Source organism: Phyllostomus hastatus, unplaced genomic scaffold (assembly GCF_019186645.2).
Source record: "Phyllostomus hastatus isolate PE091 unplaced genomic scaffold, TTU_PhHast_1.1 phas_scaffold_385, whole genome shotgun sequence".
Taxonomy (NCBI): Eukaryota; Metazoa; Chordata; class Mammalia; order Chiroptera; family Phyllostomidae; genus Phyllostomus; species Phyllostomus hastatus.
The window spans coordinates 3821052-3926005 of record NW_025334026.1 but is presented as its reverse complement, the minus strand read 5'-3'; the positions used below and the strand labels follow the sequence as shown (position 1 = coordinate 3926005).

Below are 104954 nucleotides of genomic sequence, written 5' to 3'. Positions count from 1 at the left end.
ATTCACCATTTCCCTGCATGAAAAATGTCCTCGAAGGGAAACAGTTTGAGAATATGGAAGAGGTGAAGTAAAAAACGGTAGAAGCACTAAAAGACATCAAAATCGACAAATTCGAAGTGTTTTGAGCAGTGGAAACATCTCAATAGGTGTATTACATCAAATGGAGAGCACTTGAAAGTGAAGTTTTAACGTGTTAAGAATAAGTGCACGATTTTTTATAAATAAATTTTGCTTTCTGAGGGGGTCCCCCCTTGTATTGTCTCCTTTAATCCTCCCATTGTTTTCTCCGTGTTGCCAGTCTGGGCTTCCACAGGGAGCTCTGCGGCTGGGGTTTAACTCAGGCAGGCTGACTCCAAGCCCCACTCCTGTCACTTTTTCAGCTGCTTTCCCTCGTGCTGATCCTGCTGGTCAGGGGGCTTTGTTCCGACTTAACACTGGTGAGGAGGCCTCTCCTTGCCTCCCCTTGATGGCCTTGTCTCTCACTAGCATATTAGTTGCACAAAGGCAAGACCACCCCTGTCTGATTCATCTCTGTGTTAACCATTACCTAATGCCACTCTTGGAAATAACTCATGAACAAATGGAAAAATGACCTGACATTTTCCTCAAGCCAGGTTTCTCTGATGCCCGCCCACCCACCTATCCTACTGGTGGCAGGCATTTGGTTCCTGGCTGGTAGCACTGGGCAGGTTCTGACTGCTTCTTCTCAAGCTGCAGAGGAGCTGAGCTATGAGCTCTGTGCAGCCACCCTGGACTGTTAAGGTTTGTGAGAGGCTCAGCTACTGCTGGAGTGGCCATGAATCACTGAGTGAGTTCAGCTCCACAAGGAATGAGGTGGTGATGCTGCTGGAATTAGAAATGAGAAATAAATACCCTGGGTCTGGCTCTCACCCTGCTCTCAGACTTAAGTCCTGGCTCTGACACATACATGCTGTGTGACCTTGGGCTAATCAATCACTTCCCCTCTCTAAGCCTCAGTTTCCCTCTCTGCCAAATAGAGGTGATGATCCCTCCCTCTCTCCTATGAAACGGTGGGTGAGAGAGCACTCCCCTGCCTGACGCATCTGGCTCTCATGCCAGCACCTTGCAGAAACTGCTCACACCAACCCCATTCTACCGCAGAGTCCTGTGGACCCTTTCTGTAAAGTTCTTAAAGTCACTTGACCTCTGGGTCAAGTTGGATGCTGCGGAACACACTGTCCTTGAAACTCAGTGTTTCTTCTTCCTCCCCAGCTGCTTCCACTCATTTTGTTCTCTTAACCCCAGATAGAGGCACAGGAGAGTTATAAACTGAGAAGCAACATCCCTGGTTAACTCCACACATTAGGAATATCACTTTGGCCTCAGAGTAGCACACAGGTAGATGAGAGGAAAAGGTGGCATGGAATCTGAGTTCTTGGCATGGGGACTAACATGTCAAAGTCCAAGAGAGGGGCCAACAGAGAACATGGCAAGAAGAACAAAGAACCCAAAGAATCCTTCTGTGGCCACAGCACAGAGGGACCCAGGTGAGCAGGTGGGATAAGGAAAGGGATGTAGGAAGGGGCCAGATCAGAGAGGGCCTTTAAGCCGCATGTAAGAACATGGATTTCACCCCATGGCGGCGGGAATGGTTTTACAGAGGGGATGACAGTTGGGTTCGCATAAAGGAAATCGCCCGGCCACAGTGTGGAGAACGACCAATGCTAAGGAGGTCCGTTAAGAAGCTCCTGCAGTTGACCAAGCCAAAGATGGAGGCCGTGCTGAGGAGGGGTGGTGTAGACATAGTCTACAGAAATTTAGGAGGCAGATGCTGAAGACTTGGAAATTGTGTGGGTGGGTGTGAGGAAGAATACAAAAGTCAAGGGCAAGTCCTAGGATAATGTTGGGCAACTGGATGGTACGTTTTCCTGAGATGAAAAGCACAGGGAAGTTAGGACAGAGGTCAGCCAACTTTTTCTTAAAGGGCCAGAGAGTAAATATTTTAGGATTTGTAAGCCAGGTGGTCTCTGCCACAATTACTCAGCTGCTGTTGTAGCACAAAAGCAGTTATAGATGATACCTCCAAAAATGCGCTTGGTTATGCCAATAAAACTTAATTTACAAAAACAAGTGGTGGGCTGGTTTGCGGACCCATATTTTAGGACATGTCACATTGATGTGCCTACTCTGGATCCAAATGATCTTCAGGAAGCAGTTGAAGGTGTGGGTCTGAGTGCAGGAGAAAGTTCTAGGCCCAAGAGAGAATCCAGGAGCAGTCGGAGTGCGGACGGCCATCGGAGACCAGGAGAGCGGGAGAGCAGAACGTTCAGGGCCAGGTCCTGAGCAGAGGAAGAGAGTTTTAAAAGACTGGATACATGTTGTTCTGAGCAGTGGGAGGCACACCTAGGGAGGGGAGCGTCCTGGAAGTCCAGTGTGTGGCGACACGGCACAGAGGGCTGGCGTGCGTCAGGGGATATAAACGAGGGCGTCTTTTTGGCATATGGATTATTTCAAGCTACAGGCCATTGAGAACCAGCAGATGCAAGCAAAGCTCTAAAAACAGAGGTATCTTTACAATGGAAATTTCCATGTATAAAGGAAGTCTAAATTCCCATTTGTAAAAGGGGTCTCCTTCTCCCATACCAGGAAGAGGACACTCTTACCCATGGAGAAGGCAGGACTTACATCTGCACGACAAACCTCACTAAACAACACTTGTCTACCATCCCAATCACCTTCCCATAACTTGCCTTCTCCTCTCCCCCGCACCAGAATCCCCAGAAACCCTTTTCCTTTCTTTTAGCCTAAGATGGTACAGAAGCCCAAGCCCTACCCTCTCCTCTTTGCGTTACTCATTGCTGGCTGCCCCTCTGTGTCCATGAGGGAGGCATAAGGTAACAAACTTCTCTGCTTCACTCGAGTTTGTCTGTCTTTGGCTGGACTCAGTTACAGAGCCCTGGCTGGAGAACCTAAGATGGGTAAAGAAAAAGATTTTTTCCTTTATATAAACAAATGGTGACATCCCTAGTGAGAGGGGTTGGTGACAAGAGAGTGACAGAAACCAGAGTACAATAGGTTGAAGAGGGAGTTAGAGATAAGAAAAATGGAGATAATAAGATGATGAACGAGTCTCAAGAAGACCGTGGAGATGTAGAGAAGAGAAGGTGGTGGCTGCTCAGGAAGTTGGAACGTAGGGTTGTTTGTTTTTTAACGGAAGAGGTTTATTTAAATGCTGGTGGGAAGAGACAGGACCATTGAGGTTACAGGGGATGGATGCTGAATGGTGGTCCCACCGCTAAGTTATCCATGGGAACTTGGATAACTTCCTCTTCTGTAATGTGAAAGTAACAGTAGGGTCTCCCTTTAGGGATTGATGTGAGGAGCAAAAGAGAAAATGTGGGTGCATGGCTCAGTGCAGAGCGATAAGCTCTCAACAAGTGTTACTCTGGTTATTATCCTTCCCTTCCCCTCCCCCGGCTTCCAAAAGGGCAAGTTCAGACACGTAGGTCCTGAGGTCTGCAAGGCTTCCCAGTTTTTTGGACAGCCCTAATGATCTGGGAGTATCTTGAATTATTACTTTCTTCTGCTCTTCTGTAAAAGCCTACACAAATGGTGTTTTGTTTTAAAAAAATCAATAGGAATAGCAGGCACATAAGTTAGGCCTACCCCAAGGTTCTGCAGATGCACTACAGGCAGGATTTGATGGTTTCAATTGTCTTTGGCTCATTAAATTTGTGAATGGCTGCTCTTTAATTGGTCTGAGGTCAAGCCTTCCAGACCCCTTACAGACTGAGTTTTTATTGCAAGTGTGAGAAGCATCTGTGTAGTGGGTTGCATAGCCTTCCCCCCAAAATTCAAGTCTATTTTCTCTCTCAGTATGTGACCTTATTGGAAATAAGGTCTTTGCAGAAGTAATTAAGGGAAGACTCAAGATGAGATAATCCAGGATTTAGAGTGGGCCCTAAATCCAATGACTGGTGTCCTTATAAAAAGAGGTGTAGACACAGATACGCCTGCAGAGGAAAAGGTCTTCCCAAGACAGAGGAAGAGGCTGGAAGAGACAAGGAAGAATTCTTCCCTAGAACCTCAGAGGGAACATGGCCCTGCTGACACTTTGATTTCTGATGTCTGGACTCCAGGCTGTGAGGATAATTTTCTGTTATTTAAAGCCACCCTGGTTCAAGTAATATGTTATGGCAGCCCTAGAAAGCTCTTAAAGCTTGACTTCATGCTGGGTCTTGGGCAAGGAAGGAGGACACAGTGTTCATGGAGGCCGGTGTGGTGGCCCTGGCGGTGGCCTCAGGGAGCCCCTTCAGCTTCAGAATGGCAGGACGCGGCACACAGAGCAAAGCTGGGACTCAGGCGGAAACACATCTGAGACAGAGTTGGGGGGGTGGGGAGTGCTGTCCCCTGGGAAGGGCCATCGACCCCAGACTCGGGTCCTCAGTCCGAGAGGTTTTGTGTCAACTCCGAAGTGCCTGTGATTTGGCAGACATTCAAATTTACTCTTAATTTATAAATATCTTTTTAAATGCAACTCATTAGTGGTCCAGGAACTTTACTTCTAGGAGTTTATCTCAAGGAAGAATCAGGAAGTCAGATGAAGCTTTATCCGCAAGATGTTTATCATAATATTTATAATGCTGAAAAACCATAAACAGCCTAAGTGTCCAATAATGAGAAAATAGTTAGACAAATTATGGTATATCCAGAAGATTACTGAGCAGTCATTGTAAATATTTATGACGAGGGTTTAATGTTTACAAATAGCTTTTAATGATGTGGGAGAATGATAGTGATATAATGCTAAATGAGAAGAGAAAACTGGTTATAAAGTGGTACAGCATAATGCCAATCACTTAAAAAACGCATTTAAAAAACTAAAAGGAATTATCCCAAAATGTCAGAGTGGTCTCTAGTTGGAGGAATTGTGGGTGTTTAAAAAAAGAACTGCAAACCCCAAAAAGTTCTTTCTAGTTTCTATACTTTTAAAGTGACTTCCTATGTACGTGGATCACTTCCACAGTCAAGAGAAAAGTAAAAACTTAAAAAATGCTGTGTACGTGGTTTCCATTTTTATTTTCTTCAGTGGATGATTGCACATCAGCAAATCTTCAGTTATGCTAACTACTGAGGCCGGTCACGACACACACGTAGAGAGAGGTCACATGGGCTGTGCCGAGCTGGCGGTAGCATATGTACATCAAGTTACACAGGTGGAATTGTTAGGCTGGTTAAAATACACCACCAAATGATGGGACACAGTTGGGTCAGGCCACCTCCCCTGCCTGCTGCTGTTGTTTACAGAGGTCTGTGTGTTAGGCTGGTGAGTGGGGTCCTGCTGGCACTCCTCCTGGTGGCCTCTGGGGCGAGGGGAGAGCTCCTGAGTCAGCATCGGCTCTGGGGTCCCCTGTTTGTCTGCCCTTGCCTTAGTGTTGGTGCCTCCAGGGTTCTGCTACCTCTTCCGAGCCCTGGGTGTGCCCCAGCCAAGGCCCCCATCCCCTCTGCTCCACATACCTGGGGCAGCCATCTCCAGGGAAGGAAGAACCAAGAGTGAATTGTCATGCTCCTGATGTGACTCGTGCCCAGACACGGGGGGGGGGGGGAGGAAGCAGGAGATGTGACCATGACACCACGCACAAGCTCACTCTAGAGATGAGCCCTCTGTGTCTTGAAGGTACGTAGGCTGTGTGGAGCCCTCCAGGGTACAGCCCCTGGGAGAGGACAGATGGGGGGTGGGAGCTGTGCCCCCTGAGGCAGGCCTGACAGCAGAGCTAGTAAGGTGGATGGGGGATGTGTCCAACATGGTGCTAGATTGTTGAAAAGTCACAACTGTACACACCTGGGGTCGTGCCCCTCTCCAAGTCATTCGCATGGTGGGTTAGATACAGCTAGATAGAAGTGGAGATATACTTTTTTGAGGAAGGACCTTTCCTGGTGGTTGGATAAAAGGTAAGACAGACTCCTGGGTTCGGCATGCTCTGGGGAGGGCCATGCGACAGTGAGGGACTCCCTATTGCTACACTCTGTACAGGGCGGCCGGGCCCGCCCGCTGCACCCAGCCCCTGGCGGCATTCACAGGCTTGCCTTCAACCCCTTCCGCCTTTGAGAGCTCTTGGGCCCCAGTGAAATGGGGCCTATGAAGACAAGTGGATGGGAGGGCGGTCCCCATGGCCCCGGGGGTACCCCACATGAGGGCTACATGATATTGCACTGGGTGGCCCCACAGCAATCCTTGATGAGCGCCAGCCCGGTCTTGGCCACTGTGGGCTTGCTAGGTGGGGGCTCTGCTTTCTTCTCGGCTCTGGAGCCTGCAGGAAGGTAGGAGCACAAAGAAAGAAAGGGAAGAAGGGAGAGAGGGAGAAGTGAGGTAAGGAGGGCCCTGACCATCTGCAGCCCCAGTCCCACCCCACCCCCTAGCCAGACTTTGCTTTACCTCCACAGATCAGGTGATATGGAGAGCTGGCATATACTTTATATGGTCACACGGACTGTTCCCACTTCCCTGTCAGTAACCTGGCTTTCAGTCCTCAGCTTCCGGCCACAGCTTTAAACTTTATTCTGTTCAGTTCTCCTTGCCATTGTACAATATCTACCAAGACTATCACAGGGTCTGGCATTTACATTGGTGAATGTATAGATGGGAATTTTGTTCAAGTCACTTTAGTCTGAGGGCTCACATCTTTTAATTCAGGAAAATGCTCATTCAATAGCTTTTAAGATACCTCTGCCACTCATTCTCTTTTTCTTTGGAATGTGTATTAGATGTAAGTTGGGCCTTCTTATTCTATCTTCCATGTTTTATTCTGTGTCTTTCATATTTTCTATCATTTTGTCTCTGTGATTCATTCTGGGTAATTTCCTTAGCTGTGTCTTCTAATTTATGAATCCTCCCTTTGATTGTATCTCCGAAGTTAATCCATTGAGTTTTTACTTCATTGATATACTTTTTAAAAAGCTAATTGTTAAATCTACCTATTCCCTTTTCATAGCATCCTGCTCTTTCATTTTGTGTTGTCCTTCTCTTATCTCTTTAATAATTTTAAATATACTTATTGTCTCTTTTAGATAGCCTGTTATTTCTAGTTCTTGGGAAAACAGACCTTCTCTTTTCTGTTTGTTGCAACTACAGACCCCTCTCATGGTGGTTCAATTCTTCGTCGGTTTTACATTTTTATTGAGAACTTATCTTCATGGGGATTATTTTATCTGTGAACTGTACATTATGGAATGCTGAAGGGTCCATACTGAGCAATGTTGCATTTGCTTTGCTGGGGTCTCAGAGATTTCACTGGTTTTAGATCAGTTTTAATTTTTCAATTTGGGTTTCCAGCACCAGATAAGTAGTATAAATTTGGACCCCACATGTGGCCCCTTGAATGTGGTGTGGGCTTGGCATTTTGATTTTTTGCCAGGATTCTTTTTTCTGTTTTCCTAGTAAGATTTCTAGCCCCCTTCACTCTGATACCTCTGATGTCCCTGTGGCTACAGGAGTGGGCATGTGACACAGATTGGCCAATCACATCATCTCAGCCTCATGATAATAGTGACGGGCCTAGGAGGTGGGGCCATGAACCAAGAAAGGCCAGTTAGAATCGTTCCCTGAGACTTATATACTTAGATACCAGAAGAAAGAATCTGTGGTGTTGCCTTGCCACTGCCAAGTTTAGGTTCTGGAGTTCTGGCCCCATGGAAAAGACCCAGGTAGTAGGAGAAAACTGAAGCTAAGACACGAAGAGGGGCATGGATGAGAAACAGGAGGAAAGCAAGGGTTTCACAGTGTCCAGTCCCCAAAGCCCTGGTTCTTGATGCCATTCTTCCAAATCCCCTTTTTGCTAGAGACAGTTTGAATTGGGCATCCATTTTTATAACTGAGCACAACCTCACAGGATCAGCAAAGAGAAGACAGTCCCTTGACAGCAGGACCTATGCTCACCTTAATATGCTGGTGAACATGAAGGCCCTGCAGAGAGAGCCAAATGTGCAGCATTTCCCAAACTTATTTCACACAAAACCCTTTATGTTCTGAGGATCTTGTGAGGCTAATATTCTGAGAAGCATAACTCTGGCTCCACTGCCTCAGAAATTCCAAGAGCTCCCTGAGCCTCAGTTTCCACCTCTGAGCCACCCACTCCTCCTATGAAACGCACCAAACTATCTTAGAGAATGGCATCTGCTGCCAGAACTGGCTACATAGTTTGTAGAACCCAATGCAAAATGAAAATGCAAGGCCCCTTGTTCCAAAATTCTTAAGAACTTTAAGACAGCAACAGCTGAGCGTTGATGCAATCCCAGCACCCTTCCAGACACGGGTTGCACAGCGACAAAGCTGCCCCTGCCTGCCGCCATCCTGTGCACGAGTTTGATCTCTAATAAATACTTTGTTGTGCCTTCTCCAGGACCCAGACCTCTTTTCAATTTCCCTTTCTCTTGGATGGGATGAGAAGAAATCATGTATGCACTCACTGGCTGGAGATTTGGTTACTTTGTCCAGAGGTTTTAACTTGATTCTCAGGAAATCAGCCATTTCCTTGTCCTCTTCTTGCTCCCTGTAAGGACAGATGTATAAAGACAAGAGGAAAGTAGAGTAAGCAAAGAGAGCATCAAGAAACCAATGAAATGAGGCAAGAGGTTTCAGTGTGTGGAGCATGTAACAGGCTTTGTGAATGGTGTGTATACGTTGTTGCGTGTTATGTATGAATGGTACACATATAGTGGTATGTGTTATATATGTAAGTAGATACATGCATGCTGTGTGGATGGTACTTGCGTGTTGTGTTATGTGTGGGTGGAGTGCATATGTTTTCTGTGTTATATGTGTATGGTATTTGTATGTTGTGTTTGATGAACTTGCTTTGAAGCAGACACATACCAACAATGGAGTAAACGCCTACCCAGATATGGGTGAGACCCCATAGCAGAGACAAGAACATTACAGGACCCAATCTCCCTGCCAGGGGTTCAGTGAGCTGGGCAACACCTCTTCTGACCCTGTGCCTTTAAGTCACCCTGCACATGTGTGCTTCCACAAGATACATGGCAGGTCTCAGAGGCCAAGTCATCTCAGCTCTTCCAAGGGTCCTCAGGAGCAAAGGCAGTTTGCTCCTGACTGAGCTGGGCAAGGTGCATCCCAGGGGCCTGGGATGACCCAAGAAGACACAGAGAATAAAGAGGAAGTTGCCCTCTGGTACTGAAGAGGCCCGTGAGGCCATCTCCTTATGCAGGGCTCCAAAGGCTTTGCTCCAGGATAAGAATATTCAAGGATCAACATTCATGCTTCCTAAGCCCAGCCTCCTCCTGGGTCTTCAGGTGCACAATGGCTCCAGGGCCACGGTTGTCCAGATCCAGGTGGTGGGTGTGTCTGCAAATAGGAGACCCTGAAGGGGCATGGGAACCACCAATGAGAAGGGGAAAAATAGAATAATGCTGGGAAGTGAATAGGGCAGGCAAGGAAACAAGTCACTACAGGGGACAGAGTTGCTATAGAAGCCAGCAGAAGTTTCTAGAAGTTGCCTTGATGACTTGAAAGAAAGTTCAGTGAAGAGAGTGTGTAGGAAGCACCGTTGTGGGTTATTTTCCCCTGCTCGCTTCCTGGAATGATGTTCAATGGAGGTCCACTGTTCGTAAGACTTCGTAAGCTGGATTTGAGTTTCTTCTGAATGTGAAATGGATTCTCAGGCCAGAAGGCTGGGTTCATTTGGGCCCAGTGTTTGGGGACCATTTGGTGAGGCCATGACTGTTAGGCAAGGCTGTGAGTCCCAGGAGCAGATGATGGGTTTGGAAGGAGGCTGAAGGCTGTGCTTCAACAGGCTAGTACATGGGGACACACTGCCCACTCACCTTAACCGCTCGACCTCTGCGTCATCCACCAGAAAGTCTCTCTTCTGCACCAGTCTGTGTATCTTCTGGATAAGCTCATCCTCTCTCTGCTTCTGCAGCTTGGTTTTTTCTTTTTCTGGGAAGAAGGAAACATCAGCAAAGAAAAATTGCCTGAAACTGTTGAAAGGACTTGAGTTCAAGGGGCCAGGGTTGGAATCCTGGCCCTACCATTTTACTATCTTGGTGAACTTGGAGAAGCAATTTGACCTCCTTGAGCTTCAGTTTCTTCCTCTGTAAAGTACAACCAGTGAGGCTTAAATGCAGGGATGTTAGTAAATGGCAGCACAAAGCTCAGATGTGGTGAATGCTCAGTAAACAGTAATAATGCAGTAAAGGGGTCCTGCCGACGAAGGCAGAGGGTGAGAAGGGCTCAGTGGGGCTGCTGGGAGGGAAATACTCCATGGCGAGGGCAAAACCAATCTGTCAGATGAAAAGCTTTCATGCTGATGGCATCAGACCTGTCTCAGGTACCAAGGGTTAGAATGTCCAAGAGAAAACAAAAGACCCAGGGCTGGGAATGAGGACTGAGAAAACTAGGAGGGCAGACACATAAACCCACTTCAGCTCCCTCTGCTCAGACGATAAAAACACAGGCAGCTTGTCTGCCTGCCTGCCTGCCTGCCTAGGACAGGCGCTGACAATTTCCTCTAGGTTTAGAGAAAAAAATCAAAGGTGAAGGGAATATCATCATTAGATAAGAGAGAAAATTGACTTCTCCCATTAATCAGAAGGGGAAGTGGAGAAGGGGGTGGAATTTCTAGCAACCTCCGGATCTCTGGCCATTGCTACTCTAACAACAGAAGCATCACTCTTCCCACAGTGGATCCTATGGATTCTCCAAATCACTCGTCAGCAATGCAGAGTGTCTCCCAGCCCGAAGCAGGTAAGTTAACAGCACCCACAGCCCCGCCAGAGGACCCTGCTTGCTCAGCTCTCTCAGGGGGTCTGTAATGACTTGTAGGTCCCCAAGGAAATGACAAACCTCCCTTCCCAAGATAGTTGCCCTGTTTTCTATCTCCTTCCAGTTTTCAGGCATCCCCCAGCCTCCCAGACACTCAGCTGCAGCCCTCCACGGGTACAACCGCTCCCAGCAACTCATGGCAGAAGGCTCCTACTCAAAGTGGTTTGTGCTAGCTTACATACCAGCTACTCACCCAAGTCTCCACCCCACTGGCCAATGCAGTTCACCTGTGTGTATGTGTCATATACCCTTCCTGCCAGTATCCCCTACCTGCCTGCAGGCACCACTCACCTGCTTCCAGGCACCTGCCTCCAGGCCCCATCCACCTGCTCATTGGCATCACCTACCTGCCCACATGCCCCACTGACCTTACCTACCTGCAGGCACTACCACTTGATTGGTGATGTGACCTTTTTCTTTCCAACATTACCCACCTACATCGGGAACCATCAGCTTACCGACTTTACCCACTGCTTGCTGGCATCACACAGCTGATTCCTACCATCCTTGCCAGTGTGACCCTCTACCTTGCTGCTCATCCCCACCAGCACACCTCATTAGCCCCCGCCACCGCCCCCCTCCCTGAACCACATCGTGGCCTCCAAACTAGTTTCCCTGGGCTGTAGTCCCTATCACAACTGTGAGCCCTCCCTGTAGAACTGACGCCCAAGTTGCTACCCCTCCTAGCTGTGTGACTGTGGGCACAAATGCTTAAGTGCCCACCAGTTTAACTATTTACTGAACCAGGTACAAACAAAAACCCCAAATACCTATTTAATGAAGGTAAAGCAAATCATACAACATAAATGTGCAATGGTAAGTGCTGAATAAATTAAAATCTATTATATTCTCATGAGCTTTTTGTTTTCATTTCATCTTGCTTTCTCAATTTTGACACTATTGATATTTGTGCTGGATAATTCTTTATTGTGGGAGCTGTCCTGTGCATCGTAGGATGTTCAGCAGCACCCTGGCCTCCACCCGCTCATGCCAGAAGCACTTCCTCCCCCAGGAGTGACAGCCAAAACTGTCAGCAGATTGTCCAATGCCCCTTGGGGAGCAAAACTGCTCCTGGAATCACCGGTTTAAACCTCCCCGATAACACTGAGAGGTAGATACCATCTCTATGTCGGGGGAAGGTGACAAGGCCTCTACAGCCAGCTTTAAGATAGCAGTGGTGACAGTTGTGTGGGTGGGGGGGGGGGGCAGTGAGGCATCTTGGCTGGTCTTTAAGAAGCCCTCAAGTCAGGGAGGGTCCTACGTGTTCTTTCCCATCCCAGACCTGGTACATTAGTTTTTGACCTTGGCTGGTGAAACATGATTTTCTTGCCCATTCAGTGCTCTCTTTCCTTAATCTTTTTATTGCTGTGCTGCCTGAGCATCATTTTTTTTTTCTAGCTAAATTCAGTACCAGTCCAGGGAATAGCCAGAAGACTCTTAACAATCGAGTCGAGTCGGGGAAGAAGGTGAGGAGAGGTGAAGAGGAATGCAAGAGAGGAAGGAAAACATTAATACCTGAGTTTCCACATAAAAGTGACTAGGACAATGCAATTTCCTGGGGAATCAATGGGGCTGGGACTGCTGTTAGGCACTAGGCTCTGTTGCCAGCTGGCCCTAGGACCTGTGTGACCCACGTTTCCAGCAGGGCAGCCCGTGGCATTTCGGTAGGAACACGGTCTTTACATGGAACTGCCTGCCCCCCATGCTGCGAGTTTCAGCATCCCTGGCCTCTACCCACCGAGTATCAGGACTGAGTTCCTCTGCATTGAAATGTTTGGTGTTTTCTTTATTGTGGATTTTTTGGCATTAATTTGATATCTTAATATTGCCTTAAAACATTATTTATCCTGATTACTGAAATGTTTGTGCTCCAGCAGAGTGCCTTGTTTTCCTTACCCTAGTCTGGGTCCTGGTGAGTCATACACCACAGTGACCGTGGCAACAAAGGAATGTTGCCGCCCAGCCCTGCCCCCACCCACTTCCACATGTGCTCTAGAGGCTACGGTGGCCCCAAATGGAGGTGGCTCAGGTGGCCTTGGCTGCCCTGGTGACCACACATTCACATCTCCTTTGCCTTGGTGGCTTCCACACGTCCTGATGAGTGAACAATGGGCTCTGGGAATTCTTCCTCCTAAGAGGGAGATGCCAACCCATGTGGGGCCTGTTAGAGTCTCCTGGGAAGTTGGAGGCCCTGGGAATTTGGGCTCTCATGTGGGAAGATCATGAAGAGATGGAGTGGGCTTGCTTGGCTCATATGCTAGAGCAAGAAAATGGAACAAGCACCCAAATGAGAGAGAGACGGGGAGGGGAGGGGGCCAAGGGGAGAAGAAGAGGGAGAGGGAGAGGAAGAGGGAGAAAAGGAGAAAGAGGAGAAGGGAAGGAGGGAGGAGGGACCAAAGGAGAGAGGGAGAAGGGGAGGAGGGAAAGAGAGAGAGACCCAAAAACATTCCAACAGCTTTCCTTTTCTGGTTCCAGACTCTTGTGAGGTTGGGCAGAGCTTCATGCCTGTGTTGGGATAAACCGTGTTACCCACCACCTCCCCAAATGTTATGTCTGCCCTATTTGGAAATAGGATCTTTGCAGGGGACCTTAGTTAAGATGAGGCCACACTCATGAGGGTGGGCCCTTAATGCAATGACTGGTGTCCTTATAAGAAGAGAGGACACACAGAGGCTTACACAAAGGAGGCCATGATGGCAGAGGCAGAGATTGGAGTGAGCCTTCTACAAGACAAGGAACCCAAGGATTGCCAGGAGCCCCAGAAACTGGAAGAGGCAAGAAAGGATTCTTCCTCTAGGGGCCAACGCTTTGATTTAGGAGTCCAGGCCTGCTGAACTGTGAAAGAATCCATTTCTGTTGTTCAAAGCCACTAGATATGTGGGAACTGGTGGTGGCGGTCCAAGGACACTAACACAATGCCCTGGGCTGCAGGGGTCTCCGCTGTCCTTGCAGCAACTGCCTGTTTCTCGTTCGTGCTTACCTCAGCCTGCAGGAGTTGTGTACCCTTCAGCCATGTACCCCAGGTGGGGAGGGCGGAGCCTATAAAAGGAGAAACTTGAACTGGCTTGGTGCCTCTCAATCCTGGCTGCTCCTCACAATCATAAGAAGGTTTTTTAAATGACCAGTGCCAGAGCCCCACATGAACTGAATCAGAATTTCAAATGTGTAGTGTCTGGATTTGCCTATATTTTCCCCTCATTCTTTCAGTTCAACATTTTCCTTTCTGTAGTGATAGTCTCACTGAGATAGAACTCACATAGCATACAATTCACCCTTTCAAAGTGTTATTCAGTTATGCAACCACCACCACAACTAATTGTAGGACATTTTAATCACTTCCAAAAGAAACCTCAGACCCATTCCCTGTCGTCACCCGCTCTCACTGAGGACTGTGCACTCGCTCACATTCCCAGGCCCGGGCCTGCAGAGGGCGCAAGGCCTAATGTATGCTCATCACAGCAGTGGTATCTGAAAGTTCCGCTCTGGTTGCCACACCACCATCAAAACAAGAATGTGCTGAATGTTTCTATTTTTTGTGTTTGTGATCCCGTGTTACGTCATGGTGTTATTAGTCACAATGACCATGAGAGGGTGGCAGTATTGGCTTTATTTTACAGACAAGGAATTTAAAGCTTAGAGAAATTAAGTTGCTCTGTGAAGATCATCTAGCTGGCCATCCCGGATTCAAACCCAGGTCACTGGACTCTAAAGTAGTGCTTCTTAGGCAGGGGACAATATGCCCACCCCAGCCCCACTACAGACCAGGAAATATATGGCAACATCTGGAGACATTTTGGGTTGTCACAACTGGAAGAGAGGGGAATTCTACAGACATATCGTGGGCAGAGGCCCAGGGATGATGCTAAATTCTGTAATGCACAGGGAGGCTCCTGTCCCAACAGAGAATTAGCCAGCACCTAGTGTCCCTATTGCTGAAGCATTAAGAGCAATGCCCTGTTCTAAAGTGTGTTGTGTTGCACTTTTAGCTCAATAAAATGTATCCACTGGATGTCAGGCCATCTCTTTCTACTAACCTGTGAGCTCCTTAAATTAGGGAATCATTTTCTGTTCACCACCGCATGCCTATCACCAGCAGCAATGGAGCCTCTTGAGGTATACTTAGTGAACCGATAGACTGGCAAAAGCATTCGAGTAAAGGACAGTGAGGGCGTGCCATGTGGTCTGTGCCTTTCCTTGCCAAAGCCGGGGCAAGATTCCAGAGGCAGACGGGTGTTTGTTCCTTCAATTCACTTTCCTCTCAGCACCCGTCAGGCCCTCATCTCTGCCCCCAAGGACCAAGAAGTTTTTGGAGGGATATGTATGAGTCAACAGGCAATTATTTGATAAGTACTTTGATAAGAATAACTCCCGGGAGGGCACCTAACCCAGCCTGGATGGGGAGGGAAGGCTTTCTTGGGAGAAGGGGTGACCTGAAGGATAGGTAGAAATTTGTTTGTTTAGTAATAATAATTTATTAAGCCCTTACTGTAGGATGGGAAATATGCTAAGCACTCTATGTTTTTTTTTCCCATTTGTTAATCCCACAACCCTATGAGGTAAATACCACTATTATCCCAGTTTACAGATGAAGAAATTAAATTTTAGTAGTGACTTAACTTGCCCAAGGTCATGGCATTGTTAAGTGACAGGCCTAGGTTTGACTCCACAGTCAGCTTGTAACCACCATGCTCTACCTGTTCCCAAGCAGGATAATAACAGTGGCCATTGCTGATACTTACTGGACTTTTACTTTGGACCAGATATCAAGCTAAGCACATGGCTTGCATTGTTTCATTTACCACAAGGAGATTTATACCCAATGAGCTAGGTACTTTTACTATTACCACCCCATTTTCAGTGGAGAAACTGAGCCTCAGTAGAGATAAAGTGACTTGCCCAAGGTCAAGGAATTGAGACTTGAACCCAGGTCTGCCTGACACAGAATTGTGTTTGGATCATGTGATCAGGGAGCACCGGTTTGCAAGAATGAGGTCATGCTAGCAGAGCAGATGAGCACTGTCTTCCCTGAGGACAGGTGAGGCAGGCTGGGGGCTCTGAGCAGCTGGAGTCTCAGATGGTTACCTGGGATGGCGACCAAGTTCTGCAGCTCCTGCTTCAGGTCCATGATGTCATTGCACAGCTGAATGTCATCCATCCTGGGGAAACAGGACACCGCACCACAGCAGGTTACGTCTGAAAACATTCTCCACCCTGAGCATGACCCCGATAGCAACAAAGAATCTGCAGGAGGGGATTGGCCTTTGTAAAAGCCACACATGCTCTTAATAGAAGTTTTCCCCCAAAAGAAGAAAAATGAAGGTTGCCTCTTACCTCATTACTTATTATAGCACCTTGATGGTGTTCCTCCCAGTCTTTGTGTGCCTAGCTTTTGTTTGCTTGTAAGAGCAAGCTCATGTGCCAGATTCAGTGTACTCTTTTATTAGCTTGTTGTTAAAATTTTTAAACATTATAGAAATTCACAGCATAGAGAAAATCTCTATTCTTTAGAGATAACTATTTTCAACAGTTTAGTACCTGTTCCTCCAGATTTTAAAAAGTGTTTATGCTTCTACTATCATATATCATGTCATTGTTCTTTTACAAAAACATTCTGCAATTTTTTTAACTTAATGATATATCATGGGCATCTTTCCACATCTGTACATGCAAATCTGCTCATTTGTAATGGCTGTGTACTATTACATTGTGTTGATATACAGTGATTTACTTAAATATTCCCATATTCATAGGCATTTGGGTTGTTTCCTGATACATTTTAGGAAAAATTCCTAGAAAAAGAAATTCCTAGAAATGTAATTGCTGGTTAAGTAACATGAACATGTGCATTTTAATAGCAATTTCCAAATTGCCCATCAACAGTGTGAGAGGATGTTCAATCCCATAATCCCGGTAATTGGGTTGCATGTACAATTTTGTGTATGTACTATAGTTTTGCATGTGTCTGCTACAATATTAACTCATCTTACTATAAACAATATTTGCAATGGCTGCCTGGAATTTCACCGATTGATTTATCAAGTCTGTTTTCATTATGCCTGTATCTTAATTATTTGGGTGGGTTTTTCAGGTTGTTTGCACTATTTTTACAGTCACTGTAAAATAGGTCAGTTTTTCAGGCTATTTGCACTATTTTTACAGCCACTGTAGGATGAACATGGATTCATGTAAGGCTTCTTCTTCATGTTGGATCATTTGGTGTGGGGGCTATAGAATCTGAGTACAAAGGGCTTGGCATGTCTACGACAATTGAGGCATATTATCGGATTGCCTCCCCTTGAGTGGGGTGTGTGCCTTCATTCCATATGTCTTTCTTGAGCATTTACTATGTTCACCACTGTACGGGCTCCAGGGATAGAGTAGCCTCTCCTGCTCACATGAGCTGGAATTTCGGCAGAGAAGACAGCAGGTGAACACAAATATAATAAAACATTGGACGTTATGAAAGAGAATAAAGCAAGAGAGGGGATGGAGTGAGCCAATTTGGACACAGCATCCTACTGTCCCAGGGAGAGACAGAGGGAAGCATTAATATTCTCAAAGGGCTCAACTCTGTCCACACAGCGTATGAGGGTGGGACCAGGGACAGAAATCAACTCATCTGAGTCCATCAATCTGCCTTCTTCCACAGTGTCTTTGCCAAGAACCTGGTCTGTTGCCTCTCTATTAAGAAGTGTCATCTACAGACCAGCTTGAGGCCCCTTGCCCTTTGTGGGTCAAGAATTGCCCATGTTACCTATTCTAATCCCAGCATCCTAGCTTTTAGGACAAGAAGCAGGAACATCTCACTTGCCAGAGGCACGACAACCATTTGTCAAGCCCTGTCCTGGAATGTCCTAGCAGGTGGCAGCTGCCTCGAATGAGCTTGGAGAATTGCCAGAAGGGTACAAACTGTTCCCATGGGTTCCTATCAGTGATTGTCCAACTGGTTGAGCTCCCAGACCCTTTCCCACAGCTAGCATGCAGATCAGGCTACATCCGTGCTCTTAATGAGGACAATTTTGGTCCCTGGGGATGTTTGACAATGTCTGGAGACATATTCGGTTATTACAATGGATGTGTGTGGAGATTCCTTCAGGCATCTAGTGGGTAAAGTCCAGGGATGCTGCTCAGCACCCTACAATGAGCAGGACAGCCCCCTCAAATATCCCATCCAAAAAGTCAATCATGCTAAAGTTAAGAAATCTGGGGTTGTGACCATGGAATCGACACAGGTCCTAACTGATAATTTTTGAGAGATGAGAGAAGAAAAGATGGCAAAAGGAACAAAAGAGAGATGGTCTGGCTGGTGTGACTCAGTACATTGAATGCTGGCTTTCGAACCAAAGGGTTGCCAATTCAATTCCCAGTCAAGGCACATGCCTGGCTTACAGGCCAGGTCCCTAGTAGGGGGCGTGTGAGAGGCAACCTCACATGGATGTTTCTCTGTCTTTCTCCCTCCCTTCCTTTCTAACAATAAACAAATAAAAATCTTTAAATTAAAAATAAAGAGACAAGCAGTAGTTAGAAGCAAGAGTACTGACACCCAACAGCTGTAGTTCAAAGGGTCCATGTGCCAGTAATTTAACATCTCTGAATCTCTTTCCTTATCTATAAAATAGGAATTATAATAGTACTTATTCTAGGATGATCGTGCATGTCAAACACTGAGTATGTGCCTGGTACATACACAGTAAAATGTTTCGTAAATGGTACCTATTATTATCATTTACTGTTAGAAAGAAACAGGGAGAAAAAGAGAGAAAAATGCTACAGGACAAGCAGCTTATTTGACAAGTGGAACTAACATGTTCAACCTTTTAAAAAAAGCTTTGATTATATTTCTTTATAAAAATTTTTAATTATTTTATCCTTGTTCAAGTACAGTTGTCCGAATTTACCCCCCACCATTCTTATCTGATTGTAGAACAGATCCCTGATTGCTATAGAAATTTGAGAAAATACAAACAAATACAAAGAAAGAACCTAAACTTATGCATAACCTTGACTGCATGCACCCAGGTGTCACTGTTCCACTCCAAGTGTTTTGGTGTATTTCACACCAATTTTTTCATACATGTAACCCTGGTGTAACAGACTTGCTCTGGCTGGCCTCAGTCCTCACCCTCTGTCCATCTCAGAACTGCACTGAGCATGATTCTGAGTCCTCCCAAACACATCCGAATCCACCACACATTAACAAGCAAAATGAGATCCTGAGGTTCTCACGGGGAGTCATGCTGCAGAACACCATAAAAATCCCTATTAGATGGCACTGCGGTTTTCCTCAGGTCTTGCTGCCAGCTTCCCATCTTTTTTCTTTCTCTTCCTCTTCCAAATGCCTCACAGTCAAAGTAGGATCCTTTGTGGTCTTTGACTTACAAACCTCAGCTGGCAAAAGCAAATCCTAGTGTTGCTGCACATCCTCCCAGGGAAGAAGCTTGTTCCCCCGACCCTGATCCCCCACACACTCTGTCTATCAGAGTATTCACCTAATAAAAAAATCAGGGTTTATTTTTTTTAATATGGAGGGATGGGTTCCACCACTAAGGGAAGTAAAAAATCAACAAATAAAAGTTAAGCAATGTGCACAAAGTCCCACACTGATAAGTGGATGTTGGGAGTTAGCCCACGTTTGTGTTCTTGACTACTTCACTATGGTGTCTCCTCTCCATGTGGCTGTATGAGTTGCCACTGACATGGTTGGTTGCCCACAGAACTGACCTCCCTCCTCTGCCTTCCTCCAGAGCCCTGATTTGTTTAGGAGGCAATGTCTCCAGCTCCTGATGGAAGCCAGTTATCTTAGTCTGTTTAGGATGCTATAATAAAAATACCATATATCAGGTGGCTAAACGGCAAACATTGATATCTCAGATCTGAAGGGCTGGGGAGTCCAAGATCAAGACGTCAGCTGATTTGACTCCTGGTGAGGACTCACTTCCTGATTTGAAGATAACTGCCTTCTTGGTATATCCTCACATGGTGGAGAAGGAGCTCTCTCTTGCCTTTTCCATAAGGACACTAATCTCACTCATGAGGGCTTTACCCTCATGGCCTATCACCTCTCAAAGGCCCCACTTCTTAATACCATCCCACTGGAGATTAGGGCTTCAACATACGAATTTGGAGGGAGGGGAGACACTTTTAGTTTATAGCACCACTCATGGCAATCCCATTTGCCTTTGCTGGACAGACACTCTTCAAAGCTCCTTTGCAGGTAAAGGTAGCCATGAAACTCACTTTGGGTAATGGGATGGGCCAATGGGTCTGCTAGGAAGGTTTCTGTGAAAGGTGATTAGAGTCTTAGGTGCTACCCCTCATGGTCCTGAAGCTGTTGCAGGCACTGCTGAGGATGGCATGAGGGAATGAGGAAAGAGCTGCTGCCTGATGACACCATGCTGGCCCCTCAGACCACTTGCATCTGGACTTCCCACGTGAACATTACATGTCCTTATGATTTAAGTAGAGTGGCCAACCATCTTGGTTCTCCTGGGCCTATCCCAGTTTTAGCATGGACAGTTCCGTGTCCTGGAAAGCCCCTGAGTCTTAGGCAAACTGGAACAGTCGGTCACTGAAGATTTCAGACACTATTAAGCATTCACTGCAGTGCTATTTCCAATAGCCAAGATCTGGAAGCAACCTAAATGCCCATCAACAGATGGGTGGATAAAAAGTCTGTGGTACATACATACAATGGAGTATTACTTGGCCATTAAAAGAATAAAATCTTACCTTTTGTGTCAGCATAGATGGACCTAGAAGGCATTTATAAAGAATCGTCTAACCAATATGCTATACACCTAAAACTAATACAAAATATTAAATGTAAACTGTAATTTTAAAAATGTTTAAAAAGGCACTATTAATCAGATGTTCTGTTACTTGCAGCTGAAGACATGCTCACTGATAAGTGTATGTGAATATGTGCATTTTTAATAAAAGGTCAAAACATACACACATATGCCCTGCTCCTTGTGAGCATCACACCATGACAATTTTCCAATGCTATTAAATACACTGAAATAGTTCATGCAAAGTATTTTCAAAGCTTGGTGGGAACTTTTGAATAAACCACGTTAATCGTTCTCGGCACAATTAACATTCTCGGCTGCCAGTTTGTTCCACAGAGAGAGATGTCATCTCCAAGAAACTGATCACTGCAGGGAGGAAAAGAAAGCCAGCCTGTCATTTGCATCTCAGCCTTTCACACTGGGACAATGAAGAAAGTGGGTCATTTTACCAGCTTGGGGAGGGGCGAGGCGATGAGGGTCCGTCAGAAGACTAGTGCTGCTGTTTTACAAGATTTCTTTGAAAATGACATGGTCTGGAGCCTAGTGGAAAACCAACAGAGACCACAATGGGAAGGCCTAGCAGAATGACAAAGGAAATGACTGACTTTTTAAAATAATCTTTATTTGGATCCTTTTTTCATAAATTGCGGATGCGCTGGATGTCTGGGGATGGGTGTGAAGAGGAAGAAACATCTGGTCATAGAGACGGAGCATTGGGCTGGGATGTGACGCATGGGCCTGAGATCGAGCCCCACTGCAAACCTCCTCTATAACTAAAAGAAAAATTCTGATTTTCTATACACTCCTCACTTCTGATGCCAAATGTGTGGGTTCTGCCTACCAGGCAATTCTTTAATTCTCAGTGGACACCAACAGGGTGTCTGCAGTCTAACTCAGCTCCAGCGCTCACAGCCAGAGTTAGTGCGGAACCCACAGCCTATGGACGCAGTCCCACTTCAGGTGCCGACCACAAGTCCAGGCCCCCAGGACTTCTAACCAACTCGCTGTGCACTGGGGGTCTCCATGACCCTTCTTCAGGTTCAGCAATTTGCTAGAACTGCTTATAAGACTCATGAAAATATTTACCTGTATTCACTAATTCATTATAAAGAACATTATGAAGGATACAGATGAATGGCCAAATGAAAAGGAACACAGGGCAAGGTACAGGGAAGGGGTATGGAGCTCCATACCTCCCCAGGTGTATCACCCTCCCAACACCTCCATGTGCTCACCAGTGTGGAAGCTCCCCAAACACCCTATCCTGGGCACTTTTATGAGGCTATATTACATAGGAATGATGGATTATCCCCCCCTGAGAATGGAAGATGAGACTGCGAGTTCCATGCTTCTAATTGTGCCTTGGTCTTTCTGGTGACCGGACCCCATCCTGCACCTGTCTAGGGGCCCCAGCCGCCTGTCACCTCCTTCACATACAAAAACACACTCCAACCACTGGAAATTCCCAGAATCTTGTGTCAGGAACAAGAGTCAAAGAACAAATTGAATAAAAGATGTTCCTAGCACACTTAGGAAATTATGAGAGTTTTAGGGACTCTTTGCCAGGAACTTGGGGCAAAGCCCAAATATATTTCTTATCAGACCACAATGACTTTGAGCTAGCCATTCCCCTCCCTAGACCTCTGTTTCCTTGTGTATAAAATGAGGGGCTTTAATGATCTCTGGAGCCCTGTTCTGTGAGCACATAGATGGATTAAAATGCTTTAGATCCAGCCAGACCTAAGGGTGCATCTCAGTTCCACCGTTCATTGACTATACAACTTGGGCAAGTCCCACACTGCTCTGTGTCTCACAGCTGAAAGAAATAATACCTTTGCCTCAGGGTTTTGTGAAAATGAAATAAGCTTATGTGTGGGGAGCAGGCAGTCCCAGGCTTGGTACATACATAAGAAAGACTACTTCCATCCGCCTGTCCACCCTGGGTAAGGAGGTGCCCTGCTGGGCTGTCCGCTGGCAGACACTCCTGAAAAATGTTAGCCAACATTTCTACATCAAAGGATTAGTCTCTCTTTCGTGTGCTATTTCAACTTCCTCAGACCTAATGGCACTGAGACGATGAACGTGTACATTTGTTTAGTGTTCTTGGATTAATGAACTTAAACACTCTCTGAGAGGGAGGATCAGTGTTGAGACAGCTCCAGGGAGCCCGTGAGCTCAGCCATCTCTCAGCATCACGCTGGGGACCAAGGGAGCAGAGAGGTGCCTGCTGTGGGCTCAGGTGACTCATCTCTGAAAGGGACAGCTTTGTGACACATCACTGAAGACCACGCTGTCTGCTTTCTCCCTGTGGCACGAGTCTGGTCTGTGTGTTGACTGGCTTCTACCTTGCATAAGCAGACCCTCATTTCTGGATGTGACACTGTTCCCAAAAGCATGTCACTTCCCTCAAGCACAGATTATTTCCCTCCACCAGAAGTGTTCTAGATTGACTGTTTTGACTCATCCAAGAAAGAAAATTACCAACACTGAAAAACTCCTCAAGCTGAACACTCATGGTTTCTGCCCTTTCTGTGTGTATGTTATATACCAATTAAATTTTACCTGGAATAATTACCAACAATATTGCTTAGTGTTGTTTCAAACTGAAAGGGTACTGTTGGTCTTTTAAAATTATATAAATATTATATAAATATGGCCTCCCTGTAAAAAAAGTCAAACAACACAGAAATATAGTCACAGCTGGCATTTATTAATGTTTTTATACTATCAGTGCCAGGCTCCGGGCCAAGCATTTTACACAAATCATCTCAACTCTCACAGCAACCCTGTGAGTTGAGCACTATTACTACCACCCCTTGGATGGTGTTAGGAACTCGCTCAGGCCACAGAGTAAGTGATAGGAACTTGAACCCTGGCAGTCTGACCTTTCTCCCGGGGGTTATGGAAGTCCCACATGGTGGTTGGAGTTCAGGGGAGACAGAAATCAGAGTAGTTTGGGGGAAGGCTTCTCAGCTTGAGGTTCCACTTACAGGAGGGGGACAGTCTGGATGGCCAGGGAGGAGGGTACCGAGCACTCAAGTAGAGGGGACAGCTTAGCCAAACACTGGCTGCGGAAAGTGGTGTGGTATCCCTGGGCAAGTGCCAGTGAAGAGACCACCCAAGTAGGACGTGTTGTGACACACAGATCGAGGTTATGAAGGACTTAACACAGGAGCCATCCTAGGTTCCCGAGTGAGAGCACTCTGTCTGTGAAAGTCAGTGTGGGGGAAACGGTGGCCGTCACGTGTGCATCAAGGAGCAAGAGCATCTTCATTCTGAACTTCTCCTTAAAGAGCTCAAAGGAACTCCTGGAAGATGTGTTTGCTCATGAATTTTCAGCAGGATTGATAAATTATGGCCCATGGCCCAAATTTGGTTCCTGCTTTGGTATACAACCCATGAGGTGAGACTTGTTTTTGCATTTATAAATAGTTGAGAGAAAAAAATAAAAAGAAAAACATTTCTGGATACATTAAAATTGTATGAAATTCAAAGTTCAGTGTCTATAAATTTTGTTTTATTGGAAAGCAGCCATGCCCATTCATTTATGTATCATCATCTTTGGCTGCTTTTGCACTGCAACAGCAGAGTTGAGTAGTTTTGACAGAGACCATATGGCCAGCAAAACCTAAACTTCTTACTAGCTGGCCCTTCGTAGAAACATTTTGTTGGGTCCTGATCTTCAGAAAGAACCATAGGAAATAAATCAGAGACTAACTGAGTTGCTGGAGCTGGAAGAACTCTCACCTTCTAAGGATGAAGAAATCAATGTATGGAGTGGGGAATATTGATCATTGATTCATTAATTTGCTAACTTGTTCAATAAATCAACCATCCAGAAAACACTTACTGAGCGCCTAGTGTGTGTCGGGCTTTCTGACTCAATTTTCACTTCCAAGAGACGTCAGAAATTGAAGCCAGCTATCAAGGCCACATGGCAAGACAACAGGACTCTCCCCAGCCCCACAGCTTTGACCGAAGGTCCAGAGCCCCTGCCCACCTTCTTTTCTGGGCTCCAGTGGGGAGTGGGGCTGTGCCCAGTGCATACGTGGTTGGCCAACAGATTTCCCGCAAGCACCTGCTGATGCAATCTGGCCATTTCTGCGACAGCATTTGTCCTTCATACCCTTCGCTTCACTGAGATATTAAGTTTTGTGATTTCATTTCTTAGATTCTACTTTTATCCCCCAATCGCTTGCCAAGATAGTGCCTAGACTGAGACATATAAGTCGTCCCATTGAATGGCTCAGTGAGCTATGAAGGGGAGAGAGGGTCTGGCTCTGAGTTTCCCGAATCCTCACCCTGAGGCCCTGGGCTGAGTGACCCACAAAGAATTAAAGATGTGGACAAAGATTAGGCTCCAAACAAGTGACAGAGAGGGGGAGGGGGAGAAAGAAGGAGGAGGAGAAGAAGGTGGAAATGGAAGAGGAGGGGGAAAGTGGGAGGGAAAGGGAAAGGAGGAGAGGGGAGGGAAAGGGAGGGAAGACAAGAGAAAGGAAGGGAAAAGAAAAAAGGAAATAACATAAATGTCCAATAGCATGACATTGGTAACATATATAATTTTATAACTATACAAGGAAAACTCAACAACCATTTAAAAATAATTGCAGCCTTGGCCAGGTGGCTCAGTTGGTTGGAGTGTCATCCTATACACCAAAAGGTTGCAGGTTCGATCCCCAGTCAGGGCACATGTACATAGGTTGTGGGTTCGATCTGTGGTCAGGGCATGTATGGGAGGCAACTAATCGATGTTTCTTTCTCACATCAATATCTCTCTCTCTCTCAAATCAATAAACATATTCTTGGGTGAGAAAAAAGTTATTGCTGACCAGCTTGTAATATTTTCTCGAAAGAAAATTGAGATATGTAGAAAATATAAGTGAGAATAAATTAAAATTGAGAAAATATGGTCAGCATAGACCAAGTGAGGTAAGTCACTAAGGTGATAGGGCTGACAGATTTAGCAAATAATAACACAGGACACCCAGTTATATTTGAATTTAAGATAAATATCAAATCATTTTAGTATAAAGATGCCCCTATGCAATATTTAGATCATATTTATACTAAAAAAGTGATCCATTGTTTATCTGAAATTCAGGTCTAACTGGGTATCCTTTGTTTTCTCTGGCAATCCTGTGAGACAAGGGAGACCAGACTTTCAAAATCAGCCTCATTTTCTAAGCAGCGTTAGCCCAGGAAGCCTGTTTTGTGCTTGGGGAGGAGGAAAGTCTGCAGGCCAGAGTGGTGGGAGTAACGGCCAGTCTCCCAGCCTCATTCCTCTCCTTTTCCACAGGAGAGCCCTCCCATGACAAGTTTCTAGTGATGTGGGACTTTGAGAAGACAGCAGTAAAAAACTCCAAGGAGAATTAACAAAAACGGCCAGTGGACTGACTGATGGGAATAGAATATTGGGGAGGATTTTTGGGAACATATGTCAAGGGACTTGAAAACCTTTAAACTCTTTGGTGACTCCATTTCTAGAATCTCACTCTAAGGAGATCGTTAGGGGTACCCTAAAGATTTAGCTATGATTATGTGCAATATAGCCTAGTTTGCAATAGCAAAACAAAAAACTGGAAGCAACCTCAATGTCCAACAATAATAGAGAATTGCTTAAATAGAGCATGGTACATATGCACAATGGAATTCCACACAGGCACTAGGAATGAAGCTCAGAAGAGATGTTACTGATATTTTAAAAAGCTGGTTAAAATATTTTTTAATTTATTATTTTTTAGAGAGGGGGGAAAGAAGGGAGAAAGGGAGAGAAACTAGATGTGAGAGAAAAACATCAATTAGTTGCCCCCACTGGGGACTGAACCCACAACCTAGGCTTGTGCCTTGATGGGGAAGTAAACCAGCAACTTTTCTCTGACAACAGCCAACAAACTGAGCCATGCTGGCCAGTGCTGGTTAAGAAAGCTTGATCCAGCCCTGGCCAGGTTGCTCAGTTGGTTGGAGTGTCATCCCATACACCAAAAAAGTTTGCAAGTTCAATCCCCAATCAAGGCACATACCTAGGTAGTGAGTTTCATCCCTGGTTGGGATGCATATGGGAGGCAATCAATGGATGTTTCTTTCTCACATAGATGTTTCTTTTTCACATCCATGTTTTATTCTCTCTCTCTAAAATCAATAAACATAAACATATCCTCGAGTGAGAATTAAAAAATGCATATTGGTCCAATTTTGCGAAGTATATATGTATAGAAAAAAAGTTGTGAGACTGCATTGAAAATATTCCCGTGATTATCATGAACAAATTTTTATTTCTCTCATTTGCTTCCTTGTAGCGTAATTTTTTATAACATGCATGTATTATATGGATAATTTTTAACAGTTGTTGTTTTTTGTTTTAAATTACCATGAGCCACCCCTTTCCTCAGAGGTGAGCACAGCTGATCTTGGTACTGCAGCCGCGACAGCAGAAGCCCCTCCTTGCCCTTGTCGCAGCAGCCTCACTCCAGCCACAGAGCTCCCGTTCAGGCTAGCAGCCCACCTGCAAGCTTGTATGGATCCCCACCTGCATCCTTCAAGCCTTTGCTCCCTTCAACTGCCTTTCCCATCCCAGAACACCTTTGTGTCAGACTACTTTCTGTGCATCCTTCAAGACAACAGCACCCACTCTGGAGCCTGTGTGATGTTCCCAGGCTCGATCAGCTCCTCCTCCTACCCGCTGCCCCAGCCTCCTGATAGTCATCCAGGCACCTATGTTTCTCTGTACATGGACTAGGTGCCTTTTAAGGGACTTTGCCTCTTCCCTCTGTGGTTCTAGCATGTCACCCATGCCTGGCACATCACGGTAAATAAGTGATGAAGAAAGACAAGCTGACAGGCGAGCGAGGGGGAGTACACACAGTCCTGGATTTTTACTGAAACAAGGCCTCCAGACTACAAGTGCAGGTAGAAAATTTTCAGATCCGTGATAGAGACCCCACGAGGACAAGAGCATCAATCAAAGGCAGTGAGTCACCCCCAGAGAAATCCAATTAAACATTGTAATTCAAGTGATCCTGCTTTGCAAGCTGCTATCAGTACAGTTTCTATTCTGAGCCCTCTCAGCACTGGGGCCCTCCTGTGCCTTGCATTCTCCAGTACCTGCTGAGTTCGTCCCAGTGTGACATCTCCCCTCCCAAACCCCCCTCCCCGCCCCCACACCCATCTCTCACTCTCTGTCATGCCAACACCGACAAAAGCTAACACTCATTTGAACACTGGGCCTTGCACTGTCTCACTTAATTCTCACAATCTGCAGGGCAGGTGTTATCATTCAAACTTTATAGAAGGTTCAGAGACATTAAGTAAATCACCTAAGGTCATACAGCTGGCAAGAAATAAAGGCAAGATTTGAAAAAAGACAGTCTGACTCCAGAGCCCTGACAATTACCAAACAAACTGGGTAGAGGTGCCACCTACATACACCAAGTTGTCCCCTTCTGTTCCAGCACCCCATCCTTGACCTCATCCTTGCAGTCAGGAGCCTTGTAAAATGCTTGCAAACTATGGCTGTTCCAGAGGGGTCAGCTTTCTTGCAGGATGGCTTCAGCCCTTTCTCATAGTTTCCATTAGCCCTCAAATTTTTTTTTTAAATTTTATTTAACCTTTTCTTTTTTTTAAGATTTTATTTATTTTTAGAGAGGGAAGGGAGGGAGAAAGAGAAAGAGAGAGAGAAACATCAATGTGTGGTTGCTGGGGGTCACAGCCTGCAACCCAGGCATGTGCCCTGACTGGGAATCGAACCTGTGACACTTTGGTTCGCAGCCCGCTCTCAATCCACTGAGCTATGCCAGCCAGGGCTAAAATATTTTAAAATGTTTTTGAGATGGACAGTAGATATCTCCCCCATGTCATGTCATGTATAATAAAAACTTGGTAGAAAATCATACTATTTTGACTGATCTCTACCACCCAAGCCAAGCAAAAAATATGCACCTGCTACTGCAAATGCAACTTTTAGACAAATCCCCTATCCTTCCTTGTGAACAGATTGCTGGCACCAAGCCCCTAACTGTACAGAAATTCTAAAGCTGTCATTTCTTTCAACTGAGGGGGAAAAAAGCTTAGAAATACAATCTGCATGCCTCAAACTCCAGGTAAGGCTCCCCTGCCCCTCTTCCCACCCGCTCCCATGTAGCCTATGGATTGGGCCACCCGGGAACATAGCCCCACTCCTACCAAGGCCCCAACCATCAGCATCCTTTCCTGCGCCAGGAGCTATCTATAAGACCCACCCACAGCTCCCATCACACTTACTGTGCCTTCAGAAACAGATCTGCTTTTGATAATAACCAAATTGACATTTAAATCAACCTGTGTTTACTCAGCACCATTGATGAGTGACCTCCTTTCTATGGGAGCAGGATCCTAGGGCTTGGTGGACCACAAAGAAACAACAAGAATACCCCCTGCTGGGTGCCCCAAAATCCAGGCAGGGTAGGGTTATAATTAGTGGTTCTCTGGCAAATATTTATCTACAGGCTGGGAGGGAAGGGAAGGGGTAGAAGACTTGGTCTGTATTATTTGCCAAACTCCATGGTTTAATACTCCCTATGGACAAGCAAGAGTCGTCCTGAAATTTAACATCACTGGCTGGAATGAACAGATGGGAAAATTTGGGGGTGCCTCTTTAACATTCTTTAAATACTTATTCAACTTTTTTTTAGAAGAAAAGCTGAGCACTGTGAGAAAAAGGTTACCATTGGTGACAGTGATAATGATGGTGATGGTGACGATAATGATAATGGCGATTTTAGCTATGATTTATTCAGAATTTACCATTTGCTAGGCATAGGTGCTTTATAAAGATTATCTCAGTTTTTCCTCATAAGGGTTATTCCACCCTTTGAGGTGCATACTGTGTGATCCTCTCTCTTTTACAGATGAAGATCCTATAGCTCAAAGAGGTCGAGGGGCTCAAACAGAAGCATACAACTAGTTAAGTGGTGAAGCCTGGATACTAATCCAAGTAGTCTGACTTGGGTGTCCATATTAAGGCAGCAAGGAGCCTCTCCTTTTTGTACTATGACACCCAGCACTGACACTAATTCAGCATATTCCTCTCCCAAAAAACAAAAATTCTGCAGATAGCAAACCTCACTATACTTAGACCACCTATTGTCATTCACACATGGCCCTTGGGGCAGGGGAGGTCTTGCTCCTAGAATGGGCTAAAGTTGGAATTTTCCAGTGCTCAGTATCCAAACTCTAGTCCTGGGGAACTACTCATGTGTCCATTGTTACTAGAGAAGTCAGACAAGGAAGCACACCCTCTTCCTCAGGTTCAGCCAACAAGAAGCTCTTGCCCAAGACCTTGACCAATGAGTTAATGACACAGGGATGAAAGGATGGTGAAGCTGGGCCTATGGTGTATAGCAACACTTGCAATGGCGTCCTGGCCAGATTGGTCTTGTGGTCAAGCCTCTGGAGCCCTCTTGATTCCTATCTACTTTCTAAACCTGGTCCTTCAGACTCCCTTTGATTCCAGGGGCCCCTATCCCACCGCTAGCTTTCCAGTAAATCCTTTGTTTTGCCTGAGTCAGGATTGATTTCTGTTGCTTGCAGCCAAGAACACCAACCAAAAAAAGCCTCTCTCCCAAGTAGCTCCTGACAACCACACAAGTCCTCCCTCTGAGGGAACTGCGGATGGGGACAACATTCTTCATCTTATGTCACCCTAGTGAGCCTGTAGCACCATATATGAATGGGTATCTGGCTTATTTGCCCCTCTACTCAGTTCTGGACAGAAAGACATCAGTAAAAGAATGTTAGAAATGACTTATTATTAGATTGAAACTTGTGTTGGGTGTTTTGGGGGATGCATTAAAGGAAGAGGGTATTTACTCTGGACTGGATGTTGCCAGAAGGGGGGATGATTCTCTGACAGGGCGTTTTAATAATTGTCACCTCTATAGTGATGAGAACACGGTAAGGAAGCAGCAGTCACTGTTATGGACCAAGTTACAGAGAGGCTTGGTTTTGTTGATTAGGCAATGTCCCTGTCCTTCTTTGCTTTCAGATACACTTGTGAAGTTTTCTTGATTGATCACAGTCTCAGAATGGCCTTGTCTGATGTTGGCAATTGACAGAATTATTGTTCAGCAGGGGAACACGTTGGCCTCGCTGTGAGTCCTGGGCCAGCTCCTGGCTGCCCAGGGCTGCTTTTCCCTTTCTCACAGTGGAGGGACTAATTTATCTACTTCTCATCTCCCCATAAATAATTATGAGAACCTTGACTCTAGGGACCAGTCTTACCCATTTTTGTCTTCTCTCACAGGGCCCAGCATGGTGCCTGGCACACAGAAATTCTTCATGATCTTGATGATCATGCTGACTTCTGCGTGATGCTGTGATGATCTTGCCGAAGCATATTTTCAAAATTTAAAAATGTGACTCATACAAATAGATAATGAACATTTGTCAAAAAAAATTTAAGACATTAATGAAGGAACCCGTAAGATGGTAAACCTCATTCCCAGAGCATTTAAGGAACTGAATTCATTGACACTTTTTTAAAAAATTTTTGTTTATTTATTTTTTTAGAGAGGGAATGGAAGGAGAAAGAGAGAGAGAGAGAAACATCAATGTGCGGTTGCTGGGGGTCATGGCCTGCAACCCAGGCATGTACCCTGACTAGGAATCGAACCTGTGACACTTTGGTTCTTAGCCCGCACTCAATCCACTGAGCTACACCAGCCAAGGCCATTGACACTTTTTAATGACAATCTTAAAATAAGATTGCTAGGTTAAATAGAAAGCTGGTTAACAGCCTCAAGGCTAATAAAAGCATTACCTTTAGGGCTAGCCTTTCTACTGGATAACATCTAAAATTCACTGGGAACCCCTGAATTTGTAGTTGGCTGAGCAGAAGTGTGGGTGGCATCTGAATTGAGGGCAGTCTTGTGGGAGTGAGCCCTGAAACTTGCAAGATCAGGCCTTAACTCCAAGTAGATGGTGTCATAATTGAACTGAATTATTGGATATCCAGTTGATGTCACAGAATCAGAGCATTAGTGTGGAAAAGCAACATATATTTAGTATCAGAAGAAAACCACCTCTGGTGTCAGAAGTGGTGATAAAGTTCATTTGTATATCAGGACACACAAAATGAGAGCCACGCCAGTGGCTGGGCCCATGTCATAGATTTAAACCTAAGTCAGCCTAGGCCCCGGTCTAGTAGCTCATTTGGTTAGAGAGTTGTCTCAACATGCCTAGTCTGTGGGTTCAATCCCTGGTCAGGGTACATACAAGAATCAGCCAATGAATTCATAAACAAGTGGAAGTAAAATCAATAAATTAAAAAAAATTAACTTAAATGTTAGCCTGCACTTACAGAAAATACCTGAAACACCTGTTGAGAAAACCTGACATACAGCAATCACAATCCTCCAACTCAGCTTCCACTAGTTTAGCCTACCCTAGAAAACAGGACCTTCTAGCCTTAGAAGGAGATCCCCCTAGCCAATCATGCCCTGTTTCCACATTGCGTCTCCTAAGGGTCTATAAAACTCACTCTTGCCCAAAATCCCTGAGGAAGAGTGCTTCATTGTTTGTGAAACACTGTACTACTCCAATCCATGGATTGTTTTCCCTGGGATCAAGGACATCAAACTTGTTACTAAATTGTGTTAGTTTTGTCATCTGATGGTGGTGTCAGAAAACACCACACAAAAGAGTTTCAAAGAAGTCAAATAATTTGCCCAAAGTCACCCAGCTGAAAACACCCCAGCTGGGACACTAACTCTTTCACAAGCAAAGCCCTTCACCTCAGTCACCCTATGTGCTGCCTCTGGCTGCGCCTACTATCTCCCACCACCCACCAGGGATGACAGCCACATGTCCCTGGCTCAGTGTGGCTAAGTAAGTGTTTCCTAATCATCAGGCATTTGCGTATCACTCTGGAAATGTCTACCAGATCTCATGCCCTCTCCACTATTATTTATTCAATAGTTTTCTTTACATTGACTACTTTTTATATAAAATTCCAAAAAAATAGCCTCTTACAGCACCGTAAGTGAAAAACCAATATTTTTCCTTAAAAGACATAAATTCTGGCCAGGTAGCTCAGTTGGTTAGAGTGTCATCCCAATATGCCAAAATTGTGGGTTCAATACCTGGTCAGGGCACATATAAGAATCAACCAACAAATGTGTAAATGAGTGGAACAAACACATTGATGTTTCTCTCTCTCTCTACATATGTATCTAAACAAAACAAATGCAACTAAAAGACAAGAAAATAAGTTCTTAATTAATGTTTTCCCAAATATATTGTCCTACCTAAAATCATCCCAGTATGTACCCTAGTTCCAACTAAGGTCACTCAGCCAAGTCTCAGCCAGGTGCCACTTCTGAGTCTAATCCTCTTTCAGTCGCAGCGTGGATCCCCTGACCATGTTTCTGGTTAACTATGTCAGGGCAGCAAGCAGAGAGGAACTGAAACTTTCTTGAGATGGCTCAATGAGACTGAAGGGGAAACCAACCAGAGTGATGACAGAGAACAGATGGTCAGAGGGCTGACTCCTCCAGGCAATTAATGATGCCTTGGGCAAGACTCCCTGAACTGAATCACCAGAGCACGCTCGGACTGAAGCAGACCTACTCTAAGTTGTCCTAGGAGCAGATGGAGTTTTCCCCCAGAACCACTCAAGGCCAGTTATAGAGGGCCTAAGAGGCAGAGCAAACACTTGCAGACATGAATGGACTAGCAGTGGATAATCTCCATCTTCGAGGTGGAAGGAGGTACAGAGTTTCCTTTTCATGATCTGGTACAGCTCACAAACTCCATTTGGAGAAACCTCATATCAACCCAAAATGTCAGTTTATTCAGGCATTTTCTGAAGTGTTGCTTTCAAAGTGAAATTTAGATCTCATTCTATAAAGGGACAATTTTTGCCTTGGCTCAAACTCTAGCTTCAAAAACTCTTTCACAGGTTGCAAGAAAGACTTACCCAAGAATTCTCATAGCTAATATGTAGGGGGTACTTACAAAGGGCTGGGCTCTACACTAACTTATTCTCTTGCATTATTTCACTTAATATTCACTCCAACTCTATAAAGTGCGAATTGATATTACAGCATTTGTACAGATGAGGGACCTGAAGCCTAAAGTTTTTACAGTAATTCAGTTCTAGAGCTGGGAATACATTTCTGCACTGACTCCAGAATCACTTTTATCATTATTACACTTTAATCCCAAAACCCCTCAGTGAAGCACCCCAGAAATTCCATGTCTCCCAACTCTTGGCTTCCTCACTTGATTGCTTTGAAAAGTAAAAATAAAAAGGAGAGTGTGTGTTGGTTTTCGGAGGTCAAGAACAGGAGAACTGAAATGGAGCGAATTAAAAGCGATCATTGTTGAATAAATTTCACTTCTGGGTATAAGCTTTCAGAAAGCTTACCATTGTAATTTTCTTGGTAAATATAGATTTCGATGATGGATGTGATAATGAAGACAGCAGATGGCATCAGAACTCTCATACACCACACAGGAGACCACAACATACATTTCACTCTGATTCTGATCACAATTCTAACCTAATGGAGCAAGACATACCTATTGCTGTGCGAGAAGACAGGCCAACACAGGGCAGATTTTATACCTTTTGTCTGAGGCCAATTGGATCAAGGAAAAAAACGTGTTATGAAAATAAGATGAGTCATCTCTGAGCAGCTGATGGACACCAGGATTCTTCTACTTCACCCAGGGAAGAGGTTAGGGCAGTGGTCCCCAACCTTTCTGTCACTAGGGACAGGTTCTGTGGAAGACAATTTTTCCTGCTGTGCATCCTGGCTCCTAACAGGCCACAGACCAGTACAGGTCCACAGACCTGGGGGGCTGGGGTTCCCTGGGTTAGGGGATGTCTGTGCAATGGGGGTTGGGGGAGAACCCCAACTGCTTTGAAAATTCTCAGTGGCTGGGCCACACCCTGGACCAATTAAATCAGACTCTAGGAGTAAGACCCAGGCATCAGCATTTTCTTTTCAAACTTTCCAGGTGATTCCAGTGTGATTGCTTGACTCCAGGTGAGTCAGAATTAAGAACCAGTGGCCTCGGGGGAACTGGCAACCTAGTGAAAAATGGGCAAGTTTCACTGCCTCCAGTCTCTGGCTGCTATCAGCCAGGGTTCAGTCAGGGAGGCAGAACCACCAGAGTTATGGGGCAAGGGATGAGCTGTAGGAATTAGATTTCCACAATCATGGGAGGAACAGAGCAGTCACCACCCAGGTGCTCTGACAAGTCAGGCACCTGCAGTCAGCAAAGTGGAGCTACAGAGGGACAGCAGGTGCACAGATCTATGGGAGGCTGTTGCCTAGTTTGCCAAGTGTCTGGAAGGCATGGGGGTGGCCGTTGGTCATCAGACCTGGTGGTCAGGAGACAAACTGGAGGGAAAGAGGAAGAGAGTGAGGACAAGCTGGAACCTCTGCGGCCCTGTCTGGTTACCTCCAGTCTGACCAGGTGCCCTCAAAGAGTGAACACTGGTGCTTCCCTTCTGCCTCCCAGGTCACCCACCTTTAACCTGGACCAGACAGGAAAGGGATTGTGGGAAAGAGTCCTCAGCATAGCTAAGTTTTTAATAGAACATTCCAGCACAAATTAGAAGGAACAGAAATCCACTCAAGATCACTTGATGAAAAGATAGTTTAGTAAAGGTGTAAGAAAATGGGAGTAAATGTTACTACCTTAACAGCTGGTACCCAAATTTATCTTGGGGAAGAAATCATTTTTGCTTAGAATCATACCTTGACAAACAGCTGGGGTAGTGGTCCTGAGAGTTCCAGAAAGTTTTGGTGCCATAGAAGAGAGTGAAATTGCTCCGCATAAGACAGGGAGAGGACTCTGTCTTACTTGGAATGAGGTAACATAGCTGACATAAAGAAGAGCAAGGAAGGTGGTGAGACTGGGCTCTGTGGGTGGAAAAAGGCAAAGAAAAAAGGAACTGTCTTGGTACAGGGTAGTAAAAAAGACCTTGTTAGCCAGAAATGTCAAATGTGGATTTTAGAATTGTTGGCTATAAAGAGCTCAACGCAACCCTTTCTGTGGTCTTTAGTTCTGTGACTCCTCAAGTGACCTGTGGGGATAGCATAGTGCTTTATGTTATTTTGCTGCAATGGAAACTGGTAAAGCATATAAATTTCATACCCACATGGAGTAGGGGACAGAACTCAGGAAACCAAGCCTAGAAGCAGAGAAGACCTGAGAATGGAGCCCCCTGGAAATTCACAGACATTTTAGTGGTGGATTTAGATTTCCCCAGGCTGTGGCAACATGGGTGGGAGGCATTTCTCCAAAGAGCCTGGAGAGGGTCTTGTCTTATACTCAACATAGTGTCTTGTGGACAGGCACAGTTCACCTGGGCTGCTTGGGGACTGGAACAGAAGTGTCATGGCCAGGTTCACTCTCTGCTTTGGGGGGCCATGTCTCTCTTGTTTGCTAGTCTTGAAACAGATGTGCTATCCATCTCCTTCCCTCCAAAGATAGCTTTCTCTGCTCATCCACAGTCTTTGGTTTGCAAATCTCCCATCACCTAACTGTCCCAATCTTTTTGTAGCCCAGGAGACAGACTCTGATTGGCCCAGGCTGAAACAATCTGGACCAATCAGCTCTGGCTAGAGGAAAAGTGTGAGTGAGAAAGGTGGGAACCCCTCATACCCCAGGGCTGACTCTCTAAGGAGGAGCAGTGGGTAGAGAGGTAATGATTGACAATGGATGAACACAGCAAAGCCAAGCCCTGTGGTCAGCTGCTGGACGCTAGAATCCCAGCCTTACTAATTCTTAGCTGGGTGATCTTGGGCAAGTCTCTCAATATCTGTGAAATTCAATTTCCTCATCTGTCAAATTGGCTCATAATAGTATCTGCTATGAGGATGAAATCAGGAGATCTATATAAAAATTAAGCACTGTATTTGGCACATGCAAGAGCTCAAGAGACGTTAGATGGAAATAATAATGACAATGACTTTAAGAACTGACTATAATATCTCAGCTCCTGTTCTCCTATCTCACTGTCCATCTGAAGCTTCCATCTATCACACAAAAGTCATCCAGCTTTGTCTCCTCTCCTGGACACCAATGGGGCAGAGCCTTCACCCGTACTGTTCATTGCTCCATTCCCTGGACTTGGCACATGGTAATCCTACCATAGATGCTTGTTGAAGGAAGGAATAAATAAATGCTCAAATATTCCCAGGTATGAAAACTCATTACATCCCAAGATTCCAACTTTTTAAAGCTCCAAGTATTTGGAAAGGTCTCTCTCATGCAGAGATAGGAATCTGATTCACCGTGGCATCTGCTCTGGTTCCACATAAAAGGAACAAATTCCCTCTTCCACACAGCAGCCCTTTGCTGTTTCAAGAGAGATCCCCTGTGCCCTTTGAGACTTCTCCTCTCCAGTCCTACATCCTTGCCATGGGAGAGATCTTCATGCCACCCTTCAATCTCCTCCCTTCTCCTATGTTCCTTCTGCAAAATAAGTTACCTACTACCAAAAATCAAGAACCTGGGCCCAATGTCTGCTCTTACGAATGCGTTTGTTAATTTCCAAACTCAATTTCTTCTGGAAAGAAAGGAATATATAATGAGCAGTTACATTATGGCAGGCACTTAATATACATGATCTCTTTTATTCCTTACAACCACTCTTGAGATATTGGATGCATTCCCATCTGATAGATGAGACATCTGAGGCTCAGAGAGGTGAAGGTATTTGTCTGAGATTGCAGAACCTGTAAAGGTCAGAGCTAGAATTCAAATGTAAATGTAATTTAATATGGAGCATGGGAAGGTTTCTCTTTTTTTTATCAGAAAGCAACCCTGTCAAAGACCAGGACATCCAGTAATGAGAAAAAGGCTGTCCTGCCTTTGGCAGAACCCAACCAGAGATGTCTTAGATGGACCTAATCAAATTCAAAACCTTGGAGAATTTTAGAAGGCTGAAGACAGAGGCCAAGAGTGGGCCAGAATTCTAAGAGAAAAAAACAACAACTATGTAACTGATCACTTAATGAAGAGCAGCCAATTAAATAATGTGAAAGATGTAAATCAGGATATTGTCTTAATGAGTGACTAGGGCCAGCTATGCTTATGTAGACCCAAAACACCAAGCCATCTCTGCCAAATTATTTATATCTTTCCTCCATCCCATTTCTGTTTGAGCATCCTGTCCCAGAAATATCAAGACAGAGCTGGTTCTTACCTGACAAGAAATGTGGAAATGAGGCCCAGCCAAGCACTATCTGATTCTGGACTAAGCACAGAGCAAAACGCTGAGCCCTCAGTTGAGACCATGAAGTGATACAGACAAGCACTTCTCAACCTCTGCTGCCACTCAAGTCAGCAATTTTCCAGAAATAAGCAGTCAGGCCCCTGTACATGCATATTGAGTCTCTAGCTCTCTAGCTCTCTCTGTCTCTCTGTCTCTGTCTCTCTCTGCTTTTTCTTTGGGGGATTTCAAAGAGTGATGACAGTTCAGCATGACATGAAGCAATGCTTGTTCTCTACACGTGTCTGATCCTCAAAGTGGCCATCTCTGTCACTGTCACTGGGAGTCCAGCTCTGGGCTTGGCCCATAAATGAATTGTGTAGCCACTGGTCAGCTGAACAGTGTCTCTCAAAGTCATCTGTGTCCTTATCCCTGGAATCTGTGAATATGTTATATGGAAAAAGTGATTTTAATGGGGTGATTAAGTTAAGGAACTTGAGGTGGGAGCTTATCCTGGATTATCCAGGTGGGCCCTAAATATAATCACAAGTACCTTCATGAGAGGAAGACAGAGGGAGTTTTGACACAGAGGAGAGGAGGGGATGTGATGATATGAGCAGAGAGAGAGATTTGGAGACTTCATTCTCCAAATGAAGAGACGGAGGAAGGGACCACAAGCCAGGGAATGCAAGAAAGGCAGCTCTAGATGCTGGGAAGATCAAGCCTCCAGAAGGGAACCTGGTCCCACAGACACCTGGAGGTCAGTGAAACCAGTTTCAGACTTCTGGCTTCCAGAACTACAAGGGAATACGTGTGTATTACTTTAAGACATCAACTTTGTGGTAGTTTGTTAGAGCAGCCACAGGAAACTCATAGACTCAGTGAAGTGTCTATAATGCAAGCTGCTGTGTTGTGCTGTCACTCTGTGGGAATACTGTGGACTGGACCCACGATCTATCTTAACCATCAGAAGGCCAGGCATCTCTCGAAACCCAGACCAGCCAGCTCCAGGAGAACCCTCGCAATGGGCCAGACCCTGGAAAAGCAAGGAAATGACTGTTGCTCATTTATTAGGTAAATATTCACGGACCACCTACTCTGAGTTTGGCCATGTGCTGGGTGCTGCCAACATCGTTGGGAGTGAACACACCTCAGCGTCTGCCCTCCTCAAGGCCAGCATCTAGTAGGTGAGGCAAATGTTGACCACATACACCAATGAACATAGATTTATAAATGGAGGGAAAGGCTTTTAAGGAAAAGATCATGGTTATGGAGACAGGAGAGGACACAGACTGGGAAGCGCTGGGAAGGCTTCCCTTTGGAAATGTCCTGGGATCTGGGTCCTGCAGGGAGAGGGAAAGTAGACCAGGCAAAGAGGTTGGGCTGGAGGAGGGGGTACAAGCAGAGGGAACAGCAGGGACAAAAAGATCCCAATGGCAGGAGGCGCCTGGAAGGTGGAGGACCCATGAGGGTAGAAAGCAGGGGTGGGGTCTGTGAGTGAAAAATGGGTAAAGAACAGAAGAGGACAGAACAGGTGGGAATGGACCAGGCAAAACCTCATAGGCTTTATCATACTAACAAATTCTAGACTATGTTTAAAGCTGGGAGCTGTGGTCTGATGTGCATTTTGAGAAGCTCCTTCTGGCTGCTGTGTCCCCTTGGCTTGGAGGGCAGCAGGGAGGCTCTTGAGATTGAAGACAGCAATTGGAATGTGGAGTTGGGTGGCAGCCACAGAGATGGAGAAAAGTGGGCTGTGAGAAACTGTTTTAGGAGCTAAAACTGACCCAATTTGAGGGTGGATGGAATCTGCCAGGTGGCAAATTGGGAGGGGTCAAGGGTGGCATCTAATTTTGTAATCTGGGGTTTAAATGGATAGAGATTATAGTGCTGAGTCATTTGCTGAGCTAAGTTTGGAGGGGAGGGGTATGGGGGGAAGGGGGATCATGAGCTTGGACTTGGACATGCTGAGTTTGATGTACCTGAGACATGTCAGTGAAGGCATCAGATATCATAAACTTCCCCTTCTTAGCATTTCTCTCTCAATAATGTGTTTGTGTCCAAAAAGACAAATACTGTATGATTTCACTTCTATGAGGTACTTAGCATAGTCACATTCATAGAGACAGAAAGTAGAATGGTGATTGCCTAGGGCTGGGGAAGAGGGAAATGATTAATCAGTACCATTTCAGTTTTGTAAGTTGAAAAGAATTCTGAAAATGGACAGTGGTAATGGTTGCACAACATTACGAATATTCTTACTACCAATGAACTGTGCACTTAAAATGGGTCCAATGGTAAATGTTGTGTTAGGTGTATTTTATTACAACAAAAACACTGGAAGAAATACAGGGGTGGGCAAAAGTAGGTTTACAGTTGTGAGTATACAAAAGACAGTTTATTCTTTTATTTTTTTAAAGATTTTTATTTATTTATTTTCAGAGAAATGGCGGGAGAAGGAGAGGGAGAAAAACATCAATGTGCAGTTGCCTTGTATTATTTGTTAATTGTTGTATTATTTTCCATACAAACAACTGTAAACTTACTTTTTCCCATGCCTGTATGAGTGTGTTTGTGTGTATGTGTTTGTGAACTACATTAAAAAGTGTGCATAAAATACATATATACAGCTTATAGAACAGTAAACAGTTACATTTTCATCATCCAGCTTAAGTAATAACCTATACATGCCCCTTAGAAACTCCGGTATACTCCCTCCCCCTGTATTTTTCTCATTCCCTCAGAGGTAAGCCTCATGCTGAGTTTGTGCTAATGCTTTTTATTTGTAAAGTTATCCATCCCTATGTGAATGCCTGTACAATTATATTTGTTACTTTTGCATATTTGACCTTTACATAAATTTTTTGCTCAACTTCTTGGTTTTGAGGTTCATCCATGTTAATCCCCACAGTGTGCTCATTTTTCACTGTTCCATAGTATTCCATGGTATGCCTAGACCACAACTGATTTGTCCTTTTCTACTGCTGATGAACATTTGAATTTCAAGCTTTTTGCAGTTATGAACATTCTGGAATACGCTTCCTGATGTTCATGTGTGAGAGGTGCTTCAGGGAAATGATGCCCAATAAAACTTGCTGTGATGGTGGAAATAGTCGACAAAAATGTGTGCTTTCCTGTGGGTGCCCACTAACCACAACTGACTAATGAACACTTGAAATGTGGCCAAGACTACTGAGGGACTGCATCTTAAATTTCATTTAATTTAAATTGAAATAGACACATGAGGCTAGTACTTACCCCATTATACAAACCAGTTTTAGGGAATACACAGGAAAGAAACTCCTGGATATAAAGTAAGAACATGTTCATCTTTATTTGATAATGAAGTGTCAGAACTGTTTTACCAAAACAGTGGGCCAATTTTCCTTTATCTTAATCACTAGGAAGTGATTAAGATCTTTGCTAGACAGATGAAGTATTAAGATGGAAATTTCTAAGAATAAATGGGGCTGTATTAGTCAGGGTTATCCAGAGAAACAGAACCAAGAGGATATATATATATATATATATATATATATATATATAGTGAGAGAGAGAGAGAGAGAGGGAGAGAGGGAGAGAATTGTTATCAGGAATTGACTCACAGGAGAGGCTCACAGGATTAAGGAGAAGCCCCAAGATCTATAGTTGGAAAGCTGGAGATGCAAGAGAGAGGATGATGTAAATTTTAGTCCAAAAGCCAGCAGGTTCAAGACCCAAGAGGAGTAAATTTTTCAGTTCAAGTCCAAAGGCAGGAAAGATGGGTGTTCCAGCTCAGCAGTCAGGCAGGCAAAGTTCCCTCTTACTCAACCCTTTTGTTATATTCAGGTCTTCAACTGAGGGATGAGGCCCAACCACACTGGAAAGGGCAATCTGCTTTTCTCAGTCTACAGGTCCACATGTTAATTTCACTCAGAAATACTTCATGGACTCACCCAGACTAACATTTGGCTAAATGTCTGAGCACCCCATGACCCAGTCAAGTTGACACAATATTGAGCATCACAAGAGCCTAATATGGTGACTTCCCTCCCAGCTCACCAGAACCCAGGAGTTTCAGAGGAGATCCTTGGAGTCAAGAGAATGCAATACATTTATAAGTAAGACAGAGCTCCCAGAGAGAAGAATCTCCTTTCTTGAAGCTTGTTCTGAGTGCAAAAGGCAAGTTGGAACAGCAGAAGCTTGTCCAGTGGGGGACACGTCTTTCTCCTTTCATCAGCCCAGACCCCCACCTCACCCCTACCTCCCAGTATGCCTAGAAATTCAGGAGGGCCTTTCTTCTCTCTATCTTGCCAACACTTTCCTCTTCTCTTGAGGCTTCCTTCCCTCCCCGCCAGCGTCCCAAATATATTGTATATTTTGTCCAAAACAAATTGCTTTTTAGATTTTCTACAATTAAAGGCATCACTTCCCACCTGATATGTACGGAGGCTCTGGCAATGACAACCTGTTCTAAGGAGATGCTATTTAAAACCCAGAGTGCAACCAGTGTGACTCAGAACTCCCAAATGTGGCTGAGAGGTGTCAAGTTCCAGAAACGCACATGTTTCATTGTGCCCCTGGCTGGAAGCTTTTCCTAACAGACTTTAGAATTATCAGATCATTAAAGGGAAAAGAAAAATGCAAGTGTATAAAAAAATTTAAATAATATTATAATAAAGTCAGGGTCCCGGGGTAGATAGAATTGGACTTGGTGGTTGGAGAGCCACTCCTCAGCTTCTCAGGAAAGGAGCATTTTCTGGGTTTTCTCTGGCTATGACTAAGCCCCCGTGACCCTCTACCCTCCCTCAAAGCACAGAGTTAACAGTTAAAAGAGAAGGGAATTTTGATTTGCTTACTTCCTAGAAAAGAGCCACCTCCTTTCATGAGTCCTCTCTTTTCATCTCTTGCTACAACGCTGCCAGGGAAACAATTTGTCCCACTATACAGATGGGTAAAACTGAAGCTGGAACAGTGCAAAATATTTGCTCCAGGCCACATAGTTAGTGAGAAGAACTGGAACTGAAAACCAGTTGAGAGACTCCATAGCATGGACCCTGGACCCAGAATACCTGGGTGACAGCACTGTCTGCTATTTAATAGAACCTGTGCAACCCTGAGTAAATTGCTGACCTCTCTCTGCCTCAGGTTCCTCATCTATAAAATGGAAGCATGTTGTCCACTTAGATAGTTGTACTGAGTATTAAGTGAATCAATGCATGTTAAACGCTTAGAACACTCTTCAGCATAGCAAGTATTTGAAAAGCTGCTATTCACAACTCAGGCACTTACTACCACCCCACCCTAAATCTCTTCCAGGTTCTAGGGCCTGACCTCTTCACCATATTTTGTACTTCTTAATAAAATGAATTCACTGAGGTCCCAGCCCAGGCTCTGAAAATATTGGAACTCAAGGGTGGTGCTCCTGAAATCTGTCCTTTGCAGGCATCTCCCCTGCTGGCAGCAGCTCAGACTCACGGATAAAAAGCCACCACTGCCCAGAGCAAGCTGAAAGAGAGCGCACACTATCCCTTTTATGAAAATCCAGCAAGCGGTATAAAATGAAGATAACCACCTCCCACTGTTGTTCAGAGGCCAAAGATTCCTAATTATCTGAAACCCAGATAAACAGCAAGATCAGGATATAGAGAGAATGCAGAAGAGCTGAGGCGGGCAACCGCAGGGGGAGTTATGAAAACCTAATGGTGTGATTCAATGCTGGAATTAGGGTGAGAAAATGATTCTGAGGTTGTTGACAGCCTCCAAAGGACAGGATGGTGAGAGGCAGGGAGCTGGGGCAGCAGTGGGAGGGACCAGGAGGTGGGCGTGCAGGAGGGTCAAGGATGGAGCAAAGCAGGCATCAAGCTTTATCTCCTGGACATTTGACGCCTATTACTGGGGTAGTTTTGTGATACTGAGGGCTTATTGACTCATTCAAATGAAGCTCATAAAATTTCCACACTTCAAGAGGGAGAGCTGTAAATGCTATTTAGCAACTTGGAAACCAGAGGACAAGCGAAGGAAAGACAATGAGAGAAGATGCACTGTGTGTGCAGAATGCGGACATGTGCCAACTGGGGTGACTCATAACCCTTCTCTGAACCTGACCTCACGGGCCTTATCCAGGGCAAGCAGGGATGCTGCAGGTGCTCCTGATTTGTCCTTCCATTAATGAGCACTTTCTGTAGATTATGTAAAATGTGCATGAGGGGTTTAGCACAGGGCTGGGCCCAAGTAAGGGCTCAATAAATGTTGACTGTTGTGGTCCCTTGTAGGAATAGGATGAATAGGACACTACAGCAAACCTTAACTTTCCAAGTTGGAGCTCATTGTTTTCGGCTCCAAACAAATCATTTATCTACAGAGAAAGGGTACACAACAGTGCTAAGCCATATTCAGTAGAATCCTCTTCATTTCCACTACACTTAATTCAAGATGCTGGAACAAGACCCAATGTGGGGTTGCAGGATTGTAGACATCTAACTAGGAGTTTGTTTGTGCATTCTAGAAGAGCTGGACAAAGAGCAAAGGGGTCCTTGTGTTGGGAATAAAGATAATAAACTAGGGTTAAGTGTTCTGCCTCTGGGATAGACACCTGGGGTTCAAATCCTAGTTCTCCTTCATACTAGCTGGTGGCCCCAAACAAGCTATTTTTACTTCCTTAATTTCAGTTTCCTTACCCATAGAGTAGAAGTAATAGAGCCCACCCCCTCAGGGTTCTTGTGACAATTCAATTAACTAAAATAAGTGAGCTAATGCACACCTCACAGGTAGCATGTGTGCATCATATCAGTACCCTTGATAAACAGCATTTCTTAGCATTCTGTCATGTGCCCAAGGTCACAGACCAAGGACATGGGAGAGTCAGGATGACCCCTGACCCCACTTCTCATGAGTTCATCCTGTTCCCTAGGAATGGGGAGATACCCCTCTTCTATTTCCTTACAGTTCTGACAAGGACATGGAGAATCATCAGAGGCTGTGAGTCCCAGAGGAAAGAGCAAGGCCAGAAAAGGGAAACCCATGAAAGAATAATACTAAACATTGGGTGTGTTGGGACAGCAGCCATTAGACCCATTCTTAAAAGAGTCAACACAGCAGGAGACTGCAAAGGTGAGAAGACACCCTCAACCATGAAATGTAGTCTGACTCACACAGTCTCCACGGGAGCTGATGGATATTAACGTGATGACTTCAGAACAGGTATGACAAAACCAATCTCACCCCAGTTATTACAGCTACAGTCACTGGGACTGTTTTAGCCTAAGGCTGTCACATTTCTGTCACTCATTTGAGCCAGTAAACACTTAGTATGGTCTAAAATTCTGTTTCTCCTCTTTACTCTATGGTGAGGGTTTTATGTGTACACACACACATGCCAGAGTGTAAAAGGAAGTTGTTGGGGTAAGAATGGAGTGTGAAAAAAAATTATTGCACAATCAGCAAATATTAATTGCTTAATAAGTGCCAGGTACTGTTCAATATCCTGGGAAATACAATAGTGAGGAAGATGGATAAAATTCCTCCCCTCATGGGTCTTATATTCTTTAAGGAATTATCTTGGTAGATATGTTCAGAGCTTCTTCCTTCCTTCCTTCCTTCCTTCCTTCCTTCCTTCCTTCCTTCCTTCCTTCCTTCCTTCCTTCCTTCCTTCCTTCCTCTCCTTCCTTTCTTTCTTCCTTCCACCCCTCATCCACTCATTTAATAAATACTCTGGAGTCAGAGTGCATTCTAGCTTGGGTACTTACTAGCTAATGCAAGTTTGGGAAAATTTCTTATCCTCTAATACCCTCTTCTCTAAAATGGAAATAAGAATAAGACCCATCTACACAATAAGAAATATCCAGGGAATTGAATTCAAGAATAGCCCACACCCAGTCTTTTTACTCTGGGAGGCCGAAGGTGATGGATGAGGCTTTTGTCCAGGTCTGGATGAGCTGTGATCTCTACCCCAGCCATCTTAGAGTCCATCATACACCTCTGAGATTGATGAGGTGGGTGCACCTCTAGGCAAGGCTACATACTATATCAGGCTGGACCTGGGCAATGGAGGCATCATCATCATCATTCACTGCTGTCTGTGGGCTGCTAGGGAGACTCTGGGTGCCTGGAAGCTGGCCACTGCCCTGGAGAATGTCTCCAAGCCCTTTTCTATATCCTGGCCACACTGACATCCTTCTGTGTCCTTTAGATAATTTGATTTATTCAAGCATCTACTATTGACATTTGTCCCTAAGTAGTTAGACTCGTGGGCATGATGGGAAAATTCAGTGAGGTCACAAGTCAAGAGTTTAGTACAGTGCTTGTCCCAGAGCTAAAGCTTACATGTTAGCTATTGCTGTCTTTGCGCACTAGCTATGTGCTAGGCATGTTAATGCAGGCATGGTGTCTGCATACTCACACACACAATGCAGAAGTCAATAAATGCAAAGAGACAGCCTTTGTTCCTGCAGCAGCAAAAACAAACTCTGGCCCCTATTAAGCACCTGCAGGTTTCTGAACTTAAAGCAGAATTCATGTTCTCTGCCTTCCTTTTAAAACACATGGAGGATATTTAAATGCCAGTGATGTGCTTTTTAAAAGATTTTATTTATTTTTTAGAGAGAGTAGGGAGAAAGAAAGAGAGGGAGGTTAAACATCAATGTGCAAAACAAACATCAATCGGCTGCCTTTTACATGCCCCTAACCAAGGACCTGGCTTACAACCCAGGCATGTGCCCTGACCAGGAATCGAACCTGCAACCTTTCGTTTGTGACACAATGCCCAACCCACTGAGCTACACCAGTCAGAGCTCCAATGATATGGTTTTGATGTTAGAAACAATCTGGAGATAAGAACAGTACCTTAGTTATAGTTTTAGAACAGAGCAAAAATACTGTCTCTTTGAGAACCAAAAAAGTAAAAACTGGAAACAGAAAAATAGAAAACAGATGCAAAAGCAAGACCCAGACACTAATTTAATCATCTTTTATAAGAGGGAATTAATACTTCCTGATGAATGTTTATATATAAATAAAAGAATAGTCATAAAGCTATCCACCAGAATTAATAAAAATCAACCCTATTAACACAGGTCACTTCTATAAATTAGAATTAAGGATAAAATGGAGGAAGATGTTTAATTTTCACACATATGTGATGTATTATTTATAGACTATGATAATCCCAAACCTTGTTGCCACTGAACTCTCAGTTATTCCACATTCACCAAAACTCTGGGAGTTGATGGTCCCCTGCAACCAACATTATCCATCAGGAAGAGCAGCATGGAGATTTCAGCATTTCCCCAGATCCTATACTTGGATTATCACTGTTTCTTGTTTGGGGTGACTGTACCCATTACTTGAATTCAGCAACTGCTGAGATACAGGTGAGCCCCAAGTCTGTATTTCTAGTTCAGTGGTTTTCCCTACACTTCACACTCAGAAACGAAACTTCCTGCCACTGATCTTGACTTGGGTAATCCCCGGGCACCTCAAAGTCATTATGTCCGATCTTGGCAACCTCGGATGTTGGAACCACCTGACTTAATAGAACACGTGGTCTGAGTTGATATTTCTCCCACACATACAATACTTCAAATTATTTTATTTTAAAAAATGTGGGGACAGAAGGATTCCTTCTAAACCCTTATGTATTGGTTATCTTATTCTCAGATGAAAGAGAGGATGTTTCTTATCTGTGAAATGGAAGATGTTCTAGAACCTTCCTCTGAGGGCTCCTGTGAGAAGGGATTGTGCATGTGCTCTCAACACAGGGAATGGCCCATGCAGAGAGCTACATAAATGGCAGTTGTTAATATTGCAGTCCATTTTGTGGGGTGAGAGAGGTCATATAATGTAGCTGTGAGAATATGGGTTTTGAAGGCAGGAGGAGCTGGGTCTGACTCCTAACCACCCCATCTTCCCATTTACTAGCTGGAAGGCTCTGAGCAAGTTAACTTCCCTGAGCCTCAGTCTCCTCATCTGCAAAATGAGATTATCCTATAACTGGCCTCATGGAGTTGACAGAAATCAATGATAGAATGTGTAAGAGACGCTTACCACATGCCTGGAGGGTGTGATGTTGCTGCTTCTTTAAGTGGTGTTTGTGTTGGGAGTTGACAGGCAATACAGGAAATTTTCCTCTTAAATTGTCTGTTTTTGTTTTGTTTTGTTTTGTTTTTAAACTCTCAGTTTATCTGCCAGTGCTCAATTTTAAAATTAGTTTCTCTTGAAAGACTACCTGTAATTCCTCAGGAATGCGCTGCTCTGTAGACAACAGATTTTCAAGTCATCTGACTCTGAGGTTGCTAATGACCCCAGAAGAGAGGCATTATTATTTTCCCCCATTTGCAAATGAAGGAACTGAAGCTCAGAGAGGCTAAGTAAACTGCTCTAGCTCATCCAGCTTTGGTGTTTTGTTTTGTTTTGGTTTGGTTTTGTTTTTTAACTCAGGTCTAGCTGAATGTAGAGTGTGTGCTTTACCGATACCAGCACAGGGAACCACCTCTGGTGCTGTCTCTGTCTCTCTCTTCTTCCATTTCTCTTCACGATCATAACAGAAAGAGCTTAGGCTTTGCTGTCAGACTGACCTGAATTCAATCTCAATTATCATAAAACACAAGACTATGATACCTACTTCTCTAGGCAGTAGTGAGAATTAAATGAGTTTTTAAAAAATGTACCTAATGTCTTTATCACAGTGCCTGACACGCAGCAAGAAACAGTAAATGTTAGCTTCTAGGGTATCCTCTGTCTGAAACCCCCTTCCTTTTCTTGGCTGCTTCCTTAGACACTCACATAAACCTGAGCTCTGACTCCCGTCGAACCAAAACTTCCCGGAGACGCTGGATTTTCGCCATCTCCAACTCGATCTCCTCTGGCATCATGGTTGTCTCTGCCATGGAGATGATGTCCAGCTGATCTGTGTGGGAGACACAAAATGCAGCTGTCAAGACCCTGAGTCTGCATGGGTTTGCAAGAATTCCCTCATTCTGGGGAACTGCCTCAATCCATTGACCTTCATCCATGGCCAAGGCACACTGATCTCAGACTGCTCTGCAAATGTTTGTGTGTGAGAAAGCCCTTTTGATACTAGAAAACGCATTTTGTGTGGGAACCACGGTACTTACGATGGCAAGCGGAGGTTCAGGTGGGCTCACCAAAACCTGCTCAGGATTGTACAGGGGAGGCCTTGACAGCCCCTGACTATTCCCAGCTCCTGAGTCTCTGCTCCCCTTGGCCATGGTCACTTTGCCTTGTCCCGGCCTCCAAGACCAGGTTCGGCTTTAGACAGAAGAAAGTTGTATAATAATTATTTTATAGTAATACTACTTCTTATTATCTTATAGAAATACTAAGTAATGTAAGTAATAGCAATATGAAATAATATGTTTGTTGTAGAAACTTCAGACAATACAGATAGGCTAAAAAGAACAAGGTAAAAAGTCGTCCATATCCACACTGCCCAGAAAGAACCATCACCCACATTTTAATGGACATTCTGTCTGGCTTATAGTTATAGAGTTAGTATATATATTGCCACGTGTAAAAAACATATCTACTACAACCATATATATTACCACATATACATTATCATAGTTATAGAGAAAGATACTACATTTCCTCATATATGCATGTGTATTAGTTTTCTTGGGCTACCATAATAAAATACCAGAGGCTGGGCAGCTTAAAGAACATACATTTATTTTCTCACAGTTCTGGAGGCTGAAAGTCCCAGACTAGGCCTGGCAGGGTCAGTTGTGGTGAGAGATCTCTTCTTGGCTTGTAGACAGCCCCTTCTTGCCATGGCCTCACATGGCCTTTTCTTTATGCACAGAGAGAGAGGGTGCTCTGGAATCTCTTCTTAGAAGGACACTAATCCTATATGATCAGGGCCCCACCCTTATGATTTCATTTAACCTCTAATCAGCCATAGTGGGTATTAGGGCTTCAATATATGAATTAAGGTAAAGGGCATAGACATGCAGTCCATAACAGTATATGTGTGTGTGTGTGTGTGTGTGTGTGTGTGTGTGTGTGTGTATACACTATATATATACACACACACCATATTTTGCCATGTATAATGTGCACCCATGTTTTTGTGTGCATTGTACATGGTATTATTATACTCATTATTATACCCATGGTATGTAATCATTATACCCATGTATAATGTGCATCCTTATTTTTCCCTAAAAAATTTAGACAAAAAATGTACATCACGCATGGCAAAATATGGTGTGTGTGTGTGTGTGTGTGTACACACATATGTACATATATACACACATATATGATCTATACCAAAGGTATCCATTCATGTAATATGAAAAATAGAAACATTTATTGAAGAAGATACAAGATATAAGAAACATTGTACATAGGAAAATGATGCCTCAGTCCCCCTCAAAGTAGCACCTTGGGACCTCACACAGTTCTCCCAATCTCCATCAGCTGCTCCATCATATTTTCTTGAATCTCATCAATGGTTTGAAATCTCTTCCCTTTCAAAGGTGATTTTAGTTTTGGAAAAGCCAAAAGTCACAGGGTGCCAAATCTGGGCTGTAGGGGGCTGAGTCATCTGGGTGATTCGATGTTTCATGAAAAAACACTGCACAAGATGTGATGCATGAGTGGGCACATTGTCCTGACAAAGCTGCCAATCACCAGATGCCCATAGCTGAGGCCTCCTGAATCATCCAAATAGTTTCCGCAGAGGAGTGTTCAAGCTTAATGTAAAATCTGATGCAGATTCATTGCTCTACTTGCTCAGTCATTTGAATGTGATGGCCACCCAGTACGCATGCTCACTCAATGGCGTCTACCACCCCCACTGACTAGTACAGTGAACTCATCACTATTCACACATGCACATTCTAGTTCACTGTCCTTGGCTGTGAAGTTACTGTCCTTGGCTGTGATGTCATGCAAACTGTTCTCATTATATTAACAGTGGCTGGACTTTTTCCAGACAGACCTCATATAAGTGTGTGTGTGTATTTTACGCTATATATTTCCATTAACATTTTGATGTATATTCTTCCAATGTGTATGTGTGTATATATTAACATATATTAGTATATATATATTAATTTATATATTATATATTATAAAATGATGCCCATATATAGGGCACTATATGCTCTATGTGTATAATATACATACACACACATATGCAAGTATTTTTTAATTGAAGATATCCAACATACAACACTGTGTGAATTCATGTACTCCCATGTTCATTGCAGCATTATTCACAGTAGCCAAGGTATGGAAACAACCGAAATGACCATCAATGGATGCAGTATACATACATACACAGCAAAGTATTATTTAGCCATGGAAATGTAGGATATTCTGCCAAAAACATGGATGGCCCTTCAGCACATGATGTTAAGTGAGATAAGTCAGAGAGAGAAAGATGAGTACTGCATGATCCCACTTATATGTGGAATCCAAAAAAGTCAAATTCATAAAAAGCAGAGATGGTTACCAGGGGAAGGAGGGGCGGGCATAAAACTGGTGTTCAAAGGTACAAACTTGAAACAAGTAATAAATATAATTATTTACCTGTACACCAAAATATTAGTAGTTAAAAATGTTAATATATGTGTATATACATATGTGTACATATGTGTACACACATATAATGATATACATATAAATTCGTCATTTTGTGGGTCTGGTTTTTGCCGCACTGTATAAAGTCAGAGTCTCACATTTTATTACCTGACAACACGTCATGAGCATTTCTGCATGTCCTTGGATGTTCTTGCTCAGTAGCAGGGAGAAAGGCTGTGTAGTTTTCTATTTATGGCAATATCATGAATCACTTCTCCAACCTGCAGACAGGTTGTTTTCTGTTTTGCCCCACTATGAACAGCCCTGTGATGAGCATGGTCAAAGCTAAATCTCTGCGTGCATCGAAGAGATTCCTTTATTTCCAGAGGGAATGCCTGTGTTGTAAAAGATGCTTTTCCCAGGGATGGAAGGAGATGTAGGGGAGGGGATTTTCTCACTCTACTTTAAGACCAAATCACATCACTCACACCTGCTAACTCATCTCACACCTGGCCCCTCAGTTCTGCTACCCTGCATTTGTCTTTTTCTTTACATCCCAGTCAGTGATTGAAAAGCTGCTTTCTCTTAACCTGTTTCTCTTCTACACCCTGGAGCCCTGGCCCAGTCTTCCTGCCTAGGTACTGTGATTTGCAGACTTCCCTAAGCCAGCTCCTGCCTGCTTGGATCTCAGAATAGGGCCCGCTCCCAAAAGCCCAGGCAACTGCTTTGTCATCTGTGGAAAACTATTCACCCTGAGTCCTTCACCAGACATCAGATTTTGGTAAATTTCATACCCTTCAATCTCCTACCCCTCAACACATTCGTTCCATAGCTGAAACTACCTGCTTCACCCTCCACCAATGAAAAGGCCTGGCTTGAGGAAGGACTAAAGGAAAAAAAAGATTAAAACATTAATATTAACTGAGCATTACTATGTACTGGGCTCCAACTAGGCTGGAGGAACAGCTTCAAGGAGCACCAACCCCAGGCACAGGGCAATATAGGGTTGTGGTGACTTGGGAATGGGAAGTAGAGAGTGTTCTGAAATCAGGTGGCCTGGGTTTGAGTCTCAGCTCTGCCTGCCACCAGCTATGTGGCCTTGGACAGTGACTTAACCTCTCATGACTCAGTTTCATCCTTTGTAATATGAGGATACTGACACCCAGCTACCCAGGGGAGTGTGAGAACTGAATTAACAGAGGCACGCCATGTTCAATGCACGGTTACCATTATCTTTGTTATCACCACTGGGCCCACTCTGCCGTGCCAGCTCTTTATCCTCACTACAAGCCAGCATGAAAAGGATGTTCTCTTTTTTTACAAATAAGGAAAGAAAAGCTCAAAGCCGTGTACATGTTTGCCTCCAAAATACATACTTCTTGCCTCGTCACCAGCATCCTTTGTCCACGCAAGCATTCCAAGTCCAATACCCCTATTCGTTCACATCTACAAGTCCCAGGGCTGCTGTAACAAATCACCACAAACCGAGTGGCTAAAACACAGGAATGTCTCCCTTTACAGTTCTGGAGGACAAAGTCCCAAACCAAGGTGTCCGCAGGGCCACACTCCCTCTAAAGTTTCTAGAGGAGGATCCTTCCTTGCTTCTTCCAGACCCTGGTGGCTCTTGCCATCTTTGGCTTGTGGCAGCATCGCTCCCACCTCTGCTTTCATTTCACAAGGCTTTCTTCCCTGCAGCTCTGAGTCCTCTGTCCTTTTCTGTCTCATTGGACTTGGGGCCTGCCCTGGTCCAGTATGATCTCATTTCAATCTTTATTTTAGTTGCCTCTGCAAAGACTCTATTTCTAAATAAGGTCTGAGGTTCTGGGTGGATATGAATTTTGAAAGAGCACTATTTAGCCCACTACAGACGAGTGGTCACAGGCTTACAAGCTGCCTGACAGTGATGCCACACTCTTCAAGAGCTTTAGTCACTGCACAAGGAGCACAGCCCTGGCTTGAAGTGGCAGGGATCCCAGGAAGTGGCCAGGGGATGGGGTGTGGTGACAACCAGCTGAGAGCCAGAGTCAGAGATCCTTATCTGAGGCCACTCACCAGCTATCTGTCCTTGAATGAGCCTCTTTTACCACTTAGCTTCACTTTTTTATTTGCAAAATGGACTTCAATAGCTCCCGTGTGTTATACAGGGCTGGAGGCTTTACATGTATTATCTCATTTAATCACAATTTTACAAATGATGAATCTGAAGCTTAGAGAAGGAAAGTGAGTTGTCCAACATCGCATAACTAGAATATTGGACAGACAGAATTCAAACCCAGGTCTGTCTCTCCATCTGTGTCTTTCTCTCTCTTTCCCTTAACCACAATGTAAAGCCTCCAGGTGAAGGTTGAATGCAGTTGAGGATGCAAAAGCTCATTGTTAACAACCCCACAGATATAAATGGGTTTCCCACATCATGGTTCAGATGGGCAACCTGATTTCCATGGGACAGATGATGAAAATGGCAAAACACCCTGGGACAAAGTGAGTGACAAGAGAATTAATCACACCCCATCGACTGGCATTTTACCTCTGTCCTCAGGGGAGGATGGAGGGATGGCACTGCCAGGCTCCAGGAGCTGAGATGAACATTTAGCTTTGACTTTGGGCAGAGAATGAGGCTGATGGATACCTCTATTAAAGAGTCTTTCTTACGGATGCTTTCCTTTCCCTGGAGAAAGGAGTGAAGCCTAGATCTCAAGTCAGATATATGAATTAACTGGAATCCTTTTTTTTAGTAAGCACTCTGTGCCAGGTGCTTTGCTAAGCTTATTATAAGCCATATCTCATTTACTCTTCACATCACTCGAGGTCCGGGATTAGCAGGCTACGACCAAGAGCCAAATCCAGTCCCTGGCATGATTTTGTAGGTAAAGTCTTACCAGAACACTGGCTATGCTCACTCACTTACCTATTATTTATGCCTGCTTTTGCACCACCACAGCAGAATTTGGCAACTGCAACAGAGACAGTGGGACCCACAAAACCTCATGTATCTACTACCTAGCCCTCTACAGAAAAAGTTTACCAACCCCTGTTCTAGATGATAGATGCTGTAATTTCTCCAGTTTAAAAGTTGAAAAAGAGAATAGGTTTACCCAGTAACAATAATAGCTAACATTTATTGAGCATTTGTCACATGCCAGGATCTGATTCTCAAAATAGCCCTGGGTGGTAAATACTGGTAGCGTCCCCATCTCACACATGAGTCATTTTAGGCTCAGGAAGAGGAGTAAGTGATGGGGCTGAGATGTAACCCCAGATTCATCCTACTCCAAAACCCTCGTTGTAGTCAGTCATATTCATTTGAGTACTCTCTCCCCACTTACAACTTACCATCCTCATCTTAACAATGGAGGGAACTGAATATTTTCTATTGCATTAGGCACATGGAAAGTAGCTGTTCTCAACCATTAGCAGGCATGGTGACCATCTGGGGAGCCTGTTAAAAAGGCAAGCATCTGACAGCTGCCAATGGATGTGTCCATGAGGAAGACAAATCCTGGGAGAAAGACAGACAGCATTTCAGCCTGGCTAGAGAAGAGAGTCTCTGGGAGGCTCTACTGCATATTTCCAAGCACAGCCCAGCTGCCATGTAGACAGGCACAGCACTAAGGCACAGAAGTCCTCAGGGCTCCAACTGCCATTGCTATCACTGAGCTTCCAGGAGCTGAGTCACTTCTGGGGGAAGAAGCAGCTAAATCCATCCTTTTATCCCCAAATGCCACGCCAGGGATATGCGTGCCTCGTGAGTGCTGCAGCACCAGCAAACAAGAGCCGAGCACTGGGCATGACCAGGATGTGCCAGCAGGCTTAATCCCTTATCTCACAAATTTGAAGCTACCCAGAGAAGGGGCAGCAGCAGCGTCAACATGAATCAGGCCTGACAATGATCTATAATAGAGCCTTGTAATTTAAATATAACTGAGAAGGGTAAACCTGCTGGGAGCCAAAGAGAAGTCTTCCCTGGTCTATCGTTTCCAACCATGGGTCACAGTGGGAATGTAAGCCCAGGGTCCCCTGGAAAAACCTCTGCTTTTGTTTCTGCTTCATAACTCAGTGTACCTGGAATATGCTCCAGAGCTCACTCATTTAAACATTTACTGTGAGCCAAGCACTATCTCATCATGTTCCTAAATACCTTGGCAGGTGGGTATCCATCATCATCACCCTCCCTTTATAGATTAAGAAGATGAGGCTCAGAGATATCACAAGTGATTGGCCAAAATCACTCAACCTGTGAGTGGCAGAGCTGGGACTCAGACCCAGGTCTCCATGATTCTTTTCTAAAACCCACACCATAGGTCAAAGGGCGACAGAACAGCATTTCCAAAATCTCAGTCACTGCACAGAATTCATTACAGCCATGTACCATCTGTTATAAACTGAATGTTTGCATCCTCCCACCACAAGTTCAGTTGTTGAAATCCTAACCCCCAATGTGATGGCATTAGGAGGTGGGACTTTGAGAGGTAATTAGGTCAATAAGGTCAAGAGGCTGGGGCCCTCATGATGAAGAAAAGACACAAGAGCTAGCTTCCTCTCTCTGCTCTTCTCAGGGCGAGGACACAGCAAGAAGGCAGCCATCTACAAACCAGCAGGAGGGTCCTCACCAAACACTGGATCTTCCAGTGTCTTGATCTTGGACTTTCCAAAGCCTCCAGACCCGTGAGAAATGAATGTCTGTTGTTCAAGCCACCTAAATCTATGGTATTTTGTTACAGCAGCCCAGGCAGACTAATCCACTATCCATACTATCGTTTACTCAATATTTCTTTACGCTGACTGCAAATGAAACTCAAATAAACTCCTTAAAGAGAATTTCATATCACATCTATAAAAATAAGTTCCTATCACTTGGTATAATTAGAAAATATCCATAAAAATAAATTCAATGGAACCTAAGTGATGTTACCAAATTCTGACTAAACACTAGCCTGCTCAAGACTCAGATTGAAGCCTATAGTTTCTTTCTTAACAAGATGGATTAGCAAGTATTAGCAAGTTAGCTAGTACTAGAGAGGCATTAAAAACAAATTACCAAATTGAGGCTTTCTTCTCCGGTAATCATAAAGGCTGATAACGGAAAAGAGTAATTTTCCTGCAATGTAATCCAATGTTGTTAGATGCTCAAAATCTTTGAGTACTAGAGCCCCCTCCCACCTCCTGGGAAAGCTGCTGTAGAAAGGAATCCCAGCCCTTAGGGTTGGGAGGGTCTTCAACGGCCTTTAGGTCAGCCTCACAGGTGGGTGAAATAGGATGTGGAAGAACATAGCAAGAGGCAGTTCCTAAGCCCTGTGACAAACAGCAGTGGGCCCCAACTCTTGAGTTCTCATTGGAAATTGCATGAGAACTCAGGCCTGAAGGGCAATTCTCAACCGTTTGTCAAGGTTTTCATCCAAAGGTGAATCAGGCCTTTTGAGTCATTATTTCAAACCAGCTCATATCACCGAGGCAATTCAATGAAGGTGGAACCATTCATTTCAGCCCCATGCCATTTATTCAATGTCCGGTACCCTAAATCATCTTCAGCAGGACATATGGGAGAAGAGCCACAGTGGCTGCCTTGGAGGATGAGGGGAACTGGGGGTCAGTGTTGAGGAGAATCACCTTCCATCTAATGGGCCCTTTTCTACTGCTTGAATATTTAAATAAACTTTTTACTTTGGAATAATTTTAGATTACTAGAAAAGTTGCAGGGATGCTACAGTGATTCCCTGCACACCCTTCACTTAGTTCTCACCACTGTTAACACCACCAAGATGCTGATGCTGGTGCATTACTGCTAACTGTATTGTTTAAAATTTTACCATGGCAGGTGTTACCTATTCAAGACAGATTTAAGATAAAGAAAAAGAGAGAAAAGAAAAAGTTGGTGTGCGCAGACACTGTGGGAACCAAATAAGCCCTTGAAGAGGGCAAGTGAAGGGGGCAGTTATGAGCATGGACTTTAGGGTCTCAGGGCCAGCTCTCATGCTGACCTTGGTCCCCTTTGACGACTCTGGCCTCAGAGTCATCATCTGCAACATCGGGACAATCATACACATCTCTTAGGTAATTTATGTAAGTGCTAGGCACACAGAAACTTCTCTCCATAACTCTCCCACTCCCTTATTTATTTAAATGAAAAAATACGAGCAAGTATTACCCGTTTTTGAGGGTAGTATTTGCTCTTACTTTTCATTTAAGTAAATATACATTGAAAACCTGTTTGAACCTTTATGAAAACCAGATACTGCTCTAAGCAACAGGAATGACACAAAACAGACAAAACCTGTGCCTTTGTAGAGTTGAACTCCTGGCACATGGCTTCCATGTCACAGGGTAAATTTGCTTCAGGGCTCTGTGCCATTGGCTCATCAGCCGTTTACCCTTGACAGTAGATTTGGACAGATTCTGGTTCAAGTTCTGGCTCTACCACCAGTTTGTGATCTGGACACATTACTTAATATTCCCAAGTCTCACTTCTCTCTTCTGTAAAATGGAACAGTAACTCCTACCTCATAGGTTTGCTGCTATGGAGATAAAATAAAATAATGTATCAAATGCTTGGCACAACACCTGAGCATGACACAGAGTGGTCAGTATCGTTCTTACTACCATAACGTTTCCTTTCCCTAGAAGAAACCAGACTAACATGGGGTGAACACAATATCAGGATCATCAGATCTGGAGAACATCAGACTCTGGTCATTTGGGCCATTGCTCTGTCCCTCTAGGTAAGGCTGCAGTCTTCCTGCTCTGACAGACCCATGTCTGCTCTGAAAAGTGGGTCCAGAGGGGGCCTCACCACCCCTCTGTCAAGGATCCAGTCCCTTGGCTCACTACCTAAAGTATGCACAGGCACGTCTTCCCAGCATCAATGCAGCAGAGAGTCTAACCAGCAGGAGATACAGCTGAGCCCCAATTACTGGGAAACAGATATCCTGAAGCATTTCAAAGGCTCCTGGTGACACCCCAGCTTTTATTGTCATCAATCATTCATGTAGGGAAGAAACTCATTTCAACCCCCAAACATCTTATTATGGAATATACCAAGCATCTTGCCTTCTCACTATAATGTGAATATAATGGGAAATGGCCCGTTGCTTTTAATGAGTCACCATTTCTCAAGAAAATGAAGTAACTGCTTTTAATTCAGATGCTCCTGGCTGCTCCATTGGCCCCAGCCTGCCTCGTGAGGGAGAATGCTGCTGGGTACTGGGAGCGATCATACCTCCTGTGGCCCAGTACCTTCCCATACATAATGTCTCTTTATTTTCACAATCAACCCTGCAAAGAAGGTTTTGCAGCTGAGGAAACACTTGCCTCTGAATCTTGGTCACAGTTATTATTCTCTGATGTGACTTGGAGGAAGGTTTTTTAGCTTCTCCAAGTTTCTATTTTCTCAGCCATATCTCACTTGTCCAAGGTCACAAAAGTAATTAGAAGAATGCACAATCAGCAGTGGGGTTAAGAAACAGGAGCTGCAGTTGAGCCAACTTGGGTTTAAATCCTGGCTTTGCTTCTTTCTATCCACTGACCTTGGGCAAATAACTTGACCTTTCTAAGCCTCAGTTTCCTTATCTGTACAGTTGGCGTAAGGAAGTACACTGTGAGATCATATGAAGACTCACTCCTAAAGCTCAGGAACTAAAGCTAAAGCAAGAGTTTTATCTCCCCTCCACACAGCAGCTTCTGACACTTTGTTCTTGCCTGGGTTTTCCACCATCGGCACCACTCACATTTGGAGCCTGGTCATTCTTTGCTGTAGGGGCCGTCCTGCACATTGCAGGGTATTTAGCAGCACTCAGGCCTCTACCCACTAGATCCTGATAGCATCCTCCTACCAACATATTTGAAAATGTCTTCAAACATTTGCAAATATCACAGGGGAAAAAACTGTCCCTGGTTGAGAATCACCAGTTTAGACCCACTTTTTCAGTAGTGTTCCTGGGAACACCTTAATTCCTGTTGGCCATATAAAGTAACGTATTCACAGTTCCCGTGGATTAGGATGTAGACATCTTTATGAAGCCATTATTCAGCCTATTACAGTCTACATAATAGAAAAGGCCCAAAAAATCCTGCTGTGGAGGATCCCAGGGTGGGGTCATTTGATAATGGTGAAGTTTCTAACTTGCAAAGTTTCTAACCTTAAGGGTAGAAACTATGATCTGTAGGGAGAGACGTACGTTCACTGAAGAAAGTAGGACAATCAAGCAGTGAGACTGTCTTCTTGCTCACTGGGCATTGTCCACACTACCCAGCACAGTGCCAGCGGCCACAGCACAGCACCACTTGGCCGACAGCACAACTCAAGTCGAAATGTTGGCTCTGCCCCTTACTGGCTTGTGCCCCCTGAAAAGTTGTTTAAATTCTCTGAGTTTCCCTTTTCTCACTTGTGAAATGAGTCTAATAGTCCTTGCTTGCCATATTTGTTCATTCCATAGTAACTATTTGCATAGTTGGTAAGTGGGTTATGCAACCTCCTCCCCCCTCAGTACCCATCACCTATTAAATGGGGATAATAATACAAGTTACTCATTGGTTGTGGTGAGGGCTGAATGAGATATTGTATGCAATATTAGTCTATCATAAGAAGAGAGTGAGGTCTTGGTGAATGTCAATTGTCATCATCATCATCATCATCACCATTATCACCATCACCATCACAACCATCATGATCATCACCATCATTACCATCACCATTTCATCATCATCATTATGACCATCAAAGGAGGAAGCAGACAACCTCAGACTTCCACCACAGCTGGAGCTGGGGATAGAAAAGGAAAGAGCAGATCAGTCCCTGGCCCAACCTTCCCTCCCTTCCCAGAACTGCCTCCACTGGGAACACCCAACCTCATACACCTCTCCGTACCATGCCTTCCTAAGGAGAATGAGAAGCACCAAAAGTTGTGTGTCTCAACTGCATCATCCACAAAACCAGCATAGGCAGGAGTGAAGAGCGGGTGGGGCGGGGAGGTATGATATTAAGGCACAGTCAAACGTCAGTTCTCAAATGTCTCCCATCTTGAACAATTTGGCTCTCGACCAAATTGTTCATGGAAGAAAGTCTCAGTTGTTGAACCAAACTTCAGTTCTTGGCCCAACAAACCTTTCACAATGATACAGTCAACCTTTCACAACTAATACTCCAGTTCTTGAACTTAATTTGTTCAGTTTGCAATAGAAGGGATAGAAAAAGAGGGAAGGGAGGATAGTCCTACTTTACTAATCAAGGAAAGGCTTGGAAAATGGGGAGAAATGTCAAGTTTTATTGAGAACTATCACAAAGACAAAGAAGTAGCAAACCCATCCTTAAACCTGTTCAACAACAATGCAGTATTTCACTTCAGGCAAGTGTTAAAACAGCAAAAACAAACCTCATTGGGTGGGTTTTTAGTGAGACAGAGGCCCAGTGAGCCTGAAGCAAGTTCTAGTGAAGCAAAGAGACACAAGAGAGTAAGAACCCCAGAACAGCTACCTGATATTTACATGCAAGGGGACCCCCCTTCCAAACAATAGCCTTCCATCCCTCCTCCCCATATTCAGTCATCAGTAGCTTTCAACATTAAAGGTAAGTTCTACCTGTAATGGCATGTACATAAATTTTCATTTTTTACTGTACACCATTTCCTCTTTGTTAAATTCTCATTTATATTTCATGTCCTTTTATTTTTTCACTTTTTATTTATAGATTAAACCGTACATTAGACATGTACTATATATAAAAAAGGTTAAAACAGGGAATCATTTGGGGGTCTAGAATGGATCAATTCAATATATATTATTTCTGAGGAAAAAAATGATTCCATTTTTGAACAAATTGCTTCTTGAACAGTCTACTGGTATGAATTAAGTTTGAGAACGGAGGTTCACTGTAATGGAAATGAACCTTTAAACAAATATTCCAGAATATTATCCTTCAGGGAATCCTCTTGGAATGTTTTATACTTCTAATAACGCCAACATTTCTTAATCCTTTTAAAACTTTTTGTAGACTCCCATATGACTGCTAAATCCTTTCTGAAATAAAGAGAAATATTAATAAACAATCTCTTCTTTGACAACTGCTTTCAAATCAGTTTACGAGCTATTCAAGAACAGCAGTTTAGCATATTTACATTCACATGATTTGATTACCCACTTTATTTGCACAACTTGGCTCAGAATGACTGTAGTGGTTTCAAACAATCAAATTCCCTCTCCACCAAAGGAACATCACCACTGTGGATGTTCCTCAGGCTTCAGCACAGACTGGGGCTGCATTCCCAGGAGGAGCCCCAGAAAGGTGTTATTTGAATAATCTGTGTGTTACCTCCAGGGTGGGCTTTAAAGGAGATGACACATAAACTTCTAGCAGTTTATTTAACAATCTATAATGGTATTTTTTAATCCCTTGCTATCCTCACCCCAACACTTCTAAATGACCTTCAGTGAGTCACCAAAGTGCTCCGTCATATTTCTGAGGTCCTTTGAGGCCATACAAAAGAATAAAGTGTCCTTCCTAATTCAGAGGAAATTGTTGGAGGTGCTAAATTAAAACTGTGGAAATCAATAATCCTGAATTAACAATAAGATAATTGTCCAATTAAAATTGAATAAACAACTAATGTTTTTCATCACTTCTACAGGCTCATCTTATTATTCAAGTTTCATTTTTTTAAACTATTCTCCAGCCCTGCAATCTCAGGCTTCATGAATATAGATAGATAATTATGAATCTATCCTGAGCTGTGATTCATGATCTTTATTAAGATTCCCTAACAATTCCAGTTTACAAGCCAATTTAGAAGTAAGCAAAGGGCTTGGGTCATGCAAGAATGGACAGAGAACCAGACGGTACTGCTTTAAACCATGCTTGGTGGGGCTAAAATGATCAGAATCTGAAGGAAAATATATTGGAACTGTCTTAAGTAATATTTCAGTTTTTAAAAATTGCTTAGCTTGGAAATCTTGTGGTTCATTTCATCCTTCACTGGCTGGAAAATTAACTGGGGAGATAAACTGCTTAGAGAACATTATTTTCATTCAGAAAGTTTGAGACAGGGGAATAGTATGGGATAAATGGGGGTGGTTCGGGGTATGCTTTGGGATACTTGAGGATCAGAGAAAACCAACCAGAGGCCTGTGTATGGGCTACATGTAAGCATGGACAGGCCAAGTTCAATGTTCACCAACACAGACTGTAAGCTGGGAAGCCAGAGGAAGAGTTGGATCGTGGCAGAAGAGGGGAGGCAAATGTGGAAATGGAGATGCAGGGCTGAAGTCCAGCATGAGAAGATGAGACCTTAGACAGACAGATCAATCACAAAGGCAAAAGCATCAGGTCTGGAAATACTAAGGGATTTTTTAAAAATTAACTAAAGACCATACTTTGTTCAGATTTCCTTGGTTTGTACCTAACATCCTTTTGCTGTCCCAGGATACTACATGACACTTAATAGTCATATCCCAAAAGCTCCTCTTGGCTGTGACAGTTTCTCAGACTGTCACTCGTTTTTGATGACCTTGACAGTTGAGGAGTATTCATCAGATATTTTATAGAATGCCCCTCCATTGGGATTTGTCTGATGTTTTTCTGAAGATCAGAATGGGGAGATGGGTTTGAGGGAGAAAGACCACAGAGGGAAATTGCTGTTCTCATCACCTTCTATCAAGGGCACACACTGTGAGATGACTTGTCACTGTTGATGTTGAACTGGGTCACCTGGCTGAGTAGTGTTTGTCGGTTTACTACAATGCACAGTCATTCTCACCATTACACCTTCCCATTTTTGTCCTCTTTGGAAGAAAGTCACTAAGCACAGCACACACTTACAAGGTGGGGAGTTAAACACACTTCCATGAGTGCAGAGTAGGGAATTATTTTTATAATTAGAAAAAATAAACCCTCTTGAAAAGATGAAGAGGATCACATGCCAGTAGAGCAGAAACCCAGAACTTCTGTGTGTCCCAGCTGGAACTGAAGGTGTAGCAAAGACCAGCTCCCCCAGCAATTCTGCAAGAGAGGCAAAATCTGAGTGTTCAAGTCCAAGGGTCAGCCTAGCTTCAGAAAAGGAAGACACTAAAAAGCAAAAACAAAAAATGGAGCACAAAAGCAAGGTAAAGTTTCAGCTAGCTGGGATAATTTTCCCAGGCACTGATTTTTATTTTCTCTGCATCCCTATTGAAAGCTCAGGGCTCTGCCCCATTGGGTGGTCCTTCTTCTGAGGGACCTTGAGCAAGTGACATTCGTATGTCACCTCTCAAGGGGGCCTCATATGTCATTCCAGGGCTCTTTGTTTATTCAACATACCTACCATACACCGGGCAATATTCTAGGAGCTAGGCATACAGAAATGGAACATCCATCCTAGTGGGAAAGAGGATGGCAGGTAAAAAGATAAACTGCCACGCCCTCTTCCAGCCATGTTTTCTGACAAGGTCCAAACGTGGAAAGAGGGAATTCAAGGAATCCATCTTCCTGGAAGAGAGCGTGGCATACAAAGGGGGGTGGTAATTTTCCTGGGGATTGCTCTTAATAATTTCCTTGCTAATATTAATCATGGTCTTACTTTGTACCCTGATTCCCATAAGAACAGGCCATGAGAAGAAAAAGTCTCGAAGTGAGTCAACGATTAACTTTGAGGGAAATTCTGAAGGGACAACTAGTTCTTCCTAGACTATTAAATCATGCCCAAATTGTTCTAAACAAGGTGTTTATAAACCTGAGTAAGAAATTATCCTCGATTGTTCCCATAAAAGAATTCATGAAGCAGTTACAACAGGCTGAATTATTGGCAGACTTTCCCACGCCTGTTCCTTACCCACAGATACAAAGAGTCTTTCAAGAAAACAAGAAAAAACTATATAGACCCCTACCCACAGCCCAGGGATACCCCTGGGTAGCATATTGGATTAATGGCAAATTATGGTATCCCCCAAAAGGAGCTAATAGTCTCTAGAGGGTTCCAGATCCCCCATTGCCTTATACAGGAGCATGTATATAATGAGGGTGGCATTAGAATGGTCAATAAGGATGGAGTCCAAATGCCTTATAATAGTCTAAATTTCATGGAAAGGCTAGCTTGAAGCAGACCTCCCTGGTGTTTATTAACTAAGGAACAAAAAAGGTTTACTGTAGCTGGATTTCCTGTTTATCTCTTCTTACATGTTTGTTTTGGTGATTAAAAGGTGGTGGGATTGTTAGACACCTGTATCTCAGGTTTATTGATTCACATAATTCCAATGAAGTTGTATAAAATAATTTCTTGACCAGAGAACAAAATCCCCTCTAACGAAATAGCCCCTGAATGTCTAAAAGTTGTTGGAGTAACAGCCCCACCTTTACCTTGAATAGGAATATATATCAAGTAGAATTAGACAGGCAAAGAAATAAGAAAAGCTGGTTAGCTATTACAAACTAAGCACATAGAAACAGTTACCAGGGAGTCAGAGTCCATGGTACATAGAGAAACATTTTAGACAGAAAAAGTATATAGCTAAGTTAGACATCACAAAGGCCTTATAATAAATTTCCTATAACCTCTACTCAATCTAGCGTATCCTTTTGCCCCATGACAAATTCTGAGAACTTTAATAAACAAGACATTCAAATTCTGTATGTACAGCTATTTTTAATTGTCTAATTTATGGCTCTCCTGGTCAAAATAATCTTTGCTTAATATAATTGAATCTATGGGAATTTTCGTATTTTCCCTGGTTACCTTTGTATTGATTTTTTTCTGTTTCACCTAACTGCAAATGTCAATCACTGCTAAAAATGAAAGTATAAAAACCTGCTTGTACTTGCAATAAACGGAACAGAGCATCACTGTCCTCTGAGGTGTGTTGTCGTCTATCTCCCATCGCCGACGCCTTACCCACCTTTCAGGAACCCCTGGACCCAGCTGCGGCCGGACCGCAGCAATAAACAATATCCTTTAAGTTAACAAAACTATGCAGAGAGTAAAATACAATTATGGGCTGGAAAGCGATTGACAGGTGACTCCTTCAGAGAGTGGGATCAGGGTAGACATCTCTGAGACAGTGACATTTGAGCTGACCTTGAATGACGAAAAGGAGCAGGCTTGGGAAGAAGGAAGAAGGAAGAATGCTGCAAGCAGATGGAATTGCAAATGCAGAAGCCCTGAGATGGATGGGCTTCCTGTTCCAGAACAGAGAGAAGGTCACTGGGCGGAGCAAACTGAAAAAGGGAAAGAATGTTATAGGATGGAGAGACAGGAAGGGACCAGATGATGCTGGGCCTGTAGTTGTGCTGAAAAATTTGGATTTTATTCCCCGTGGTTGACAAACAGAGTCTTAAGCAGGGGAGTGATGAGACAGAAGGTGTTTTTAAAAGTCACCGTCTCCCATGGGAGAGTGCACTGCTAAGGAAGCAAGCGTAGAAGGAGGAAGACTAGCCTCTTGCTATGGCTTCAGAAAGCTGTTGAAGGGTTACATGCATGACACTGTGTGCAAAGGGCTTCATCCAGGGCCTGATCATAGCAAGTGATCAACAGATGCAATGAAATAAAATAAATGCAATCAATAGACACACTACTGCAGTAATGCAGATGCTCACCACCCTTCCAACTTAGCCACAGCTGTCTCTGCAGCTCCCACTCTCCTTGGATCTTTGCAGAGGATGGGACAGCCCCGCAGACTGGGCTGACTGGCCTGGGGAGTGACAGACAAGTTGCAGGGAGGCAGGGTGTTTGGGTCACACATGCCTAGGCACACAAGGTGGGGTCTGGAACACCACCCAGGCCTCATGTATCTATCCCTGGAGTGTGTCCTGAGAGTTCCCTGCCAGGGGTAAGAATATGACACCCCAAATTATGCCACTATGGCAAAAGAATTATTTTGAACTGAAAGCAGTTGAGGGGAAAAGATACAAGAAAAGCTCTCTGCCTGCCCCTATTTGCCTAAAAGCAGGACATAAATTTGTAAACCTGTCTCCCCTCCCTCAATACCAGGAAGGAAGTTAGTTGCTTAATAGCTATAGATCCTTAGCCTGAAGATAGCACGAGAGGAATCTACACCACAGACTTACTAACTAGTCCTTATCTTCCATTAGTTTCTCCCATATGGTTTCTTTCCCATAAGAAAATCAAAATCCTTTTTCTTTGTCTTGTCACTTCTCTAAAAATGTATTCTTTTGTTAAGATGCTTATGTAAGCCCAAGTACTAACCATCTTTACCACCCATTGCTGAGTGCTCCCATTTTTATGTGCAAGGTACAAGTGAATAAACTTGTTTGTTTTTCTCTTGTTAATTTGTCTTTTGCCATTCTAGGTTATAAGACCCCGGCAAGAGAGCCTCAGAGGGATAGAGGAAAAGGCTTTTTTGTTCCCTTCCCCACACCTGTTTGGCATCTCTTAAAATGGTGAGTACATATAACCCAGAGCCACAATCTTGATTTGGGAAAGGGTGATGAAAAGGATGGATCTGAACTAGGTCACTAAGAATAAAATAAAAACAGGGTCAGAATGAAGCATACCATGGGATAAACTTGAGGTGGTAAAATTATATTTGGGGAAAGGCAGAAAAAGACTCTGTGCTGTGGGGAGGTGCAGGGTAAACTGTCAACAATACCCAGTGAGCTTGGAAAACTGATATAGGAATCATGGAAAGCGCACATCAGGAAACAGCTATTTGGAGCCCAGCTAGAAGTCTGGGCTCTGTCTGCCTTTACTGGGGTGGTGAGTGGCTAAGCCAGGCTGCTAGCTATTCAAGTCACTGCTTCCCCTAAACGGAATCTGAATCAACTGAGTGCTGTGCATCCAGGCCACCTGACTGCAGAGAAAATGAAAAATAAACCTTTCTGTAGCTCTGGGTTTGCCAAGCTCAGGTCTGCTCCGAGAGAAACTGGAACCTGCCTAAGGAATTTTACCAAAGGGAAGACAAGCAATTCCCTCCAGAAAAGGGAGTGTGAGTGGCAATTTCCTGCTCCTGGCAGCAACTCCACTCATTTTGTTGAGGGCATTTAGATTTAAATGTCACAGCGTGATTGATGTCTCCAATGTGGAGGGGACATTTGCTGATTCTGCCTCCCAGCATACGTTTGCCTTTCTTTGGAATAGGACCGCTATGACCAAACTCTGGGCACCACTCCCAGGACTTGGGGGTTATGGGGCTGACTTCACCGGGGTATGGAGCTCTGTTTCCCCAGCCACTGGGGCTGGTTCAGGCGGGCATGCGGCCCAAATAAAACACAAGTAATCAGGTCTAGAACTTCTGTATGAACTCTCAGGAGAAGAGAAATGCTCTGCCTGGTTTCCAGCTGAACCCAAACCTGCTCTCACATAGAGCCTGAAAGCAACCCTTCATGGAGAAGAGAAGAAATAAAAAGAAACAGATGAGGTACCTTGAGCCCCTGGATCACCCACCCCTAGAGTGAGATATCCCAGGGTATTCTCTTTTTGCGTAAGTGGCTTGAGTTTTCCGTGACTTGCAACCAAGAGAGTCACACAAATACTCTACATCTTCTACGAGAAATGTGTAAGGAGGAGCAGGAGAGGGTGGAAATGCCTCTGGGGCAGCAGGGCTGTGGACCCAGGCAGTCCCCTGTCTCTCCCTGCTTGGAGTCAGAACGCCAATGCTGCCGTCTCCTAAAACATGGCCTGCAAACTCCAGCCCAAGGGCCAGCTCCAGCTCCCTGCCTGTTTTTGTGCAGCCTGGGAGCTAAGAATTGTTTTTACGTTTTTCAATGGTCAGAAAAAAAGTCAAAAGGGAAATAATAGATCATGATGTCAAAGGTATACAAAATTCCAATGTCAGCACCCATAAATAAAGCTTTATTGGAACACAGCCATGCCCATTTGTCTGTGTCTTGGCTAGGGCTGCTTTCACACTGCAACAGAGTTGAGGAGTTGGGACAAAGACCATATGGCCTCAAAGACAAAAATATTTACTATTAGTTCTTTAAGAAAAGGTTTTCAGACTCCTGTAGTTAAGGATTCTTTAGACATCCAGGAAAAGAGATTCTGTAACTTGCCTTTTATAAACCAGGCCTTTAAGTTCCAAACTTATCATACTGATAAACTTAGTAAAATGATTGATTTTTATTGCCAGGTAATTAGCAGAATTGCTAATTATTTACATAAGATTATTTCGAAATAATCTTATAAACCAAAAATGCCATCTAGAGCCCTGGCTGGTGTGGCTCAGTGGATTGAGTGCTGTCCTGAGAACCAAAGGGCTGCTGGTTCTATTCCCAGTCAGGGCACATGCTTGGGTTGTGGGCCAGGTCCCCAGTTGGAGGCATGTGAGAGGGAACCATACATTGATGTTTCTCTTCCTCTTTTCTTCCCTTCCTTGCTCTCTAAAAACAAGTCTTTCTTTTTCCTTCCCTGGCTGGTACAGCTCAGTGGATTGAGCACCAGCCTGGGAACTGAAGGGTTGAGGGTTCAGTTCCCAGTCAGGGCATATGCCTGGGTTGCGGGCCAATGTTTCTCTCCCTCTCTTTCTCCCTCCCTTCCCTTCTCTCTAAAAGTAAATAAATAAAATCTCAAAAAAAAACCCAAAATAAAAATAAATAAATTTTTTAAAAATTAAGAAAAAACCCAAAACAAAAATGCCATCTAGAACTTAAGTAATAATCCCAAAAGCAGTAGCAGTGACATCATCAATTTTAGCAATTGTTACTTAGCCCTATTTTCCCATAATCACAAACCTTCTCTTTCATGCATCTTGTATCTTTTTTGCATAATCTGAGAAATAATCTAAGCCATAATTGAAATGAACTTTATAGTAAGAATAATAATAGGCATTATTTACTAAGCCTTTACCATTTGCCAAATAGAGTTCTGAGCATTTTTATATTAACATATTAAATGGTCTCAATACCATATATTATATGCCCTTTGGTAGATGTGAAAACCAAGGCACAGAGGTAGGTGAAGTAATTTGCCAAAAGTCACGTAGCCTACAAATGCTGGGGCCAGGATTCAAACCCCAATGATCTGGCCCCCTAACCTGGACCATGCTCTGGAGTAGACCACCTCAGCTTTATTTAAACAAAGGAAGAGTTAACAAGATTTCACTGTAGTTGGTAGCACAATACAGGATGAATTTAAAAAAAAAAAACATAGAATACCACCTTTTCTGAGAAACATCTTTTCTCTAACCAGTCACATGGTGATGTTCAGACAAGAATCCTCCCATCCTTCCCTAATCTCCCACATCTGACTGGACTAGGCATAAACATCTGACCGAGCGAAGCAAGAGGCTTCTTCCCTGAGACTTGGGTATTAAGAGTAAGATTCCAACCTGGATCTAACTGGTGTCTTAAAACAGAAACCTAGTAGCTGTTTGCCACAAGTTTTAAAAACCATGGAAAGTGACTCTTCATGACAGAAGAATGAAGGAGACAGAAAGGGAAAGACAAAGAGGAGAAAGGGAGGTGGAGGAAGGGAACTCTTGGGTCCTAAGATGCTCTGATCCCTCTCTGAATTCCAGTGGAACTCCATCCTTGGGTTCATGACACACCCCTGTGATGGTTAATTTAATGTTTCACAGATTAAACACTGTTTCTGGGTGTGTCTGTGAGGGTGTTTCCAGATGAGATGAGCATTCGAATGGGTGGATTTTTGTAAAGTAGATCACCTTCCCCAAAGTGGGCGGTCAGTATCCAGTCTGTTGAGGGACTGACTAGAACAAAAGGCCTTAAGAAGGAGAAATTCATCCCTTTTTTTTTACATATCTCACTTATTGAGCTGGGACATCTCACCTTATTTTCTCCTGCCCTCAGACTGGTATTTATATCATCAGCTTCCCTGGTTCTCAGGCCTTCCTCCAGACTCACACTGAATTTCCCTAGCAGGTCGTGAGAATTCTCAGCCTCCATTATCACATGAGCCAAGTCCTCATAATAAATTTTCTTTGTATATATATATATCTCCCACTGGTTTTCTCTGGAGAACCCTAACTAACACAGCCCCAGACTCCTTAAACAATATCTCCCTTTGGCTAAGCCAAACGGATATCAGGGACCTACAACCCAAAGAATCCTTGAGGATAGCCTAAGGGCAAAACAATCTTCCAGTTTCCAGAGTGTCTGAATCATCAGCATGGGCCTCTCAAGTAATGGATTTGCCAGATTTGTAAGTATTCCTCTAGCTGTACACTGTAGGCCAGCTCTTAAGAATCACCAGCCTGTGGGTGGAGGGACTAGTTGAACGTGACTGAAGTGGGGCATAGGACAATCTGGGTGTCATCAAATTGGTTTTAGGCTCCAGTTTAGTTTTTACTGTTGTTTATTTACTTCCTTTACAATCCCTGTAAAGAAAACAAACATTTCCTCATTTGTCTCTGATGAAACAGCGAGAAATGGCAGTTTATACTTGGGATGGGACTGGGGAAGATAAACAGTGTCTCACAACCAATTACTGAAATTACTGAAATGCATAGAAAATGCAGTTGCATAGTTTCCTCATAAGTCACATTGTTCAAGGTGCAAATGAATCAGAGACCATCTAAATGCTTCTCTGAAAAAATTAAGGAGGTAGGATAATAAAAAAGTTAAGTGATGGCTGAAAAGACAAAGTCTGCCCCATTTGTTATCGTGGCACCATTTGCCTAGCGGGCCTATGCCCTTATTAAACGTGACTGCCATTTTACTCTTCTGAGCTCATCCCCAGGACTGGAAATTCTGGAAGCAAGAATGGATCTAACTGCTCCCTACAGCCAAAGGCAGACAATAACATTGGATCAAATTGCAGCCTCATGTTACAACCCTCCAACAGCCCAGGAGCCTCACAACAGCACTCCCACCACTTTTTAATCCAATTATAATCCAACTTTCTGGTCATGACCCAACTTTCATGCCATCAAAGCTGTTTATAGTGGCTTTTCCATACAAATGGCTTGTCTTGGCCCATTCTTCAGATTTTCCTATATTCTCTCAAACGAGCAACATCTAGCTTCACCAAACCACGTACCCCTTGCTAAGTTGCCTCAGGTACAGTACTGTCAGCATCTGGCCTTGGTCCACAGCTTAGCCTCTCCTGGGCACCTCTAATACCAACACAAGTAGCAGCCATGTGCAGATCACTTTGTAGCTAATGCTGTGTGACACTGGACAGAACACAGGCAGTGGCTGATCCTGGACATGCCAAAAGCAATCAAGGCCCAACTATAAGAGGAGGGTGTACACAGCCCACACCTTGAGTGCCCAGCTTGGGTAATACAAGAGGCTATGCCACTGGACCCTACAGGACCCCTACTACATTAGGCCATGCTACCAAGCCTGGGAGATACTGTAGCTCTACCTAGTACATAAAAATAAATACAAGGAGGCTTCCAAAGCAAGGAGACAAGGAAACATGGCTGAAATGAAAGAACAAAATAAAACTCCAGGATAAAGAATTGAGCATAATGGGGACAAGCACTCTACTAGATGCAGATTTCAAAACAGTGGTTATAAGGATGCTCAAGGAACTTGGTGGGGACTTCACTAAGAAAAGATCCAATCAGAAACAAAGGATACACTAACCAAAATAAAGAACAATTTACAGGGAATCCACAGTAGAGTGGATGAACCCGAGAATCAACTAATGATTTGGAACATAAAGAAGCAAGAAACAACCAATCAGAACAGCAAGAAGAAAAAAGATTTTTAAAATGAGGATAGTATAAGGAGCCTCTGGGGCAACTTCAAGTGTACCAACATCCACATCATAGGGGTGCTGGAAGGAGAAGAGAAAGAGCAAGCAATTGGAAACCTATTTGGAAAAAAAAAAAGAGAAAAACTTCCCTAACTTGGTGAAGGAAATATGCATGCAAGTTCAGGAAGTACAGAGAGTCCCAAACAAGATGGACCCAAGGAGGCACATGCTAAGACAGATCATAATTAAAATGCCAAAGGTTAAATACAAAGAGAGAATCTTAAAAGCAGCAAGAGAAAAGCAGTTTGTTACCTACAAGGGAACCCCCACTAGGCTGTCAGCTGATTTCTCAAGAGAAACTTTGCAGGCTAGAAGAGATGGGCAAGAAATATTCAAAGTGATGAAAAGCAAGGACCTACAACCAATATTACTGTATCCAGCAAAGCTATCATTTAGAATCAAGGGACATATAAAGAACTTCTAAGACAAGAAAAAGCTAAAGGAGTTCATCGTCACCAAACCAGTACTGAAATGTTAGAGTCTTCTTTAAGAAGAAGATCAAATATGTGAACAATAAAATGGCAATAAATACATATCTATCAACAGTAGAATCTAAAAAACAAAATAAACAAACAAGCAGAAAAGAAACAGAATCATAGGTGATATTTCACGGAAATATGATAGAGAACATTTTGATGGTTGCCAGATGAGGAGGTGAGGGGGATGAGTGAAAAAGGTGAGGGGATTAAGAAGTACCAATTGGTAGTTACAGAGTAGTCATAGGGATATAAAGTACAGCATAGGGGGTAGAGTAGCCAGAGAGCATATATTCATGACTCTTGGACATGAACAATAGGAATTGCCTGAGGGAGTGAGGAGGTCTGGTTGGAGGGGGGAAAAAGGGGAAAATTTGGGACAACTGTAATAGCATAAATAATAAAGTATAATAAAACAAAAAAAAATAGATACATGGAATGCAGCTAAGGCAGTGCTGAGAGGGAAATTTACAGCACTAAATATTCACATTATAAAAGGAATTTCTCAAATCAATAATCTAAGTTCCTACCTCAAAAATTAAAAAAAGAAAAAGAATAGAAAATAAATTCAAAGATGTAGAAGGAAGGAAATAATAAAGATAAGAGCAAAAACCAATGAAATCAAAACCAGCTAAACAATAGGAAAAAAAAACAATGAAACAAAAACCTAATTCTTCAAAAAAAATTAACAAAATTGATAACCTCTAGCAAAACCAACAAAGATAAGAAGAGAGAAGACACAAATTACCCATGTCAGGAATGAAATAGGGTATATCTCTGTAGAATTCTGTAGCCATTAAAAGGATAATAAAGGAATACTGCAAACAACTTCACATGTAGAAATTTTACAGCTTAGAAGAATAAAATAGTTCGGCAGTTTCTTACAAAGCTAAATATGTGCTTCCATGTACCTCAGCAATTGCACTCATGGGTATTTATTCCAGAGAAATTAAAACTATTTTTCACACACAAAAATTGTATAAGTGTTCATAGCAGCTTTATTCAGAATTTCCCCAAGCTGAAAACAATCCAGATATCCTCCAACAGGTAAAACGAACTGTGGCATGTGCACACTATGGAATATTACTCGGCAATAAAAGGAACCAACTATTGATATCTGCAACACCATGGATAGATTTTGAGAGAATTATGGTGTCTGAAAAAAGATAATCTCAGAGGTTACATACTGTATGTTTCCATTTATATAATATTCTTGAGATGACACAATTATGGAAGTGGAGAACTGATTAGCAGTTGCCAGGGACTGAGTCAGGGAAAGTAACTGTGGTTATAAAATTAGCATGAAGGATCCCTGTGATGGACTGTTCTGTATCTTGGCCATAGTGTGCTCACACAAATCTACCCATATGATAAAACTGTATAGAACTAATCACAGGCACAGACATACAGGCAAATGCATGTAAATCTGGGGAAATCTGAATAATGCCAATGGATTGTGTCTAAGTCAGTTTTCTGCCTGTGATATTAACCTACAGTTATGCAAAATATTACCATTGGGTGAAAGATAGACAGACATCTCTATTATTTCTTATAATTGCGTGCAAACTACAATGATCTAAAAATAACATGTAAAAGAAAAGACAAGACACAGACTGAAGAGACACTTATACACAAATATATAAAATATAAATAATACCTATGAAACTGACTATATAATAGGAAACAAAATGGCAAAAGGATATGAAGTAAGCATTCACAGAAAGAAAACTCAATTATCCAGCAAATCTAGGAAAAGACTTTAAATTCATTGGTAGTCAGCGAATGAAAAAATAAAATAACAAATGTCATTTCACACTCATCAGATTTGCAAACTTTTAACAGCTTCGATAGCTTGTGGTCATTTGTTGTGGATGTAAAGAAATGGCAACTCACAGTCTGCTGGGATGGTGAGATCTGTACAGTCACAGCCGAGTAGCAATTTGGCGATGTTTATTAAAAACTGAAGTTGTGCATACTGTCTGCCCACTTCCACTTCTGGATAAATACACCACTTAAACTCTTGCTTCTGTGCCCCCCCCAAAAACATATAAGGTGGCCATGACAGCAGTGTTCATTTGATAATAGAGAAAAGTTGAAGATAACCTATATATTATTAATAGACATTGCTTGAAGAATTAGTTGTTTATTCATATAAATACTTTGAATAGTTCAAAGAAATGATCTATATGTATCAACATGCATAAGCCCTGAAAGCATAATGTTTAGTGGCAAAAATAAATGGTAAAAGGATATGCATAAATATCACATATTTTGTGTGAATGTTTTGTGTGAATTCACATGTTTATGTGTGAATACACAATGCAATGAAAACAAAAACATGTGGATGAGAAAGGTACATATTAATCTCCTGATAGAGATCACTTCTGGAAAGGAAGAGGATTAAAGATGGATCTTCTGCTACATCTTTAAGTTTCTTTTTTAAAAACTGATTTGAAGTAAAGGTCTTAGCATTGGTTAAATCTGAGTAGTAGATACAAGAGTGTTAGATTTTCATCTATGCTAGTCTTATGCCTGAAATTTAAAAAAATAAAAGCACACACAGAAAGAACCCCAAGTTTGCTCCATGAGGCTGGGTCATGCCTACATCTGGAAACTCAGCTTTAGGATGAAACAGCCTTGCTGCTAAGGCAGTTGCATCACTAGGAGCAAGAGCTGGAGTTGGGGGTAGGGTGGGGAAGAGGGAAAAAAGGAGTGGGGTGGCTTTCCCTTCATAAAGTAGCCCCCCAAACCATGGGGGACATATTCCAAGACCTCCAAGTGGATACCTAAAACAGCAGATAGTAAGTACCGAACCCTATATATACTATGCTTTTTCCTATTTATTCATACCTATGATGAAGTTTAATTTATAAATTAGGCACAGTAAGAGATTAACAAAAATAACTAATAATAAAATAGAACAATTATAATCATGTACTGCAATAAAAATTATGTGAATGTGGTCTATCTCTGTCTCAAAACACCTTAATGCACTGTACTCACATTTTCACATACAGGAAGCACTTCACAGCTTTTCGCTGGTGTGTCTGAATTGCCAGCATCGCTACTCTTGCACTTGGGGCCAATATTTGGTAAAATAAAGGTGACTGGAACACTGTGTTGCCGAGACAGATTTGTTAACCAAGATGGCTACTGTGTGACCAATGGTCAGGAAGCAGCATGGGCAGCATGGAGACAAGATTCCCATCAGGGGTGAGACAGCACAAGATTTTGTCACATTACATAGAATAGCTTGCAATTTAAAACTTATGAATTGTTTATTTCTGGAAATTTCCATGTAATATTTTCAGGCCATGGTTGGTTGTGAGTAATTGAAACTTGGGAAGCAAAACCCTCAAATAAGGGAGGTTTACTGTATAGTCTCTGGAAGTGGCATCTTTTGGGGAACATTAAAGATGAGAGTTATTATGACAGAAATACATTAGAGGAGATTGTGTGAAAGCCAAGATCAGGCTGTCAATGATGAGGCCAGAAAAGGTAGTGAAAGAGAAACACCTTTTTATGCCCCCTGCCTCACCTCATATATCCTCCTGCCAGGCTCCCAGGCCACCCACTCCTCATGCTGGGACCCGGCTACACTTCTGCCGTAACAGTGGCTCAAAGAATACCTTCAAAGGTATTTCCAAGGCCCTGCCACCCGTAACACTATGGGAAGCTAGGACCTGGCTCCTGGCATTGGATTTGGAATGGCATTTCCCCTCCGCCCCAGGATTTCTCACTCTCAGCACTGTTGACACTTGGAGACAAATAAGTTTTTGTTGGGGAGTAGGGGGGCTGTCCTGTACTTTGGAAGAGCTTTAGCGGCATCCCTGGCCTATATCCATTAGATACCAGTAGCAAACCCTCAAACCCAGTTGTGACAGTTAAGAATGTCTCCAGACTTGCCAAATGTCCCCTGGGGGGCCAAATCAGCTCTGGTTGAGAACCCCTGCTCCAGGGGAGATGCACGATGCAGTCACTGAGGTTTTGGTGCAGGCAGCCTGCCCCCCCTTTGGTTCCAGCAATAGGTCATGTCCAGGATGCTGACTCATCTTCTTCACCTTACCTTTCTACCCATGTCACAAATGAAGCCTTCGTAGTTCATGAAAAGGTTTCCCAAATGGTTTCTCTCCAGCAGATCAGTTATTCTGCACTTTAAGTGGAAACAAATGGGCCTCCCAGACGCTTTCCAGCTTTTGAAACTCCCTGCGGTTGCATGTTTACAGGCAAAGTCAGACTCACTGAGGATGACTCTGCACGGTTTAAGAATCTTGTGCTGCCCGGTGCACTGGCTTCCATGTCTGAATTATTTGACATCTGGCAACAGGAGGACTGAGTCCAGTGCATATCTCCCCTGACTAATGTCTTAGAATCAATAACCTGAGTCACTGTACCTGACATTTACTTGCACAGCACCCTCCTTAAAAACGTGCTATATTTATTCATTTTCCAATTGCTTCTCCTCTCTCCATATCCCAGTGAATTAAATGTCTGTGCCCAAGCCCCTGGAGCCTTCTCTCAAATGCTCCGTCCAGACTGCTTTCTGCTTCTGTTCACTCTGTTTCCTCCTCTGGGGCCACTCCCTCTCCCTGACTCCTCTCCCAGGTAAAGTCTTCTGTTCTACAGGTCCCACCGTTTCTCTGACCGCCCTCCCCTACCCCAGACCTGGTCCTCCAGCCATGTGATCTCACAGTACCTTGGACTTACAGTTGTCAGGTTGAGCAAATAAAAAAATATGGGATGCTTATGTAACTCTCATTTCAGAAAACAAAAATTTTAGTGTATGACCCAAATATGGCATGGGAAATACTTATACTTAAAATATTTATTTGTTGTTTATCTGAAAGTCAAAGTCAAGTGAGTATTTTTATCTGGCAACCCCACCTGGACTTCTCCTTCAGAACACTTGCTGCAGGCGGAAATTGTATATATTTTGTATGTGATTAGCCCTATGAGGGCAATTAATGGATGTGTTTCTCACCTGTTTTATTCCTGGCTCGTGGCACTAAGTTTTGGGCACAAAGGGCAAGGTATGAACTCTGATAGGTGAATGGATGAGTATGAGAATGAAGGAGGGAAGACTGGCAGTATTTATATCATCAGAATTTTGTATCACTGAATCTAATCACTTATTTGACTGATCAGTTGTTTTGCTCCACAAAGATTTATCAAACACCTACTTGTGTCAGACGCTGTGGTGGAGACTGGGGACTCAAAGAGAAATAGGTCATGACTTCCATCCTCAGAAGAAGGGAGTGGCCCAGACAAGAAAGTCAGCCTTCATCATACAATGTGATTAGCACTACATTACAGAGGGATCATTGGGCAATACGTTTTGTCCCCAGGAGCCACAGGAGAGAGCGCTATTCAACCTGTGTCAGGAAATGTTTTCAAGAAAGCAGGAAGCCTGAACTATTTATTGAAGAATAAGCAGGAGTTAGCTGGTCACAGACGTGGAAACCAGGGTTCCAGAAGGAGGGGACAACCTGAATCAAAGCTTGGAGGCAGGACAGACTCTGAGCCCTCCTGCCAGTGGTGAGGATAGTTGGATCAAAGGTCCTACTGGGTTTGTGAAGGGAGAGGAAGCTAGAGAGACCAGCTGCTACTGGGTCACCTAAGGAATTTAGTTTCGTCCTAAAGGCAATTGTGAACTCTTCATGGATTTAAGCAGGGAGTCATATTTCACTGTGGGAAATGCTTCTGTCAATTATTTGGAGGACCCAGGAGACAAGATACAACTGGAGGAAAGAGTCAGAAATGTTAAGGGGATTGTTGAGGTCAAATAGTTAATTTAGAAATAAACAAGGACTGGAACCAAAGTATTCTGGTTCCCAGTCTGCTGCTTCTCCCTCTACTGCATCATGTTGCCTTCAAATAATGACATTTTCTTCCTGCCTCAAGTTAAGAAGTTTTAATTTAGTCTCAAAAAGAATTCCATAAAATGAATTCACACTTCTGTATCGTTCACATTCCAAACCTAGCTGAATGCATATAACTCAGCAATTCCACTCTTAAGTATTTATTTAGAGAAATAATGGGACAGATGTGCAGATACGAGAAAGATATTTATTGCAGCATTATTTATACGACCAAATATGTTAAATGGCCTAAATATCCATCAATAGGGAATTGGTTGAGTATACCCAGACTTTGGAAAATTATGCAACCATCAAAAGAATGAAATACTAGGTCTCCATATTACTGACTTAGAAAGATGTTGATGATACATTATTTGAGTGAAAAAAATTAAGCTCTGTTTAATACACACACTACAATTAACTTCATTAAAAAATACAAATTCATATATTTCCAAAAAAAAGACTGGAAAGGCATACACCTAATACGATGGCAACTTGAAGTTGGGGAATGGCTTTTATTTTCCACTTTTTTACAATTCTGTATTGCTTGAGTTTTTATAATGAGTATGACTTCAAGAACACTTTTTTAAAAGCTGACTGACGGTATCTATGCAATAAATGCCACTAAATTACTTCGGTCTCTTAAGTCTCAGCCACATGAAGAAAAAGGAAAATGTCAACTTGATTAGCCAGAATTGCTACAAAGAATAGTTGGATGTTAACTACAGCCCTTTCAGAGAACACAGTGGCAAAGTCAGGCCAGAGGCTTCCTGGCTTTGTTACACAGGTTAAATGCCTTGTGTGTCAAAGTTGTATTCCTTAAAACAAAGCTGTTTTCTGTTTTAACATCTAGTTACCATTAGCACTACTTTGTTGATTTAGTTACCATGCATCCAATATACCGGCTCATTCTTAATAAATATGTTTCCCTTCTGGGGCAGCAGCCACTCTCAGCATCACAGTACCTGACCGGCAGGCGGAGGGTGGAGGGGTGACCAGATATACTCTTCACTATTGTGTAGCAAATGCCTTCTTAACCCTTGCAATCTCCCTACCATAGGTAATGGTAGGGTGACCAATTGATGGTTTCCTGGGGCATGAGACTTCTCAGTGATAGACTTGGGACAGTCCCAGACAAACCAAGATGCTTGCACACCATGGTAGTGCCCATTTTTGCATATTTTTTTCAGATGACTTATTTTTTCTATTTTTCCCCTATTCATTGTTGCAAGAGATTTTTAATGCTACAGAGCCCATGGGAGTGATTCCTCACAACATACTCATTTTAACCAAATCCCACCAACTGAACAGTTTCTCTGTTCAAAGGAGGCCTTCCAAATGGAATTTCCTAATTGTTGATTTCCATTTCCCCTGCTCAGTCCTTCAGGAAGTTCATGGTATAATCTAGATCCTGTAGCTTAACACCAAGTCATTTGGGATCATAAACCTAAGGCCTATCCCCAGAGATTTGAATCTCTAATCGGATTGTGTAGTGGCCGGGGTGGGGGGTGGGGTGGAGTGTCCAGATGCAGGTGATTTTAATATGGGCCAGGGGAAAGAAACTGATGCAAGAGAGACAGGTAGGGCTGGAAACATGACAGTTCTTCTTAGTGCTCTCCAAAGGCTGGTTTGAGAAGGGCTCATTAGCACATTCAAGCTTCACCACTCTGCAACCAAAGCAGTTAATATTTAATCATGAGCTATGGCTAGGCTTATAATGATTACAAGGTAGAAAACAGAATGAAAAAATCAGTTAGGTATAAGTAGAGCATCATAACTTTTGATACTGTGGTCTGCTTTGGGTATAGCTGCATTTTTGAAATATGTTTAAACATATATACTACATGCCCCTATCATTTCAACATAAAGGAATGGAAATTAATTTTTAAAACTCTGTTTTTGATAGTTTTAAAAGATGGTTGAGATTACAAAAGACCCTCTACTAGAAGACAAAGTTGTTGTTTTTTTATCCTAAATGCAAGGTTTCATTATTTTAGATTACCTCCACTGTTTTTAGAACAGTAGAATCTTAGTAAAAGTCTTCGACTGACTTAAGTTGGTCTGGTAGTGTTGGAAAAACACGGTTAGCCATTATTCAATTAGCATCAAGTCAGGCTTTAGGAGTTAGAGAACTTCATATTTCTTCTTTTTAAGTTGTGATTTAAAATAGGGGTACTTGCTATTTCTTTTTTTTACAGAAAAAAATTATTTTTAAATATATTTTACTGATTATGCTATTACAGTTGTCCCATTATCATCCCTTTATTCCCCTCTGCCCTGCACCCCACCCCACCAGCATTCTCCCCTCTTAGTTCATATCCATGAGTTGTGCATATAAGTTCTTTGGCTTCTCCATTTCCCATACTATTCTTAACCTCCATCTGTCTATTTTGCACCTACCATTTATGCTTCTTATTCCCTGTACTTTTTCCCCTGTTATCCCCCCTTCACCTCCCCACTGATAACTCTCCGTGTGATCTCCATTTCTCTGATTCTGTTCCTGTACTAGTTGTTGCTTAGTTTGTTTTTGTTTTTTTAGGTTCGTTTGTTGATAGTTGTGAGTTTATTGTCATTTTACTCCTCATAGTTTTGATCTTCTTTTTCTTAGGTAAGTCCCTTTAACATTTCATATAAGGGCTGGGTGATGATGAACTCCTTTAACTTGACCTTATCTGAGAAGCACTTTCTCTGCCCTTCCATTCTAAATGAAAGAGCTTTGCTGGATAGAGCAATCCTGGATGCAGGTCCTTGCCTTTCATGACTTGGAATACTTCAGTCTAGCCCCTTCTTGCCTGGAAGGTTTTTTTTTTTTCCAGAAATTAGCTGATAGTCTGATGAGAACTCCTTTGTAGGTAACTGTCTCCTTTTCTCTTGCTGCTTTCAAGATTCTCTCCTTATCTTTAATCTTGGCTAATGTAAAGATGATGTGCCTTGGTGTGTGCTTCCTTGAGTCCAACTTCTTTGGGACTCTCTGAGCTTCCTGGACTTCCTGGAAGTCTATTTCCTTTGCCAGATTGGGAAGTTCTCCTTCTTTATTTTTTCAAATAAGTTTTCAATTTCTTGCTGTTGCTCTTCTTCTTCTGGCACCCCTATGATTCAGATGTTGGAATGTTTAAAGTTGTCATGGAGTTTCCTAAGCCTCTTTTCATTTCTTTGAATTCTTGTTTCTTCATTCTGTTCCAGTTGAATGTTTATTTCTTCCTTCTGCTCCAAACCATTGATTTGAGTTCCAGTTTCCTTCCCTTCACTGTTTGTTCCCTGTACATTGTCCTTTATTTTGCTTTTCCTAGCCTTCACTTTTTCCTCTATTTTGCAACCATATTCAACCATTTCTGTGAACATCCCGATTACCAGTGTTTTGAACTGTGCATCTGATAGGTTGGCTATCTCTTTATTGCTTAGTTGTATTTTTTTCTGCAGCTTTGATATGTTCTCTCATTTGGGCCATTTTTTTGTCTCAGCATGCCTGTTATGTAGTAAGAGGCAGAGCCTTAGGTATTCGCCAGAGTGGGGCAACCCACATGGGTACATTGTGGCACTATATGTGGGGGAGGGGTCTGCAAATAAAACAGGTATGATCCCTACTGTACCTGAATTGAGGGAAAACAAACCATAATGATGTGATGGAAAAGAAAACAGTGTGCTCTGGGGAGGTCTTTTTTCAGTGCAATCAGGGAAGGTCTTTTTCAGGCATTGATATTTGAGACCTAAAAGTGTGAGAAGGAGGAGTTCACCAGGCGAGCAAGGAGAGAATCCAGCAAAAATTCCCAGGAGTACTGTTTCCCATCCCAGGAACTCAAAGCAAAGCAAGCCAAGTGGGCAAGGACCCAGGTGAGGCTGGAATGTAAGATAGACAGGATGCCCTTTCATTTGTGAAATGAAAACATATCAGAACAAACTAATTAAAATTGCATATTAATTGTTCTTTTTTCTTTGTGTCTGCATTGTACTTGGTTCATGTGTTTACCACGGGCTGATATGTGCCATTAAATCTTTGTAAGTCACTCCGTCACCAGACAGGGATCTCCTTGCAGGAAACAACTCTGCCTTATTCATCTCATTTTCCTTCCCTTCCTCAGTAGCTAGCAGTGCCATTTACACAAAATGAATCAAAATATGTGTTTGCTGAATCAGATTAGACTTTCTGTTATATCCCATTCTCATTACTGTACCTCCAAATTATGAGTTACACCTAATTTGTCAAGCATTATTTTCCCTTAAGCTACCACTTCTCACAAGCTCTGAGCTGTATACAGCTCTGCTTGAAGGCTTCCTCCATTCACACTCTAAAAGAACTCTCTCTCTCTTCAATCCATAGGGAGGGAAGTGTACCCTAACACAGTAAAGACATGTGAGAAAAGGGGCCAGATTCCAAAATGTGATTTGTCTCTCTTTTAGAAGCATGATTCAGAGGAGGAGAAGGTGAGGGGGAGGGGAGGTAGAAGAGAGGAAGAAAGGCAGAGGAAGACCTTAAAGGATGTTCTCAGTGGTTATCTGAGGTTGGCAGTATTCTTTTAAAGATTGATTGATTGATTGATTGATTGATTTTTTTTATTTTTTATTTTTATTTTTAGGGATGGAAGGGAGGGAGAATGAGAGAGAGAGAGGGAGAGAGAGAGAGAGAGAGAGAGAGAGAGAGAGAAACACCAATGTGTGGTTGCTGGGGGCCGTGGCCTGCAACCCAGGCATGTGCCCTGACTGGGAATCGAACCTGCAATACTTTGGTTCGAAGCCCACGCTCAATCCACTGAGCTACGCCAGCCAGGCAATTGATTTTTAGAGACAGGGTAAGGGGGGGAGAAAGAGAGAGAGAGAAACATCTGTGGGTTGCTTCTCCTACGCGCCCTGACCTAGGACCTAGGCATGTGCCTTGGCATCAAACCAGTGATCTTTAGGTTTGCAGGAAAACACCCAACCAACTGACCAACACTGGTCAGGGCAGCAGGTTCTTTTAAATGACATATGCTCTCTATTATAATCTTTCACATTAAAAATTATGAGCATTAACCCTCTTATTATCAGATTAAAAGCACTAGTTATTTTTATTGAAGAGGAAAAAACAGTTTCACTCCTTTGTGGTCATCTGTAGAGGGATATCATTCTACAAACATCCATTGTCCTATCTCTGGGTAAGGCACTTCCATTGTATTTCCATGGGACAGTACACTTAGCCAAGAGTTGGGTACTGATCTAGCTGAGCCAGCATACATTTTCTACATTCTGGCTATGTTTGGCTTTGACCTTGTCTTGGCTCCCCCCAACCACCATTCAGAACTTCTCACTCACAGAGCTTGTCCTGTGGCCAGGAGGGTATACTGTACTGGCCAAGTTTAGTTGCAAAGGTCAATATTGGGAGGAGGCACTAGGATCTGTGAAATCTTGTAGGGTTCAGCTCGCCTTTTACAGGTTCTAATTTTGAGGGGTTTCACACGTAGGAGGTAGGCTTATTTGCAAGCAATATATATCAACTCTGGTTAACTCAAAGATTTTCTCTCTGTCCTCTCTTGGGTATTTGAATCTTGAGCACAGTGTCCCAGCAGTACAAATCAGTGGGGCTGATTCAGCCTGATGACAGAGCCCTGAACTTCATGCCACCTGGAACTTTACAGTAGTCACAGTTCCTCTTCCTTTTAAGGCATGTTATTTAGCTTCTTCTTTGATTCTGGAAGGATTACATGTCTCCAATAAACTCCTTTTTTCTTCTTAAGCTTCCTGTGCTTCGCAAGCTTATTTAAATGCGATCTACACCAAGACATATACAGAGTGGCCTGGAATCTGCCATCACACATAGGCATAAATAAAATAAAAGTTGCATAAAATAATACTCATCTTTCATACTTTAGTTACATCTTTATAGTTTCTCTTCTGTTTTGTTTTTTACATTCTGGCTGATTTGAAGTCTCATCAATGGGTTTCCCCACACTTGGATAGCCTCTGAGTTATCCAGAGTCAACTTTTGTTGCTTGCAAATAATCCTATCTCTTGTGTGTGCAAACCTCCAAAATGAGTACATACAAACCCTACAAACTTCTCTTGGACAGTGCATTCCCCTTAGCTACAGGACAAGCTCTTTGAGCAAAAAGCCAGTAAGTAATAGTTGGGAGAAGCCAAACATAAGAGCCAGAACATTCTCCTCCTACAGCAGTCCAAAAGTCAGTTGTGATCTGACCACCTTTTACATGTCTGTCATTTGTCTGGGCCAGGGATCCACAAGTCTGCAGGCCAACCCTCTCACTGCCAGTTTTTACATACTTCATGAGCTAAGAATGGCTTCTACATTTCTAAATGGTTGGAAAAAAGCAAAAGAAGAGTAGTATTTCATGACATAGGAAAATCATATGAAATTCAAATTTCAGTGTCCATAAATAAAATTTATAAAGAACACAGCCATTCCATTGGTTCATATATTCATCTATGGCAGCTTTAGGGCTACAGCGGTAGAGCTGAGTAGTTTTAACAGAGACCAATGGCCTGAAAGCTTAAAATATTTACCCTCCAGTCCTGTTCAGAAAAAAGTTTGCCGACTTCTGGCCTAAGCAGTAGAGTGAGATTAAAAATGAAGTTAAGGCTTGGTCCCTGTTCTAAAGGACCAGTTAGCTGGAGATCTGACAATCCACCATTTGATGGAAACAAAGCAAGGACAAGTAAGCATTATACTGCACAGGATGCAGGAAGTATAACAGTTCAAAAATGTAGGAGTTCTGCAAAAGAAGAGGTTCAGTGGAAAGAATGGGGTTTTCTGGAAGAGGTATGGCTGGAACCGTTGGCAACTCCTGAGTTCCTGTGTAGGAGAATCTTGGAGACAGTAATTTCATTGGGGACTTGAAGCTATATTTATTTGCACTTTCCTTTACATGGGGCAGGGGTGGGGGTAAGAATCAATTACCATATCACATAAAGAGAGTAGGGAAAGTAGGGAGATGAATGGACTCTCCACCCAGAAAAAATAGGATCAAGTTTAAGCAGAAAGGAAGAAAGAAGGGAAGATACGGCACAAGAAGAGAATAATAATAATGGCAACAACAATAATAGCAGCTAATATTTATCAGGCTCTTTTCATGCACTGGGTACCAAGTTCAAAGCCCTACAGGCATTGTACTAGACCATCTTGCGTGGCGTGGGCCCAGCTCCCACTCGAAGATGCACAGGACCCACACCCATGGATAGCTTTTCCTGTGGGGAATTAGGCCTGCAATGTACCTAGGCTGCTATGAGTCTTGCATTTTGCTAAAACTCCCTCACCTTGAATTGAGGACATTTACTGCAAAGCAACTTCCTAAAAACCATGTTAAACCTTCCAAGGAAGTGTAACCAGTCCAACTACTTTGCCTGTTCATTTGCAAATATCCCTCTTCTGTGATGTGATTAGCAGCATTAGCTCCTTTGTCTTCTGTAAAAGGTAACTCCCTAAAGCAAATCTGTGCATAGTAAATGAGGACCATCTTGTAATGGGCGGAGAAACCCAATAAAGGCCTGTCATGGCAGAAGCCAAGGCTTTTGTTCCCCTTTGGAGAAAAGCCATGCTGTCCCTTTTTCCTCCACTGAACTCAGTAATCCGTGTGAATGTCTCATTTCATCCATAATGATGCGGACACTGCGGGCCAGTGTCTGCATTAGGCATAATCTCATTCAATACTCTCAAAAACTGTATGAGATAGGTACATATTATCCCCATTTTACAGATGAGGATGTGAAGGAGACCAGTGTAACTGCATCAGGGGTGCATGGAGGGAAATAAGGTTGGATTGGGAGGAAGAGAAGATGTGGATTATGGAGGGTAGGGAAGACGAGGCTGAGTGTATTATATTCCAATCAAAATGTAAAAAACAACCAACAAAATATAATAGAGGAGTTTGTAATTGGCATCAGAAGTGAGGGAAGTTTTTGTGAAAGGGAGGGGTGGGCTGAAGAGAGAGTGGAAAAAACACTAGTCAACCACAGAGTGGACAGAACCAAGGGCAGGAAGCAGGTTTCCTGCACCAGCGGAGATCTGCAATATGCATCAGCTGATGACAGACGCCCGCAGTCAAGAAATCTTCATCACTAAATTTCACCCAGCAATTTTCAAACTTAGGATAGTCCTCCCTTTTTCTTAGAAAACCCACTAACAGCTGCTGTTCCTCAGAACACGGTTTAGAAATGCTGTCTTCAAGAAAAGGCCCACAGTCACACGAGGGATCATTTTATTGGACAATGAGCATCCAGATGGCTGATTTTATAAATGCAGCAAAAAGGCAAATGGCTACATGGATTTCCATCTTTAAATCCTGCCTCCAGTGTGCTTCTTTGTGGAGTCACCAGATCTTTATACACCTAGCAGCGGCATGCGCCAAGCTAGGAAGTAATCGAACACCAAGGGTATTAGACTCACTAGCCAACTTCAAGCTGCTTGGCTTTATTCTTAGATCATAGAAACGGCAGCTGAGTAAATACTGTAAAATCAAGATACCTAATTCCAATCCCACAGAGGCCAAAGTAATTTCTCTTCCAAGACTATTTTTAGAAGCTTGTTAACTGCTTGCCCAGTATCCCTACCTCCCCAGGAAGTGAAGCAACTTTCTTCAGTTGCTTAGGAATCAAATACCTCGATGCAATTGGCAAATGTGTGTTGAATCGCTACTGTATGCCACGCTCAGTGTGAACAGCCAGCGTGGTCTTTGAGAGGCAGATCCATTTACCAGGCAGAGTTAGTAGCTGTCAGCCACAGGATGATTTGGTAGTGACCCTGAACTTAAAATATATACATTATAAATACAAGTTGTAATATAAATATTACAAAAGTATATATATGTGGGATATATATGTGATAATTTTAGTTTGCAGAGCAGCTAAATGGGTAAACAGCAAGTACTGGATTTACCCACTGTCAGCTTCATTCAAGCTGAACATCTGGCTGATGCTGTGAGAAGTCAGTATAGCATCCAGCATTTGGCATCAAGAGATGGTTATCTGGATAATTTACAGGCTTAATTTTCCATCCTTTTCCAGTCTTCTCTGGACTCCCTGTTTTCAAGCCTAGCCTTTCAATAGACCATGTTTCATTGGAAGTCATTTTCTTCTCTAAAGGATAATTTTCTTAACTCTTAAAAATTTAGTAGCTTTCTTTGTGTTTAAAAACTGTCGTTAATTAAGAACCTGAATTCTCATTGCTTTCTCTTCAGGACAGCATGTGGGTAATGTAGGGAGGGAAAGTGCTTCAGCAGAAAACTGCATGGTCTAGAGGTCACCTCTCCGGGTTGCCCAACCCTGGTCTTTCGTTGTCTTTGCAGTGTTTTACAACTCTGTAAGTAGTAGGGAACTGATAACAACATGAAAATAACTCTTTTACTCCTACAGATCCTCTCCTGTCTAGTAGAGATCCAATTGCCTTCCCCCTCCTTCATGTAAAACTCAGTTTTACTTTCATTTGCCCCCTCTTTCAATACTCCTGATCTATAACTCAGTCTGTTTAGATTCTTTTGAATCAGTTATCACACCTACCTGGTTCCTGCACTGATTTAACAGAATAAAATCTTTGACATGCTTTCATCGTTATATCCCTGTGAGTCATGATTTTACCTTTTTTTCTGAAAAGTATCTTTCAATAGCAACATAGGAAGATACATTAGTTCTTTTCCTATATTCCCTTAAATATGGCTTTGTTTCCTGCTCCCCGCCCCATTAGAACTATGGGTGAATTTCTACTGCAGCCCATATATTATCAGGTAGTACTAGGCTGTTTCTTTGAAAAACGCATTAGGTAATGGATAATTATTTTTTCTTAATACAGTGTATTGTGTTTCCTTTCTTCAGTAAAGGAGCTAAATTAACAGAGCAGCTGGTCTACCAAATACAGGTTATGCATCTCTCCATCCATGACAAATTTTTGAATAATGGCTGCTAATAATAATAGCAATACTATCTTTTGTATTTAGAAATGGATGACTAATCTAGGGCAACAGGACCCACGCATTGAATTGTTTTCCCAAGAGCAATGACAAATTTGCAGTTGAGGATTTAATCATTCATTTTGCTGAGAGCTTTCAGGTGTTGGCCATTACGATCTGGAAAAGAAAGTCTTTTATTAGGAAGGGAACTCTTTTGACTTAGTTGTTTTAGAATATGCAGAATAAGTGGCTTCAAGTTCTACTGCTACTACCTAGCTTGAGCACTTGGGAAAATCAATTTCCCTTTGGACAAGGCAGGGGTACAGAGGCGAGGGGGTTCCTAATTCATTTGGAAGGGAGAGAAAAGAATGGGATAATTGTGTTAAAAGCTATTCATGGGATTCTAATGTGCAAACTGAGTTGAGAACTGCACAAGACTAGACCATCCCCAGAAATATTTTTTATCCTATGCCCTATAGATGCAACAGAAGCAATCAAACATAAACATACAGACATATATGTACACATCTATACTTAAAAAAGGCCATTTAAGAACATTTTAAAAAAAACAACCAGACATTCTTTCTCTCCACCCCACCAAAAATAGTGCTCATTTCAGTTTGCAAAAATTAAGATGTCATCTGTCACCTGGTGTGCTCTACTGTCTTGGTCTGTGCTCTACTTTAATTATTGTCTGTGCACTCTTTGGGGTGGTAATAAAGAAGAAATGGTCAGTCCTTGGACACAGATAATGTTTCAGAGAAAATTTAGAGTCAACAGTCTCTGGGTCAACATAAATCCCTCTCATTTTGGTAGCAGAGTTAAGGGCTGTTGTTTGAAAGGTATTTCTATCCATCTACCTGAGGCATTTTCTTTGTTATAAGTGAAAACGACATTTTCTTCTTTACTTCAATTTGCAGTAAGTAGAAATCTTCCCCAGGCAGAAATGCCTTGAAGAAAATCAAATCCATTTTGCATGGGGAGATTTCTTTATGCTTCAGAGAACCCATAATCACGTTTCTCTTGGCTTAATCCTGAGCACATCCAACACAGTTTTATTGCCAGTGCTGTGTGTGTGTGCATGCGTGTATGTGTGTGCGTGCATACAGAAAACTGTGAGAGATCTGGAGGAGGACGGAAACCTAGGGGCCAAGATGAAGAGGTGAAATAGGAAAATTCTTTGAACCTGTCTGCATCATAAAACTAGAGCATCTGTATCAAAATAAGATTAGACTTGATCAGTGGCTCTCAAATGGGGACAATTTTGCCCTTCTAAGGGACATTTGGCGATATCTGGAGACATTTTTGGTTGTCACAACTGGGCAAGGGAGGGGGTTGTGGTGGTGTTATTGGCATCTAGTGGGTAGGTGCTGCTAAACATCCTATAATGCAAAGCACAGACCCTCATAATACAGAATTATTCTGTCCAAAATGTTGGTGGCAATAGTGCCAAGGTTAAGACAGACTCCAAATGTCCTTCCAACCCTAAAATGCTGAGTTGCTAAAACATAATTTCCAGTCCCAAATAAGAAGTCTATTGCTGCATACTGAATTGTGACCCCCCAAATCCAGATGTTGAAGCCCTAATCTTCAATGTCACTCTATTTGGAGATAGGACCTATAAGGTGATAATTATGGCTGAGTTCATCAAAACAAGGCATTAATAAATAGGACTAATGTCCTAATAAGAAACACCAGAGCACTCTCTCTCTCTCTCTCTCTCTCTCTCTGTTTATCTCTATCTCAAGTGCATATGCACGAGCCCTCACCCTCCTTCTCTCCCTCCCTCCCCTCCCTTTTTCTCCCTCTCTCCCTCTTTCTTCATGTTCTCACACAAGAGGTCATGTGAGCACACAATGAGAAGGCAGCCTTCTACAAGCCAAGAGAAGAGGCTCAGAATAAAACCTCCCTCACTAGTATCTTGATCCTGCACTGCCAGCCTCCAGAACTATGAGAAATAAATTTCTGTTGTTCAAGTCACCTGACCTATGGTATTATGATGTGGCTGACTAAGCAGACTAGTATAGCTATTTACAGTAATCACCATTGCTAACATATTCTTATTTGTTTACTATATGCTAGCCACTGTGCAAAAAATTACATATACCTTATCACACTTACTCCACAACATGCCCCTGTGAGGTGGGAATTACTATTATTATCCATAGAGAAGAGTAAATGAAGGCCCAGAGACATCACATAACTAACCTAAAATCAACCAAGTTAGTTAGAGGGAGAGGTCAGCTTTGAACCCAAGCAGCCTAACCCCTAGTTAAAAATTTATGTATTTGATTACCACAAGATACCACCGTCCAAAACTGTCTATCTACTTGTAATTATAAACTTCAAGGAAAGAGAATAAAGAAGAGGACTAGGGCTGGATAAAATTGCCAGAGAATGTGGAAGTCAAAGATCTCTGTATCTTCCTCAAAAAGTCAAACATCAAATTACCACATGGCCCAGAAATTCCACTCCTAGGTATATACCAAAAAGAATTTAAAATGTGGGCTACATCTAATAAAAGAGCTTTTGTACAGCTAAAGAAAACATCAGCAAAATGAAAAGGAAACCAAACATATGGGAAATTATTTTTGCCAATGATACCATGGAAAAGGGTTTGAGCTCCAAAATATATAAAGAATTCACATAAATCCACACCAGGAAGACAGACAACCCAATTAAAAATTGGGCAAAGGACCTGAACAGACACTTCTTCAAGGAGGACATACAGATGGCCCATAGACATATGAAAGGATGCTCAACAACACTAGCCATCAGAGAGATGCAAATTAAAAGCTGTATTTCATTGTGAAGTGGTATCTCATTGGTACCTTTCATAAACAAATGAAAGACCATCATAAACAAATCAACAAATGCTGGCCAGGGTGTGGAGAAAAGGGAACCCTAGTACACTGTTGGTGAGAATGCAGATTGACGCAGCCACTATGGAAAACAGTATGTAATTTCCTCAAAAAACTAAAAATGGAACTGCCTTTTGACCCAGCAATTCCACTGCTGGGATTATACCCTAAGAATCCTGAAACACCGATTCAAAAGAACCTATGGACCCCAGTGTTCATAGTAGCATTATTTATAATAATCAAATGCTGGAAACAGCCTGAATGCCCGTCAGTAAATGATTAGATAAAAAAACTGAGGTACATTTACACAATGGAATACTATGCAGAGGACAGAAAGAAGGAGCTCCTACCCTTCATGATGGCATGGATGGAACTAGAGAGCATTATGCTAAGTGAAATAAGCCAGGAGATGAAAGACAAATACCATATGATCTCACCTATAAGTGGAACCTAATCGACAAAACAAACAAGCGAGCAAAATAGAACCAGAGACATGGAAATAAAGAACAAACTGACAATAACTAGAGGGGAGGGGAGAGAAGAATAATAGGGGAAAGGAGGAGAAGAGTCAAGTCAAGGAACATGTACATAAAGAACCCATGGACAAGGACAATGGGTGGGGAAGGATTGAGGTACGGGGGTGGGCAGCGTAGAGGAGAGCAATGGGGGAAAAGTGGGGACAACTGTAATTGAACAACGATCGTTTTTTTAAAAAAAAACAGGCACTCAAACAAATATGTGTTCACCAATGTTTATAGCAGCACTATTCATAATAGCCAAAAGGTAGAAACAACCTAAATGTCCATTAACTGATGAATGGACAAAACGAAATGTGGCCTATTCATCAATGGAATATTATTGAGCCGTTAAAAGAAATGTACTGATACTGGCTTCAACATAGTTGAACCTGAAAAACATTAAGCTAAGTGAAAGCAGCCAGACACAAAAGATCACATATAGTGTGATTTCATTTATATGAATAATCGAAACAGGTAAATTCAGACAAAAAGAGTCTAGGGAAGGGTGCATGGGGAGGAGCTGCTTAACAGGAATGGGGTTTCCTTTGGGGGTGAAGAAATGCCTTGGAACTAGATAGAGGAGATGACAGCACACTGTGAAGGAACTAGATGCCATTCAATTACACACTTTGAAATGGTTACAGGTTAATTTCATGGTCTTGAATTTTACCTCAATAAAAATATCTCTATCTCAATAGAGAAAAAAAACATGTAAAGCTAACCTAGTCCTAGCTTTGGATAAGCATTTGAGAAATAAAGCCCTGCTATGAGGCAGAACTGATCCCTAGGCAAGCAAACCTCTTAGCTCCTGGAAACCTGCTGGGCTGCTATTCTGGATGTTGGAAGTCAATTGCTCTGGTTGTAACCTCCAAGATGTGCCCTGGGGATGCCCTCCCTATGTCCATTTGAACGGGATCAAGGTGAATGGATCCTGCAGTGGTGGGAAGCTGGTCTCCGGCATTAACACAGCCCTGCAAACACGGTGTGGGTGAAATCATCTCACCTGGCCTGCTGGGTGTCGAAGAACCAAATGGAGCCAAAATGGAAATAATTTAAGCACTTTGGTTCCTTATCAAAATTGTAGCCACTGTAAGAGCCACTTGCTAAAAGCATTTCATCCCTGGTGTAGGGACTAGGCAAATCTCCAGCTTTCAGTTCTCTTAATTCCTTCCTGGACTGAGGAGGGTACTACAGAAGAAATGTTTATGTTACCTGTCCCCAAGTTCATACATTAAAATCTAATGCCCAATGCGATGGTATGAGTAGGTTGGGACCCTTAGGAGGTGATATTCACCCATGCAGGTGAAACCCTCAGAAATGAAATTAATGCCCTTATTAAAGACCTCAGAGAGCTCCCTCACCTCTCCAGCCATGTAAGGACACAGTTACAAGACAGTCCAGAAACAGGAAGTCTTCACTAGACACTGAATCTGCTGGTGCCTTAATCTTGGATTTCCAACTTCCAAACTGTGAGAAATAAATTCCTGTTGTTTATAAGCCACCCCATCTATAGTCTTCTGTTATAGTAGCCCAAACAGACTAAGACAAAGGGGTATAACCACAGGAAAAAAACCCACAGAGTTAAGGAAAAACTGGTTTGTTCCTTCCTCTGCTCATTATTGCCAGCTTCTCAAGTTTCTCCCTGAGACCAGGATTGAGAAACAGTTGAGAGGGAACTGTTTCATTCTTCAGCCCTGGGGACCACCAGGAGAGAGCTAGCAGGGGGAACTACAATGAGAGAAGCTCTAGATGAGAATGGTCAGCACTGTGACAAACCAGATCTTTAAAATAGGGCCACACACCCTATTTGAGATGCCTTTCCCTTTTAAAGATAGGAAATACGAGTGGAATGTAATATAGTTGGAAGCTTACAAATAACCGTAGAGGGAAAGGAATGGACTTTTTAACCAAACAGTCTTATATTTAAATTCCTTCTCTATTGATTAATGGGGCAAGATTTTCATCTCTCTGCTTCTGGATTTACATACACACACACACACACACACACACACACACTGATCCATCTATATTATATGTACTAGAGACAGATTGACAGACAGGGAATTTTGTTTTACAAAAATGAGATCCTATTACATACATTTTCCTGGATCTCATTTTCCCCTCAGTAATACCTCTAAGACAACTGTTATTAATCTAATTTATTCCTTTTTAATGGCACCATAACATTTCATAGTAGATGAACAATAATTTATTCAACCATTTCACTGATAATCCTTCATTTTTGTCCATTTTTTTCTTCTTTCTCTCTCTCTTTTTTTTTTTTTTTGCGCTGTTTGTATGCTGCTGTTTTTATTTCCATTGGATAGAGTCCCAGGAGTCAGACTGTTGGGTCAAAGTATATGAGTATTTTAAATTTTAACAGATATTATGCAATTGCTTTCCCAAAAGGCTGGAAGACTCAACAGTCCCACCAGCAGCATTTAAGATGACTGTTCTCTGCATGAAATTAAAAGGCCTTTTAATAGTCCAGTACATTCAATGTGACCATGCTGTTTTTGTTTCCATTATTCCAGAAAGTAGTGACTGACTGTGAATGGTGTACCCCACCTCTGCTGACATCTAAGAATCAAAAAACATGGCACAGGGAAAGCACCTAGCCCAACCTACACCCATCACAGCATTCTCAGTGTGCGGCCAGTTTGCAATAATGGCACCTGTTGCCATTACTTTGTATCTGATCTGAAATTCTCAAGCCTTTTCCAGGAAGCAGGAAAGCAAGAATGTGAATCAAGCTGCAGCATCAGGAACAAACCATCTAAACCAGGAAATGAGCAAACGATTGAGACCAAGACTCCAAATAACTACATTTATTCTTCAGTTGGATGGCATCGAAGGTTTACAAAACATTATTAAATCATTTGCACCTCAGTCTTTGTGGATTAACAGCCGCCGCATTCCACAACTATGGATCAAATGAGAGGCTTGCAAGTGCTGGGCAGTGTGGTAAGCACCGGGCATCCAGCATTTAGCAGTGAATATGTCACACGGGGTCTCAGTGGTTATGGCATTTTCAGGAAGACAGAATCAAATCATTGCCCTTGGGTTAGCCCACAACATTTGGTTTGACCCTGTTAGGACTCATCTTCTCACCGGCCTGCAAAAACATGCCTATAATAAAATGAATTAATTTCTGGACAACATTTAGCTAAGAGGGCATTAGGGTCAGCAAACTGACCTGCGTTCTGTTTCTGAAGGACTTAGAGGGACAGCATCCTCTCTTGGTCCTTTGATTTTGTGTAACTGGAAATAGGGATTATTCCCAGTAGAGCTTTCCTCCCCAGCTTTATTTAGGTGTAATTGACCAATAAAATTATTAAGATATTTAAAGTATACATTGTGGTAATTTGCACAGATATTGTGAAAGTCTCCCCCCATCTAGTTAATGAACACATCCATCACTTCATATATTTACCTTTATTTGCGTGTGAGAACATCTAAGTTCTCACCCTCAGACTGTATTTATCTTATAACTGATAGTTTGTACCTTTTTATTTTTTAAACCAACTTCTCCCTGTTTTCCTCATCCTCCAGACCCTGGCAACCAACCACTCAGTTTTCTATTCTGTTTCTGTGAATTTGACTTTATTCTCTTTTTTCTTTTCTTTTCTTTTCTTTCTTTCTTTCTTTCTTTCTTTCTTTCTTTCTTTCTTTCTTTCTTTCTTTCTTTCTTTCTCTTCCTTTCTTTCTTTGCTTCTACATAAAAGTAATAACCATGCAGTGTTTGTCTTTCTCTGTCAGACTTATTTCACTTAGCATAATGCCCTCAAGGTCCATCCATGTTGTTGAAAACAAATGGCAGGATTTCCTTCTTTCTCATGGCTGATAACATTCCAATGTATCTACCACCCACATCTTTATTCATTCATTTGTTGGTGGACTAGTAAATTGTTTCTGTATTTGGCTATTGTCAATAATGTTGTAATGAACACGGGAGTGCAGATTTCTCATTTCCTTTGCATGTATACCCAGAAGCGGGATAGCTAGATCATATGATAATTCTGTTTTTACCAGTAGATCTTAAATCACCTGAAGACACTGACTAGATACATCTTAATCAAAGCGCTACTGTGCTCCTAAGAGCTTAGCACAATACCTGGCATAAGGGGGCCCTCAGTAAATATGGACTGAATGGATGAGTGAGTGAATGGATGGATGGATAAGCAGATGGATGGGTAAGCAGATGAATGAATGCTTTACTTCTTTGTGAATTTAAAATGAGCACAATAATTACTGTCATGCACTCTGATCATTTTCCAAGTTGGATCTTAGGGAATCCAGACATACTTAGGGAATCCATCTTGTTAATGCAGTTGCTGTTTGTGTGTTATTCATGTAAATATGCTCCTGAAAGCCCTAGTATGGTGCATCCTGAACCATTGTGCCCTTGCTCCATCCTTACCAGCTCTAGCCCTACCCCGGAGTGAGTCCTTAACCTGTTTTCCTACTTCAGAGGGGGATGGTGACTCCTGTTCTTTGCCCTTTCTTGTGAAGGGTAACTTAGAAAAGTAAGTTAGAAGTATGAACTGGAGAGTGCTATACAAATGTGAAGAGTCATTGTTATTTCTTCTTCCAAACCCATGAACCCTGAACCTCCTTGAACCCAAATGAAAGTGAGAGTAGGCAGCACTGATGCTGATGCACTTAAATCCCTAAGACCTCAGACTTACAACCCTGTTATTTCCCTCCTAGCACATTGTCTGCACTTAGAAGACCTTCTTTCTTTCCTATCTATAATCAACTACTAGTATTTTATTCCTTCCATATATCTGACTAGCTTTTTCCTCCCAACCCACTGCCACTAATTTAGACCCCAGCTCATGTGAACCCATGATCAGATGATTTCAAAGCCCTCCTAGATGGTCTTATCCCCCAGGGCCCCTGCACTTCCATCCAGTCTGCAAACACTGTTAGACAGTCATCCTAAAATGGCATTCTCTGTCTCTTGTCCTGTAGTGGCTCCATACAGACTGTCATTTTTAATCTCTCCAGTCTAATGACCCTGCTCAACCAACCGTACACTTCATGTTCTCCTCCACTGTAGCCAAGTCCACGCATGCCTCTGACGACCTATACAAGCCTGTGTTGTCACCTCCATTCTTTTCCTGAGGTTGGTCCACCCACTTGAACTCTTCCTTTTCTACAGTTGTTTCAATACTACCAGATAAAGCCTGTTTTATGTCCTTGTCTATCAATATCCTCAACAACACCATTACCACCATTTACTGAGAGCACCAGGCTCTGTGCAAGGGCTTTCACTCATTGTCTCACTGAATCTTCTTCATTACTTATGTGGCACATCTTGTTATTGTCTCTACTTTATAAATAAGAAAACTGGAATTCAGAGAGGTTAAGTAATCAGCCCCAAATAACACAGCTAATATATAGTAAAGCCAGGATTCAAATGCAGGCAGAGCTCCCACTCAGAAAAACTAGACTATTCTGCCCCACTGTAGTCTTTCTTGATCACCCAAGGGATGCCTTTCTCTGTAAAGCTACAAGTTTTCTTCACAACACAAAGGGTCTTCTCACTGCATATCTGTAAATATCTTCAAGTTCCCATTCTAGTTTCACCCTGAAAGTACTTTGACATTAGTTGTAAGATGTAATCCTCAAGTTTACAAGGGACGTGTTTGTAATGGGAAAGGAAACTAATGACCAGAGAATGGAATTAGTACTAAGACACATGGAAAACTGTCCAAATGACTATATCTGTCTATATAAATGGCAACCTCAGTGAATCCCAGAAAATAAGAAAGAATTAAGTCACTTATGCTGGGTCCAAGTTCCAGCTCTATCACTTATTAGCAGAGTAACATTGGCTTAACCTCCTGAGCCTCAGTTTGCTCACCTGTAAAACAGAGCATAAATGATTCCATTGCACTGCCCATCAAGGTTGTGTTATAAGGAGTAAATCAGAGGACTATGCTAACATATGCACTGAACAGGCACATGGGAAGTGCCCACTGCATATTATTTCTTATAATCAGTCTCTTCTACTTCCTGAGGAATCATTGTTTTTGCTCCTTAAACAGACCTTGTCTATAGACATATTTTCTCTAAAAAAGAATTATTATTATTATTAATAAATGTGACTCTAGTCTAGGAATCTGGTCCTTAGCTGCATTCCCGGACCCTGCAAGAAATGGGGAGTTGAGCCATCTTGTATCCAGCCTCCTGTGAACTAACACTGGGCCCTGAAATGCACTCACCACCTGCTCTTGTCTCCCTAACTCTTTTAGAACTGAGGAAGCATTTCTGATCCATTTGCAGTTCCAAGGTCAAATGTTCTGTTTCATATCTATCTTCATAGGTGCTATTCCCTCTGCCTGGAACGCTGTTCCCCCCAATCAGCGAGGAAATATGTTTCATCTTTTCAGTCTACTTCAAGAGTCACTTCATCTCCCAGCCCCCAGAACCATCCCTCAGTGCTGCCACTTGGACCTAGTATAAATCTGTATTATTATATGAATTACACCTGTTCATTAAAGATTTTTTTATTCCACTTTAAAAAGATAATTCAATAACATTTTTTATTGTGGCAAAATACATGTAACATAAAATTTGTCATCTTAGCCATTTCTAAGTGTCTAGTTCAATGGTGTGAAGTACATTTCTATTTTTCCGATGAGGAAACCGAAGTCTAGGGATGTTAGGCAACTGGCTAAGAAGCAGTAGGAAGAAGACTAGAACCCAGACAGCCTTGAGGGTGGAGTCTGGGTCTTCTTCATCTCTTCACCTCTGAGGCTAGCACACAGTAGGGCCTCAAGCATGCTGAATAAGTGAAGAGTGAAGGAATAAATGGACTACAGGGTAAGCATCCTTGGGGGAGCTTTCTGAGCGATGTTCTAAAAGGCAACACTAAAACAGCCTCCATCTGGTCTCCATACTGTGGACTTATCCAGGTAATAGATGATTCACAGGAGTGATCCAGACAGACCCAAGTTCCCTGACAGAGAGCCAAGGGGAAATAAACAAGAAAAAAAGCTAATATGTGGACCTGGCCTTCAGGATCTTCACCTCCCAACCTGGGGCTGGCAGCTTACCTGAAATGCCCTTCTCTCCTCTCCTCACCTACTGAAACCCTGCTTAGCCGTCAGGACTGGTGCCAACACTCTTCCTTGCAGGCACGCTGGAGTCCCCTAAACAGAGCCAATCTCTTCTTGTTTCCCACTTGTACCTTCACTTAGTGTTTGTTTCATTTTGCTGGTAGTATAAATGATGGTGTTTTCTGCATCTGTGTCCCCACACTTCCCCAAATCAGTAAGCTTCTTAAGAATGGGGACTGTATCTTATTGCATCCCTAATCTCTGCAGCATCTAGCACTGTGCTGGGAACAGACATTGGCCAGGAACACATGGAGTCAGAGAGGGCTAGGATGGGGCTCCAGCTCTGCCACTTACTAGCTTTGTGGACATCAGCAATTTTCTTAACCTCCCTAGGCCTCAGTTTCCTCAAATGTAAAAGGAGAATAAGAATTCCGTTGACCTAATGGACTTGTTATGATAATTTAATAAGCTCCTGCTCAGAGCTGAAACTCATTAACTTCTATTATTATTAATAAGTGTTTAATACTTAATCCGAGACCAAGAACAGACACAGTGAATTTTTCTTCAATTAACACATAAGAAGGAAATGCTTGCAAAAATGAAACTTAAAGTTGTGAACAAGCACAGAGAAAAGTAAATAATTGGTTTTGTTCAAAGTTCATACTAGATACTATCATATTTGTAATCTTCACACTCCTGCTACTAGAGTTCCTGCAATAAGTTCACAGCCAGGTGTCTATCCAGGCCTGGTGCAGAGACTGCACACCTCCTAAACTTTAACCCAATGCCCGGCCTCCCTGAAGACAGCCCACACCTCTTGTCACACACTTCACACTCAAGGAAATTCATATGACTTATCCAAAATGGGATTGATTAGGAAGGGACCAGGGACTACAGACAAGGATGAGTACAGTGATCACCTCTTGCCCTCTATGGTTATTCTCCATCCAGTAGCCCATGTGACCTTTTAAAAACAAAAACAGTTCATGTTAGTCTCAAGTTCAACAATTGTCAGCAGCTTCTCCTACCATCAGAATAAACTGTATACTTTTTTTTAAACCACAATCTATAAGGCCCTACCTACTACGGCTCTTCTCTGGTTCACCTCTACCCTCACCTCTGACTCTCTGAGTTCCAGCCACCCTGGCCATCTGTCTCTTCCTCTAATACATCAAGGCCGTTTGTACTTGCTGCCTGGATCCCTGACATTTAGTTGGTAAAATGTCACCTTCTTACAGAAACATTTGCTGACCATGGATGGGAAATATCCCTCCCCTATTAATTTCCATGTAACACTTATTAGCTAGACTGCAGTATTTGTTTGCTTATGTGTTAGCTGGCGCCTTCACTCCCAGCCCGTGTCCTGCTTTTCCCTGAACAGTAGATGCTCGGACCATAGCCCTGTCTGTCTTGCCCCACACCGTATCTGCAGCCCCCAGAACACTGCCTGGCACTTACAAAGCACTGTATGAATAAATAAGGGTTGGGGAGCAGATTACAGTGATTTTTTACTTTTTGTTTTTATATTTCAGGTGAATTTGAATTTTTTTTAAATAAAGTACATACAGTACTTCAGCAATAAGGAAAAAAAAGAAAACTGCCAAGACAAAATAAAATTTAAGTAATAAAATTAGCATATTTAATCAAACAGATGAAAGTAACACAAAACCTTTCCCAATAATCTACACTATAAATCGCTAGAAATTCATATCCACACTGTTTATTAAACCTGAAACATTAACCAATTTAATGATCTGCCTGCAAATTAGAATACAACCCTAGACTTTTAAATACTACTCGTATCTCCTGGTCTCATAGTAAGATTGCTGTTTGAGCTTCCCTCTTTATTACAATCTCCTACTCACAGCACAGTTATTTCTACCTCTCTGCTTTTGCCAATGCTGAGGACTCGCACAGAATTTCCCTCCCATTTCCCCTGTCCAAAATCTTGATCATCCTTTAAGCCACAATCAAATCTATCAATAAATAACCACAACCAACAGTACTTTTAAAAAGCTCTGTGCTTTGTCAAAAAGCACCTTGTCTTTGTGTATCCCTCAATTAATTACAGTTGGTAGGAAGCAATATTTTTATATATCTAACCACACTGAAAGGTCACTAAACATTTTGCGACTGAGTAAAAAAAAATCACTGCTAGTGGAGAAATGTGGTCAAAGGCAGATGGGAGCAATTGCTTAGAATCTTTCTCAAATGAGAAAATACCAGGTGGTTTTCAAGAGTTCAAAAACCATGTCTCCCATGGGGGAAGATGATATATATATATAACGATTTTTATATACATACATATGAGCATTACCTGGATTTTACCAAAAAAAAAGGGATGCAAGGAAAAACTGACTGCCAAGCTTGGAATAATCACCTCCAATGCTATTGGGCACCATCCATTTACATCCCATATGACAACCATTCAGCACTGATTGTGTACTGACAGTATGCCAGGTACTGAGTAAATTCATTACATACATTATCTCATTTAATCCTCCCAACCTCCCAAAGTGGTTATTATTATTATTATCCTATTGGAAGAGATCGTTGAGAAGATGCAACTGCCTGTTTTGACCCTTGAGCTGGACAGAGGCTCCTCACGCCCTCCTCTGCCCTTGGAGTTGCACTCTGCCCATCGTTCCCATACTGGGAGCTACCGCAAGGATGTAGCCTTGAGAGAGTAAGGCACGGTTGAGACCATCTGGACAATATATGTGACTGAGCCCCATTAAGGCCTCTCTATAAACTTTAAGACTCTGGTGGGTGGGTATGAAGATCTACTCTTATAGCACCCAAGAAAGCCTTGTAGGTAAGTTGTCTGGCTTATTAACCCTGGCACCTATCTATCTGGAGTGGCTGGCTTTGTCTTCAGCCTCTCCTTGCCCTTTGTATACTGGAGCCAGGAAGCTCCCAAGGGTTTAAACCAAAATAGTCCCATTTTACAGATGAGGCACAGAGAGGTTCAGCAATTTTCCCAGACTGACAAAGCAACAAAGTGTTAGAGCCAGTTTGGAGCCATTTTGCCTGACTTCTAAACACCCATTCTTTACTACTGTACTGTACATTTCTTCTATCTAAAAACTACAGTTAGCATTCATGGTAGCAATTAATATAACCTTAACTAAAAATTACCAGTTCTAGAATACCTCCCCCTTTTCAATTATTTTTAAGTAATACAAATTCAGTGTTCAACATAAAATGTTTAAAATTGTGTAAAAGTTAAACACAACCTGTCTTCTTTTTAATGGGTCTCTCTTTTTCTCCAGCATTTCATGCATTGCAATGTTGACTTGACAATTGTTACTCCATAGAATTGATAGTCCTAATTTTCACACTTCATTAATAAATAAATGGAGGCCCTAGATGTTATGGGGTGGACACAGATCCCCTGGGAATTGAGAGGGAATTCCAATTAAGCCTACCAAAAAAATGCCAAGCTGTGGACAAGAATTGAGAGATCAAAACATGCTAAAGGTAACAACCCCAGATTTAAAAGTCAAAAGTGGGACTCTGGGCCAGTGCTTTAAGAAGATTTGAAGTCTGAATAGGCAAAAAGCAGATTTGCGGGTCCATGCAAAACTAGATCAGAAACTATGGTCTTACATTTGAATAGCATGCAGGAGTCAGAGTCTCCCATGGTTTGGCATGCAGAGAACAAGAAGGCCTTTCTACCAGGCTTTTAAACCCGTTGGCAGCCTAGACTTAGAAGTACAGAAATTTCAGGAGTTCAGATGCTATAAATTGGGTGTTCACTGCAATTTTTCTACATGTTTGGCAATTTTCCTAATACAATGGTAAGAAAAATAAAAGAGGGACTTATAGGTAATGGTAAGAAAATAAAAGAGGGAAGTTACCAGGGAACTGACAAACATTGCAGTTTTAGTCCAGGGTGTTGCTTTATGTAATTCCTTGCAAAGGATAAAAGCAGGTTCTTTCTACAGGTGCAGTAATGAAATAATTGAAGCAGCCAATATATATTGAGCACTTATCTTGAGCTCTGCATATATTGTCTTATTGAATATTCACAATTAAGCTATGAGGTAGGTAACTATTATTATCCCCATTTCAGAGAAAGGAGGCAGAGTGAGGTTTAGAAATATGCCCAAGTCGTCATACAGCCAGTAAGGGATGGGGCCAGGATTTAAACCCAGGGCTTATTTGAATATAGCTCCTGTTCTGCACATTCTTTCAAGGCCACTCTGAGCTCCAGAGACCACCAGGGCCACTACATACTTATAAAATGACTAGGTATGTTCTAGAACTCCCTCAAAAGATTTCAAAAGTTTCCTGAAAACATGAAAGTACTAAATAAACCTTCATGTTAAAAACAGAAAGGGGCTTTGGGGTCCAACAAACGGCGGTTCAAATCCTGGCTTTGCCACTTGGGTCCCATCACTGAGAGAGCCCTAGTTTTTCATCTCTGGAGATTGTAGGGACTGAATGAGATGGTGCATTTGAAGTTCTTACACAGCACCTGGTACATGGTGACCTATCAATAAAAGGCAGCTGCTGTGGGTATTATTTTCAGCTTGTAGGAAGCAGAGACCCTCAGACCCGCTGTCATGCCCAAGTACCAAAGCCAAAGGGTTTTGAAAAGATGAAACAGGAGGAAAGGCCGAGATTTTAAAAGGAGACAAAAAGGGAAAGAAGGAGAGAGGTTAAGAGCACAATGTGTTCCAGGCGCAAAACTAAGTCAGTTGATTGTGATTTCAACTTGAATCCCTGAGAACCTGAATACAGCTGAGCCATTCTAGGAAGATTTGCTAAATTTGTAATCACAGGCAGGAAAAAAGCGTGTGCACGCGCATTCACACACACACACACACACACACACACACTCTTCTACCGGGTGAAGGAAGAAAAAGAGCAGATTCACAATAGTTTTGTACACGTAGCTCTGAGATTGGTGCTGATGGTGACCCAGGCAGGAGCTGAAGTTCCTTGCGCCAGGAGAGAGGGCCTTTCCCAGCCCAGCAGGAGGCAACGTCTAGAGCAAGCAATGCAAGGGCAGGGACACTGGGAAGCTTTCCGGGTTTGCACAAATGTCTGGTGACCCTGGAGTCCCTGCAGCTGCCTCCATACTTTGAGGGCAAGAGTTTCATTCAACTATTTTGTCCTATTCATTAAAAACAAAAATCCTTGGTTTATTTGGATGTGCTGTTGATTCCAAAACACCGGAGAGAGTACGAGCAAACACAGTGGGTCGGCTTCAGAACTACCTTCTAGGATTGCACACAAACCAAAGACTTGGAGTCAAGGGAGAAAGGAGAGAGTGTGCACGGGTTAACCTTCCCCTAACCCTTTCCTTCCCCCCAGCAATCCAAGAGAAGGCGGGGAAGAAACGCTGGGCATTTCAAGTGTGCCTTAAACCCCGTGCCAGTGGGTAAAGGCACAGCGGAAACCCAGCGGACACTCCCCCCTCTCTAGGGACGTGGGCGCTTTCCAGGACGGTCCAACGGCCCCTGCGTCCTAGCGCATCCTGGGCGGAGAATGGACTCTCCTCTTTCGCCAGCGGGAAAGACCTTACTTTCTAGGACCAGCTGCGCGCTTACGGATCCCGCACTCCTGAGTCCACCCTAGGCTCTCCGCTCCGTGCCCTGTGATTTCCCGAGCCTCCAAATGCAGCCCAGCCCAGAGGGTCCCCTTTTGTTCCTGGGAGAGCTCGTCACAGAGCTGTGCATCCCCCTTCTGCACTGAAAGCCCCGCTGCGGGGGCGCTTTCTCTGGTCCGCTCCCTACGGTCCCCGCATCCCGCGACCACCGGCTACAGCACACGGATCCCCAGCTGTACCCTCCTTCCTGGGAAATACTCACTTCTCCCCAGTCCCTCCGCTTTCCACGCCGTCTCCTCCACCGCTCCATAGCGCCTCAGGGGCTTCTCAGCTTCCAGATGGGTAGATAAAGATTGCTTTAACTCCATCTCTTATCCTGGCGGGCAGGTCGATGGTTCTCCCCTTACTCCATCCCCGCCGTGGACTGTCGGGAGGGAGGCGGCTCCAGCCAGCAGCGTTTTAAGGGGCCGGGCGCGCGTGACGCTGCTCCATCTCTTCCGCTGCTAGGGCCGTGGAGGGCTGACTGGTACCCAGGAAGGGGGAGGGATGCAGGGCGCATGCGCAATGGGGCTTGGGGGGCTGGGTAGAGAGAAAAAGAGATGATAACTCTAAAGAACAATAAAAACAACTAAAATAGAACCAAACCAAAGGAAGAACAAGACCCCTGCCCATACTGGAGCCGGTGGCAATGTTTTGCATGGGGCTGCCACTGCGTTTAGCTGGTGATATGTCCGCGGGCTGCTAGGTTTGGAATTTATGAGCCCAACTCTATCTGTGGGTGGGCGATGGATCCATCTTTGTGGGG

At 43.0% G+C, this 104954-nt stretch overlaps 1 protein-coding gene across 1 annotated transcript; it reads right to left on the bottom strand.

Moving 5' to 3' along the window:
- Positions 1 to 5567: 5567 nt before the first annotated feature.
- Positions 5568 to 104654, bottom strand: BMERB1 (bMERB domain containing 1). The gene is made up of 6 exons (XM_045819548.1): positions 104412 to 104654; positions 48551 to 48674; positions 15884 to 15957; positions 9802 to 9916; positions 8428 to 8510; positions 5568 to 6272 (listed from the first exon to the last, which is right to left on the bottom strand). The coding sequence occupies exons 1-6, from the start codon at positions 104515 to 104517 to the stop codon at positions 6160 to 6162; spliced, it is 615 nt and encodes a 204-aa protein (XP_045675504.1). The 5' UTR covers positions 104518 to 104654; the 3' UTR covers positions 5568 to 6159.
- Between the last annotated feature and the right edge of the window lie 300 nt (positions 104655 to 104954).

Bases quoted from the DNA above. Each gene is read 5' to 3' on its own strand.
- BMERB1 (XM_045819548.1), bottom strand. From the start codon at position 104,517: ATGGAGTTAAAGCAATCTTTATCTACCCATCTGGAAGCTGAGAAGCCC. The intron at 8,511-9,801 runs GTGAGTGGGCAG...CTGTCCTTACAG, and splicing joins GCAGAGGTCGAGCGGTTAAG to GGAGCAAGAAGAGGACAAGG. The intron at 6,273-8,427 runs GTGAGTGCATAC...ACCTTCCTGCAG, and splicing joins AGTAACCAAATCTCCAGCCA to GCTCCAGAGCCGAGAAGAAA.